Raw genomic sequence first — 134,843 nt, 5'->3', positions numbered from 1 at the left:
TGGGCCTCCTCTTCCGACAGCCCTGACTTCCTGGTCCCAGCTCGCTGATCCCTGACTCAGGCCAGTGGCGGTATCTTCTTGTTACCGTAACCCACACTTACCCTGGGGGCCGCCGTCCCCCCACCTGGCTGATGGTGGCACCTGGCTGCTCCTTAGGGAGACTGGTTTGGAGCTGCGTCTCCCCCACCCAACGCTCCCCCGGGGGCCTCTGCAGCGGCTGTGTCTGAGACCCCCTTTCTCGGGCTTACAGCACCCCCTCGGCGTCCTGCCTTGAACTTTCGCCGATAGCTGGTGGGGGCAGAGAGAGCGGTCTGGAAAGCAGGTCAGATAGAAAGCACTGAATAAGCCAGCGAGAACGAATCTGAACACGTCGCGAACACCACCGACACGGTCAACCCAACCCCACAGGTAAAACCCGGTGGCAGAAGCAGGTGCCCAGCAACCCAGCAAGCTCACTCCTCGGTCGGCGCCGAACCGGGAGTGCGCCGGTGCGGAAGCCCGTGTGCTCGCGCTCAGCTGAAGCCAGCAACTCCCGACATGGCCTTTGCCTTGTGGGGGGCGGGGTGGGGTCTGAACAGACTCTGGGTGCCTGCCCGGGGCCAGTTTACTGCGCCCGAGATGGCTGTGAGGAGCTCCGGCCACTGACGGGGAGGTGAGTGGGAGAGACCCAGGGCCTCCCAGTGTCCCCAGTGAGCAGGCGGCTCACTTCCTGTTCAGGATCCTCTCTTCTTCCTGCCCTCGCTGCCGTCGGCCCCTCCATCTCAGCCCACAGAAGTGGGAGAACGGGCTTTTCCGTCAAAGAGAAGCCAGCGCAAATCCCTGCTCTGCCATTCGCCTCCTGGGTGACCTTGAGTAAGTCGCTTGACCTGCCCGAAGCTCAGTTTCCTCATCTGTGAAGTGGAGGCAACAATGGCGCCCACGTAGCCCCTTCTGGTTGCGCTCCCTGGACACATCCCTTGAGCTCTTGCGACTTTCGTCTCCTCCCCTGTAATATGGGCTAATGATGACCGACCTCTCCAGGCTGCTTATACACGACCCTGACCCTGCGCTCAGAACCAGGGCAGGCCCGAGATTCGGCGTTGCGATGGGAATGAAGGCCGTCGCGGCCACTGGCGTATGCGCTGGGGAGAGTGCGCTCTCTGGGCTCCGTCCTCTTCCTTCACTCCTGTCATGGCTGTCGCAGTGTCGGCATCAAACCCTATATTCCCAAAAAGGAGGAAAGGGTTTGTGCAATTGGAGCTGGAGGGACAGTGGGCAGGCAGAGGTGGCTGGCGAGGAGAGAGACCAGGCCTATCAGGTGGAATCAGCAGGCAGGAAGCAGAGAGCATCTCAGCGCCTCAGCCTTGAGCGCCCAGGACGCCCCCCATAGGGAGCTCTGGGCCCACTGGCCTTGTGCCTGGCTCAGCCTCTGTCCTGCTCCCGAAGGGCTGGGCCAGGGACACAAGAGCGCTGCACTCCCACTCCGGATCTACTAGAACCAAACGGGGTGTGGGGGGGGGACACTGGCAGCCCTGGAGGGCGGCACGGGGGTCCCTTGGCTCTTCCGGCTCTCCAGTCCGCCCCATTCACTCAAGAGCCTCTTCTCCTCACGGAGTCTCCTTCCAAAGAGCCCAGAAACACCGCATCCAGACCCTCACTGAGGGCAGGACCCCAAGCCTCCCCGTCCAGGGGTGCTGGAAGCTGGCACTTCAGTCAGTGGCTTGGGAACCCCAGGCAGGGATGCTGGGGGCCCTCCCACGTGGGCCTCCTGCATGGCTTGGAGGGTCCCGGGAGGCTGAGCTGAAGGCCCCAGAATGCTTCACTGGGCAACAGGCACGCTCATAAAAATACCGAAGGCCGCCGGGGCTGCAATCTGCCATCTGGGCCCTAGGCCTTCCTTGCCCTGCGGCCGGCTCGGCTTACTCCGGAATCGCTGCGCCCTCCGCTTCCCAGCGGAGGTCACTGGCGGGGGCCCTAGGGGGGGCGCTGGGGAGGAGCTCCCTCCCAGGCTTCCAGGGCTAGAGCTGCCGGAGAAGAGTGGGGCCTCTGGGAAAGGTCGAGAAGGGGCCGATCCTCATCACAAAGAAATAAAACGCGGGCCTGGGAACGCTGGCAGGGAGTTGGAGGAAGATCTCGGAATTGAGAGCGGCGGCTCCAGGGGCCTCTCCTGACCTCCTCGCACCCCTGGAGCGTCTTTGGTGGGCTGAAATCGAGGCCCGCGCCCTACCGGACCGGTTGCCTAAGATGGGAGGGATTAGGGGAAGACCCCAGGGACTGGGGAATTCTGCCTCTGGCTGGGGAGCGTCCAGACACCCCACAACCAGGGCGCGGCCGACCGCGTTGCGTGTGGGTGCTCTTCGCTCGCCAGCGCCCTCGAGGACCGGGTGAGGGCTGGGGGCTGTTTCCCCACCCCACTCCTCTCTCCACATCCCAGCCTCCGCGCCCCGGGGGCACCCTCGCCCCGCGATTCCTGCCCGGAGCCAACGCTGCGGCGAGGGCGCCGCGGTGCGGGGCGCTCAGGGGCCAGGGACTACGGGGCTGCGGGCGCAGGTCTGGCGAGATCTGGCGGCAGGGGTCGTACTGAGCTCCCGCGGGAGGGCCACAGAGGGCTTCTGGCCGGCGCGGGACTCCGCAGCACGGGTCCGCGGAGGAGAGGGGAGAGGGCGCGGCGGGGCGGGGCGGGCGGCGGGGGAGGTGATCTCACTCCCTCCTCCCCCGCCTCCCCTGCGCTCCCCTCCCCCTCCCCTGCGCGCACGCCCGCCCCGCCCCGCCGCCGCTGCCGCCGCAGCATCGGCATCGCAGACGCGCCCGGGCAGCGGGTCCGAGGCCGGCGTGCGCGGAGGCTGGGCGGGCAGCCCGAGCGGCAGCCGCAGCGCAGGTAAGCCGGGCAGGCCTGCCCTCGCGCCCCGGCTGCGGCTGCGACGCCCCCGGCCCCCTGGCTCAGCCCTGCCCGGGGTGGGGGAACGAGAGCTAGGGGCGCCACACGGCCAAGCCCGCAGTTGCGGGCGGGGTGGCTGGAGCCCCACCCAGGCCAAGCCCCGGGCTCCGGAGCCGGGCGGGGAAGGAGACCGGGAGCCGGAGCCCGACAGGTGAGGGGTACCTGGGCAACGCCCAAGATGCCGATCGGGAGAGGGACACTACGCGGGGAGTCAGGCAGGGCCTGTGCGGGCAGGTAGGGGCTGAAGTTGGCACATCCCTACGGGAGTGCGCGTGTGAGAAAAAGGGGGCGCGTTGGGGACCGAGTGACCCCCTCCTTGGCCGCCGTGGGGTGTGGCCTGGGCGTGGCTGCCCCTCTTCCCCACTCGAGGGCTCCGTTTGACTGAAAAGCCCGCCGCTGCGTGGTAGGGGTTGGAGTAGGCTGCCCCTGGCGTGGGGGGAGGGGTGGGGGCAGGGCCGGGCGCTGCCAGGCTCTCCGCCCCAAGGCTGGGGGGGAGCGAAGGGGGGCTTTGTTCTCCTCCCTCTCCTTTCCGAACCCCAGTCTGGACTCCCCGGGGCTCCCCTGCAAGCCTGCATCAGGACCAGGGGCTCCTGCGGAGGCGCGGGGTGTGCCTGGAGCCTCAGTTTCTGAAGGCTCTTGCGGCCGAGAAAGGGGCACTGTGTGCAGTCGGCCTGGGCGCCTACGGTGTGCGACAGTGCACAGGGCCTACAATGTGGCTCTGTGGGGTAGAGGTGAGGGAGGGAGGGTCGCAGCGGCTCAGGGCCGGGGATTCTGGAGAGCAAGATGCTCAGGGCGCTGGCCCTGCCCACCGCAGGTCTTTTGCCCGATGCAGATGCCGGGTCTCTGTGACGGGAGGGGCCTGCAATTCTTCTTCCCCCCTCTCTAGGGCAGACTTTGGATTTGGAATCTCTTGGTTGGGGGGGGTGGGGGGGTGGGGGGGCGCAAAGAGCAAGTACAACGTGCTGCCCCCTGGGGGGGGTCTGGAGCCCCGTGCATCATTGCCCGTCTTAGGGAGTCAGTCCCGGGGCCATCTGCCAGCCCCAAGGCGCTGCAGGCCTGATGCCCCCCCCCAAGGAGGTGCCCTGCTTCCAGTTAACTCCTCCCAGAGGGTAGGGGTTTCTGGGCAGCCCCGTGTCATCTCTGCTGACTCACGTGGGCCCTGGCAGTGAATAAGCCAGTCAGCCTTTCTTCCCACCAAGGGCCGCTAAGCCTTATCTTTCTCGTCCCTTGCGGGGCGGGGGGGGGGGGGGGGGCTGGGGCAGGGCCCTGTCTGGGCCTCTGACTCCCGAGCTGCTCTTTTCCGCAGGTGGTGGGACTCAGTCCGGCCCAGCCTCTCGCCTGGCACCGCACCCAGGCAGCACCCACTCGTTTGCCCCCAGGCTCCAGGGGCTGCAGGGGCTCCTGGGTGTCAGCGGCCACAAGGCAAGCTAGTGTCAGGGCTGAGACCGGGAATGTCCTCTGGCTCCTAGTCGTTTCTCTTTGCTGCATTCTGATCGTAGTCTTTCCCTTCACACTTATTTCATGCCTGTGTGTGTGCGATCCCGGAAGTAACGAGGCTTACCATGGTACACTTGAAATATCCAGAAAAGAACAAAAGAAATTAAGGGTTGCCGGTGATCTGATCACTGCTCAGCACACCCCAGCCTCAGTCTCCCCAGAGGCTCCTCCCCCAGTGCCCGGGCCCCAGCCCCCCTGCAGAGCACCCAGTGGGTGCACAGTGCCCCGAGGCGGCAGGGGCCCCTTTCTGCACCGTGATGAGCTCTTCCCTGCCCAGGAGTCCAGCGGCCCATGGCTTGGGCCGTCATTTGCTGGGCGGCTGCCCACTGCCAAGTGCCCACTTGGGCCAGGCTCTGTGCTGCTGATGGGAGAGCCAGGAACGAACCAGACCAACGCCGCCTTTGTCCTCAGAGGGAATGAATTGGTTTTCTTTTCTCCTTTGTGACTCTCTGAAGGGAAAAGGGAAGCAAGGAGTGAGAAAGGGCCTCGTCCGAGGTCTCCTCCTGTGGGTTGTTCTCCAATTAGCCTCTTTCTGCTGCTGGGGCAGGTGCCTTCCGTGCCACACACTTGGGCAAAGGAGGGAGGCGGCGGCCCCACGTGCCACACCTGCCCTTCCCCAGCCCAGTGACTTGGGCGTCCCAGTTCCTTCCCTGTTCCGAGCCTCTGCCCTCTTGGCTATCACATGAGGGTGCAGACTCGTTCATCTCCAAGGTCCCTTTCGAGACCGTCTCTGGTGCCACTCTAGACGGCTGCCACTGGAAAGAAGGGCTTGGGGCGCCGTTGTGGGCGGCGAGGGCCATGTGGCCCTGCAGAGGGGCCCAGCCAGGACTCGCAGCGCCAGGCCAGCTCCCCGAGAACCGGGGCAAAGGCGAAGGGAGCTTTTGCTGGATCCACCTCTTGGGCAAAAAATTGAACAGTTCCGGGGTGAGGGGGATGGGTTTCTGGCATTGTCCTGGCTTGGGGAGGGCATGCGCTAGGGAAGGATGGAGTAGAGGTGGGGGTCCAGTGCAGAGGTCGACCAAGACGGACATCTCAGCCAACTGCCCTGCGCTGCCAGGCCCCCCTAGGCAGGTGGGAGGTGGGGAGACTGCGCTCGCTCGGAGTGCAGGCCTAGGGGCCCCGCCCCAGCCTGTGATTCACACAATGGGGGACGCAGGGGGTCTGATCAGGCCCTGTCTTTGCCCTGCCTGCTCCTCCCACAAGATGGTTCTGGATCTGGAAGGCCGTGTTTGGGTCCCTGGGTGGGGACCTGCAGGGATGGGCCTTCAGCACGCCCTGCCTTCCAGTCTTTTGCCCTCCTGCCTGCTCTGACCTGGCCCATCCTGAACACCTCCCTTCTTCTGCCTGCCCGGCCTGCCCCCTTGCTCTCCCCCTGCCAGCCGCCCAACTCCCTGTGCCCCCCCCTTCCAGAAAGCGTCGCCTGTCTCCTCCCACTCTGGAGTTTGGCTGCACTCCTCCCCTCTCCCTGCCTCTGCCTGTCCCACCCTTCCCCCTTGGTGCCCTGGGCTCGCTCTCTTTGCTTCCCCTTTTGTCTAGCTGCTCTCCCTGCTGCTCCCCTGCCCCATTCCTGATCTCCCTGAGCTTGGCCCCAGCTCTGAGCCTCGGCACCTGGGTGACTGCTCAGCGGCTCCCAGTGCTCCTCTAGTGGGCTCCTTGCCTTGGGGTTGGGCCCAGACTGCCTGTAGGATCTTCATCCGACCTGGACAGTGGACAGGAGGTGCCTGCTGGCCACCAGCCAGAGGACTGGGGGACAGGCAGTTAGCAAGGCCAGTCTGCCTTCTTCCCCGATATCAACAGGATCTCAGTGGCGTCCTAAAGCCCATGGTCAGAGAGGAGGCTGCGGTCCCTCTGCAGGGGAAGGGTCTGGACTGCTGGCCTTTCCGGAAGCTTTTCTTTGTCCAGCGCCCCCCACCCAGGGCCTCAGGAGCTTGCCTGGGCCCTCCATGTTCTCCTCAGGTCCTGAAGCTGCGGAGGGAGCACCCAGCCACTGTCCTCTGGCCCTGAACCCATCAGGGATGGCTTTTTCAGCCTTGGGTTGGGCGGAGGAGGAGGGGACAGCATCCTGGGCTTTGTGCATGTAGCCAAGGGGGGCCTTCTGAGCCTGTCCATCTTGATGTCAGCCTGACTGAGGAGCTCGAAGGCAGGAGATGAGTTCCCAGGAGCCCCTCCCTCGGCCTTCAGGTCTAGAGCATTTGGAGAGGGAATCCAGGCCTCCCGACGTTTGCACGGCCTTCCTCTTTGCATGAGTGGGGCTCATACATCTGGTTGCCTGTGTGTGCATTTGTCTGTGTTCGTGAGAGAGCGTGGGCACACAGATCCTTCTGTGCCCGGATGGATCCCCTCAGATGCCCCGTGGGCCTGTGCTGGGAAGGGGCGGGGCTGATGGTGGTGGTTGCGGGGGCTGGGGTGCCTTGCTGCATGACCCGCGCAGCATGGGGCTTCCCGTTGTGTGTGGGGGGGGTGCCCTCTGACCCCTCCCCGGCCTCCTGTGTTCATGCCTTAGGAATGCTGAGGCCCTGGGGACAACAGAGGCCCCATTGTCCACCCCAGGCTTCCTGTGCCCCTCTGCTCTGTAGCCCTTTGGGGGTGGGGGGGCCCTGAGGGGGCTGGAGGGGCCTGGCCATCTCTGAGCCCTTTTTAGGCAACCCCTGCCCATCCCCCATGCCCCTCCTTGGGCCAGGTGTCCCAGGACTGGCAGATCTGGCAGCAAGCTGAGGCTTCTTGCCTCTCCTCTTTGCCAGGCACCTGCCCTGCCCTGCCTGCCCACTCAGCTGCCTTCTCTTCCCTGGGGTTCTAGAGGCGGGCCCTGCCAGCCCATCGCAATGGGATGTACATTGTGCGCTCCAGCCTGGCTCCCAAGCCCCTTCTAGCGCCAGGTTTATTTCTTAGGGATGTTTGTGGTCTTGTCCCCAGCTTTCCAGAACCGAAGGAAAGACTTAGAGGGGGGAAGGGGGGCATATTTTAGGCTGTGGGCATCAGTTTCCCCAACTGTGCATGGGAAATTCGGCTATGGTACTGGCACTCTAGGGGTCTGGGAGGCTAGAGTCTTGGCCCCTGCGCCACTGGGCCTCAGTTTCCCCTCCCACACAGCTGTCCCCAAGCCTGGTAGGGAAAGGAATTTGCCTTCTCTTGGACAGCGTCCTTGGATGGCAGGGGTCGCGTAAAGCCGAAGGCCCAGGAAGGGGATGGTTTCTGCTCTGTGCTGAGGCGTGATATGGGTCACATCCTCCTTCCATGTGGAAAATCTCCTCCCAAGATTTCCCTCCCTGCCCCCCACATTTGCCTGCCATCTGCCTAGCAAATAAGCCCTTCCCTAGGGGGCAGGACGGCTTGGAGGCCATCCCTGTCCAGGGCCCGGCCCTCTGGGACCGCAAGCAGGTACACATGCTGCGACGCCGTGTGCCTGAGAGGTGAGCTGACCCCCCCCACCTCCCCCCAGTAGTGTTTAGTGACTTTGGAAATCTCGCCCTGGTGAGCGTCGGTCCATGCTGGCTCTGTGAGCTTCAGTTTCCTCATCTGTGAAGTTGGGATCATGAGAGCACCTCTTCCGGTGGGGGCGAGTTTAAGGCTTAACTGAGTAATTCACGTAGAAGTGCTTAGAAGTCCCTGGGGTGTGAAGAGTGGTATCCGTGAATGTGTTTAATAAAATGGGGCATCTGACAGAGACACACACACACACACACACACACACACACACACACGGTGGGGGGAACTGGTCGACCGCAAATGGTGAGCTCCTCCCCTCCCCTCCCCCGTGGAGACTGTCTCTTCTCCCTGCTCTCCCACGAAGGGTTAACGTCTGTCCCACCCCTTCCTCACCCTTTAAGGAGAATGCTCCTTTACAGGTGAGGTCTTGTTGCCTTGGCGACAGCAGCCTCCCGGGGCTGACGGCTCACTCTGGGGAGGGTTAGAGGGGCGAGGTGGGGGGGGCCACAGAGGACAAGGTGGCAATCCTTTCAGGCCCCCAGCCCCCAGATACCTGTGGCAGCTCCCACCCAGCAGCCTCCTTTATGTATTATCGAAATAACCCATTTGGCTGCGGCAGGCTTTCCTCTCCGCTGCCGGTGGAGGGAGTTGGGCTCGATCTCCATGGAAACCCGCCAGCCACAGCCTGCGGGGGGAGGGTGAGGAAGAGCCTTAAAGGAACACAGTGCACGGGGACCAGGTGCCACCCACGCCCTCATGTACATGCGGACAGGCTTGAAGACCCCCACCAGCCCTGCTGGGGAGAGAGCCCAGGCGTGGGCGCCCGCATGTAGCTGTACCCCAGGCCTAGGAGTACATGGACCCACTACCCACGTTCAGACCATCTCACACACCTGGGGCATTGAGCTCCCAGCCCTGCCCCGAGGTCATGGGACGCTGCCACTCTCAGCAGACCTTGAGCTGGAAGGCCCTCTCGCTGCTTGTCCCTTGAGCAGGTGCACTTTTATCAGATGGGAGGAGCAGGGAGGACTCTACACAGGACCTGCGCACCCTCGGAGGTTCATGACGTGTGTGTATGTGTGTGTGTGTGTGTGTGTGTGTGTGTGTGTGTGTGTGTATGTAGGACAGCAGAAAGCCCAAGTCTCAGCATCATTCCGTGACCTTCCAAGTCCTCCTGCCAGTCAGAGGACAGGAGGCCGAGGGAGAGGACTCCTCAGGGGACCCAGGGACTAAGGGGGCACAATCTAGCTAGGGAGCCGCGAGGGGCGGAGCTCCTCTGGAGTCCTGAGCCTGTCTGTCTGCCGGCTCCAGTGGACCAGACCAGCTACCTCTGTGCCTGCCACGCCCTTTCTTCTTGCCTGTGGGGGGGGGGGAAGAGGGGGACCTGGGGAGGGGGTGGGGGGCCCAGGGCGGGGGATGGATTCCCAGCCGACCCACTCGGGAGCAGCCTGCCTTTGTTGTGCATTCGCCCAGCACGAAGTGCAGGCACGGACACGGACACCCACTGGGGCCCCTTCCCTTAGCCATGTGGCTGCTCACTCTCCACTAGCAGAAATCTTGGAAGGACCCCACTGGGATCCTCTGAGTGCTTCTTCCTCCCCGTTTTGGGGGTCCCCACCTCGTCGTGTCTTCCAACTGTCTCCTAGACCCAATGCCACAAGTGGCCAGGGACCTGCTGCTCTGCCTGTTGCCGTGGGCTTTGTCCCTGTGGTCCTGGCTCAACAGCTTCTCTGCTCTGCCTGTCAGTCCAGCCTGGCCTCCCAGCCCAGGAAGCCCCCCTCCTCAGGCCCATCTCCGTCCTCCATCCCAGTCCCTTGCCTGGCACACCCCCCAAGGGACAGGAGCGCCCGAGGAGGCACCACTAGGCCAAGTGCACACACACACCGCTCACTCTTCTTGCTCTTTGGACCACTTCCCATGAGAGCTTTCCGCAGCCATCTCTCACCCTTTGTACTCCTTTTCTCCGTCTTGGTTGCTGTTGTGGTGGTCCAGCATCCTTTGTCTCCCATTCCCTGTCCTCCCTCCCCCAGCCCCACTTCTCAGCCTCTCCTGCTCCCTCCTGCCTCTTTCTCACCCTGTCTGTCACCCTTCAGTCTTCCCCAGCCTGTCCCCACCCCTCGCAGACATGGCCTTGGCTCCATCTGTACACCAGCTTGTGGAACACTCTCTGCCTCCCTGCCCCCGGAGGTGCTGGTGGGGGTTGGGGGCCTGCTGAGCTGACAACCTGAGCCGCCTGCTCTGTAATTGCCTGAGGAATGATGAGAGATCAGAGACCCGGCAGCAGTGGGAGTGGAGGAGGCAGAGCCCCCTCCCTGCTGTCAGGGGCCTCAACCTTCTGACTCCTGCCTGTCTGAGGGCCCAGGAAAGTGGCAAGCCGGGTGGCAAATACCAGGAGACCGTGGGGCACCGGGACGGGGCAGAGAGTGGGGAGCAGGGGCTTGTATTGGCCGTACATGTGCGCCTGGGGTGTATCTGCTGAGCCCCGTTCTGGGAGCCTGGCTTTTGAGGACACACAGGAGCTGCCGTGACAGTGGTCATCATTCCAGCAAAGGGAGCGCTCAGGTCTCCTCCGTGCAAGAAGGCCCTTCTTTGAGCTTGCCCTCACTGGTTTCCCTCCCCCCGCCTCCGAAGACTAGAGCGTTCAGAGCTCCCAAGGTGGTTGTTTGATCGCCTGCCCTCTGATCTGAGTCTCCTACTGTTTCCTACAGGCCTTGAAGTGGAGGCCGAGCCTGCCTGGGGGCCACCCTGCTAGTACTGGCTTCGTGGGGGAAGGTCTGCTGTTGCTCTTCCCTTCTGGGCCCCAGCTTAGTTCTTGCAAGTTGGGAACTGGCCATGAGGTCACCACTTTCAGCCCTCCAAGTCATTCTCTTGGCCTTCAGCCCATCCATGTTGACCTGTCCTGGTGCTCGTCCACCTGCCCTGTCCCCAGTAGGCTGACCGCTCTCCACCACCATCCATTTGCCCTTCCTAGTCCCCAGGCGGTCTGTTGCATTCACCTCTCTTCTTGGGTCACCTTACCAAAACCCAGCGTACGGCTGCTGGTTGCTTCCTGGCAGAGTCTAGATGCCTCAGCAGGGCATTCTAGGCCTCCCTACCCAACCCTTCAGCTTCTGGATGAGGCTTTGTCTCCCTTCGTTGAGGTCTTCGCTGGGCACAGTGACGACGTCCAGTACGGTCTTGGGCAGGGCACCGAGGCCACAGCTCCAGACTCAAGCTCTTGCTCAGCGGCAGCCTACTTTTACCTGCACCTTTTCCACTTGCCTCTTTCTCACATCCCTTCCTGTTGGGAGTCAAAGTTCACTGTCTTCTTGGGAGTGTGTTTCCTCTTTTAGTCGTTGGCAGAGAAACCCCCATTGCCTGAACCTCCCGTCTTCAGTGCTTTTTGCACGCAGGGGGAATGTGGGTGTGGCTGCTGTCACTCCGTGCTTGAGTGGACACAGCTAGCAGTCGAGCCCAGAGACTCAGAAAAAGATCTGGGCTGACCAGACACTTGAGAGGTGACAGAAACACTGTCCCCCTTATCCCTGCCCTGACCGCGGCCTGCAGCGCCTGGAAGGGGAGAGGCCACACTCACTTCTATTGCCCCTCGGGGGACAGATTAACAGAGGAGCGGTGCTTTCCTACTTCCTTTTCTCCTGCCACTTCTTGAGGTCAGGCTTCCTTCCCCCTTCTTCCATTTCCTCAAACTGTTCTGTGAAATGTCATCTTCCTGGGCCCCTTTCTTCCCTTCCCTGTCCCCACTTCCCAAGATCCTACTGCCCCCCTCACCAGTTTTTTAGACCTGAACAGCACCCAGAGATCAGTTGGCTCTGAAACCCATGGCAGTGAGACAGTTCTCTGCATACATGCGCACCCCTGCTTGTGTGCAACACAGAGAGAACACATGTGAGAATTCATCCCCCGCAGGTACACATGAGAAGATGCATGGGTTCCTGCGTGCACACGGCTATCTATACCCATGCACTGACACATACCCACTCGTGAGTGCACTCCCCTCCCAGAGAGGATGTATACAAATGTGCTCCTGCCTGCACACACACAGCCACAGAAATACTAATGTGCATATTTGGCTACGTGCCCATCCTCATCCACACTCATGCATTGAGTGGCCTGTGGCATGCCCAGGGGAGCTGATTGGGGCAACAAGTTGACGCTGGAGAGGCAGCTGGTGCGGAAGGCACAGACAGAGGAGAAAGGGAATGAAAGGCAACCTGGAGGCCTAGCCAGTGCTAAGACTCTTCTAGGTTTCTCCCTCCAAGGTGTGGGGGAGGGAGGGATGGGGGAGCCGGCCAGCCGGGGGCGGGGCGGGGGGCGGGGCCAGGAGCCGGGGCTCGCCCAGATGTTAGTCACTAAAGTCGTCCGTTCTCTCCTCTCTCCTCCCCCACCCTTTCTTTCCCTCCTTCTCTCTCCCAGTGCCCCCACCCCTGGATCCCGCCCCAAGACGCCCAGCAGCCCCCTTCCCTCCGGCCGGAGCCTGAGCCAAGCCCGGCCGGCAGTGCCGTGCCGAGCTGCCGGCGCCGCCGGGAAGATGGCCGTGTCGCTGCGGTACTTGTGGCCTCTGCTTCTGTTCAGCCCCTGCCTGCTCATCCAGATTCCCGACGAATGTGAGTAGCCGGAGGGAGCCTTGACGCCTCCATTCGCCGCCGCGCCGGGCTCCTCTTTATCTTCTGCTTCTTCACTTTCTGCTGGCTCTGGACCCTCACTCCTACTTTCCTGGGCACAGATGGGCAGGAGGCCCCCAGGACCTCTGGAGAGGACGGGGTGGAAGACGCGGGGTGTGTCAGCACCATGGATAGGGGACAGGCGCGGGCGGGGCGGGCGGTTTCAGGACCACGGACAGCGGTCTTGGCGCTGGCCCAACCCCCTCTGTGCTCGCCCTTGGCCCGCCCTCCCCCACCCGCTGCACGGGTTGTGGCAGGCAAGAGAAGGGGGGCCGGCCCCGGTTACGGGCTAGCTTGTGCAAAAGCCTGGATTCAAGTTTTGCCTTCCTTCTGACTTGAATAATCCCTTCTCAGGCATTTGGTGGCCCTGTCTGTGAACTGAGACAGGACAAGACACCTTACAAAGGCCCAGCAGCTTTCTGGATCCTTATGAATGGGTGGGGCCGAGGGGTGGAACTGATGGAACCTTCTGTTTGCGGGTGTCCTGGATAGGTGTGTGGGTGTTGGGAAGTATGGCTGGAGGTTTGTGACAAACTATGAGTATTTGCGTGTTCTTGGGAGTTGCACAGACTGTGTACTTGCGTGTACGGAAGTGTGTGGTTGTGATTGACAACATGTGGATATTCTTGAGTGTGATTTTGATTTCCTATATGTGTAGGTTGGTGCGTCGCTATAACTGTTACTGGTCAGGTTTGTGAAGGTCTGCAGGTGTTTGTTAGCCTCTGATTGTGGTGGGTTGCGTGTGTGTGTGAGCTGGGGCCGCGTGTGGGTGTGCATTACTGTGCTGTTTATCTGGAGCCCGCTCCTTGCTCGGTAGTTCCAGTCCTTTTGCCCTCACCTTGCTACCTTTGTCTCTGAGCCTGGAGGTGGAGGAAGCCAGTGTCACTGAAAGATGAGCTGGGGGCTGGCAGTGGGGAAGACTGTCTCTGCCAGGCATGGGACAGGGGCTGAGGGAGGTGGGCTTGGAAGGTACCGGGCATTGGCAGAAGGCAGCCGAGGGTTTGGAGGAGGTGGAGAGGGGACAAAGGGTGGGGATGTCCCCTTAGACGCACACGTGGGTAGACACAGACAAGCCACCTGTATCCAACCCGGCCCAGATATACAGAAGGGGCAGAGACCCTGAGAGGACACATGGGAGGCACGCACGCATACACACACACACACACACACATACACACATGAGGGGTTTAGACACAAAGAGAGTCACCCACACAGACGGAGGCAGGTGTACGATATGGAACGCAAGAACGCACACCCACAGCCTTCAGATGTGCTCCCGCGGGACACACCCATGACAAACACACTGCCAGGCAAACGTATTGCAGGCAGAACATCCAGGAGCATTCACAGGTCTGCCTGGATTCACACTTTTGCACACTCACGTACATGTACCTGTCCTCCTTCCCCTCCATCTCCTTTTGGTTGCTTTTCACATCTTACCCTGGGCACCAGCCCGGCCCGCCTGCCACCACACTGCCTGGGCCATCTGGCCAGGCGTGTCTCTGTGCAGAGGGGCAGGGAGAATTTGGAGAAAGGGAGGAGTGAGGAGACAGATGTGCGCTGCCCTGAGCACTGGCCAGTGCTGGTTATTGACCCCGGTACAATATGGTGGGTGGCGGGGTGCCTCCCCTTTGGGACCTGTCCTTCCGCTACAGCCTGCTCCCCCCTTGCAGCTCCGGGCCCTTTGTCTCTTCTCCTGCTTCCTCCATCCAGTCCATTTTCCCCATCTTGTTCTCCATCCCAGTCACCATCTCTTGCTCTTGGACTGCCTGCGCTGGCCCCTCCCCAGCTCAGGGCTCCCTGGGCAGTGTCCCCAGGAAGCCTCCTCTTCTCTCTCTGGGGACCCTTAACGGAGGTCTTCTGCGGAGACAAAGCTTCCGGAAGCCTCCCTGCCTCCTCTCCCCTCCTCACAGACACCCAGGCCCATGTGGAGCTGAGTCCTGCAGCTGGGAGGCCGTAGCTCCGGCCCTTCCCCGCCCCAGGGAACTTGGGGGCTGGTGGGGAGGAAGGCAGGGGAGAGAGAGAGGGCTGACATCAGCCCTGCAGGCGACTGAAACTCGGAAACTCAGCGGCAGCCTCGCCTTTGGGAGAGTTTCATGAGGGGGAGGGGCAGCAGGGCTCTGGAGGCCGGCCTGGGTAATTGAAAACGCCTGAGCCGCGCTAATTGGATTAGGAGGGAAGTGGGCTGGAGCCGGGGAGGGCACCCGGGACGCTGGGCTTCCTGCCTCCCCAGCTTCTGAGGCACCCTGGGTGGAACGGGGCTCAGTCCTGCAGGCCCTGCCAGGGGAAGGATGCAAAGGTCTGTCCAAAGGGCACTACTTGTAAAAGGCACAGATTTTTCCTGAGAGCTGTGGCCTGGCCCCCTGTGGCCATGACCCCGCCCCTGGGACCAGTGATCGGGGACCCTGTCCTCTGGGTCTTGACCTGCTACAATTCCAGCCTGGCATGTAACCCTCATGTTACACCATCCGTGGCCCTGGTTCACTCCCTCCCCTTCCTCGGGGCGAGGGGGTGGGTCCGCGGGGTGGGCTTACTTCTGCCTCCGCCATCGGCCCCCTGCTGGGGCTTAGCGTCAGCCTTTCTCTCTGCTCTCTCCCTTGCTGCCTGGATTCCTTAGATGAAGGATACCGGGGTAAGTTCGGGGAGGGAGGGTGGGAGTGTCTCCCAGGAGGCCAAGAGTGGTGCCCGCAGGTCCGCCTCCCGCACGTGCTGCGTCTGCCCAGCTCTTCCCTTGAGCGGCGAGCGGCAGCTTCCGGCGCCGCCTTCTCTGGCTGTCTCACCTGGGGCCCGTCTTTGTTCTGTCTCTACCCTGGCCTGAGCTTTCTTGCTCACCCTCCTACCTCTTGCTGGTGCTCTGTCCTCTCTGCTCCCCTCTCCCCATGGGACTTCCCAGTTTCTGTCTCTGACGTCATGTCTCTCTTCGATGTCTGTCTTCGTTCTTTGCGCTGCTATGCTCTCCGTTCTGTCTCTTTCTACCTTTGCACCGTGTCCCCTTCTCTCCCTCTTTTCATGGCCCGCAAGCCCATGGCTCCCTAGCTTGTTCTTCCCCACCCCTCTCCCGTGGCCTTGGGACTCTAAGGGTTTCGAACCCTGCCGCCCTCCCAGTGGGACAGGGGTTGAGGCTGTGAAGCCAGACACTATCCTTGCCACATCTCTGTCTCTCCTGTCCCCAGTGATGGAACCACCTGTCATCACGGAACAGTCTCCACGGCGCCTGGTTGTCTTCCCTACAGATGACATCAGCCTCAAGTGTGAGGCCAGTGGCAAACCTGAAGTGCAGTGAGTGACTTTTACCTTCTAAGCCCTCAGCTTGCAGTCCTCGTGCCTCCCAGGGCCACCCAACTTCTGTGCCCAGATGCCCCAGATCTCTCTCGTCACCCTTGGTCCTTGCCCTGCCCGGCCCATCCCCAGGGTCCCTGGCTGCTCACAGCCTGGCCTCTGGCCTGTTCCAGCCCCTTTCCTGGGTTTCTGGGCCTCAGGCCTCTGAGCCCTTTTCTGCCCGCAGGTTCCGCTGGACTCGGGACGGCGTCCACTTCAAACCCAAGGAGGAAGTGGGTGTGACCGTGCACCAGGCACCACACTCTGGCTCCTTCACCATCACGGGCAACAACAGCAACTTTGCCCAGAGGTTCCAGGGCACCTACCGCTGCTTTGCCAGCAATAAACTGGGCACGGCCATGTCCCATGAGATCCAGCTCATGGCCGAGGGTGCGAGATGCTGCAGGGGCCTGGGAGGGCCTGGGGCACACAAGAGGGTCCCCGAACAGGTCTCAGGGAGCTGGCATGGGAGTCCGGCCTGGGAGCCGTGCCCCTCCCGCTGGCAGTTCAGTGTGCGGAAGAGACTGGGGGCCCCGCCAGCCGCAGCCACCTTCCTCCTCCGCTCTCTGGCAGAGTCCCCCTCCTTCCGTGCTTTGTCCCTCTCTCCGCTATCTTTCTGGTCACCTCTAGCTGCCCTTCCCTTGCTTCTGCCTCTGGGCTTTGTCCCGCCTCGGCCTCCAGGGCCCTCCTCACAACTCCCGCACACAGGCTCAGGCTTGTTGAGCAGCCCTGTTCCTCCCTCTGGTCTGCTCTGTCTGATCGCTGCCTGGGCTTGGCCTTCTGTCCGCTCGGCATCTCTGCAGGCCCTTCTCATTCTCCGGGGCTCTTGGGTCATGGCTTGCCACCACCACCCCCCCCCCCCAGCATTCCGTGGCCCCTTTCCTCTGCTTTCCCTCCTCTCTGCTGCCTCCCTCTCCACCTCCGACCTGGCCCTCTGTCTCCCTCCTCGCGGCGCTCGCTCTCCGGCTCTGTCTTTATCTGTGCCTTCCTCTCCCAGGGTTTCCCTCTGCATCCCATCCTCCCTGAGCTTTCTGCCTCTCCACCCCTCTGGTTACCTTGGCGACTGTTGCCATGGTTTCTGTGTCAGGATGATGGAAGGGTCCGTGATTCCCACATCCTCCCACAGCTCCCCTCCCCCATTGCTGCACCACAGCCTCCCCCCCCCATCTTAGGCCTCTGGGTGGGAGCTGAGAATTGTGAAGGGTTAACCCTTCACAGTCTTCTGCTCTTCCGCCCGGCCTCTCCTCTGCACGCCGAGGGTCTCAGCCTTGAGCCCAGAACGGCCCTCCCACGGGGCGTCTGTCCTCCTTTCCTCTGCCCTGCCCTGCCTTGACCAGGACGAGAGTTGGGACCCATAGAGCCAGCCCGTCTGTCCCCTCTAGGTGCCCCCAAGTGGCCGAAAGAGACGGTGAAGCCCGTAGAGGTGGAGGAGGGGGAGTCGGTGGTCCTGCCTTGCCACCCTCCGCCCAGCGCCGAGCCGCTCCGGATCTACTGGATGAACAGCAGTGGGTGCCCGCGAGGGGCCGCTGGCCGGGGTGAAGGTGGCAGCAGGTACCTCGCCCTGGGTGGGGGTCTGACCTGTGCCTCCCTGCCCCCCGCCCGCCCCTGCAGAGATCTTGCACATCAAGCAGGATGAGCGGGTGACAATGGGCCAGAACGGCAATCTCTACTTCGCCAACGTCCTCACCTCGGACAACCACTCAGACTACATCTGCCACGCCCACTTCCCTGGCACCCGGACTATCATCCAGAAGGAACCCATTGACCTCCGGGTCAAGGCCAGTGAGTCCCAAAGACTCGGACACCTGCCCCCCCCCCCCCCACCGGGCACGACCCAGCCCAAAGATGAGACGGCGCCAGTCTTCCTCCAGCGCGGCTCGACCCCCACTTGCACCCTGGCCAGACCCCGTCCTGGGAGGCCAGAACAGAGAGCGGGTCCTCCCTTTGGAACAGAGGAGGAAACTGGTCCCCCCCAGGACCTCGCAGGGCAGTCACCTACCCTGGTAACTCCGCGGCCGCTTCCTTTCTCCTCCCAGCCAACAGCATGATCGACAGGAAGCCGCGCCTGCTCTTCCCCACCAACTCCAGCAGCCACCTGGTGGCCCTGCAGGGGCAGCCGCTGGTCCTGGAGTGCATCGCCGAGGGCTTGTGAGTCTGGGGGCCCTGGGCGGGGGGCGGGCAGATGGGGGGGCTCTGTCTCTGGCCCAGGCTGAGCAGCCTTGTGCTCTCTCCGATGTGCTCTGCCCCCGCCCCCCGCCCTGCTTGGCCCCGGGCAGCCCTACGCCCACCATCAAGTGGCTGCGCCCCAGTGGCCCCATGCCGGCAGACCGAGTCGCCTACCAGAACCACAACAAGACGCTGCAGCTGCTGAACGTGGCGGAGGAGGACGACGGCGAGTACCGGTGCCTGGCTGAGAACTCGCTGGGCAGCGACCGGCACACCTACTACGTCACTGTGGAGGGTAAGGAGCCTCCCTGGGCCGCACCGGCTCCTGGGGTGACCTCCAGGGACAGGAGCCCGCAGTGCCCAAGGTTGTGTGGGGGGGGTGGTGGCGGCCAGGGGCAGAGCGGTGGCTGCGGGCTCAAGGCAGCTCTCCCCCTACCCCCCCCCCACAGCTGCCCCCTACTGGCTGCACAAGCCCCAGAGTCATCTGTACGGGCCTGGAGAGACTGCCCGCCTGGACTGCCAAGTGCAGGGGAGGCCCCAGCCCGAGGTCACCTGGAGAATCAACGGCATTCCTGTGGAGGGTGAGTGGGGTCTTGGGCAGGGCCGCGGAGCCTGGGGGAGCCCTGGGGTGGCGGGGGAGGGGGGCCTCAGCGTGCCTCACGGCTCGGCCCCGCTCCCCGGGCACACCTGCTGCTCACGCAGAGCTGGCTAAGGACCAGAAGTACCGGATCCAGCGTGGGGCCTTGATCCTGAGCCACGTGCAGCCCAGCGACACGATGGTGACGCAGTGCGAGGCCCGCAACCGGCACGGGCTCCTGCTGGCCAACGCCCACATCCATGTCGTTCGTGAGTGACCGCGCCTGTCTGACCCCGCAGCCCACCCGGCGAGGCCGCCGGACTGACTCGGCCAACAGCTGCTTTGTCTGCCGGGGCTGCCTCTCTCCTCCCCGGGCTCCTTCACCCCATCTCTCTCCCGCCTTCGTCAGCAGCGTGGGGCGGGGTGGGGGCGGCCATGTGGAGGAAGGGCAGGGGCGGCCGCTGTTTACAGCTGACACGGTGGCTTTGGACAGTGCGCCGGCCCACCCCGTGTCACCGAGCGGAGGAGGCCCCGTGCCTCCGAGGCCAGCCTGGTATCTCCTCTCTTGGAGCCTCTGGAAAGGCAGGGACGGGCCAGGAGGGCTTTCAGGAAGAGGTGGGCTGTCAGCAGGGCCTCCTGTAATTGGTCAAACTGGACCGCTTGGGATGGGAGGCGTAGCCGAGGCCTACTGGAAGGCAGAGGCTCAGCCTGGGTACAGGGAAGCAAGACGGGCAGGGCTCTTGGGGACCAGAGAATGGCCCCTGAGCCCATCCGGGAGAGGCTGGCCTGCTGAGCCCTCACCTACGCCGATGACTTATGGACTCTCGCCCTACCCTGAGCCCTGCCTGTCCCCTGTAACTACTTCTACCCCAGAGCTTCCTGCCAAGATCCTGACCCCAGACAACGAGACCTACATGGCAGTTGAGGGCGGCACCGCCCATCTTCTGTGCAAGGCCTTTGGAGCCCCTGTGCCCAGCGTCCAGTGGTGAGTGACCCCTCCCCAGTGCGGTGCCTCCAAGCCACCTTCTGGCCCAGGGAGGGCAGGGCCCCCAGCTGGCTGGGCTCTGAGCCGGGCCTGCCCTGCTCCCTCCAGGCTGGACACGGAAGGGAAGACCGTGCTGCGGGACGAACGTTTCTTCCCCTACACCAATGGGACCCTGGGCATCCGGGACCTCCAGGCCAACGACACTGGCCACTACTTCTGCCAGGCTGCCAATGACCAGAACAATGTGACCATTGTGGCTAACCTACAGGTCAAAGGTCCGACGTGATCAGCAACACCTCCAGGAGGGAGGGTTAGGGTCTCTGGAGGACACCGGCGTGACCCCCCCCTTTCCTTCCTTGCCCTCAGATGCCACTCAGATCACGCAGGGGCCGCAGAGTGCGATCGAAAAGAAAGGCTCGAAAGTGACTTTCACGTGCCAGGCCTCCTTTGACCCCTCCTTGCAGCACAGCATCACTTGGCGAGGGGACGGTCGAAACCTTCAGGAGTCTGGGGACAGTGACAAGTGCGGGCCCGGCCCCAACCTCGGCCTGGTGGAAGGGGGCAGAGTGGGGAAAGCAGGACGTCCAGACCTCCTGGCCTCATCCGCGGGAGAGCGCTCCTGCCTTGAGCAGGGAGGTTCTGGCAAACAAGGGAGGGGAGGGGAGCAGAACAAAGGGACAAGCATGCGCCCCCTGCCCCCGGCAGGTACTTCATAGAGGAGGGGCGTCTGGTCATCCACAGCCTGGACTACAGTGACCAGGGCAACTACAGCTGCGTGGCCGGCACCGAACTGGACATGGTGGAGAGCCGGGCCCAGCTCCTGGTGGTGGGTGAGTCCCAGGATGGTATTGGGCTGTCGGCCTGGGAGCCCCCCTCCAGCTGGGAAGGGGGTGGCCGGCTGGCATTCGGGCCAGAGCTTCCACTCTCCGTGACCCGCAGGGAGCCCCGGGCCGGTACCCCAGCTGGAGCTATCCGACCGCCACCTGCTGGAGCAGAGCCAGGTGCGCCTATCTTGGAGACCCGCCGAGGACCATAACGCCCCCATCGAGAGTAAGAGGCCTGAGCGTGCCCCCCCTCCCCTGCCCGGCCGCCCCTAGTCGCCTTCCCTCCTGGTGGGACTCCTCCTCCTGGGACCATAGCTCCATGACAGGGCCCCCTCCTTGGGCTCGCCGTTCCTCCCCGGCCTCTGAGGGTGCCTCTTGCCTTGGGCACTCCCTTTCCCGTTCAGGGAGAGTCGGGCTCGTACCCCTGTCTGCCCCTCCCCCATATGCCCCCCCGCCCTCCCCCCCGCCAAGTCACCGGTTCACTTCTTGGCAGAGTATGACATTGAATTTGAGGACAAGGAGATGGCGCCTCAGGAATGGTACAGTCTGGGCAAGGTGCCCGGGAACCAGACCTCCACTACTCTCAAGCTCTCGCCCTACGTGCGCTACTCCTTCCGAGTTACCGCCATCAACAAGTACGGGCCTGGAGAGCCCAGCCCGGCCTCCGAGACCGTGGTCACACCTGAGGCAGGTGAGCCACCTGGGGTCCAAGGGGAAGAGATGGCCCACCTGAGCCCCTCTGCTGGAGCCAGGGCTCGCTCAGAGCTTCTGGCTCCCGGCTTCCAAGCACCAGAAAGGGCCCCCTCCTTCCTTGGGCCTTGGCCTTCGCAGCCTTGGTGGGAGCACACAACTCTGATGTGTTAACATGTTATTTTCCAGCCCCGGAGAAGAACCCTGTGGACGTGAAGGGGGAAGGGAACGAGACCAGCAACATGGTCATCACTTGGAAGGTGAGGGGCCCCTGGGCTGAGCATGCCCCAGGACATTAGGCGGGATGCGGGATGTGGGTGTCGGCTGCTCCCTCGACTGTGCGAAGGATCAGAAGACAACAGGACATGAGGCTGGGCTCCAGAGCGGGTCAGCGGGGGGGGGGGGGTGCTGTTGGCTGACCAGCTCCGCTTCTGTTCACCCTCTCCAGCCCCTTAGATGGATGGACTGGAATGCCCCCCAGGTTCAGTACCGTGTCCAGTGGCGCCCTCAGGGGACACGGGGTGCCTGGCAGGAACAGATCGTGAGCGACCCCTTGCTGGTTGTGTCCAACACGTCCACCTTTGTGCCTTATGAGATCAAAGTCCAGGCTGTCAACAGCCAGGGCAAGGGCCCTGAGCCACAGATTACCATCGGCTACTCGGGGGAAGACTGTGAGTATTGGGCAAACGCTGGCCGGGTCCCCAGCCCTCCCTCCATGCTGGGGCTCTCGATAGAGCATTTCCTAGGAGCAGGGACATTTTCTTCTGTAACCAGAGTGCCCCCACGAAGTACAGAAGTTTATCATTGATCATTGAGACACTTTTTCTAGTCGGCAGCCCACATCCAGGGTGTACCCGTCCGCGCTGTCTTCCGCCCAGTCCAGGATCCAGTCCAGACCCCCCGTCAGGTCTAGTTGTCCTGTGCCTCTCCTCTCCTTGCATCTGGAGCATTACTAGACACTGGCTAAGCTGGTCAAGACCCTGTCTCCCTTGCCACTAATGGACGGTCTGCCAGGAGAGCCCGACACAAGGCGCGCGCCCCATAGAGCAGCCAGACCCATCTGCCTTCTGTGGGAGGGTTCTGGGCTGGCCTCCGGATGCCGCAGGCCCTCATCCCTGTCGCCGGCTGCTTGCAGACCCCCAGGCAAGCCCTGAGCTGGAAGGCGTCAAGATCCTCAACTCTAGCGCCGTGCTGGTCAGGTGGTGGCCGGTGGACCCCGCCCAGGTCAAGGGCCACCTCCGAGGATACAATGTAAGGAAGGGTTCAAGGTGTGGGGGTGGCGGGATCCCCAGGGTGACGTGTGAGGCCACCAGAAGTAGCAGCACTGGGGCGGGCCTCTGCCACCTGCCGGCCACTCTCCCAGGGGTCCTTGGGGTGGGAGGGGAAGGTCCCCATGGAGGGCCGTGGGAGGCAGGCCCTGAGGAGGGGCACTGCCCGCCGCCTTCCACCCTCTGGGCTCTCCTGGCCCCTCCGCAGGTGACGTACTGGTGGGAAGGCAGTCAGAGGAAGCACAGCAGGAGGCATGGGCACAGCAGCCACGTGGTGGTGCCCGCCAACACCACCAGCGCCGTTCTGGGAGGCCTGCGGCCCTACAGCTCCTACCGCCTGGAGCTGCAGGCCTTCAACGGCCGGGGACTGGGGCCCGCCAGCGAGCTGGCCTTCAAGACGCCTGAGGGAGGTGAGCTGGACCCCGCCCCCGGCCCCGGCCCCACCTGGCGGCCCCAGGCGAGGACCTGCCGCTCTTCTCTGTGCCCCACAGTGCCGGGCCACCCCGAGGCGCTGCATCTGGAGTGCCAGTCGGACACCAGCCTGCTGCTGCACTGGCAGCCGCCGCTCAGCCACAACGGCGTGCTCACCGGCTACGTGCTCTCCTACCGCCCTCGTGCGTGGGGCGCCGCCGAGGACGGGCGGGAGGGGGTGCGGGGCGGGGGCAGAGCCGGCAGCTGCGGGCAACTCCCCGCCTCTCCCCACAGTGGACGACGGGGACAAGGAGCAGCTGTCCTTTGACCTTCCGGACCCCGAGCTGCGGATGCACAACCTGACCAACCTCAGCCCGCACCTGCGGTACCGCTTCCGGCTGCAAGCCACCACCAAGGAGGGCCCCGGGGAGGCCATCGTGCGGGAGGGAGGCACCATGGCCTTATCCGGTGAGCGGCAGGGGGCTGAGGAGGCCCCCGACCCGCAGCCAGGCCCCAGGAGGGCCAGCCTCGGGCTGCCTCGAGGACCCACAACCTCCTCTTGCTCCCCAGGGACCCCGGATTTCGGCAACATCTCGGCCATGGCCGGCGAGAATTACAGCGTGGTCTCCTGGGTCCCCAAGGAGGGCCAGTGCAACTTTGGGTTCCAGATCTGGTTCAAAGCCCTGGGGGGTGAGCACAAAGAGGGGCTCCCCGGGGCTGGCACGACCCGGGCTGCGGCCTGGCACTCCCTGCTCATCGCTGCCGCCCTCACCCCTGCAGACGAGAAGACGAGCCCCCATCTGCCCCCGCAGTATGTCAGCTACAACCAGAGCTCCTACACACAGTGGGATCTGCAGCCCGACACCGACTACGAGATCCACCTGCTCAAGGAGAGGGTGCTCCTTAAGATGGCCGTGAAGACCAATGGCACCGGTGAGGCTTCTGCTGGCCCCCACGCACCCGCCGCTGCCCCAGGCCCCATGCCCTGGCTCTGCTCTCCTCCTGGAATCTGGGGCCCGCTTGGCCTGGATTGATAAGTCTGGGCCCCTGAAATGGCCTCTCTCAGTATCCTTCTGTGTTAACCGTTTCCGGGGCAGTCATCTTTGCAGAAGGTCCTCCTCCCCCCTCCCCCCCCCCCCCCGCCCCCAGCGGGTCCCTCCCCCACACCCTCCCCCACCCCCCACCAAGTGTCAGTCTCAAGCAGGATTCAACGACAGGTCATCACTGCCCCCAGCCCCTGGGGGTGTCTGCCGACCTGGCCCTCCCCCAGCCCTTCCGGGTCCCCAATGGCACAGGGCTGGGAACCTCGCATCTCGCTGGGGCCCAGGCTCAGTGTCTTCGGGACCCCCCCCCCAGGCCGTGTGAGGCTCCCTCCCGCCGGCTTCGCCACTGAGGGCTGGTTCATCGGCTTCATCAGCGCCATCATCCTCCTGCTTCTTGTCTTGCTCATCCTCTGCTTTATCAAGCGCAGCAAAGGTGGCAAGTACTCTGGTAAGCGAGGCCGGTGGCCACCGGGTGGGGGGCGGGGCCCAGGCTCACCTCCCTCGGGGGTCTTGAAGGCCATCTCGCTGGCGGGCCCCAGTCCCCGGCCATGGAAGGCCTACAGCTCCAGACAGTAGGAGGTGTAGGGCCGCAGGCCTCCCAGGACAGCGCTGGTGGTGGTGATGGGCACCCGAGCCTCTGGCAGGATGGCATGGCCGCATGGGGACAGGCAAGGGGCCCCACAGGAGCTTCCGTGCACACTGGCAGCACGTGGCGCTCAGGCCCACGTGGGGTGAGGGGTCTGCCTCGAAGGCTTCCCAGCTTCTGAGCACTGCCGAGAGAGAGCACGGGGGCACTCGGGGCACAGAGGGTCTCCAGCCTGGGAATGGGGCCCAATGCCCAGAGGCAGACAGGGGTGGGAGAGGAAGCTGGGCCTTCTCTGTGTCTGTGTCTCCAGTGAAGGACAAGGAGGACACCCAGGTGGACTCCGAGGCCCGGCCAATGAAGGACGAGACCTTCGGCGAGTATAGGTGAGCCCAGGGATGAGCGCGGGGCCTGCCTGGCCGGCCGGCGCCACCCTTGCTTTCACATCTGACCCTGTCTCTCTCTCTCTTCTGTGCTGCGGGGTGATGTCAGGTCCCTGGAGAGGTAAGACGGGGGTGGTGGGAAGATGCCGGCACAGCCTGATGGCGGGGGCTGTTCCGCGGACGGTACCCCGGGGTTCTGCCATTCCCCAGCCTTCCGGCCCAGCAGCTCCCTGTTTCGGGGAGAAGCCGACATGCCCCAGCCAATCCCCACACTGATGCCCTGTTTATGGGCCTGCTGTCACCTGTAGGCTGAGCACCTACTTCCCTCCTCTCAGCTCCTGGATCCTGGGCACGCCCAGATCCCGCCCCTCTAGTGGTGTGCGCCCCACCTGCCCTCTGGGCGTGGGGCAAGGATGAGGACTTCTTCCTCAAATGAAAGGCAGGTGGAACCTGGGCCCCACCCTCCAGCGGGGCCTCCTCCGTCAGGCTAGCACCTGCCCCCTCCTGCTGGGCTCCCCCGGGCAGCCTCCCACTCCCTCCCACCCTCTGTCCTCACAGTGACAACGAGGAGAAGGCCTTTGGCAGCAGCCAGCCATCCCTCAATGGAGACATCAAGCCCCTGGGCAGCGATGACAGCCTGGCCGACTACGGGGGCAGCGTGGATGTCCAGTTTAATGAGGACGGCTCCTTCATCGGCCAGTACAGCGGCAAGAAGGAGAAGGAGGCCACAGGAGGCAATGACAGCTCAGGGGCCGCCTCCCCCATCAACCCTGCCGGGGCGCTAGAGTAGCGCGTTCCAGCCAGGCAAGGCCAGGCAGGGCCAAGTCTGGGGCCGGGCTACAGGGGAGTCAGAGGCCAAGACCCCCGAGCCCAGCACCCGTGCTGACCTTGGGACTGAGGCTCCATCCACTCCCTTCCAGGCCTCGGCCCCACCCTCCCGGCCCTGGGCCTGCGGGAGGCTTGAAGTTGGGGGCAGAGGAGAGGAGCTCACTGCCTCTGAACCCCTTCTGACTACCCGGTCCCCACTTTGTTGCCAAAACCCAGCTGCACCCCTTCTTGGGCACGCACTGCTTTGTTCCAGCTCGGGGACCAGTCGCCCGCCCACCAAGCGCCGGCAGGTGCTGCCTCGTCAGCCTCTGGGCCGTGGTTGGGCAGAGAGGGAGTAGGGGTGGCCACCCTTCGGACAGCCTGGCTGGGGTTGGGGACGGGACTTGGTGTCCCCACCATCTGCTCCAATCAGGACGGGAGCTGGGCTGCTGCCCGCCCCACCCCGCGGCCGGCTTCCCGGAGCTCTGCACACACGCTGCCTTCGGTGCCCACCAGACAACATCCAAGTGGCCTCTGCCACTGCCAGGGCGTGGGGCAGGCACGTTCCCCGCTGCCCCTGCCACTGCCTGCAGCCCAGGACCCTCTAGCCACCCCGCCCGGTCCGAGTAGAGCCCCTCCTCAGCCTCCCCTGCCCCTCAGCCTTGGGAATGTAAATACACGTGACCTTGAAAGTTTGTGCCCTCGCCTTTCCCTATATGCCACTAGCGTAGGCCGATGTCTGAGTCTCTAGGTGGTTTCTAGGTTTTATAGCGATTAGCTTTGATGATCCCATCCTAGGAAAAATAAAAGCGGACACACACACACACACACAAAGGAAAAAGGAAAGATTGGTTGTCCCAGCTCTGCCGCGCTCCTGCCTGGCAGCTACGGTCTCCCTGTATGCCTTTGCTTGGTCTGTTGATGAGCCCTTTACAAAAAACCAGAAGAAATATATATATATGTACATAAATATCAGAATTATGGCAGGCAAATAAAAACCTGTGACTGAAGACGAGCTGTGTCATTTTTCTGAGCACACTGGCCTTAAGTGGACCCACAGGGCCGGGCCCTGACTCTCCAAGGGGAGATCCGGTTCCTTCCCCACAGCTCGGGGGCAACCCGTGTTTCATCTGCAACTGAGCATGGAAAGCATCTGAAGAGAATTTCTTTCCCCCAGTTGCCCCCTTCCTGCTGCCAGATCAGCCCCCACCCCGGCGCTGAACCCGAGCCCTTGGCCCTCCCGGCCCCCAAGGCTGAGCTGCAGGCCGTCGAGGTCACCCGCCTTCCCCGGGCCCTGGCTCCCAGGCCGAGGCCGCTCAGGGCTTGCCCTCTTTTCTGCATCTCTCATTTCCCTGTCGCTGTTAATCAGCCCCGTGGGCCGACGAGCATGCTGTCCCAGCGGCCGTTGCTAAAAACACGGGCCCTCCCCGCACACGCCCCTTCGGCCCTTGTCCCGGTTCCGCTCCAGTAGACAGCAAATCCCTTCCGGGCTCCTCCACACTCGTCATCCCGGCCTAACCTCCGGCCTGACCTCCAGCCGTAGCAGTCTTGTCCGCAGGATCAAATCGGGGCTTTTGGTGACACAACAAGAAGATGTTTTGCTGAAGGTCCATCTGCCGCCCTCTTTTGCACCAAGGCGGGGGCCAGGGGAAAGTGAGCGGATGGGGAGCCTTGAGGCTGGGCCTTCCCCTGCCCCAGTCCGTCTCGTTGCTGGAAACCCAGGGTGGCCTGGGAAGGGCTAACTACTGGGCGTTTCCAACCCTGGGCCCTGGTGACGGGGAGTTGTTCCATCAGCCCTGGGCTGCCTTCCTAGAAGTGTGTTCACGCGTGGCACAGAGCCTGACTCGGGGCTTGAACTCGAGACCCTGGGGTGGAGACCTGAGCTGAGATCAAGAGTCGTACCCTTAGCCGACTGAGCCACCCAGGCGCCCCAGACTTGGGTTTTTAAAGCAAGTTTAGGGGGGCGCCCGGCTGCCTCAGTCGGTAGTGTGTGACTCTTGATCTTTGGGTCGTGAGTTCAAGCCCCACGTTCTGAATGGAGCCTACTTAAAACATTAAAAAAATAAGGGGGGTGACTGGGTGGCTCAGTTGATTAAGCCTCTGCCTTCGGCTCAGATCATGATCCTAGGGTCCGGCTCTCTGCTCAGCAGGGAGCCTGCTTCCCCCTCTCTCTCTGCCTGCCTCTCTGCCTACTTGTGAGCTCTCTCTCTCTGTCAAATAAATAAATAAAATCTTTAAAAAAAGATTAAAAAATTTAAAAAAATAATAAAGCAAGTTTAGGTTTACAGAAAAATTGAACCGGCAGTAGAATTCCTCCACAGAGTCCCTCACTCGCCAACCTCAGCGGTTTTCACTCCCGTTAACATCTGGCACTTGGAGCGGGACACCTGTGCCCACCCGTGAGCCAGGGCCGGTCTGTTGTCCACGAGTCCGCGGCGTTCACGAGGGCTCACTCTGCGCATCCTATGGATTCGGACAAACGTATAATGACAGCGATCCGGCTTTCCCGTCTCCTACAGAATTATTTTGCTGCCCCGGCAATCCCCTAAGAATGTCTTCACCGAGATGTGCATGAAGGAAAGTGTATAGCCGCGTTTGGACCTGCGAGCCCCTCAGATCACGCTGCAGAACACTGGGGCAGCTGAACCCAATTTCCAAATTTCCCAACACCGACAGATCAGCTCCGGGGCAGCCCACCTCCCCAAGCCAGCGGTGCCCCCTTCCTCAGAGCTCTGAGTCCCGGGGACTAGCCCCTGTCTCGAAGCTGCAGCCCCTACCCCTTGCTCCGGGAGTCTGCGGGGGCAGCTGGAACAAAGGACCACAGAGCAGGGGCTCCAACAACAGAAACGTCTCCTGGTTCTGGAAGCTAGAAGTCTGGGATCGAGGCGTCGACAGAGCTGCGCTCCCTCTCCACACACTAGGGAAGGACCTGCCATTGTTTCAGCTTCCTCATAAGATCCGGACTGATGACGGAGAAACTGGTAACAGGAGTGTGTTGGGAATCCTATCTCAAAAGAGGGGCCGCACGGATGGGTTTGTCTGCGTCTCCAGGCCTGAAAGCACCGTTGGGTTTGCGGGGCCCTCTCCCCCCCACCCAGTGCTCTACCTTCCACGTGAGGAGCACGAGCCCCCACTCTCAGCACTTTTGTGTGACACAGTCCTGGAGGTCCGAGCCGCAGCAGTTAGACAAGAAAAGAAATGAAAGGCGTCCTAAGTGGTAAGGAAGAAGGAAAACATTCGTTATTCACAGATGACATGATACTACATCTAGAAAACCCAAAAGATTCCGCCGAAAAAACTACTAGAACAGATAAAGGAATTGGGTAAAGTCGCAGGATACACAACTAACATGCAGAAATCTGTAGCATTTCTGTACACCAATCATGAAGCAGCAGAAAGAGAAATGAAGAGAACAATCCCAGTTACAATTTCACCATAAATAATAAGATACCTATGAGTAAGTGAACTTGGCCATGGCGGTGAAAGACCTGTGCCTTGAAAACTATAAACCGTCGATGACATTGCGGACGACACAAAGAAATGGAAAGACATCCTATGCTCGTGGGTTGGAAGAACAGATATTGTGAAAATGTCTAAGCTGCCCAGAGCAATCTACACATTAATGCAATCCCTACCAAAATACCAGTAGAATTTTTCACAGAACCAGAACAAATGATCCTAAGATATGGGACCACAAAAGACCCAAAATAGCCAAAGCAATTTTGAAAAAGAAAAGCAAATGGGGCGCCTGCGTGGCTCAGTGGGTGAAGCCTCTGCCTTCGGCTCAGGTCATGAACCCAGGGTCCTGGGACTGAGTCCCGCATCGGGCTCCCCGCTCAGCGGGGAGCCTGCTTCTCCCTTTCCCACTCCCCCTGCTTGTGTTCCCTCTCTCACCGTGTCTCTCTCTGTCAAATAATTGAATAAAATCTTTTTTTTAATATTTTATTTATTTGACAGAGAGAAATAACAACTAGGCAGAGAGGCAGGCAGAGAGAGAGAGAGAGAGAGAGGGAAGCAGGCTCCCCGCTGAGCAGAGAGCCCGATGCGGGACTCGATCCCAGGACCCTGAGATCATGACCTGAGCCGAAGGCAGAGGCTTTAACCCACTGAGCCACCCAGGCGCCCCTAATTGAATAAAGTCTTAAAACAAACAAACAGAGGAAAAGCAAAGCTGGAGGCATCACAATGCTAGACTTCAAGTTGGAGTAATCAAAGTCATACGATACAGGCACAAAGACAGACACATAGATCAGCAGAACAGAACAGAAAACCCAGAAATAAACCCACAACTCTATGGTCAACTCATCTTCGACAAAGCAGGAAAGAATGTCCAATGGAAAACAAGACAGTCCCTTCAACAAAGGGTGCTGGGAAACTGATCAGCTACATGCAGAGAAATTAGACCACTTTCCTACACCACATATGCACAAAAGAAACTCAAAATGGATTAAGGACCTAAATGTGAGACCTGAAACCATAAAAATCCTAAAGGGGACACAGGTAGTTATTTCTCTGACTTCAGCTATAACAGCATCTTTCTAGATGTCTCCTGAGGCAAGGGAAATAAAAGCAAAAACATAAACTATTGGGACTGCATCAAAATTAAAAAGCTTCGGGGCGCCTGGGTGGCTCAGTAGCTTAAGCGACTGCCTTCAGCTCAGGTCATGATCCGGGAGTCCCGGGATTGAGTCCCGCTTTGGGCTCCCTGCTCAGCAGGGAGTCTGCTTCTCCCTCGGACCCTCCACTTCTCGTGCTCTCTCTCTCTCATTTTTTCTCTCTCAAATACATAAAATCTTCAAAAAAGGAAATGAAATCTTAAAAACAAACAAACAAACAAACAACAACAACAACAACAAAAACCAAACTTCTGCACAGTGAAGAAAACAACCAATAAAACTAAGAGACCTACTGGACAGGAGAAGGTATCTGCAAGTGACGCATCCGATGAAAGACTGGTGTGCAAAATACATGAAGAACTTATCAAACTCAACACCCAAAATGTGAATCATCCAATTAAAAACAGGCAGAAGGGGGCGCCTGGGTGGTTCAGTGGGTTAAAGTCTCTGCCTTCGGCTCGGGGCGTGATCCCAGGGTCCTGGGTGTTAGGGTCCCTGATCAAAGGAACGAGACTGACACAAAGCGAAAATCAAGCAAAGCTTTATTTCGCGCCATGCATCAGAAACGAAACTGACCCGTAGATGCCCGAGCACCATGCATTAGAAATCAAACTAACCGGTAGGTGCCTGAACCTTGCTGGGGGCCACCACCTCCTGGCCCTGGGGTCCCTCCTGGAGGCTCCGTGCCTCACCCTCACTGTACCACAGGTTGCTCCTGACGAGGCCACTCCGGACGGGGCCGCTCCCCGGGACAACGCCGCTGGCGATGAGGCCGCTCCCCAAGCGTCTGGTGACAGCGCCGTTGCTCGAGGCGGCGAGGCTCCCAGCAATGCCGCTGTCACTCTCCACAACCCTGACACTACCACTACCCTAACGGCTCCCAATGGCTCCTGCTACCGGCTACCCTAACTCCTCCTGCTACTCCCCCGCCCTTGCAGCCGCACAGACCAGCCTTTATAGAGGTGGTTGATCCCCGCCCACACACAGGTGGCCAATGGGATTGCAACTCACCTCAGTAAATTTATGCGCACCCCGCTGATTGGCCATCTCCTCTAGCTGGCCTGGCCCGCCCCTACACTGGGATCGGCCCCATCCGGCTCTCCGGCTCTCTGCCCAGCGGGGAGCCTGCTTCCTCCTCTCTCTCTGCCTGCCTCTCTGCCTGCTTGTGATCTCTCTCTGTCAAATTAATATAAAAAAATCTTTTAAAAAATAAAAAATAAATTTTAAAAACATGGGCAGAAGACATCCAGATGGCCAACCGACCCATGAAAACATCCTCAGCATCACTGGTCATCAGAGAGATGCAGACCGAAACCACAAGGAGGGATCACCTCGCAGCTGTGGCTAAAACAGAAAACAGAAGAAACAACAAGTGCTGCAGGGTGCCAGGGTGGCTCAGTCCTTAAGCGTCTGCCTTTCGCACAGGTCAGGATCCCAGGGTCCTGGGATCGAGTCCTGCATCAGGCTCCCCTGCTGGGCGGGAAGCCTGCTTCTCCCTCTGCCCGCCGCTCTCCCTGCTTGTGCCCCCTTTCCCGCTCTCTCTCTGACGAATAAATAATCTTAATTTTTAAAATTAAAAAAAAAAATTTCCCAACGGATGGAAGGGGCAAAAATAAAATCAATAGCTAGCTGGGTCGGTAGGTAAATACATAATTCTTTTCCAGCCTTATTGAGCTATAACTGACATATATCACTGTGTAAACTTAAGGTGTGTGATGCGATAATTTGGTACGTGTACATGTTGCAAAATGTTTACCACAGGAAGGTGAGTTAACATACCCTTTACTTCCTGAAATTACCATTTTGTTGTTGTTATGATGGAAACATTTAAAGCCTACTCTCATAGCAACCCGTAAGTATACAACACAGTATTTTTAACTCTAGTCACCCTGCTGCGCATTTCGCCCCGAACTTACTTATCTTGTAACTGAAAGCTTGTCCCCTTGACCAACATGTCATTACCCAGCCCCCAACCCCTAAAAACCACCATTCCATTCTCTGCCTCTATCCGTTCAGCTTTTTTAGATACTAATGTAAATGGGGTCACAGTATTTGTCTCTCTCTGACTTATTTCACTGAACAGAACGCTTTCAGGGTCCATCCACGTTGTCCCAAATGACAGGATTTCCTTACTTTTTAATGGCTCAATAATATATTCAAATACATACAAAACCACGTCGTCCTTATACATCCATTCAGTAATAATCTCTTGTCATTTTGACAAGATATCATCTTGATGATAGTTATCCTTTTAAAAAAAAGGTTTTATTTATTTATTTGGGAGAGAGAGAGAGCATGAGCAAGGGAGAGGGGCAAAGGGAGAGGGGGAAGCAGACTCCCCACTGAGCAGAGAGCTCGATCAGAGCCCGATCAGCAGAGAGCGGGGCTCGATCCCAGGACCCTGAGATTATGACCTGAGCCGAAGGCAGAGGCTTAACTCACTGAGCCACCCAGGCGTCCCTAATTCTTTTTTTTTTTTTAAGTTTATTTTTTTCAGTAATCTCTATACGCAGTGTGTCACTCGAGCTCATAACCCTGAGATCAAGAGTCACATGCTTTTCTGACTGAGCCAGCCAGGTGCCCCCAATGATACCTATTCTACCGTGTGTGAGGCGTATCTCATTGTCAGTTTGATTTGCATTTCCCTGACCTTGAGTGACATTGAGCATCTTTTTATGTTTCTGTTGGCCACCTGGATGTCTTCTTTAGGCAAATGTATATTCAGGGGACGCCTGGGTGGCTCAGTGGGTGAAGCATCTGCCTTCCGCTCCGGTCTTGATCCCGGGGTCCTGGGATCGAGCCCCACAGTGGGCTCTCTGCTCAGCGGGGAGCCTGCTTCCCCCTCTGCCTGCTGCTCCCCCTGCTTGTTCTCTCTCTCTCTCTCTCTCTCTCAAATAAATAAATAAAATCTTAAAAAAAAAAAAAGAAAATGTGTATTCAGGTCTTCTGCCCATCTTTAAATTGGATTAATTGGGGGTTTTTAGCCATTTAGTTGTAGAAGATTTTTCAAAAACAATACATTTTAGATATTAACCATTTATCTTATATATGGTTTGCAAATATTCTCTTCCATTTTGCAGGTGTTGCTTTTTGGTCATATTGGTTGTTTCCTTTGCTATTTATTTGTTTGTTTGTTTATTTATTTATTTAAAATCGGGCTTCCTGCCCAACGTGGGGCTTGAACTCACAGTGCGGAGGCCAGCGGCAGCGAGCTCTACCAGCCGCGTTGTGCCGCCGCCGTTGAAGCTGCTGTGGTTGGTCGCTCGTTCTGACCGCCTGAGAGAGGCTAGAAGTTCGGCTCCATGGCGACTCGTAGGATGCTGCTCAGGATGTGGCCGAAAGGTCATGACTTGGAAAGAACAGGGTTGGTTTGGTGACAGAGGTTTGGGGAAGAACGTGGATGGACCTCTTGGAAGGGGCAGAGGAGACTCTCCGCGCCGGACGGATGAAGGGCTTCGTGAGCGCCCGCCCAGCCGCTTCCAGGCCAGCCTGAAACCTTCTCGGAGCTCCCGCAACGGCCTCAACCCCGACGGCGGAGACCCCCACCGCACCTACAGAGCAGCCAGCCTCTGGGGGACACAGCGCTCTGGAAGGTGTTCAGACTCTCCGGGAATAAAAGTTTGAGAAACTCCCCCACGTATAGAATCCCAACCAGCCAAAGTGGCCGCTGATGGGAAGAGAAAGATGGAAAAGATAGGAGAAGAAGGAAGTTATAAAAACCAAGTTTGGGCAGACCATTGATGAAATACGTGTTACAGCTGTGTATGATTTCTTCCTATATTATATTGTATTATATTATATGATAATTTCTTTTCTGCTTCCTCTCCTTTCCCTTTAGTACGTTATATAGCAATTGTTTTGATGAGTAATTTTACAATGTAATCTCTGGGTCACAGAATATTCAAGTGGGACTATGATTTACTTAGAGGGCGCCTGGGTGGCTCAGTGGATTAAGCCTCTGCCTTTGGCTCAAGTCGTGGTCTCGGGATCCTGGGATGAAGCCCCACATCGGGCTCTCTGCTCAGCGGGGAGCCTGCTTCCTCCTTTCTCTCTGCCTGCCTCTCTGCCTGCTTGTGACCTCTCTCTGTGTGTCAAATAAATAAATAAATAAATCGATTCTGTGGCTGCGAGTTGAGGATGATTACAAAGGCTGTTGGGACTTCGAGTCTCTCGGCTTGGGGAGAGGGTGTGAGCATATCTTTTATTAATGATGCCAGCATTTTGTCAGACAGAAACGAAAAGTTGTCACCATTGGTGATTGAAGTTCAAATACACGTAAAAGGGTTTGTACTGATGCTGAGAAGCCAAAGGGGCCGGTCGGGGGGTCAAATACACTGCATTTAGCTTTATGATGCTCACATCGGGACTCTGTAACCACATTTCTTCCTTGTCTTCTGGCTGTCTGGTGGTTTGGTTCCACCAGCTGGGACACTAGAGGAACACTGAGAGCCTGGAGAAGGGGGACAAGGATCCTGTTCCTTCCCATTTGTTTTCTGTCCCTGTTGCTGTTCCCCAGCCTTGGTCCTTCGCCGGGGAGCATGAGTCGATGGGCGGCTCATGCAGCATCCTCAGAACTGGTCGGGGTCACCCCTCCTCAGGGGCTGATGTCCCAGCCCTATGTGGCCCTTCCCCTAAGCCTTGGCAGTCAGGTAGCACCCATCCAGCACTCTCTCCTTGGAGTCTGTCTTCCAACTCCGCAGAACCCCTCCTCTGAGCTTCAAGGTTCATAGTCCAGCACCTTCCTTTTCTTCTCCGAGTCCCAAAGGTGGAAGCTGCTTCCCCCAGTTGCTGCCTCCGCGCTCAGCTCCTCCTGCGCCCAGCCTTCTGCTGCTTGGACCATCGACTCTCTACATTAAAGCCGCTCTGTTGAAACACGTGGTGTAGCTTTTTTCTGGTTGGACCCTGACTTACAGTGTACTTTAATGGTTATATGCCAAGTATATCTCAATAAAATTAGAAAAAAAATAAGAAAAATAAGAAATTGGGCAAAGCATGCGAATAAGGGGTTTACAGAAAAAAAAAGATGCTCAAAGCCCCGGATTATCACAGAAATGCAAATTAAAACAACGAGAAATCACTTTATACTCATTAGTTGGCAAATACACATACGCACCCAGAAACGTACGTGATAGCAAACACTGACAGAGATATAAGGATTCAGGAGCGTGTGTGTGCTGCTGCTGGGCAGACAGACGGGCACAGCCATTCTGGAGAAGCACATATGAGGATTTGGTTAAGTATATGCCCAGCCTCCACAGCAGCAATTCTGCTTTTAGGTGTACGTCACACGGTGGCATGTGTAAGAAAGCTCATGGCAGCTTTACGGGTGGTTACTGGGAAGGGCAAGTGATCTGGGCATCCATCACTGAGGAAGCAAATAGGACATTAGGGAACACTGCGCAGAATTTTCAAGCAAGATTATATGTAGATCCACCAATGCAGAGAAAGTCTAAAAGCATGGTGCCGAACTACTTTTGTGGCCAGTAAGGACAGAGTAAGTAATTTGAATTATGGTTCTCACTGAGTACAACCAAACAAGCTCAATGAAATATAAAAAACGTTCACTTGAAAATATCCAAGTGGTAGGGGTACCTGACTGACTCAGTTGGGAGAGCATGTGACTCTTGATCTCGGGGTTGTGAGTTTGAGCCCCACGCTGGGTATAGAGATTACTTAAAAAAAAAAATAAAGGCACCTGGGTGGCTCAATCGGTGAAGCCGTCTGCCCTCAGCCCAGGTCATGACCCTGGAGTCCTGGGTGGTAGTTCCCCATCGGGTTCCCTGCTGAGCAGGCAGCCTGTTTCCCCTCTGTCCTTCACCCTGCTTGTGCTCTCTCTTTCACTTTCTCTCTCTCAAATAAATAAATAAAATCTTAAGAAAAAAAAATCCAAGTGATAACAGGCAGTGAAGCATTATGGGACCAAGATCTGGGAGAAAGGGGAAACAGAGAAAGCTGAGCTCAGCCGCTGATTCCAGAAAAGGCAGCTGAGAGTATGAAAAGCTGAGCTCAGTAGTTGACAGACTTACGTGCCAAGGGATCAAGACTTGGCGTTCAGGGCCCACCAAAAAGGTGGCATCTCACGCTTTGGGTTGCAAAGGTCTAGGGGTAAACATAAAGTATAAATAGAATAGTCCTGTACAAGGACTGTCCTCCTGTCCTTAAGGGACTGTAGTAAAGATCTGAGCCATTTCAATACCTGGAAACTGCATGAAGGAAATCCAAGATTTCTATTGTCCTAGCTGCCTGCCAGAAGCACATGTAAATCTTTTCTGGAGGAAGATAACATCATCCTTGGCCTCAATTTAGTTGTGCAGTTTTCCACATCTAATGTCCAACGCTCACTTAAAAACAACCAGGCTATAGCGAAGGAAGAAAATGTAATAAAAATAAAGTTACAAAAAACAGCAGCAAACAGTAACAGAGGGGTACCTGGCTGGCTCAGTCAGCAGAGCGCGCAACTCTTGATCCTGGCTTTGGGAGTTTAAGCCCACATCGGGTGTAGAGTGCATGAAACAGACAGACAAGCAAAACCACAGTAGCAGAACTCCATGAAATTCAGTAACGGAATTATCCAATGGTGACTTCAAAATAATCATATTTAATATATTTAAAGAAATAAGAGACAAAACTGAGAAATCAGCAGACTTTTTGTAGTTTGCAACTACGAAAAGGATATAATAAAACTTCTGGAAACGCAGAGTACGACAACCAAAATTAATTCAGAGGGTGGATTCAACAGACGCTGAAGGGAAAATCAGGGAACTGGAAGTTAGGGCAAAAGAAAATAGCCAGAACAAAGCCTGGCAAGGTAAAAGGATAGTAGAAGACAAGGTAAAAGGAGGTAAGAGACATGGGGCATACGGAAAGAAAGCCTAGTGGGTGTTTAATTGGAGTGCCAGGATGAAAGGAGAGGAAAAATTGTGGCATCAATAACATTTTCCAAAATTGATGACAGACATCCATTCACGGTTTCTAGAAGTCATGCGAACCTCAAGCAAGATAAAACAAAAGAAAACCACACCCAGGTACATCAGAGTAAAGTTTCAGAACAGCAGAGACAAAGAAAATATTCAAAGCAAAGCCGGGTGGGGGGCGGTGTGCAGGTTGTTTTTACTTACGCGCTTAGACTGACAGCCAGACAACTCCTTCGCACAAACTACAGCAACCGGAAAGCAAGGTGATAGTATGTTTGACTTGCTGGCAAAAATAGCTACCAGTGTAGAATTCTGTATGCGATGAAAACACCTATGGTAGATCCCACAAATGACCGTACGTTCTTCCTATCCTTTATTCCCATCTTTTTGTAGCATGACCTCCCAGCTCTTCCCTTCAAGGCATGGTCAAATGTGGCGTCGCCGTGTGTGTGATTTGCTTCAGTCAGTGCGACATTAATAAGTGTGAAACTTAAAAAGTGTGCATCAGGACTTTCTCCCTTGCCGCGGTGTGGAATACGAAGCACGATTGCTGGCATGTGAACATACTTGGGCTTCTCCACTGAAGACACAGGCGCAGTCGCCCCAACCCTCCAGCCAACTTGTCAACGGACCGTGACCACATGGGTGAGCCTAGGTGAAGCCCAAAGAAGTCCCACGCAGCTGAGCCTGGCCTAAGTTGACAGCGAAGAAATGATTGTTTGGTGGTGATTCACCACTTAGCAAAGCTAACAGATAAAATAAACTTGGAGGGGGGCGCCTGGGTGGCTCAGTGGGTTGAGCCTCTGCCTTCAGCTTGGGTCATGATCTCAGGGTCCTGGGATCGAGGCGGGGAGCCTGCTTCCCACCCGCCCCCTCTGGTTGCCTCTATGCCTGCTTGTAATCTCTGTCAAGTAAAGAAAATCTTTTTTCAAAATTTTTTAAAAACTTAAAACAGTAGCGTATACGATATTCATTCCATCATGGAGGGGACAGCGTTGTGTCCTTGCTGGAATGCAGGCTGGCTGGGGAGAGGGGTTCGCCCTGGCCGCGCACAACGCTTCCCCGCAAAGCCCGCGCGCGGACTGCCGGAGCGCCCGAGCCAGGCTCGCGGGGCCGCACGCACGGAGCCGGGCTGGCGGGCGAGGAAGTCTCTCGACGGCCGGAGCGCGTCCCCGGGCCCCCGCGCGCCGAGTTCCCCGGTCTCCGCGGCTTCGTCCCCCGCGGTCGTGAAGCGGCCGCCCGCGCAGAGCCGCGGAGGGGCCTTCCGAAGCCCGGGTCGCGGGGCTGGCTGCGGCCGCCGCTGGCCGGGCCCGGGGCGAGGCTCCCCAGGAAGCCCCCCCAGCCCCGGATGCGCCCCGCGCCGCGGCCTCCTGCTCCCGCGGGAGTCGCGGCGGGGACGCGGCACCAACGCCCGCCCGATCCCCCCTGGTGACCCACCGGCGACACTCGTGCTTCGGGTTGCTGTGGCCTTGGGCTCTGGGGTCCTACACGCCTTGGTTCCCAAGGGGGGAACGGTCCTTCCCGACCCCGGTCCCGCAGAACTGGAGGTTAAGACGCCACCTGGCCCCGTGGGGCTCCTCGTGCCTGTGACTCAGCGGGCAAGGAAGGGGCTTGTTGTTTTATATTTTGGCCATTGCAGCGGGTGTGAAGTGACATCTCGCTGTGGTTTTAAATTGTGTTTCATTCTTTTTTATTTTTAAGATTTTATTTATTTATTTGACAGAGAGAGAGAGATCACAAGTAGGCAGAGAGGCAGGCAGAGAGAGAGGGGGAAGCAGGCTGCCTGCTGAGCAGAGAGCCCGATGTGGGGCTCGATCCCAGGACCCTGAGATCATGACCTGAGCCGAAGGCAGAGGCTTTAACCCACTGAGCCACCCAGGCGCCCCCAAATTGTGTTTCTTTAAAGATAAATAAGATAAACACTTTTTCATACACTTACTTTTCATTCAGATATTTTCTTCAGTGAAATGTCTATTTCAATCTTTTGTTCATTTTTTAAAATATTTGACAGAGAGAGACACACAGTGAGAGGGAACATGAGCAGGGGGAGTGGGAGAGGGAGAAGCAGCTCCCCGCAGAGCAGGGAGGCTGATGTATAGGACTCGTACCCAGGACCTTGAGATCATGACCTGAGCCAAAGGCAGACCCTTAACGAATGAGCCACCCAGGCTCCCTTCTTCTGGTTTTTTCCTAAAAGCTTTACAGTTATTTCCATAATCCATTTTGAGTTAATTTTTAAGATTTTATTTACGGGGCCCCTGGGTTGCTCAGTGGGTTAAGCCTCTGCCTTTGGCTCAGGTCATGATCTCAGGGTCCTGGGATGGAGCCCAGCATCTGCCTCCTTGCTCTGCGGGAAGCTGCTTCTCCCTCTCCCACTCCCCCTGCTCATGTTCCCTCTCACTGTGTGTCTCTCTCTGTCAAATAAATAAATAAAATCTTTAAAAATTTTTTCTGTTTATGTTCAAGAGGGGTATTGGATTGCAGTTGCTTTTTTTTTTTTTTTTAACTTTGTCTGGTTTTTGTATCAGGGTAATACTAGCTTCAGAAAATGAATTGGGATGTGTTCCCTCCTCTTCTATTTTCTGGAAGAGAGTGTTTAGAATGGTTATTTATTCTTGTGTTAATGTTTGGTAGAATTCTCCAGAGAAACCTTCTGGGACTGGAAATTTCTTTTTCTGCTGGGGGATTTTAAATCAACTCTATTTCCTTAATAGTTATAGGGTTATTCAAACTATTTTATATTGAATGAGTTATGGTAGTTGTGTTTTTGACAAATAGGTCCATTTCCATTTCTTTTTTTTTTTTGTCAAATCTCTGTGTATAAGTTATTGGTAGAATTCCTTATTATCGTTTTGATGCCTGGAGGGTCTGTGTTAATATCCCTTACTTCATTCTTTTTTAAAAAATGTTATTTATTTATTTGACACAGAGAGAGGGATCACAAGTAGGCAGAGAGGCAGGCGGGGTGCAGGGGGAAGCAGGCTCCCCGCTGAGCAGAGAGCCTGAATCAGGGCTCGATCCCAGGACCCAGAGATTATGACCTGAGCAGAAGAAGGCAGAGTCTTAACCCACTGAGCCACCCAGGCGCCTGGGGCACTCAGTTTATTGATTTGAGACTTACCTTTTTTTCCCTAACGTTTCCATTTAGTGTGTAAATCTCCGTCTCAGCACCGCTTTAGCTGTCTCCCACACATTGTATTTTCATTTTCATTCAGTTCGGTGTATTTTTTAAAAATTTCCTTTGACACTTCTTCTTTGACACATGGATTATTTCCAAGCGTTTGGCGATTTTCCTGTTGTCTTTCTGTTATTGATACGGTGTTAAACTGATCGGTGTCAACACTGGAAAGGAGACCTGAATGCCACACAATCCTCCCCCTTTCTTGCGTCAAGGCGGGGAAAACCAGGCTTTCTTATTTGGATGGCCAGAAAGCCGATGCCATTGAGAAACTACTTGGGACTCTGAGGTCATCCACTTGCCTTTTCTGTCATCTGATGTTTCCCACCTAAAGCCTTCTGGGGGCAGCTGGATGGCTCTGTTGGTTGAGTATCTGACTCTTGTTTCCAGCTCAGATCATGATCTCGGGGTTGTGAGAATGAACCCTGCTTTTGGCTCCATGCTGGGCATGAAGCCTGCTTAAGATTGTCTCTTTCCCCTTCCCTCTGCCTTTCCCCTAACTCTCTTTCTCTCTCTCTCAAAAAAAAGAAAGAAAGAAAAAGAAACAGATGAAAAAAATAAAGCCCTCTTTTCTCTGTGCCCCAGAAGTTTGCAGAAGCACTTGACAGAGTGTTTTTTTTTTTAAAGATGTTATTTATTGGGGCGCCTGGGTGGCTCAGCGGGTTAAGCCTCTGCCTTCGGCTCAGGTCACGATCCGGGGGTCCTGGGATCGAGCCCCGCATCAGGCTCTCTGCTCAGTGGGGACCCTGCTTCTCCCTCTCTCTCTGCCTGCTGCTCTGCCTACTTGTGATCTCTCTCTCTTTCTGTGTGTCAAATAAATAAATAACATCTTTTTTCAAAAGATTTTTATTTATTTATTTGACAGACAGAGATCACAAGTAGGCAGAGAGGCAGGCAAAGGGGGAGGGGGAAGCAGGCTCCCCACAGAGCGGAGAGCCCAATGCGGGGCTCGATCCCAGGACCCTGGGACCACGACCGGAGCCGAAGGCAGAGGCCCAACCCACTGCGCCATCCAGGCGCCCCCGTTTGACTCTTGAAACTCAAATTAAGAGAAGGTGGGAGGTTGGCCAGGTTTGACTATGGCCCAAGATCATCAACAGATACCTTGTTTGGGGGACTCTAAAGGAAGACAAGGAAGAAAAGGAGAAACTAAAAACTGCTGTGTTGGGGCGCCTGGTTAAAGCCTCTGCCTTTCGCTCGGGTCATGGTCCCAGGGTCCTGGGATTGAGCCCCACATCGGGCTCTCTGCTTGGCAGGGAGCCTGCTTCCTCCTCTCTCTCTCTCTGCCTGCCTCTCTGCCTACTTGTGATCTCTATCTGTCAAATAAATAAATAAAATCTTTAAAAAAAAACTGCTGTGTTAATTTCCCAGTTGGGGGGCACCTGGGTGGCTCAGTGGATTAAGCCGCTGCCTTCGGCTCAGGTCATGATCTCAGGGTCCTGGGATCGAGCCCCGCATCGGGCTCTCTGCTCCGCGGGGAGCCTGCTTCCTCCTCTCTCTCTGGCTGCCTCTCTGCCTACTTGGGATTTCTGTCTGTCAAATAGATAAATAAAATGTTAAAAAAAATTTTTCTTACTTATTTATTTGACAGACAGGGAGAGATCCCAAGTAGACAAAGAGGCCGGCAGAGAGAGAGAGAGGGAAACAGGCTCCCCATGTAGCCGGGAGCCCGATGTGGGACTCAGTCCCAGGACCCTGAGATCATGACCTGAACCGACGGCAGAGGCTTTAACCCACTGAGCCACCCAGGCGCCCCAGACTGGGAGGTTTAGCAGCGGACACTTACTTCTTAGGCTTGGGTGGTTGCGAGTCGGAGGTCAAGATGCCGGCAGAGCCCGCTCCCAGGGAGAGCCGCACTCCGGTAGCGAGCCGCCGTCGTGCTGTGCTCCCACGGGCCCTCCTGCCGGTGCGAGAAACTGGACCGCTCACCTCCTCTTCCTGTAAGAGTATTAATGCCTTCCAAGGGCCTACCCTCATGACCTCATCCAAACTTAATCACCTCCTCATGTCCCCGCCTGCAAATATTATCCCACTGGGGATTAGAGCTTTGACATATTGCTAAAGAAGAAAACTTTGGGGTGCCTGGGTTTCTCAGCCAGTTGGGCATCTTCCTTTGGCTCAGTTCATGGTCCCGGATCACATCCCGCATCGGGCTCCCAGCTGGGCAGGGAGCTGCTTCTCCCCAGCCCTCTGCTGCTCCCCCTGCTTGTGCTCTCTCTCAAATAAAGAGATAAAATCTTAAAAAAAAAAAAAAAGAAAGAAAAACTCAACTAAGTAAATTCAAGGATACAATCGGGTTTATTAAGTGATTCAGTTGAGTTTTTCCTGTTTAGCAGGTAGGGGGGCGCTCTGAGGAACTGCACCACGAGGTGGGCCCCAAGAGTTATGAGCAACAGAAGAGAAAGTGAGGTCCCCTTCCCTCGGGCGGAAGGACGAGGGGTCTTGCCGCCTGGATGGCCTCATCTCCCTTTGGAGGACGGAGACAGCCCATGGGACAGCTTCCCTTACTGGCCCTGATCAGAAAATTCCTGACTGACCTTTCAGCCTGACATTTCTGGGGGAGGCAGTGTCATATCAAGCCGGGGTTGGCGACTTGGCCCAAGCACCGCCATGTTGGTCCTGTGCTTTTCTTTTCACCATTCCGCGCTTTCGCCTAGACTCCCGCCGGCTGGGAGAGCTGGTTGCTCTGTAGTTCTTCCGGCTTTGACTGGCCCTCTGGGTGATCCTCACAGGTTCACGTTGTTGCTAAATCCCTGTGATCTTCTCAGGCCGCAACCCTTAATCAGCCACTTCCCTCTCGAGCTCCAGCCTCAGGGAGATCACGTGCTTGGTAGTCGTAGCTGTGGTCAGACATTCACAGCTTCCGAGAGGATGCAAGAGGGAGATTACGGTAACTGTAAGAAGGATAATTCCTAATGAGCCATGGTCCACAAGACCCAGACCGATCACAGAAAGACCCCACTGAAGGAGACACCTTGTAAGCCAAGGAGCTGGCTCAGGGATGGGGTGAGACCGAAATAATCCAGGCAGAAGGGGCGAGCTTAGCCACAGACGCTTCCTTGCTCAGCCAGAAAAGAACGAAAGCTATCCTATTACCGACACCCTCCGCTGCAGACTCTGCAGTCATTTCAAGAATTACGGAAAAATCTTGATCACAGCCTCATTTACGTGTATCCCTCACTGGGAAGTCGGGACAGGCCAACGCAATGCATCCTGGTGGGTCCTTCCTAACCCAGCTGTGCCAATTCAGGGCAGCCGGCCAATGAGATCTCTTCTTTGCTTCGGAGAAGCTGGGCCGGTGACGTTTTCTCCTAGCCTGAAGTAAAAGGCTGGTCTCTTTTCCAGAAGTGACTTTCCCACTTAGAAGGGGCCTGGGAGGTACAGATCAGGACATTATCTTTCTCCCACTGATGCCAGAGTAAAAGAAAGGAAAAGGAGAAAGGGTTTCTCTGTTGTTGTTTTTTTATTTTTATTTTTTTTTTAAAGATTTTATTTATTTATTTGACAGAGAGAGATACAAGTAGGCAGAGAGGCAGGCAGAGAGAGTGAGAGGGAAGCAGGCTCCCTGAGGAGCAGAGAGCCCGATGCGGGGCTCGATCCCAGGACCCTGAGATCATGACCTGAGCCGAAGGCAGCGGCTTAAACCACTGAGCCACCCAGGCGCCCCTGTTGTTGTTTTTTTAAAGACTTATTTATTTATTTGAGAGAGAGAGAGAGACTGAGCATGTGGGAGCAGGGGTGCGGAGGGGCAGAGGGAGAGGGAGAGAGAGAATTTCAAGCAGACTCCCTGCTGAGTGTGGGCCCCCCCCCAGGGCGGGGCTTGATCCCGTGACCCTGAGATTATTATCTGGGGTGAAATCAAGAGGTAGGAGCTAAACCAACAGAGCCCCAAAAGGCACCCCAAAAGGGTTTCATGTTTAAAGTATGAAGTCTTGGGATACTTGGGTGGCTCAGGTGGTTAAGCGACTGCATTTGGCTCAGGTCATGACTCCGAGTCCCGGGACTGAATCCTGCGTTGGGCTCACAGCTCCATGGGGAGTCTGCTTCTCCCTCTGACCTCCTCTCTCATGCTCTCTCAAATAAATACATAAAATCTTAAAAAGAAAACAAAGTAAAGTATGAAGCCTTGTTCTCTTGCCTTGCAGTGTTCGTGGTCAGGAACACTTGGCAAGGTCCCTTCGCGGGCTGGGGGGCTGTCTTCTCTTTTTCTGGGGGTGGGGGGCTGCCTTCCTTTCATGACACTTCCGGGGCACGCAGTCACTGTACTGTAAACCGACGGGCAGGGTGCTCTGTCACGGGATCTGGGAAGGTTTCCGTAGCCTGTCGGTGCCAGGCTTGAACGTAGGGCATTAGACATGACCACTGGCCAGTCATGCAACAAAGGATCAGCGGAAAGTTGTATCACAAGCTTGTGCGCAATGACTTTGTGTCCCAAAAGGAATACCACTCCCAGCTACGCTAAAAGTGGTGCCTGAAGCCAGGGAAGTCCAGTAGTTCTGGCAAGTTTAGAAGTTTTATTTATTCTTTATTTAATTAATTAATTTAGTTATTTTAATTTTTTTTTTAATTTTATTTATTTATTTGACAGAGAGAGAGATCACAAGTAGGCAGAGAGGCAGGCAGAGAGAGAGGAAGCAGGCTCCCTGCGGAGCAGAGAGCCCGATGCGGGGCTCGTTCCCAGGACCCTGAGATCATGATCTGAGCCGAAGGCAGCGGCTTAATCCACTGAGCCACCCAGGCGCCCCTATTTTAATTTTTTTAAGAGGGAGAGAGGGAGAGGGGCAGAGGGAGAGGGAATCTCAAGCAGGCTCCACGCCCAGCTCAGAGCCCAACGTGGGGCTCGATCTCACAACCCTGAGGCCGTGACCTGAGCTGAAATCAAGAGTTGGATGCTTCACGACCGAGCCCCCCACGTCTCCCAAGTTTAGAAGTTTGAAATTTAAGGATCCCATGAGGATGCAAAAATCTGCTCGTGGGGCGCATGGATGGCTCCGCCGGTTACCGGTCGGACTCTTGATTTTGGCTCAGTTCATGATCTTGGGGTCGTAGATGCAGCCTGGCATGGGGGTCTGCACTGGCTGTGGCGCCTGCTGGAGATCCTCCCCCTCCCTCTGCCTCTCCCCCTGCCTCTACGGGAAAAACAAAGCTTCTCCTGGGCCTTCGGGAAACATGCTTATACGGCACTGTGTGTCACATACGTCGCTGTGTGTCACGTGAGGGGGGCGTGGGCTCCTCCCTGGGCGGGGGTTTCAGTATTAATGAGGTAAGGGTGGCTGTTGGTCTCTCGACGGGTCACTGCACGATCTGTCTGCACCGGGGCGAGTCGGGCTTCAGCTCAAACTGGTCTGTGTGGTCGGGCCACTGGAGACCTTCCACAAGGCAGTTTATCTCCTCTTGGCTTTTGATTGCAAGAAACTAAAACAGATTTGGATGCGCTGGTGCCTCGACTGCTCTTGAATTTATACCCATTCAAAAAGGCATATGTGTCTGGGAGCCTCGGTGGCTCAGTCAGTTGAGAGTCTGACTTTTTTTTTAAATAAAATTTTATTTATGAAAGAGAGAGGGAGCATAAGCCGGGGGAGCTGTTGGCAGAGGGAGAAGCAGGCTCCCTGCTGAGCAGGAAGCAGGGTATGGGACTCAATCCCAGGACCCTGAGATCATGACCTGAGCACCGACCCAGGTACCTCCTCACCCCCGCACACTCTTCTGTTTCTTGAGGATTTCTTTATCTTTTTTAGAGAGAGAAAGCACTCGAGTGGAAAGAGGGGCAGATGGAGAGAGAAAAAATGCTCAGTCAGTGGCTCAGTCAGTTAAGCGTCTGTCGTCGGCTCAGGTCATGGTGCGAGGGTCCTGGGATCGAGCCTGGCATCAGGCTCTCTGCTCAGCAGGGAGCCTGTTTCCCCCTCTGCCTGCAGCCCCCCCTGCTTGTGCTCTATCTCTGTGTCAAATAAATGAAATCTGTAAAAAAATAAATAAATATGGGAAACAGTTTTTTTTTTAAGCAGAGGCTTCACCCACTGAGCCACCCAGGCGCCCCAGGGAAACAGCTTTGCCAGAGAGTAAGATGTGTTTTTGGTAAGCGAAGGTATGGGGAATGGAGATGCATTTTTTATTGAGGGAAAAGACCGTCATTTTGTCTTAAAGTGAGGTTCCCAGCTAGCTCAGGTGGTAGACCATGCGACTCTTGATCTTGAGGCTGTAAAAACCTAAAAAATAAAATAAAATAAGAAAGAATACACTGTATAATCAGAATATGGAGCGCAATCTTAGAAAGGGAATTTTAATGTGTGATCAAGCTGGCTAAGAGTAAAGTGAATTTATTTAAAAGTGAGTGTTAATATCAAAAGTATGTGGGGAATTAGGGGCCCAGAAATCCATACAAACAAACCTTGTTAAACTCGTCTTTACCCCCTGTCTTGTCAGTTTTTAAGATTCATGGTTTCTTTGTATAAAAAAAATAGAAAAGCTGCTGCCTGCTCTGGTCCCTTCCTCGGATCTCCATACCTGCAAAAATTCAATGACGTCTGCGCTTCTCTTCTGTTCATCTGTCTGATGTCAGTTTCATTCTTAAACCCAGCTCGAGACCCAAAGAGAGTAGAAGACAGTGCCTACCCGCCCCCAATCTGGGGCACCACCCCTGCCAAAGAAAAGGGCTGCATCTGCGCAAAAAAAAAAAAAAAAGTGGATGAACGGGGTGGAAACTAGATGCAGAAAGTTCTTTGGAGGCTGCAGCCAGGTCTGTGCAAAGAAGGTGGGGCCCCGGGCAGAAAGGGGGGAAAGGCCCATCTGAGAATTGTCAGTGCGATCCATTCACAATATCCCCTCCACAGGAACTCACAGAAGACCTGGGTTTCAGGAAACAGCTCTGATCCGGCGCTGAGAATTTCCAGTGGCCCCTTACAATGTAAAAGTAGCCCAGACCTGGTATGGATAAGCAAATGCCTCTACCCTCAAAGGGACTTGCATTTCAATGACCTTCAGGGTTTAGCGGAGCGGAGGGAGAGAATGCACAACATCCCTCCCCAGGAACTCCTCCTTTGCATTCACTCTTGGAAGCAGTGGTGATCTGACCCTAAGAATTTCCAAGGGCTTCCCTTAAAATTTAAAAGTACCTGAGACCAAGGGGACTTGCATCTCATGGCAATGTCCTTTATTTTATTTTATTTTAAACATTTTATTTTATTTTTTCATTGTTCCAAGATTCATCGTTTATGCACCACACCCACTGCTCCATGCGATACTTACCCTCGTCAATACCCACCACCAGGCTCTCCCAACCCCCCACCTTCCTCCCCGCCAAAACCCTCAGATTGTTTCTCAGAGTCCACCGTCTCTCTTAGTTCATCTCCTCCTCCGAGTTCCCACAACACCCTCTCCTCTCCATCTCCCCATGTCCTCCATGGTTCTTTGTTATGCTCCACAAATAAGTGAGACCATATGATACTTGACTCTCTCTGCTTGACTTATTTCACTCAGCATAATTTCTTCCAGTCCCGTCCATGTTGCTACAAAAGTTGGGTATTCATCCTTTCTGATGGAGGCATGATACTCCATCGTGTATATGTACCACATCTTCCTTATCCATTTGTCCATTGAAGAGCATCTTGGTTCTTTCCACAGTTTGGCGACCGTAGCCATTGCTGCTATGAACACTGGGGTGCATGTGGCCCTTCTTTTCACTACATCTGTATCTTTGGGGTAAATACCCAGCAGTGCAATTGCAGGGTCATAGGGAAGCTCTATTCTTAATTTCTTCAGGAATCTCCACACTGTTCTCCAAAGCGGCTGCACCAACTTGCATTCCCACCAACAGTGTGAGAGGGTTTCCCTTTCTCCACATCCTCGCCAGCACACGTTGTTTCCTGTCTTGTCAATGTCCTTTTAAAGGAAAGGAGTACTTTGTTGGCTCCCTGGCCAAGCAAAACAGTGATCAACACTGCCCTGGGCCTGGTGACAAGACACTCTAGAGCCCTCCCGAGCCTCTTCAGCCTGGAAAAGTCTTTTTCTCTCCTTCCCTTTCTTCCTTTGAAAAACCAGGCTTGACTACTGCCCGACATTCTGCACAGAAGCAACTCCAATTGTACTGAAAATGTAAAAATAAAAGACAAAACAACAAAGCTTGTAGAAGACAAGGAGAGAACATCTTCATGGTCTTGGGGTTGGACAAGATTGCTTAAGACACAGAAAGCACCGACCATAGGGAAAATGGCGGGAAGTGAGCGTTTTCTGAGCAAGGCACGGAGGGTTTCCATTTCACCGTGAGTCCCTTACCTGCAGATGAGAACTTTGCTTCAGGTGTTTTCTGAGGTGTGTTGCCCCTGGGCGCTTTTGCTGTGTTCTTTTTTTTTTTTTAGAAGAGGGGAGGGGCAGAAGGAGAGAGAGAATCCCCAGCAAGCAAGCTCCCTGCCCCACATGGAGCCTGACTTGTGGCTCAGGCTCACGACCCTGAGATCATGACCTGCGCTGAAGTCAAGACTTGGCTGCTCAGCTGACTGAGCCCCCCCTCCCGGCGCCCCTGCTTTGCTATGCTCTTTGCCTTTTAACCGCATGTTTCCCCTAAGCAGCTTCTGTTCCGTGTCCTGCCGAAGTTCCTGGAGTCCCATAGTCCTTGCTGTGTGCAATGGATATAGGTTCCCACCTCACAGAGCGCTGTACTTAGCCGAAGCGCACTGGTCGTACCTGGGAAATGCACTGGTCCTACCTGGGAAATGCTATCCTGAGGCCGGCCCCCTCTGGTTTCTGCGTACCTGTCTCCTGTGGCTTCTGTGCAAATTCTAACTGCTTTGTCAGACCCTTAACCTTGGCGTCGGGCCATTTTGCTGAAAATGGAGCCGGTAGAGGGTTTCTGTGCGCCTCATTGGTTTTGTGAGATCACTACAGGAGTCGAAGCACTGTCTCTCACCCCCGTATTCACACGTTTGTGCTCAGTTTTAACAGAGCAAGTGTGGAATTTTATCAAATCCTTCTCAGCACCTACTGACGGGACTCCTGGGAAAGGATTTCCTGATGCTGAACTCCCCTTGTATTTACGGACTGGACCCTCCTGGGTCATACGTCGTACCTGTCGTACCTTATTCTCCTGCTGTATTGCTGTAGTCTTGTTTATCTTTACTTTGGAATGTTTGCACTTGTATTCAAAAGTGAGAGTTGTCTGTCCATAGCTTTTCTTCTGTATTCTCTCTCCTTTTAAAGATTTATTTATTTATTTTTAAAGATTTTATTTGACAGACAGATCACAACTAGGCAGAGAGGCAGGCAGAGAGGGAGGGGGAAGCAGGCTCCCTGCTGAGCAGACAGCCCCATGCGATGCCGGGCTTCCATCCCAGGACCCTGGGATCATGACCTGAGCAGAAGGCAGAGGCTTCAACCCGCTGAGCCACCCAGGAGCCCCAACAATTAAAATCTTCTTAAAAAATACTTTAAAACCATATAAAGAAGGGGAATCGACTCAAATGCCCATTGACAGATAAATGGATAAATGAATGTGGTCCATCCACACAGTGAAATGCCATTTGGCCAATGAGGTTTATCTGTGGCACAATCATTGCTAATTGAAAACTTCTCCCAGGGGCGCCTGGGTGACTCACTGGGTTAAAGCCTCTGCCTTCGGCTCAGGTCATGATCTCAGGGTCCTGGGATCAAGCCCCGCATCGGGCTCTCTGCTCGTCAGGGAACCTGCTTCCTCTTCTCTCTGCCTGCCTCTCTGCTTACTTGTGATCTCTCTCTGCCAAATAAATAAATAAAATCTTAAAAAAAACAACAAAAAACTTCTCCCAGTACCCCGCACTGACAACTTGAGATAGAGTTGGCATTGGCAATTTTTGACAGTCTCTATGGAGACTGAATGATTGATGGTGGTATGCCTGGGAGGCTCAGCTGGTTAAGCATCTCACTCAGGTCATGATCCTGGGGTCCTGGGATTGAGCCCTTCATCTGGCTCCCTGCCCTGCGGGGAGACCTGCTTCTCTCTCTCTGCCTGCTGCTCCCCCTGCTTGCGCTCTCTCTCTCAGATAAATAAATAAATAAAATCTGAAAAAAAAAATTGATTGATAGGGCATTTCCTCCTCGAGGAATAGTCATCCTTATTCACTTGGGAGTGCAGCGTGGAGGCCTCCCACAATAGAGGAAGTTGTTCACCTCCTTCCCCAGGGAGTGGACACCCCCAGCCTGAGGGTTACAGATTCACAGCCATGGGAAGGAATTTTTTTTTAATTGGAGGGAATTTTCAAAAATATGTAAAAAGGGGCGCGTGGGTGGCTCAGTGGGTTAAGCCGCTGCCTTCGGCTCAGGTCATGATCTCAGGGTCCTGGGATCGAGTCCCGCATCAGGCTCTCTGCTCAGCAGGGAGCCTGCTTCCCTCTCTCTCTCTCTCTCTGCCTGCCTCTCTGCCTACTTGTGATCTCTCTTTGTCAAATAAATAAATAAAATCTTTAAAAAAATGTAAAAAAATAAAAAACTAATAAAAATTTTAAAATATTGGGGCACCTGGATAGCTCAGTCAGTTGAGCATCTGTCTTTGGCTCAGGTCATGGTCCCAGGGTCCTGGGATCAAGCCCTGTGTCTGGTTCCCTGCTCAGCCGGGAGTCTGCGTCTCCCTCTGCCTGCTGCTCCCCCCTGCTCATGCTCTCCTTCTCACTCTCTCTGATAAATAAATAGGTACAATCCTTTAAAAAAATTAAAAAAATATATATGAAGTTCTGACCCATACTACAATATGTTGCAAACATTATTGAGAGAAATCAGGTATAAAACAACAAATATTACATAATTCCTCCTAAATGAAACATCTAGAATGGGCAAAGTCACACAGAGAGAAAGTAGGTAAAGGTTACCAGGGGTTGGAGGAGGGGAATGGGGAGCCAGTGCTGAACGGAAACAGACTTAAGAGGTGATGAAAAGGTTTTTGAAATAATGGCGAGAGTCATTAGGAATGTACTTAACGCGTCCGAATTGTGCTTAAAAGTGGTGAAAATGGCAAATTTTGTCTTACACATATTCTATGGCAATTTTAAAAAAGCAAGAGAATGATAAATCTTAATCCGGGCTATTGGCCCCTGTGGTTCCGTGCCGGGGCCAGCTGGTAGTTTCACAGGTGTTCTTTGTTTTGTTTTTTTAACGATTTTATTTATCTGTTTGACACAGAGCGAGAGATCACAAGTAGGCAGAGCAGCAGGCAGAGAGAGAAGGGGAAGCAGTCTCCCCACTGAGCAGAAAGCCTGACACAGGGCTGGATCCCAGGACCCTGAGATCTTGACCTGAGCTGAAGGCAGAGGCTTAACCCACGGAGCCACCCAGGGGCTCCTGTTTCACAGGCGTTAATGAGCTTATTTTAAAAATAAACAAAATGTAAGTGGGCCTTGAATGGACAAATTTTATGGATAGTGGATAATCTGATTCTCTGCATCTGTATTGGAAAAAAAAAAAAAGAAAAACACTAGAAAAGGAAATACCCATGTTCCCAGGAACAAGGTAAGTTCTCCTACAGAACAGGAGAAGCCCCCTGGGTGGTCTCGCATTTGCTTGCTTCATGCCATCAACAGGGCTTTCAGTGTGGCCAAATGGACCAGCAGGAACAGTCCCTTCCACATGCTGTCAACTGAGCTTTGACAGAGGAGCAAAGGCAGTTCAGAGAAAGGGGCGATTTGTTCAACAAACGGTGTGGGAACACCTTGGACATCCACATGCAACTAAATGAATCCGGACACAGACCTCACACACTTCACAGAAATTTACTCAAAATAGATCATAGACCGAAACATAGAACGCAGAACTATAAAATCCCAGAAGGTGATAACCTAGGGGAAAGCCTACATGACCTTGGGTTTGGCGATGACTTCTTTGGATACAAAGTTTCTGGTGCCTTTGGAGTGGGCAAACTCAACGCTTGAAGAGAGGTTGGACAGAATTTCTGGGCCACGGTCCGGCCTCAGCTTCCCTGAGGGATCCCTTCCGGGGAAGCCAGTGGACAAGGTCATGAGTGACTATTGGGAAACAGGGCTCCCCAGAGGGGCATCTGGCATGGTGGGGATGTGGACCAGGAGCCACATCCAGGGGAAAAATAAAAGAGCAAGCTCCTGACCTCTTTGTGCAATCAAGGGCGGGGTGAAGTAGAAGCCTTCCATAGGGCTATGCAGTGTCCTCAGGAGATCCAGGCTTCAGGGCGCGGAGGGAAGGCAGCCAGAGTCATGACAGGACCAGTCCAGATAAGAACCCAGGTAAGGCTCACCTTAGCATTTGTCTTCAGGCTACACAATGCTACCTCGGCCATGACGGTCATGGTGGAGACAGCCCTCCTGCCAGGCTGGAGTGGCCCCAGTCTCTCCCTCCTTGCTGGGCTCAGATCAAAGTAGCTACCCCTGGATCAACTGACCGTCTCTTGATCTCTTCCTCCCCTACACTCCGGGAAGGCTTTGTATTTGTTAGGATTTTCTTTTCTTTTTTTTTTTCCCCAAAGATTTTATTTATTTATTTGATAGACAAAGATCACAAGTAGGCAGAGAAACAGGCAGAAAGAGGGGGAAGCAGGCTCCCTGCTGAGCAGAGAGCCTGATGGGGGACTCGATCCCAGGGTCCTGGGATCATGACCTGAGCTGAAGGCAGAGGTTTTAACCCACTGAGCCACCCAGGTGCCCCCCCCCAAATATTTTATTTATTTATTTGACAGAGCAACAAAGAGGGAGAGAGGGAGAGAAAGAGAACAGAAGCAGGGGGAGTGGGAGAGGGAGAAGCAGGCTTCCCGCTGAGCAGAGAGCCGGACATGGGGCTTTATCCCAGCACCCCTGGATCATGACCTGAGCTGAAGGCAGAGGCCCAACCACTGAGCCACCCAGGTGCCCCTTTTTTCTTTTTTTTTAAATTGAAGTATTTTTATTTTATGTATAATGAGTTAACATTAAGGTGGATACCTTGGATATCTGCAGATAAGGTAGGTCTCTTGGACGACTTATTCAAGGAAGTTCACATACTCCAACTTAGTGAAGCCTGTGTTCTTTGTGTACTGAGGGAGCCAGTGGGGGCAAACATTGAGGCCGTTTTTCTAGATCAGACCGTGCTGGGTTAAGCAGGTTCCCCCAGATGGTTGCAGGAGAGTTGCTGGTGACCCATCTCTCTCTCAGAGGCAAAGAAGAAAAGGGCTGTTAGGATTTTCTTTTCTTTTCTTTTTTTTTTTTGATTTTCTGATTGCAAAAAGAAACCGACATTAACTCAGGCAAGAAAAGGGGTGTATTTGGCGTGATGCGGAGTAGATCACTGAAATGGTGGAATGTTTGATCGAGCAGGTCTTGGAATGCACAGGCATGACCTGTTTTGCGCAGGGCCCAGAGCACGAAGTGTCCCGCAGAAGGACTGGGCGGCAGTGCAAACCGCCCCGCCACCAGAGCCGAACACGGCCAACCTGAAGGCTGGCGGGGATCTGTCCATGGTAGATAACGATGCTGGGAAGAGCCCGTGGGACGCCTCAACCGAAGGATCCAAGCACAGACTGGTGAGGCTCTGGAGCAAGGCCGGAGTCCTGCAGCAGAGCTCCTTACTATTCAAAACGCAGCTGCCGTCACGCTGCTGGGCTTTGGTGCAGACGTGGAAGCCCACCACGGGACATCCAGTACCCATGTGACTGGAGCTGCCCATCATGTGGCCAGGCAGGCACAGAAGCAAGATAGTGAAGATGGCTCCTTCAGGACCAGGCCCATCTGGAATCCGAGAGAGGCTCGAGTCAGGTACGAGGACCGGTGGTCCAGACCCCAGGTGGCCTGCCTCCATCACGCTGGTACTCCCCCTCAACTAGCTCATACCTGTGGACTCCTGAGCGGTGGGAGAGGGAGTCACTGCGACTGACCAAGGATAGGGAAGCACTTAGACCTGGCTCATTGGTGGGTCATCTTATGTTGGTACCAGTACAAACCGACTACTGCCTAGCTCCGGTCGCACTCAGGGCGATGACAGAGAAATCCTCCCGGTGAGCAGTATGCCTGGTTTTCCACTTGGTAGAGAGAGAGAAAAACGGCCTGAGATAAAGATGTCCGTGAAAAATGACTTGGAAGATTGATCAAGGACCTGGGAGGCATCAGATTGGAAGGTCAGTAAAAAACGTTCTGTACCCAGTTCCAGGGTGTGGTGGGAGTTTTCTAGAGCACCAAGCAATTCCTGTCCACCATGCAGTATCTGAAAATTTAGCTCAATTATGACTGTGTAGCATTTTTCCTTTTAAGACCTCACCCCACCTCAGATACCAGTCTCAAATCCAGGTCGCTTTTTGTTTTTAAGATTTTGTACATTGATCTGACACAGAGAAAGAAAGCACACAAGCAGGGGAAGAGGAGGAGGGAGAAGGAGAAACAGTGTCCCTGCCGAACAAGGAGCCCGAGACCATGATGCCCCGACTGCGTCACCCAGGCACCCCTCAAATTCAGGTTGTTGCTTGTACCTCTTACCAACTGGCTATAAATCAGAGGTTCCCAAGACCCCCTCTGTGGGTTGGATTAATGTGCGGGAGCAGCTCAAAGGATGCAGAGACACTTACTAGATCATCGGTTTATCATACCTCGGGAACAGCCTGATTGACAAGGTTTGGGGGAAAGGCACAGAGCTTCCACGTTCTTTCCAGGCACGCCACTCTCCCACACCTCCAAGCCCAGTCTCCAAACCCTGTTCCTTTTGGGTATTAAAGGAGGCTTCATTACAAAAGCATGCTTTTTAAAAAAGACTTTATTTACTTATTTGAGAGAGAGAGACAGTGAGCCGGAGAGCAGGGCACAGGAGCAGAGGCAGAGGGAGAGGGAGAAGCACACTCCCCACTGAGCTGGCAGCCCGCCACGGGGCTCAATCCCAGGACCCCACAATCAGGAGCTGAGCGGAAGGCAGATGCTTAAGTGACAGAGCCCCCCAGGTGCGCCCACGAAGGCATGATCGGTCAGCGCACTGGCCACTGGCCACCGATCCCACCTCTGCCCCTCCTCCCTCTGTGGAAGTCAGGAAAGAACTGAAAGCTCCAAGCTTCTAATTATTCATTTGGTTCTCCTGGCAACCAGCCCCCCATCCTTAGGTGTGGTCCCAAAGTCACCTCATTCACATAACAAAAGACACGTTTATTGCTCTTCTCACAGGAAATTCCAAGCATTTCAGGAGCTCTGGGCCAAAAACAGGGACAAAGACCAAATATATACATTTTTCATTATAAATCACAATGCTACAGTCAGAGACCAGAAGTTTTGGAGAGGTGCATGGAGACAGCTAATGTGGCTAGGGCAGTGCATAAGAAGGGTACGTGGATTCCTGTGTCTCTGCCAGGGGCCCCCAGCAAAATGGGAACTGCACCTCAACCGCCCCGCAAAGAGAGGGAAGCCTGCGGTGGGGCTCAGCCAGCTTCTCCCCACAGCTCCAGTAGCTCCGTGAAGGCGGTGGTCTTGGCGCAAGGGCTGGAGGTTCGGCACAGGCCCGGAAGGAAGGGTTTTCCTCCACCAAGGATGGTCTCGGTACTGCCACTACCGAATGCCTAACCGACCCAGCAGAGATCAGTGCTGAGCAATTGGTAGGATGCCCGTTTCTCAAAAGGACCAGCCAGCCATTTGGTAGCAGGAAGGTTACATCAGGATTCCTCCCACGCTGGGTGTGGGGGGAGCAAATTAGTCACACTTAGGATGTGGATTTGCCTTCCCTATGAGCAGCATCTCTGCGAGCAATCCATCTGAGGGCGCACACAGCCCCTGATGGACTGGCACACTGTGCCACACACTTCTTCAGGGCGAGGAACTCACGGGGAAGGGTTCTGTTGAACTTGAAGCAGAAGTTAGCATCTGGCCCATCTAGGCTCCTCGTGCCTGTGGACCATCCAGCCAAGAAAAAAGATTGTTATGCTGGTGAGGCAGCTGACCCGGAGGCCATCAGGAGCGGCACTGCCGCTCTCTAAGGACAGCAAAAAGAATGCCTGCAGCCGAGAACATTCCATCAGGTGTCTCTGTGTTTCGGAGACAGACACACAACTGTGGCCTGACAAGGAAAGTTGAAACCTATGTGGGATGAAGACCCAGTTGAAGCCTCCAGGAAAAACATCTAGACCAGGGATGCTTTCCAGGGACGAGGGAAATTCAGAACTGGTGATGGAGGTGTAGTCAGCCGTAAAATGGTCACAGAGTCCTAACCATTCACGAGTTGGGAGACATTTACATTCCTGTGTGATATGACTTTGTCACTCCTCCCATCAAGAAGCGGTCTGTGCCGTCCTTGAACCTGCAGTTTGCTTTGCGTGGGGAGTAGAACGATGTCCTCCAAGATGTTCAAGTCCCAATCTCTGGTATCTGTGAACGCGACCTTATTTGGAATTAGAGTCCTTGCAGACGGGAAGCACGTCAAGAGGAGGTCATGGTCGAGGAGGGTGAGCCCTAAGTCCAATGGGCCGTGTCCTTAGAGAAAAAAGGAAAATTGGAAACACAGAGGAGACACAAGGGGAAGAAGGCCATGTGAGGACATGCAGAACTGGAGGGACGCAGGACAAGCCAAGGAACAGCAAAGATTGCTGGGAGCCACCGAGAACGGAGGAAGAGGTAAAGAAGGATTCTCCCCCAGAGCCTTCAGAGGGAGCATGGCCCTACCAACACCTTGATTTTGGACGTGGAACCTTCACAACTGTGGAAAAGCACGTTTCCGTTGTTTTAAACCACCAGGTTCATGGTCCTTCAGCGTGGCAGTACCTTCTTTGGGTTTGGGGTAGACAATTCTGAGATGCCCTCTATCCACCTCCTAGCAAGGTCAAGTCTCAGCAGCTCCGAGTGTCCACCAGCTTAAGAATGTAGCCTTGAACTGGCTTTCATCCGGAGACCACTGTCCAGCACAAGGAACCTATACACCAGCCCTTGTCTCAAGGTCTGCTTTTCCACTCCTATCTCTTCTGCAGACTGGGAGCGGGCCCACCATTCCTGATTGCCAGCCTCTCACCCAGCAGTCAGGGAGGGGAAGGGCTTTGCAGGGGCCTGCCCCAACCGCCGCTGTCTAATTAAACAGCTCCTAGTGGTTAATGATTCGTCCTTTGCCAAAGCCTGGAAATGAAGCGTGCGGCAATTTAATCAAGCGAACTTCAGCCGGGGGGCTTGGGCTCAGCAATTCTCCCGGGCACCCCATGGGAAACCAGCTCTGTCTGATGCTGCTTTCCAGGCACAGGCCTTCTCTCTCCAGGCCTGGCCGAGAGGAGAGGGCAGGTTGTGGGGGAGAAGGAGATGGAGGGAACGTCAAAGCGGGGTGCCTGAGCGTGGGCTGGGGCTGAGACACAGGTAGGCAGAGGACCCAGGTGGGCCAGCCCTGCACATGCGCAAGGGTCCCAGGGCCCCCCAAGCCGAGTGGCGTGGCGGGCTCTCCACCACCTCTTCTTTTTATCTTATTTTAACAAAGGTGTCCGTTTAAACGACAGCGGGGGAACGGCGGGGGAACGGCCGAGTCGAAGGCGAGAAGCAGTTATTAAAGGGAAGTCGGAGGGAGGGGTGGCCGTAGTCGGGCTGCGGCGTGGAGGCCCTGGGAACGGGTCTGAGACCGCGGCCCCCTCCAGAGACCCCGAGCTCTCTGGGGGATCCCGGGTGACGCTTTTCCAAACCGGACCCCTGCCTCCTGGGCCCGCAGCGCCTCGGCGGCACGTCCAGAGCCGAGAGCCGGGAGACTCGACGCCGCCGGGAGCGGGGCGCCAGGCCCCCCAACCACCCCAGCCGAGGCCCCGCCCCCGGCCCTCCGCGCCGGCTCCCGCGGCCCCCGCAGCTCGCGCTTGCACCCCGCCCAGCTCCCCTCCCCCGCGCGCGTGCGCCCCGTCCCTGCGCCCCTCCCCCCCACCCCCGCCGCCGCCGCCGCGGGCGCGCGCGCGTGCCCGTCGTCCCGGGCGGGAGCCGGAGACTGCGGGGCCGACTGCGGGCCAGAGAGCGGGCGCCGGGAGCGCCGGGAGCGCGGCCGGGCGAGGCGGGAGCGTGGGCGCGGGCCTGGCCGCGGGCGGGGACCGCCGCCGCGCCGCCGCCCCCCAGTCGGCGGGCCAGGCCGCGGCGCCGAGCGCGAGGGCCGGGCTCCCGGGGCCGGTGGCCATGGGTGGGAGCCGGAGGCGGCAGCGGCAGCGGCAGCGGCGGGCCCCGCGGGCGGGGAGGCGCGCGGCCCACGGCCCCTGACGGCCCCCGGCGGCCCGGCGCGCCCCCGCGCCTCCTGGGGGGTCGTCGCCCAGCAACGCCCAGCGCGCCCGCCCATCCCCCGCTGCCCTTTTTCTCCTGGCCGGGTGTGAGGGAGCATGCCCGCGCCCGGCCTCGGGCTGCCCAGTTAACCCGAGGGGCGTGGAGCGGCCCCTCCCTCGGGGGCGTCCCCCCTCCCCCGCTGAGCGGCCCGCCCCCTGCGCTAGGGTATGGCCCCCGGCCCCGGCCCGGGACCCGAGGTCCCGCGCTCCGGCCAGTGAAGGCGTTTTCCCGTTCCCGCCCTCCTCCCCTCGCTGGCCAGCACCATGGGATGTAATATGTGCGTGGTTCAGAAACCGGAGGAGCAGTACAAAGTGATGCTTCAGGTAGGGGCCGCTGGGGCGGGGGGGGGGGGGCGTGGGCGCCACCTGGGAAAGCAGCGGGCGGCAAACCTGGGAGGGCTGAAGGACTCGGAAACGAAGAGGTAGGGAGCCATTCCCGCCCTCGGTTTCTGGGGCTGCTGGGTGTTGGCGCTCCGTGGGAACCAGTCACAGATGGGGGGAGCTGCGTGGGGATGGGGTGCAGGGCGCATCCCTTGGGCGCCCGGCGCAGGTGGGGACGTGAACCCTGGGTCCAGATCGGTCTGGCCCGGTAAGTTGGGCTCGGCCTGCTCCGGCGCGCTTGCTCCCCCGGCCGGGGTGTCCGGAGGCGCGGTGCTGCCGGAGCCGGCGCGGGATGGAGGTTGCATAGCAACGGGCTCCGTTCCCTGCACACGCTAGCCCCGCTGGACCCAGGGCGGGGGAGGGAGAGGGGCCCCCGCGGCGCCGGGGGCGGCCAAATCCAGGGCCCCGAGGACCAGGGGCGCAGGAGCGCGCGGGCGGTCTGGGGCCGGGGCGGTTATCCCGGCCCCCACTCTCCGCTCCCGCCCTGCCTAGATGGGGGGCTCGCTGACTGGGGTGCCGCCGGCTCAGCGAGCGGAGGGCGATCTGCAGACAGCGGTGCCCGGCTTGCTCTCTGCCCTGCAGGGCCTCGGGTCCCGGGCCGCGGGGGGCGTGGACCGAGAGGTGCTCGGCCCGGGCAGGAGCGGATACGCCCGGCCGCGCACTTGGAACCCAAGCCCAGCCCGGTGGCCCGGAGCGGGGCTTCCTTGCTTGTGCGTGGCGTGACTTCGTGAGTGCGTGCTTGTGCCCCGTCTGTGTGTGCGCGGAGGCTCCTCCGGCCCCGCGTGTGTGTACTTTCTGTGTGCGCTCAGAGAGGTGTCTAGGGAAATGTCCCGCATGGTGTGGCCTGAGACACCCCCGGGGCTAAGTGGAGGGAGTTCAAGGTCGGAGGGACTCGGGACCCGGGGCAGACCCAGCGCGAACAGGTATGCACTTCGATTCCGGGTTTATGTATGGGTCAGGACTGGGGAGCAGACGCTGGTCGGTGCGGCGTTGGCTGGGGGAATGGGGTCTCCTTAGAAGAATAGGGGGAACTCCCGTAAGCATCCGCGGGGGCGCGGTGTGGGGGGGGTTGGGGGAGGCATCGGAGGCCGCGGGAGCCCAGCTCCGGGGCTGTGAGCCCGGTTCTGGTCCCGGTGAGCGGGAGGCGGCGGGAGGGCGACTAGTGCTCCGCCCTGGCCGCGCCGCTCAGCTCCTCTCCGAGGCCCTGACTCCCGGGGCGCGCACCGCCCTCCGCTTTGCCCGCTTGCTGCCCCGTGCCCTTCTTCCATTCTCGCCGTCCGCCCCCGGGCTGTTCCCCTCGTCCTATTCCCGGCCATTGTCATTGCCCGCTCGTGGAATCGGGTTCGGTAGTAACTCGCGCTGGGACCGAAAGGCAGCCCCTCGGAATCCCAGTGGCGGGCACCGGGGCTGCAGGCGGAAGGTCGGGCTGCACTCCCACCCTCGCTCCTTCCTTTCTTGGAATTATTTCACCAAATGGCAAGCGATTCCAAAGCTCTTGGCTCTTGACTTCCTCACACAGGGATTGAGGTCCTAGTTCGTTTAAGACCGATCTCACGGGGGTGCGTGGAAAAAGAAGGGCGACCTACGCTGCCCTGCAGGCTTGAAACGAGCGGAGATGACCTTTCGGGCTCCCCCTGGCAGTGAGGGGGGAGGCTGCCACAGTTGGGGCAGGGACCGCCGTCAGGGAGGCGCCGTGTTGGGGGAGGGCTTGAGATGAACCTGGGCAGGAAAGTTCGGAGCCAGGCTTTCCTGGAGAGAAAGCCACAAGCCCTGGGGAGAGAAGTGCCCAGAGGAGGGGCTCCCGTGCCAGCTGCCCTTTGCCATTTCCTGGTCGGGGTTGCAGCCATTGCAGACCTATCTCTGGGGGCACTGCCCCCTTTTAAAGCTCCTGAGGAAGTTTGGGCAGAATCAGAACGTGGATGCACTTTTAAAAGAGGAAAGATCCTTTAAAAATGAAGGAGCGGCCTCGGGGTGCGCGGGTAGGGAAGCTGGGTGGCTTGGCCTCTTATTAACACTGACCCTTCATTTTGGCTCAGGTCCTGATCTCAGGCGAGTGAGATGGAGCCCCAGCCTGGGCTCGTGTGCTGGGTGTGGAGTCTGCTTAAGATTCTCTCTCTCTCCCCCTCTAAAATGAATAAGTAAATAAAATATGATTAAAGGGAGACAGAAGAAGATCAAATGAAAAGGAGCTGGAAAGCAGGGAAACCATTGGTGGTTCCAGATGACCCGGTTTCGGGGGGCTGGAGTCCCAGGCACAGCAGGGAGAGCATTTCCTGGCCCAGTCTGTCCTCTTCTCAGAGCAGAAAGAAGCTTCTGTCCCAACAGACCAGTCAGAGCCCTTGCTTTTCTCCCGTACTCCCCTAAACCCTGGTGCCCCCCCCCCTAGCATCAGTGGTGCTTCTCCCTGCCCTGTCCTTGCCGGCCTGTGGCCTCTGCACCCCGCAAGAGTGAGGGACCTGGGCGGGCCCGCCACATCCCTGCACTGCTTGCCTGGGGGCTTCCATGTGCCTTAGATCCCCCAGCCCCCAGCTTGAGAACCCCAAGTTGTCTCTTCTAGCCTTGACTTCCAGGCCCTTTTCTCGTGGTGGCTCGCAGGCACGAGATTGGCTGCAGCTTTACTGAGCCTGCCCTGAGGAAGTGTGGGGTTGCTGGTCGTGATATGTTGAGAGTTGTGCAGCCATCCCCGTTGTCTCCTTCCAGAACAGCCATCACTCCAGAAAGAAAGCCCGTCTTTAGCAGTCCCGTTTCCCCCAACACCTCTCAGCCCCTGGCAACCACTCACCTCTTTATGGATTTGCCGGTTCCAGACATTTCATCTTAATGAACCTTATGCACCATACAATATGTGATTCTTTTTTTTATGTGTGGCTTCTTCCATTTATCATGTTTTCTTTCTTTTTTTCTTTTTTTCTTAAGTAATCTCTACCTCCAACATGGGGCTCAAACCCATGATCTGAAATCAAGAGTTGCGTACTCTTCTGACTAAGCCCTACCCAGGCCCCCGCTGGATTTCTTTCTAGTGCTGAGTTATACCCCATTGCGTCAGTGTGCCACATGGTATGGATGGACACTGGGGTTACTTCTACCTTCTCCCAGTTGTGAATAATGCTGTTGTGAACATGGATATACAAATATCTGAGTCCCTGCTTTTATTTTATTTTCAAAAAGATTTTATTTTTAAGTCCTCTCTGCACACTCCGTGGGGCTCAAACCCACAGCCCTGAGATCAGGAGTCATAGGCTCCACCGACTGGGCCGGCCCGATGCCCTCAGTCCCTGCTTTTAATTCTCTTGAGACTGCTGGATCGTATGGTAATTCTGTCTCATTTTTTGACGAGCTGTTGATCTCTTTTTGGCGGGGGCTGAGCCATTTTACATTCTTACCAGGAAAGTAAGAGGGTTCCACTTCCTCCATATCCCCCCAACGCATGTTTTTTAGACAGCGAGAGAGGGAGCACAAGCAGGGGGAGTGGAAGAGGAAGAAGCAGGCTTCCCGCTGAGCAGGGAGCCCCCAGCTGGGCTCCATCGCAGGACCCTGGCGGCTGCTTAACGACTGAGCCTCCCAGAGCCCCCCAGCGTGTTTCCCGTTGTGGCCGTCCTGCTGTGCGTGAGGGGTACTGCGGTTTTGATGTGAAGTTCCTAAGTGATGTTGAGTATCTTTTCATGTGCCATTGGCCTTTTGTGTGTCTTTTCTGGAGAAATGTCGATTTGGACGCCAGCGCCACTCGGCTTTTACTACATAGCTTTGTAAGTTAATCTTATTTTTTAAAATTTTAAAAGATTTATCTATTTGAGAGAGAGAGAGCCTGCACGAGCAGGGGGAGAGGCAGAAGGAGAGGGAAAAATAGTGTCAAGCAGACTGCTAGGTCAGGAGCCTGACGCAGGGCTCCATCTCATGACCCTGAGATCATGACCATGACCTGAGCCGAAACCAAGAGTCCAACATTATAAGTAACTGAGCCATCCAGGAGCCCCTGTAAGTAAAATGGAAAATCAGGAAGTGTAAGTCCTCCCAATTTTGTACTTTTCACCATTGTTTTGGTTATTCGGGGTATGTTAAGTTTCTTTAAATGATGTTTTGCGTTGTTGTTACATTTACTGCTGATTGTTTTATTCTATCTGATGCTATTGTGAGTTGAATTGTTTTCTTTTTCATTATTTTTTAAGGGTTTTTAAAATAGATTTTATTTGTTTGATATATAGAGAGTCTGCGCACAAGTAGGGGGAGCAGCAGAGGGAGAGGGAGAAGCAGGCTCCCGGCTGAGCAGGGAGCAGGATATGCCAGATACGCGGCTCCACCCCAGGACTCTGGGACCATGACCTGAGCTGAAGACAGTCGCTTAACCACCTGAGCCACCCAGGTGCCCCTAAAGATTTTTAAAAGTTCATTTATTTAACCGATCTCTCCACCCACCATGGGGCTTGAACTCACAACCCTGAGATCAAGAGCAGCGTGCTCTTCTGACTGAGCCAGCCAGGAATTTTTTTTTTTTTTAAGATTTATTTATTTATTTGAGAGAGGAGAGGGAGAGAAGCAGACCCTGTGCTGAGCTTGGAGCCCAACTTAGGGCTCGATCCCAGGACCCTGAGATCATGACCTGAGCCGAAACCGGTCAGACGTCCGGGGGGCTGTTTTCTTAACTTACTTTTCATCTTTCTCATTGCTACTGGGTAGAAATGCAGTTGACTTTTGTATATTGATCCTCTATGCTGCAACCTTCCTCAACTCATTTATTAGCTCTCATCATTTCTTAGCGGATTCTGGAGGATCTTGTATGTGTGGGATTATGTCAAGGGCAAACTCAGATACTTTTCCGTCTGCCATTCCAACCCAGACACCTGTTCTTTCTCGTTCTTGCCCACTTGCTCTGGCTATGACCTCCCGCAGGATGTTGAGTAGAAGCGCTGAGAGCAGGTGCCCTTGCCTTGCTGCCGATCGAAGAGGGAAGCTTCCAGACTTGCACCAGAGACTTACAACTTGCTGTAGGTTTCTCATAAATGCTCTTTATCAGGTCACGGAAGTTCCCTTTTATTCCTAGTTTGGGTGTTTTTATGATGAAGTGTCGTAGGACCTTGTGCAGTGTGTTCCGGGTGACTGCTGAGCCCCTCCCCGGTTTGGGCCCTTGAGCCCCCTGCCGCCGCCAGCCCCACCTCTGTCCCTTTGGTGTGTGGCCGGGCATCGCCAGGCGGGCGCTGGGGTGGGGGAGGGGGTGCCACACACCAGCCAACTCTGGAGAGGTAGAAAGGTCCTTGGGGGTGGGCGGTCTTGCAAGGTGCCTCAGGAAGAGGCGGGAACCAGATTCCCGAGGGTGGAAGGTGGGGAGAAAGCGGCATCAGCACCAAGGACACGATGCCTGCTGAGACCCCTTCCTGGTGCCCTTGCTGGCTGGGGGCCCGCTGTCCTTCCGTGGGGCACCTTGACCCCTTTGTCCTGGATCTAATCACACCCCACTCTGTTTGGGCTTCTCTCTGCCTCTTTGTCTTTCCCCTGCCACCCCAGCCTTCTAGATCTCGGTATCCTCCCCCCATACCATCTCATGCTTGCTGACAGGCCCCGTGCCTGGGAGACCTATGTGACAAAGGAAACTGGCCTCGGGCCCGCTGCACCCATTCCCTGCGGGGCCGCCCAGACTTCCGCCCTTCTTTCAGCTGAGTGAGTCAGGACCACCACCAGCTTCCCCTCTGTCCACCTCTGGCGAGCGACAGCCCTGCAGGTCTCCTTGTGACCACCCCCACCCCGCCTTCCTCCCTCCAGCTCCTGCTGGCCTGAGCCCCGCTGTGCCAGCCCTCTTCTGTGCCCTCAGTCCCTGTGCGGAGGAGCACAGACCCCTCCCTCCCTCCCTCCCTCCCTCCCACCCCAGGGCCTTTCTGCGGTGGGAGAGACTGCCCGGGAACAAAGAGGCAACAGTTGGGGAGAGAAGGGCCCAGTGTGCTGCGAGGGCAGGGCAGGGCCCCCAGCTGTCCCCTCTCTCTCCCTCCTCCTCCCTCCTCCCCCTGACACGCTCCCTGCCCCTTGAGTCGGGGCTTCCTGTGAGCAGGATTGGCGCGTCGCTTCTGAGGGTAGGAGGCCCTCTGGAAGCAACTGTAGAGGGCATGACCGCCGCGCTGGATTCCAGTAGCCGTCATCTGCTCGGGCTCACCACATTTTTCCATTGTCGCAACATTTTAAAATGCCCTTCCTTACCTCAGTTCCAAGGACTGCCTGAGCCATGGGGCTAGGAAATTCTAGAAAATGCACACTAATCTACAGCAGATGGGCATTTCGCAGGGATGGGCGGAAGCATGGGTGGAAGCGAGGGACGACAGAGGGACATGGGGCTGCCTGAGGAAATGGTCACTGTCTCGGCTGTGACGGTCACAGGTGTAATTTACAGAACTGTGAAGCGTAGCGCTCTGAAGACGTGCGTCCGATCACATGGCAACTAACCCCCAGTCAACCCTTGAAAACAAGAAATATGTGTAACACACACTCACCAAAGGAAAAACACATACTTAACCCAACAGGGGGCCCTAGTGAGGTTGGGGGGGGTCTTTCCTTCCTTCTGCTTCAGGGTCCCCACAGGGAAGACAGTACCATGTGGGAGGAAATACTGCCTGCCTCCCGCGGTCATGGTCATGGCCATGGGGAAATCCGGCAGCCTTTGCTCCTAGGCCCTGGGTCGGCTGGGATCTCCTTCGGCTAGAGGGTCGAGTTGCTGCCCTCAGGCCCTGTGGTGGTGGTTTAGGCAGGGCAGACAGATGGAGACAGCCTTACTCGTGGCCAGGCACAGCCGATGTCCGGCGACAGAAGGACGTTCAGTAGTATTCTGAGGGTTTGTGTAATGTGAAAGAAAGGAGAGGAAACCCTCCAAGAGAGGAAACCTTCCCGGAGAGGAGCCCCGAGCTGTGAAGTGGAAGGCCCGAGGTTAGTGAGGACGAGGGACGTCTGCGAAGCCGGGCTCAGGGGCTGCTGTGCAGAGCAGCCTGGCTTCTTGCCCACGCTGGCTTGGAGTAGTGGAAATGAAGATCGCATAGAGAGTATCATTCCGGGGCGCCTGGGGGGGCTCAGCTGGCTGAGCAACTGCTTTCAGCTCGGGTCACGATCCCGGGGTCCCACGATCAAGTCCCGCATTGGGCTCCCTGCTTGGCGGGGAGTCTGCTTCTCCCTCTGAACTGTCTGCTCTCATGCTCTCTCTCTCAAATTACAAAAAGAAAAAGGAAGAAGGGCGCCTGGGGGGCTCAGTAGTTGAGCGTCTGCCTTCGGCTCAGGTCATGATCCCAGGGTCCTGGGATCCAGCCCCTTCGGGCTCCCTGCTCAGTCAGCAGCCTCCTTCTCCCTCTGCTAGCTACTCCCCTGCTTCGGTTCCCTCTCTGGCTGTGTGTCTCTCTGTCAAATAAATAAATAAATAAATAAATAAATATTAAACATTAAAAAAAGACTATCATTCTGGTGACTGCCGGCCTTGGACAGGTCAGGTCAGCCCAGAGGTGGGTGGTGGATCTTTTTAGTTGTTGTGAGCTTACACCTGAAGGTTGATCCTTTTTTTTTTTTTAAAGATTTTATTTATTTATTTGACAGAGAAGAGCTAGTAGGGGGAGCGGCAGATGGAGAAGGAGACGCCGGCCTGGGCTAAGCTGGAAGCCTGATGCGTTCTGGGGCTGAATGCCACGCAGTGCTCCTTCCCAGGACCCTGGGATCATGACCCGAGCCAAGGGCATACGCCGAGTTGGCTGAGCCACTCAGATGCCCCCCGCCCCCCGCAAGGTTGTTCTTGATGATAACCTCAAGAATTGCTTTTCTTTTTTTTTTTTTTTTAAGATTTTATTTATTTGACAGAGAGAGATAACAGGTAGGCAGGAAGGCAGGAAGAGAGAGGGGGAAGCAGGCTCCCTGCTGAGCTGATCCCAGGACCCTGAGATCATGACCTGAGCCCAAGGCAGAGGCTTATTAACCCATTGAGCCACCCAGGCGTCCCTGCTTTGCTTTTTCACACAGGCCATCTGGGTTACCCTCCGTTCCCAGCCACTCTTCCCAGGCAGGACCCAGAGGTGCCCTGAGAGGCCTGCTTCACCTAGATGTGGGGGCAGGGCAAATGGATCAGATTTCAGCAGATCCTGAGTGGGCCCCACCATCCACTCAGCAGCTTTGGGGAGGTAAGGAGTAAGAGGGAAGGAGAGACCCTTTGAGTCACTTGTCTGGTGTCCGAACCCCATTCAGGTTTGTGTGCGTCCTTTCTGGTTCCTTGAGTGCGTGCTGGATCGGCATGACCCCAGTCCTAGGCCCTTGCTAAAATGCAGAATTGGAGGAGGCCCAGGGCCTGAGAGTCTGCATTTCTCGCAAGCTTCCAGGCCGCACCAAGAGCAAGGACCTCAGGAAGGAGCTTGGGGTACATCAGTGACGCCCCAGATCACATCAGCATCATCCAGGAGGAGGCAAGGCATCACCTGGGACCTACCAAATCCATTTCCAGGGGCTACTGCCCCACTGAGGTTCCCAAGGGACATACTGTGTTCCAGATAAGCAAGCCTCCTTTCCCATCACGCACACCCTCACCGACACGCACATGGCTCCCCAGGGCACCTGGACATACACACCCAAACAGCTATAAAGGCTTTTGAGATGAAGACCTCCCATGCTTCCTTTTCTTTCTCCTGCCCCTGGGCAAGAAGTGGTGGGCACAGTTAGGGGGTTGGATGGCCTGGTTTGTCCAGGCAGCCACGACGGGGGGAATGCCATTCACTGGGCTAGTCACGCGATGGAGGAATGTACTGCCCAGCTAGATTTTTCCAGATTAAGGCATTTTGTAGCCACTGACGCGATTCATTTAGGCAAGGGTCCTCCTCAAATGGTAAAACCATTACTTAAAGGGTGTCAGGGTATGGGAAGGTCCCAGAGTCTCAAGGTGTTACCCCAGTACCTTGTAAATTAGGAAGGGAAAAGGAGAGACCTGGCAACCGCGATTTTGACCATGGCCTCCTGATGCTGTTGGTCCGGAGTGGGCAGGACCCGGCAATTTGTCAGAGCAGTTAAGCTGAATCTAATGAGGGCAGACCCAGACTCAGGCATTGTACAAGGCAGCTGCCCCAAACATTCTGAGATCAGTGCCATGAAAGTTAAAAAAAGAAAAAGTGGATAGATTGTTCTAGATTAAAGGATACTAGACACATAACAACCAAATGTAATGTGTGTGGTCCTTGACTGGATCCTGGGTCCAGAAACCAAAACCAACGAGCTGTAAGGGCATTAGGAGTACATTGTGGAGATGTGGGGTTGGCTGATGACGGGTGGTTCTCCTGGAATGGGGGCATGGCGCTGGCATCTTGCTTGCAAAATCGTGTGTGTAGAAAGGAGAGAGCCGCGTGGGAATGCGCACTCTGGGGGAGAGCTGCCTGAAGAGAATGCAGGGTTGCCACGTTCCTGTGGGTTGACCATTTTCAAAAATCCAGAGTTGGGAAAACAGGAGGGAGGACTCGTGCTGGGCCATTGAAACAGAGGAGTGCAGAGAGCCTGCCCTTGGCTAAGGCTTCCCTTCTCTGCTTTCTCTCTCCCCTGTGCTCTGTTGGTTTGGGGGTGGGCGGAACACTTGTCTGAGACCGGGACACACCTGTCAGCAGAGCTGAGAGCCACCGATGAGGACCCAAGGGCGCACTGATTTATCCCAAGTTGTAGAGGGCAACTTCCGGTTTCTGTTGTCTCCTTGTCCGTCCCTCCATCCGCAGAGTGGGGTTAGGAGGGTCCTAATGTAGCAGCCTTGAACCCCACTAGACATTTATGTAGGTAGCCCCCCCACTGCCCGCGTTCAGGCGAGTGAAAGGGGCCTTTCGCAGGCCTCCCTGGGGTCGCAGGCCCCGCCCGGCCGGGCTCTTTCCGGGGGCCCCTTCCCCCCGCCGTGCTCCTGCAGCACAGCCGCCCCGCACTGCGCCCGTGGAGCCCCCGCACAGCTGCGCCAGCCTCCCAGGTCGTGTTCCGGGGGCTTGCTGCAGCCGAGGGCGGGAGAGGACTCGCGCCCACGGCCCGCGGGGGAGACGACCGCCAGCCCCGACCACCAGCCCCGCTCGCGCCGCCGCCGCCCTCTTTGTCTGCGGCTTCGGACGCGGGGGGTGGGGGGAGCGGGGGGCGGGGCTGGCGCGCAGGGGCCCCGCCCTCCGCCTCCCGGGGCGCCGCCGCTTTGCAGTCAAGGCGGGCGGGGCAGAGCACCTTCCCTGCGGGCCGCTGGCCCTGACTGTGTCGCGACTGGTCACCCGGCTTGCCACATAGCTCTCGCCGGCGCCCAGCCTCCCCATCGTGTCCCCTCGTTGCCCCTGTGTCTCCTTCATCGGCCGCTGGTAATTCTCTTCCTCGGTGTTCCCCTCGCCTACTCACATGTCCCCCAAGGCCTGTGCGGCTGCAGTTTCCCCCGCACTCTTTGGCCTGAGGTCTCCCTCTTGTAAACCTCCCATCAGCATTCAGACCGCCCAGGTGTCTCTCCTGCTAAAACCCAAAGGCAGCACTCACCCGCAGCTCCCCTCCACTGGGAACCCCGTTCTCTGCAAAAGTTCCGAAAGGCCGTGTCTGTACAGACCAAGCTTCTCACTCGGCCCAGCGGTGGTCCACCCCTTAACAGATGCCGAGGGCCATTCTGGCTGCTGGGCCAGCCGTTCCCTCCCCCTCCATGCCTCTCCCTCCATGCCGTCTTGTTCAGCTTTCCTCCTTAGCTTCTCTCTGGCTGGCTGTAAACTCTGGGTCGCTCTCTTCAACTGATAAATGTAAGCCTGCCTCATGATCCTCCCACCTGAGCAACGCAGACGCCCCATCTCAGGCCTTTTTCTTTTCTTCTAAAGATTTTATTTAATTATTTGAGAGAGCACACAAGTAGGGGGAGAAGCAGGCTCCCCACAGAGCAGGGACTGGATGGGGGGCTTGATCCCAGGACCCTGGATCATGACTTGAGCTGAAGGCAGAGGCTTATCCAACTGACCCACCCAGGAGCCCCGCCTTTTTCTTTCTTTAAGATTTATGAATTTATTTATCTTCGAGAGAAAAGCGGACGCAGAGGAAGTGGGAGAGCGCCTCCCCATCTCATGATTCAGGACACATGTAGGAGGAGTGGGCCATTGAGGATGTTTGCATGTCTCAGGAACTTCAAATCTGAGAAAAAAATTTTCCATTAATAAAACATGCCCATTTCCCCTGTTTCCCCCAACGCCCGCATCATCCACCGGGACCCTCATCTTCATGGTCTCTGCAAAATGGAACTTCATTAAGCAAGCACTCCCCATTCTCCCTTCCCCTAGCCCCCCCGGCACCTGCTCCTGCGCTTTCTGTCCCTACGGATTTGCCGTTGTGGAATCACACAGGTGGCCTTTGCAGCCTGCCTTCTTTCACTTCTCAGGCCCTCATCCCTTTCTGCGGGGCATAACCCGCCTCGCGGGTGTCTCCACGTTGCACTGATCCATCTGTGGGCAGACATTGAAGTGGCTTCCGAGTGTCGGTTACGGACAGTGCCGCTCTGAACAGGTGTCTGCGCCTTTCCCTTTGGATGCCTGTTTTCTAGACTTCTCCACAGCCACTGTCCCATTTTCCATCCCCCACAGCACATCAACACCTGTCTTCCCCTTCGCCACCCCAGCCATCCTAGTGGACGTGAGTGGGATCTCACTGTGCTTTTGACGTGCGCTTTCCTGATGGCGAGCGAGGCCAGGCATCTACTCTGTGCTTGTCGGGCATCCTTCCTCCCTTCAGGACCCCTTCTCCACCGCCACCTCCATCCCAGGCCAAGCCACCTTGATCTCCGGTCTGTGCCGCTGTGGTTGCCTGCGGCTCCTTCCCCCGCCTCCGCTTGGTCCCCTCCTCTGCAGGGACCATGGGAGGCCTCTCCTGTGTGTGCCCGGCACTCTCCAGGGAGCACCAAGGGCTTAGCTCTGGCTGGAACGTTCTTCAAAGTCCCTACCGTGGCTGGCTCCTTGCCGTCCTTCAGGTCTTAGGTCAGACGTCCCCAGGGACGCTGTCCCTGCACACTGCATCTAAAGCAGGCGGCACCTGAGCTTTTTCTACAGCGGAACTCGGGGCTCTGAGTGCGGTTCCAGACGGCCTCACCTGCTCGCACCTGGGCTCCGCCCTGGCACCAGCCTCTCAGCACAGGGATCACATCACGTCTGTCTGCTTCGTGGCTGTTCCGGTTCTTCCAAAGCTCGGCTAGAGAAGGAGCATGTGCCCTCTTCCTTCCAGGGGTTCCCTGCTGTCCAGGGACACAGAGAGTCCCTCGTGCACCCAGGACCCCTGTGCTGCCCTCATCCCCTGGACTTCCTGCCAGGGACAGCTTTGCCCCTCCCCTTCCCACCTTCCCACCAGGCTCGAAGCTGTCTGCCTCCCTGCTTCCGGGGCTCATTCTCCACTATCCCTCCGCTCCCTGGAGAAACTGCATGTGCAAATTCACCGGTCTTCCTTGTCTTCAGTCTCCTGGAAAGAGAGAGACAAGTAGGCACTGGCCCAGTTGCCCACATCCATCCCCATTGTAGCCTTTGACATCCCCCCTCACCTTTGCTCATCCCCAACACCCCTGATTGCTAGAAAGTTCTTCCCCCATTGGAGCTCCTTCCCCACCTTCCTTCAGAACCTGGGTTGCGGTATGCCCCTGCCTTAGCTTATGTCTTGTCTCAGCCCACTACCTGATCTGCCCTGTGCCTGTCCACCCCCTGGTGGGAAGGGGTCCGCCGGGACCTGGCTTGCATCAAGGGGCTGGGGTGGGCCTTGTGTGTGGGTTGGCCACAGGGTCCTTCGGAAGGCAGACCTGGGGGCCTGCCTGCTCTGCCCCCCTGCCTTGTTGGCTGGTGCTTATGGGGTCAGGGCTCCCCCAGCCCCTGGGGCCTCCTGTCCTCTTCTGCTCAGACATGGGCCCACAGCTCGATCACCCACAGGACGCCTTCTATAAATCCCACCTTAGAGGGAGGCAGCAGGGGGCCGGCCCGCAGGGGTGCTGCGCTGGGAGAATGGGGAGGGTGTCTGCCCGGTCCTGCCCCCGGGGCCTGAGGCCCATTAAGGCTCACAGGTCAGCCCTGCGGTCAGACCAGTCTCCCAGTGGCCCCTGGGGTGGGTGTGGGGCGGGGCCCTCGGGACCATCTCCTCTAGGGGGTGGGTGGCTGAGATTCATCCCCCTCACGAGGAGCCCTCAGCCCGAGCGCCCCCACCCCGAGGCCGCCTTCATTCCCTCTGGGATTCCAGGCTCCTTTTTGGGGACACCCCAGCAGGAAATGGAAGGCAGTAGAGGGAGGAAGCAGTGCTTCTCCTGAGCCGCCTCAGATCAGGTGTGGATGTGGAATGTGATGTGCCGCACGCAGGGCCCTGAGCCCAGAAGCCGCGTTCCCAGCCCGCGCTGTCCTGGGGCTGGGAGCGCACAGCGTCCCCTGCCACAGAGCCTGAGCACGACTCCGAATATATCGGGCCAGATTGCTTTTGTGTGTTTCCTCTCTGATCATAAAGGCGATGTTCATTGGAGAAAATACTAGAAAGAACAAGAGAAAAGGGAAGTAAATACTATCTCCCGTGAATTTCCTCGTATTCTTTAAAGAAAGTGCTGTGCTGAACACGGATGTGAATATACGTAACATACGCCCAGACCCACGCTCCCAGACCTGGGGTCGCCCTGGTTTAAGCAGGTCTTTTGCTTAATATTTTACCGTGAGAATTTTCCAGCAATAAGGTTTTTTTTTTATTTTGCAGTTCATAAACATTTATTTTATTTTCAAAAAACAGTACAGGAAAAAAGGGGGGGGAATCTCAGATTTCCTTCCCACAACGATTTTATATATTCTTTCCCAGCCTTTTTATTTTGTATAGTAATCAACCTAGTTTACATGTCATTTTATATCTTTTTTAAAGAGATTTCTTTGTTGGGGCGCCTGGACCGCCCAGTCAGTGAAGTGTCTGGCTCTCAGTTTCAGCTCAGGTCATGATCTCAGGGTCGTGAGATCGAGCACCGCATCGGGCTCTCCAGTCAGTGCAGTCGGCTTGAGTTTCTCTCTCCTTCTCCCTCTGCCCCTCCTGCTCGTGTTCGCTTGCTTGCTCACTCTCTCAAAAATAAAGAAATAAGTCTTTAAACATTTATTTATTTCGGGCGCCTGGGTGGCTTGGTGGGTTAAAGCCTCTGCCGTCTGCTCAGGTCATGATCCCAGGGTCCTGGGATGGAGCCCCGCATCGGGCTCTCTGCTTGGCGGGGAGCCTGCTTCCCCCTCTCTACCTGCCACTCTGCCTACTTGTGATCTCTGTCTGTCAAATACATTAATAAAATCTTTAAAAAAATTTATTTATTTGTTTGAGGGGTAGGAGGGGCAGAGAGAGAGAGTCTCACGTGGGGAGAGTCTCACGCGAGCCTAGCGGAGTGCGGAGCCCAGCACTGGGCTGCATCTCACGACCCTGAGATCACAACCTGAGCAAAAACCAAGAGTCTGACACTTCACCCACTGAGCCACCCCGGCGCCCCATTATATCTTTTTTGAGAAACAGGCGTGTTACTGGTAGGGCAGCCGCGAGCTTTAATTAGGTAGACGCTCGGTGCTTAAGATAGTGGTGAAGTTGTCGGCATTGAAAATAGTGCTGGTACCTGACTGAGTTAAATGTAGGAGCGTAGGGCTCGGCACTTCTACCCCTACACGTACAGCCCAGAGATTAGAAAACAGGGTCTCAGACACTTGCACACGAAGACTCAGAGCGGCGTTACTCACGGTGCCACAAAGTGGGAACAATTCACTGTCTATTGACAGATGAATGGGTAAACAAAATGTGGTCCTTCCATATAAAGGAATATTCTGGCATCTGATGGAATGTTATTTGGCCATAAAAGGAATGAAGTACTAATGCTTACTGCAACACGAATTAGCCTAGAAAATGTGTTAAGGAACATCTATTACTTAGAGCAAATTTGTTGGATCAAAGGCGGTATGATGAATGTTTTCAAGATTCTTCAGATAATGACAAATTCTTCCCGACAGCTTATCAGGTTACAGTGTGTGAGGTCCAGACGGAGAGTGCGTGACCGGGTGACGGGGCCAGCCAGGATCAGGGTTCGGAGGTGGCCACTGTGCTTGGGGCCCGGTGCCTGCAGATATAGGGCCCTGGGTGCTCTGCCGGTGCGGAGACGGGAACCAGGCCACGCCTGCCAGGGCTGTGTGAGGGCTACCCGGGCCACTTTGAGCAAAGGGGTGCCTTGAGGCTTGGGTCCCCTCTCCCCACAGTGGAAGTGAAGTGACTTCCCGCTCAGCTGGGATTGGATTAGAGCTGTGGGTTTCAGGTCAACCCACTCGGGCCCATCCGGGCAGCAGGAAACGGAGCCGTGCGTGGAGAGCTCCTGAGTAGCGAGCATGACGTCTGCCTCAGGCGAGGCCGTGCTTGAGGGTCTGCTTGCTATGAAGCCAGCAGGATGGGCTGCCGAAAGATGGTTCCAGCGAAGGCAGCGTAATGGCTGGTGCGTGGCAAGGCCGGCCCGGCTAGAGTTGAGAGTCACCAGGAACTGGGGTGGGGCGTGGGGGGACATTTCAGGTGGGCTTCAGGCGTATGTGGAGTGTTGGAAGACACAGTGGATGTCTTCTGGAATGTTTCTGACAACGGGCGTGGCCAGCAGGTATTGTCGTCCCAGAAGTGGAAATGACAGTTCCCACTGTGACCCTGCTTCTGGATTCCTTCTGGCTCTGTGGGTCATCATGACCTCACGGGTCTCACGATCGAGCACCCTGTCTCACCGGGGCTGCACTCTCAGTGGGGAGTCTGCCTGGAGAGCCTAAAAATTTTTTTATATAAAAAAATTAAAAAGAAAAAAGGAAGAAAAAGCAGGGGCCCTGGCCTGGTGGGAGAGACAGACCCAGAAGCCGAGTGGAGGCCCCCTGGGAAGCTTGGGCGGGGCCCCTTGGGGCCTGGCTTTGGCTCTGAGCTGGGGGTGAGCCTTGAGCTCCGCTGGGCCCTCTCGGGCCTGAAGAGCCTGAGCAAAGTGAGCGAGGCCCGGCCAGGCCACATGGACGCGCTGCTGTTGCCACGGGGGCTACTGGCCACGCACACAGGCCACTGCCCCGCAGACGAAGCCCCTCCTGTCCCGTGTCGGATGCGGTTCTCGGTGCGGGCAGGTCACTTTCTCCCACCGCTCCGGCCACCTGGTCCGCCAGCGTACTCCGTCCCCTTCCGAGTAGGGGACTGGCCTCCCCTGCTCCTGGCTGTACCCGTCCCTGTCCCCCCCTCCCCCCCGTGCAACCGTCCTGAAACATTTCTCAAGTACAGAAAAGTATCGCACGTCCTTCTGGCATCGGCGCGTGCTGCCTCCCGCCTGGGTCCCGGTCTCGTGGTCTCAACATTAATCCCTTAAGAAGGCAGATTTTTTTTTTAAAGATTTTATTTGTTTATTTGACAGACAGAGATGACAAGTAGGCACAGAGGCAGGCAGAGACAGAGGAGGAAGCAGGCTCCCTGCGGAGCAGAGAGCCCGATGCGGGACTCGAACCCAGGACCCTGGGATCATGACCTGAGCCGAAGGCAGAGGCTTTAACCCAGTGAGCCACCCAGACGCCCCAAGAAGGCAGATTTGAAGTCGCCTGTGCCCGCAGTCCCTGACCCCAAGCCTGTCCTTCCCTCGCCTGAGGGCTAGTGAGGCGGTGGAGCTCCCTCCTCTCCTTCCTCCGTGAGCCGGGGCTTCCCTGCTGTCGTCTGTATTTTCTTAGGGTTTTGTTGGAATCTTTACAGAGTGTTTTGGATAATCCTTTATCAGTTCTATGCATTGTAAGGATCCTCTCTTAGCCTGTCTTTTTCACTGTGTTTCTGTCCTTTGTTTGGAAGTTTTACCGTTTAGCAGAGTCAGGTGTGTGTCTTCCGTTCTTGCTGGCCCATGTTGATCTTAAGAATTCTCTGTCGCAGCATCGCGGACATTGTCCCTCGCGTCCAAGGTAGGCAGTTTCGCTTTGTCCTTTTAGGACTTTGATCCATTTTGGATCGTGGCAGAGGGGATCTTGGAGTGGCGGCATTAGGGGAGGGAGGTGGGGAGCAGGAAGGGAATTGGTCTTGGATGTCTTCCTCCCTTGGGGCCTCTGGAGTCGCAGGGAGTCGCAGGGCAAGCTGTCCTGGGTTCAGACAGGTGGAGACTGGAGCAGGCCCCCGTGGTCTTTCTGTAACTCATGGTGGCAGGACGAGGGCCGGACGAGCACAGGTGTTTGCAGAGCACTGGGTCGGTACTGTGTGCCTGGTCGCAGGCTGCTTTGCTCATCCCCGACACCCCCGCCCCGCTTCCCCACCTTGTCCCGAGCCCACACCCAGTCTGGGAGGCGCCTGTTTCCAGCTTGTCAGGACCCGTCTCTGCCCCACTCCTCTTCATTAGCTCGGGAGCACCCACTGACTGAGGAAGAGGAGAGAGGAAGCTGAAGGAGCACGTGGGTCAAGGGGAAGCTGCTGGGTACCCCGGGCCTCTCTGTGATGACCCCACCTCTGTGGGCACCCGTCGTCCTCCTCCTCTTGCCGTCGTCCTCCTCCTGCCCTCCCAGCCCACCGTGCGTTCTCCTCCCCACAGTCTGGGCCCAGTTTCCATAGCAACGAGGCGACAGCAGGCGAACCAGCAGATTCCAGGGAGAAATGCATTTCTCATGTCCCTTGTGGCCCTCACTTGTGGCCCTGCTCGGGGAGTTTCACACTTAGCCTTTGACAGCCCAGCCCTTACACATTTCAGGGAAGCCCGTGACTTAAGGGCAGTGGGGAGCTGGCAAATGGCCAGGACCAAAAGCCCTCGTTCGGAGCTGTGGCTGATTTCCGTGGTGTCACTCAGCCCGGGAAGAGACACGCAGGCACATGCCAGACACACTAGGCACGGGTCACGCTAACAGGGCTAACAGGAGAGTGTAGTAAACTAGAAAGTCATGAGCTTGGCACATACTTACTGCCTTCTTTTTTTTTTTTTTAAAGATTTTATTTATTTATTTGACAGAGAGAGAGATCACAAGTAGGCAGAGATGCAGGTAGGGTAGGTAGGAGCAGGCTCCCCGCTGAGCAGCGAGCCCAATGCAGGACTCGATCCCGGGACCCTGGGATCAAGACCTGAGCCGAAGGCAGAGGCTTAACCCACTGAGCCATCCAGCTGCGCCTGTCTTTTCTTTTAATATAATTTGTTCCGTTGTACGATTATTCCATTAGAACGTTGATAATGGCTCGCAGGTTTCCCGACAGCTTCACACCCAGCCCTGCTAGGGTCTTTGAGGACATTCCTGATGTTTCCTCTGTTCACAGCCTTTCCCACGCTGCCCTGCCCGCAGCTTCCCGAATTTCTCCTGTGACCCCTGGCCCCCCACACTATGGTCTCTCCAGCGGTACTGACCACATTCTCACACTTACCTTTAGTTGGCAACTAGTAACTTCTTGGCAGATTTCTGTGTTCTTCCTTATGGTTTTCTGTATTTTTCAAATGTTCTACACTTTCTTGCATAAGTAGACCAGATTAGTTAAAATGACCAGGGAACGTTTGCAAAGACGGGAAACATCAATACTGAGCTTCTTACCTACAAGGACAGAATGAAGTGGCGGGTAGGAAATTGTTTGCTTTTCTGACACGGCCGCGACCCTGGAATGCCATCCAGGCATTGGCGTGTTCCATAGCAGCTGGACTGGGCATGTCTGTGCAGAGCTCCCATCCCCGAGACCCCGGAGACACAGATGGCATGTGGGAATCCGGAGACTGGGACGACCTGGCCACGGTGCCCAAGTGCGGCCCTGTCCCCTCACCCTGCGCACTTCGTGCTGACTGGTGGGGACTCCGCTTCTGCCTGCAAACACGCCTTCCTTCCCCTTCCCCTGAGGCCAGCCAGGTGCCCCCCACCGCTCAGGGAGCCCTCCTCGGAGGCTTCACCAGACCAGCCTTCTCCCCAGCTCCTGCCACTCTGCAGCCCGGCTCGTGACCTTGACTCACTCATTCCCTCCATTTTGCTGGACTTCGGTTTCTTCGTGGGCACAATGGGGCGTTTGGGGTCAGGATCCGGGGGAGACACACATCCAGTGCCCAAGAAATGGCGGTTGTCTTACGAGGGTCACTTGATGGGCACCTCCCTTAGGTTGTCTGGCCCTGTCAGGGGGCTCTGTGGGGGTCACCCTTTGTCTTAGTGATTCTGTCATTGGCTTGAGGACAGATCCTGTCCTCGACGTCTGCGTGCTGCTCTTTTCGACCCTCCTGCCTGAACCCGGTTATGGACTGACTCCCCTGGGAGAGGAGTCCAGGTCTCCCTCCAGCCCTGACGTCAGACGAGCACGACGGAAGTGCCGTCGTTGCCAAGGGGGCCTCGCTGCGGGTCTTTTAGACGCTGAAGGAGAAGCCGGTCCTCAGGAGCACTGAGGACCGAAGCCTGGGGGCCTCCGGCTCGATGACATTCTAGGGTGGGGGCGGAGTCCCGGGGGCTCCCTCAGGCCCAGGCAGCACCAGGTAGGGGTAGGGCTGAGACGTGGGGCTCCCCCGGGCCTGAGGGTGGAGAGCGAGCGGCGGGCCGGCTCTCATGGGGGCGTGTCTCTGCCGCAGGTGAACGGGAAGGAGCTCTCCAAGCTGTCTCAGGAGCAAACCCTGGAGGCCCTGCGCTCCTCCAAGGAGCCTCTGGTGATCCAGGTGCTGAGACGCAGCCCCCGCCTCCGGGGGGACGGCTCGTGCCATGAGCTGCAGCTGGTGGACAGTGGCACTCAGACCGACATCACCTTTGAGCATATCATGGCGCTGGGCAAGCTGCGCCCGCCCACCCCGCCCATGGTCATCCTGGAGCCGTACGTCCTATCTGAGCTGTGAGTCGCCCTCAGGAGGGCCCCGGGCCCTGCCTCCAGAGAGGGCACGCCACCCAGAGGCTACGTGGCCGCAGCTCTGGGTGCGGCAGGGAGACCCTGCCTGGCCGGCCCTCTTGGGTGGGAAGCAGGCTGCTTGGCCTCTAGAGCCGACTGGGACCTCCAAGGGCTCAGCAGTCTGTAGGCGTCTGTGGCCTCGGGCTGGACAGCAGCCGGTGCAGGCACCGGGGGAGGCTTCACACACAGGCTCCCTTTGGTATCTCCCGGGACCTTGCTCCTGGCAGGCTGAGCCTCCGCTCCTCCTCCATCCTGTCTCCTCTGCCGTCCATCGTCTTCTGCCTCTCAAGCATCCTTCCTCGAATCTTCTCACATCCTTATCTGTCCCATCCTTCCCCTGCTCTGAACTTCCTCCATCTCTTGAGCTTCTTTCTGGCCCCTTCGGAAGAAGGGCATCTCGTCCAGGCCGGGGGAGCTCATTCTGCTAATCTAAACCCGTGCTGCAGGCCGGGGTCCCGGGATGCCCTCCTCCGCAGAGAGTGAGGCCCCTGGCCGCTGGCAGCCGCGCTTAGCCTTGGGGCAAGGAGGGCTGCCCCTGGAGGTAGAGTGTGTCCTCCTCTACTCCCCAGCAGTCCTCTGGGGCCTGGATAACTCCTGGGGGCGTTGCATGGGCGGGGCCAGTGCCGGGGTGGGGCGGGTGGCACCCGCAGTTTGGAGAAGTGGGTACCCTGCCGGCTGGGCTGGGCGACAGGGCGGGATGGAGTGGGGGGAGCGAGGCATGCCCGTGTCCTCAGTGCAGAGCCCTGCATACTCCCGTTCAAGAAGCATTCCTGGTCTTTGCATGGATGCATGTAGCTCAGAACGAGGGGCTCCATGCGGAGCTCAGTAGGAGCGGCCAGCCCAGGAGCTGGGGCTAGGGCACTGACCTCACTTCTCCTGGGCAGCCCCCCCATCAGCCATGAGTACTATGACCCGGCGGAGTTCATGGAGGGCGGCCCGCAGGAGGCAGACCGCATGGACGAGCTGGAGTATGAGGTGAGCCAGCTTCAGGAGCCGGCCCCGGGACGGCTGCCCGCAGCCCAGCTCAGGCCTGGCTCCCCTTGTCCCCAGCGGCCGAGGTGCGCGGCTGCCTACTCAGGCTCACGGGCCAAGGCGGTTCAAGTCGGGCTGAGTGGGGGAGGGGCGTGGGCGAGGTCCCTTAGTCAGTCTGTGTCAGCGAGTCTGTGTCCCACGCATGTCTGTGTCCTGTGTGTCCCGTGCGTCTCGCGCGTGTGTCTCGGGCATTTCCTGGCAGGGGAGACCGCGGCACACGTGCGCCACTCGGGATGGTAAGAGAGACCCTCCAAGCTGGAGGCTGGAAACTTGCTTCCGGCGGCGTGCTGCCGGGGTTGGGGCCGGGCCGCGGCTGCCGCCCGAGAGCATGCCTCCGCGCTCACCGGTTTTGGGGACTTTCTTCCTTTGCTTCCCGCCGCCGTGGCAGGAGGTGGAGCTGTATAAGAGCAGCCACCGGGACAAGCTCGGCCTGATGGTGTGCTACCGCACGGACGACGAGGAGGACCTGGGCATCTACGTTGGAGAGGTACGCCGGTGGGGCGTGGGGGCGGGCCCTCCAGGAAGTGGGGGGGCTCCAGGCCTCCTCCTCGGGCGCCGGACCCCCGGGCTGCACGTGGCACCTGCAGTGGGGAGGGCGGGGTGTCGTGGTGGCGGGTGACATGGCAGTCACCCGGAGAGTGTCCGCACCGCCCAATCCCTGTGGCCTCTCCATGCGGCGCGAGGCTCTGAGGCCGCCTGGAAAGCCCCGGCTGCCAGGGGCGGCGCCTGCTCAGTACCACTGGGTGTGTGTTCGGCCCCCACCGTCCTCCCCGGGAGACTCGAGCCCGGGCTGGGACCGGGAGTGAGGCTGAGGTCTGGGTCCGGCTTTGCTCTTCCTTCCATGGCCCGCAGCCAGTGCCCCCTGATACTCACAGGGTCGTTCTTCCCCACCTGTCCGTGGTGGACGTGGTGCGTCGAGCCGCCTGCATTCTTGTCAAGTCAACCTTTGCATGGACACCTTACTGCCCGTTGAGCCCCAGAGCTGGTGTGTGTGGGGGGGCAGAGTGTGGGGAAGTGTTTCCGTGCACGACGACACTATATGAGTGACAGCTGGGGGCCTGGCCCGTGCTGGAGAGACATGACTAGCCCAAGACCCACTGTTTTGTCCCTGCCTCCTGGAGCTCGGAAGCTTCCAGTCTGAGCTGAAGAGGGGGCAAGCAAGGAGATTGTAGTTGGGTTTCAGACCCCCCTCCCCAAGGTGAGGCTGCCCCTTGCCCCCGAGAGGGAACCCGAGTGAAGGATGCCAGGTCCCCACGATGCATCTGCCTTGCAGGTGAACCCCAACAGCATTGCAGCCAAAGACGGCCGGATCCGCGAGGGAGACCGAATCATCCAGGTGAGTGGGTGCGTGCGGGCCTGACCGTGGCCCCGCTGCCCTGGCCGCCCACGGACCTCTCCCTAGCCAGTCCCAGCTCTCTCCTGCCAAGAGCCTCGCCCGATGGCTACTCATCCTGCTGTGCCCGAAACCGGGGCTGGGTCTTCTCTCTCTCCGGTGCAGCTGCCCCACAGGATCTGCCGGCATCTAGGTTCTGTGCTGCTCTGGCACGCGGACCCCTTCCTCTCCCTGGGCACCTTCTACTTCATTTCCATCCCGTCAGAGCTCAAGAGCCTTTCCTAGCCCAGGACGCTCCACCAGGGCAGGGCCCGCCCCAGAGCCAGCCCTGGCATTCTGTGTGATGGTCCCTTGGCTTGTCGCAGATCAACGGTGTGGACGTCCAGAACCGGGAGGAGGCGGTGGCCATTCTGAGCCAGGAGGAGAACACCAACATCTCCCTGCTGGTGGCCCGGCCCGAGAGCCAGGTGCGTGTGAGCCCGGCAGGGCTCTCCGGGACCCCTGGCATCGGGCTTTCTGTGGGGGCTGCTGATGGAGGGTGGGTCGCGTCTTCGGGGCGCATTTCCCTTCCGACCTCTGATGACTGAGTGTGCTGCGGCCGCCCTCTCTCCTGGGCTCATTCAACTTCACTGACACCAGGAGACCGGGTAGGGTACTTAAAGGCAACCAGTGGGGTTGTGTCCGGGGCGGTCCTTAAAGCAGTGGGGACAGCACAGTTCTGTCTCTGCAGCTGGCAAAGCGGTGGAAGGACAGTGACCGGGATGACTTTCTGGATGAATTTGGCTCTGAGCACGAGGGGGACCTGCGTGCACGGAAGCTGAGATCCCCCCCTGCCCAGCAGGTGAGGAAGGAGGCAGGGCGGGTGGGAGGCCACGGGGCTGGGGCATGTGGCAGACGGGCTGGACCCGAAGGCCCTTCTGACCCCAAGTCTGGCCTGCGGGACCCACACTGAGTGGGACTCATCTTTCTGCCCCAGCTCGGCCACGAAGAGGAGAAAGGGGTCCCTGATGCGGGCACGGGTCTGAGCAACAGCCAGGAGCTGGACAGCGGTGTGGGCCGCACTGACGAGAGCACCCGCACCGAGGAGAGCTCCGAGCACGACCTTCTGGGGGACGAGCCCGCCAGTGCCGCCAACACCCCTGGGGCCCTGCGCAAGAGCCGGGACCTGCACTTTAGCATGGACTCGCTGCTGGCAGAGGGGGCGGGGCTGGGCGGAGGCGACGTCCCCGGCCTCACCGACGAGGAGTATGAGCGCTACCGGGAGCTGCTGGAGATCAAGGGCCACCTGGAGAACGGCAACCAGCCGGGCCTGCTCTTCCCCCGGGCCGCGGGCGGCAACAGCGCCCTGGACGTGAACCGCAATGAGAGCCTGGGCCACGAGATGGCCATGCTGGAGGAGGAGCTGCGGCACCTGGAGTTCAAGTGCCGCAACATCCTGCGGGCGCAGAAGATGCAGCAGCTGCGGGAGCGCTGCATGAAGGCCTGGCTGCTGGAGGAGGAGAGTCTCTATGAGCTGGGTGCCGGGGAGCCCAAGAAGCACGAGCTGTCAGACATCTCCGAGCTGCCCGAGAAGTCGGACAAGGACAGCACCAGCGCCTACAACACCGGGGAGAGCTGCCGCAGCACCCCGCTGCTCGCCGAGCCCTCGCCGGAGAGCCCCCTGAGGCGGGCTGCCGCCGGCAACTCCAACTTGAACCGGACCCCTTCCGGCCCTGCGGTCAGCGCCCACGCCAAGGCAGCTCCCCTGCAGGGGAGCCCTGCCAAGTTCCGCTCTCTCTCCCGGGATCCCGAGGTGGGCAGGAGACAGCACGCGGAGGAGCGTGTCCGCCGAAGCCCCAAGACGGGCGCGACCCTGGAGCGCGTGGGTCCCGAAGGCAGCCCGTACCTGTCTCGGCGCCACCGCGGCCAGGGCCAGGAGGGCGAGCACTACCACAGCTGCGTGCAGCTGGCCCCGCCGCGCGGCCTAGAGGAGCTGGGCCACGGGCCCCTGAGTCTGGTCGCGGGCCCTCGCGTGGGCGGGGCCGCGGTGGCCCCTGAAGCACCCCGCATGGAGTGGAAGGTCAAGGTGCGCAGCGACGGGACCCGCTACGTGGCCAAGCGGCCCGTGCGCGATCGCCTCCTCAAAGCCCGGGCCCTGAAGATCCGCGAGGAGCGCAGCGGCATGACCACGGACGACGACGCGGTGAGCGAGATGAAGATGGGCCGCTACTGGAGCAAGGAGGAGCGGAAGCAGCACCTGATCCGGGCCCGGGAGCAACGGAAGCGGCGCGAGTTCATGATGCAGAGCCGGCTGGAGTGCCTGAGGGAGCAGCAGAACGGCGACAGCAAGGCCGAGCTCAACATCATCGCCTTGAGCCACCGCAAAACCATGAAGAAGCGGAACAAGAAGATCCTGGATAACTGGATCACCATCCAGGAGATGCTGGCCCACGGCGCGCGCTCCGCCGACGGCAAGCGGGTCTACAACCCTCTGCTCTCCGTCACCACCGTCTGAGCCCCGCCGCGCTCCCTAGCCCAGGTCCAGTGAGCCTCCCAAGACGCCCGTTCCCTACTCTCCCTTAGAATCTAGTGTGTGTCCGTGCGCGCGCACAGGACTTCGTGACCAGACAGAAACCCCCAGGAGAAGGGGCGCTTCTCTCCGTCGGCTACTTCCCGCTCTCCGAGTTTGGCGACCGCGTCGACAGCAGGCATGGTGCAGGGGGCAGGCCTGTCGCAGGCCCCCCTTCAGCTTCGTGTGGGCCATGTGTGTGCAACACAGGCCCAGGTACATGTACGCACGCACACGCGCACCCCCGAGCTCTCAGCGTGGGCGCTTGGGGACAGGAAAAGTCCAGCTGGAAAGCAGAGGTCGAGAGGACTGTCCTAAGCACAAGAGAACGCCTGGCTTTGAAGCTGAGCAGAGCTTCGCCCCTGCCGGAGGCCTTGGTTATTTGTAGACAAAGGCACCCCTGAGTTTTGTGGGTTTGTTTTTTCCCCCTTTTCTGTGCTTGCCAATTGTTGTCTTTCTGTTTTGTGGACCTGCGGGGTGGGGGGCTGGCGGCTCCTTCAGGCAGCCTGGCGAAAGTGGAACCCCCAGTGATGGCTGGGAAGGAGGTGGGTGGGGGGGGAAGGAGGAGAGGGAGGGCTGGGGTGGGGGAGGGCGAGGGTGGGGGAGGACAGGGAGAATGGGAAGCAGCTTTCTTGGGGGTCTCCACTCTTGAGGTGTGGGGATGGGGAGCCTCCGATGTGGCTTGTGTGGCCCGCCCTGGGGGCCACTTACTTCCCCGGTGACCGAGGGAGAGCTAAGGCATAAGCAGCAGGGGAAGGTTTTGGTGACAAGACCCATGGTGAGCTGAGGGAGAGGCCTGGACCCGAGAGCCGGGCCCTGCCAGCTGGGCTGACTGGGGAGATGCTCTGTATCCCGCAGCAAGTGTGGACCAGGCCCGGCCCCCAGGGCCCCTATAACTCAGAGAGCCTCAGCTGGAAGCAGACAGGCCACCCTCCCCGCCCCGCATCGGCATTGAGAGAATAAAGCAAGCTGCCTTTCTAAGGTGACTCTTGGCCTCTCTGTGTTCATTCTCATGGGGCTGGAGAAGGGATGTCAGTTGTGGTGGGGTGGGAGGACCGGGGTGGGCAGGCTTAGGTCAGTTGAAAGCTCTGCGTCTGTGCTTTCTCTATCACTGGGGAGCAGCCGGGTCTTCTCAAGTCCATCTTACGCTCTGAGAGGAGGCGTTGACCGTCACCGGGATGGTTTCACAAGTGTGAGGTCACAGGGTGATGCCCAGAGGTAGGCCCTGCCCTCAGTGCTCAACCAGGCCTCGGCCATGTGGAGGAGGACAATGCTGGTCTAGTGGAACCCTCGAGAAGCGGGTTCTGCCCTCCTCCGCCACTTAGCAGATGGCCCGTGGTTTGCTGCACTGAGTGGAACCTCGAGGATTTGGCTGCAAACCGCAGGGCATCTGCTAAGTGCCAGGAAGCACGCTAAGTGCTGGGTGGGGCCCCGGGGTGTGCCCGTGCATCGCCCCCTGGGGTGGGCAGTATAGCAGCAAAGGAGCGGCCTCCTGACTCGAAGGACACCGCCAGCAGCTGGAGGGGGCGAGGACGCGTGAAGATTCTACCGAGAAACATCAGCAGAGTCCTGTCGCTGATCTCCCTAATTTGCAGTGATGGGCATGAGTGAGAATCAGAGCGAGTGTTCCAGAAGCCAGCTGCTCTGCAGGGAAGGCTGGGCCCCGAGGGCTGGCCCCATCTGTGAACTGTTGTCTGAGCAGCCGGGAGGGAAGGCCCAGCACATGGCAAGGCAGCCCTGGAACACCAGCAAGTGGGAAGGCAGGAAAGCGTTTGGTGGTGAGGAGTGCATGGGAGCTCAAGGGGTTGGGGCTCGTTCTGGAGCCATCGGCTGCCTCTGCCTTCCGGGGACCCTGGAGTCCAGCACTGGGCACATCTCTTCCTGTGGAGGGGACACCAGGGCCCCAAGTGGGCCCTGTGGGGAAGGATGGGGATCCAAGGACCCAGTCCCCGGCGAAGGAAACTGGCCGGAGATCAGTTGGAGACCGAGGCCAACTGTCGCTGGGCGACCCTCTCTAGTCGCTGGGGGCCGGAGCTCACTTTGCGGGCACTAGAGGCACTCCAACCTTGCCCTGGGAGAGAGGGGAGTGCTGGAGGCCCAGTGCTCTTTGGATGTGGGCCAAGACCGGCCCATCAACTGGTGTCCCTTGCCCCCAGAAGCCAACACTGGGAGAGGTGGTACCAGGAAGGCCAACAACCCTTAGGTGTCGCTGCCCTGGAACAGTGACTTCATGTTTGGGTCCTACTGCTGTTGAGCAGAACCAGGAGCCACTTGGCCAACACCTGCCACCGTCCACGCTGCCTGCCCTGCACACTGTTGGCAGGACGTGGGGAACCATCTCCCGTCACTCCTTGGCAGTGAGGGGGAGCGGCAGGCAGCCCTTGAACTCCCACCATGGTTCTTCCTTTGAAACCCTGAAAGCCCACGCACTAGTAGTCCCAGCCTGGTCTGATCCTCAGGGGACTGGGCTGCAAGTCTCTGGCTGGAGCCCCACCCTTGCTGGCCAGGAGCCAGCTCTTTCCCAGGGCCTCCCCGGGCTCCCTGGTCTTTAAATCCCCACCCACATCCAGAGGAGTGAGGGACAAGGCGCAAGGAGAGGCTGGTGTTTCCCAGTCTGGAGGAGGTCCCCAGGCAGGGCCAGGTCACTAGCCACCCAGCACATGCCCGGCCCCTCTTGGTGCTCAGAGAAGGTGCGAGGCCAGAACTGGAAGAGGATGGCAGCTGGCTCCTCAAGGGTGGTGGGGGGGGCGTGTCATCTTGCCCACGTCTGTGCCCGGGGCAGTCATCTCTGTCTGCTGACAGGGCGGCCACCCGGAGATCATACAGCTGGGAGGGACAGAAGGCAGGGAAGGCTGAACTGGGGGCCAAGGAAGGAGAACCTGCGACGGCAGAGCCTGGAGCAGACACACTAACCCGCACTGTTCGGTGGGGCCGGGCGCCGGCTGCCCGGCTCTGCCCGCGCGCAGAAGGCATGACAGCGCGTCAGGAGCCATGTGAGCCCACGTCCTGAATGCCGGTCCGAACCAGCAGCTGTTTATTGCAAGTAGCCACAGCCCCGGGTGCCGCCTTCAGGCCTGGATGTGACTCTTGGCACTGAAGGCCAGGTAGTAGATCACCAGGCCGATGGCAGCAGCCAACACCTCGGTAGAGACCCATGGCCCGTTCCAGGTGCCCTGCGAGAGAGGAGACCAGAGGAGACCAAAGTCAGGTCAGGGGAGAGCCGGCGGGGAGCCAGCCGGCCCTAGTCACTCTCCCTCCAGGGAGCGAAGGCACTGGCCAACTATGGCTTAATCCCATCCCTCAGAAAGAGTGAGGCTTGCCGTGTGCTCCCTGTCCCCTGAGCCCGGGCCGCGTCTTCAGCGCACTCACCCGGTGGTCCACGCTGACTGTGAACAGGGGCGGGATGACGGAAATATCCTCGTTATTTCTCTGAGCCTGCAGAGGAGAGGCTGGGGTGACGGGTGCTGCCAGGCGGGGGAGGGGGGCGGGCAGGCAGGAACACCGGCCGGGCTCGTGGAAGAGGAAAAGCAGGCGAGTCAGGAACACGTGGAGGTGCCCGCCCGGCCGTTTTGCTCCCCGAACCCGAGGCCCCTATTGGCCTGGAGCCGCGGTGAGGGGCGTTGCAGGGCGGAGGCGGCTGTGAAGTGGGGCGCGCCCTCCCTCCCGGAGGCCAGGACAGGGCTGCAGGAGACCGACCCTCACCTTCCTCAGGAGGCTGTAGGACTCCTCATCGAAGAATCTGACCTCGTAGGTGCCTGCGCGGGCGCTCTTGTGGTCTACACTCCAGGACACCTGGGTTGGGGACATCGGCCCTGGCTGGAGCTGACCGTGCCGCCACCAGCCGGCCACGCCACAGCACCCCAGTGCTCCCCCACTGGGCCACCCCCAGGGCCCCAGAGTCCTCGTGAGCAGGTGACCTCCGCTCGAACGGCCACCACAGCGTCGCTTACCTGGTAGCGCCCCACGTCCTGGCCCCGGGTGACAGGAAACTGCTTTCCACTGACATCAGCATAAAGAGCCATGTTCTGGGAGAGGGGACAAAGACAGTCACCTTCCCCGCTCTCTGGCGGTCAGCAGAAGCCCCACTGTGCTGCCCACAGGGACGGTGGCGTGTCTGCAGGGGGCACGACGGGAGAACCAGGGCCATGCCATGAAGCCAACACCCATCGATGCGGTCACTGCTTCTCTGCACGTCTCCCCGTGTCGGGGGAGGCACATGCCCCCTGTGGCCTAGCCTCCCTAACACACAGCAAGCCTGTTAACTGTGGACAGAGGCAGGCTGACTCAAGTGTAGTCATTATGCCTCTGAGCCCAGAAGCGGGCACTGGGGAGCGTTGCGCTCAGACCAGAAGGGCCGCACCGTGGCAGACAACCACCAGAGAAAGGACACAGGAGCCCAGAGGCTACAGCCCTGCTGCTTTCTCACTTCAGCATACGCTCTCACCAGGCACAGCAAGACGTCTGCTCATGGTTTCGCACCTAGGCAGAGCAGACTAAGAAAACGTTTGTGTAACACTTGCTTTCAACAGTCTGGCCTGGCTGTACCCTGGCCCCTCTCTCCTACACCTTTAAGTCCGAATCCTCACTCTCCGTCCGCCTGCATGGGTACGTGATCTGACCCCATCAACTGCCAGTGAGGAACAGGAACGGCTGCCCCGGGCCCCAGGCTCACTGCCTACTTCCTGCCCCAGCACTTCCTGGCTGAACCCCCGCTGCCTCACCTGGACCCTGTTCTTGCACGTCAGGGAGATCTCCACGATGAAAACAGTCTCCGTGGAAATGACAGCGTCCGAGGTGGTGTAGTAGGAAGGGGTGATCTGGGGCTCCACGCAGGCTTCTGCTGTGGGGAGGAGGTAGATAGGTCTACGTAAAGCCTAACTTGTGTGTGCTGGGCTCGGGGGCAGAAGGGGCCACCCAGACCCACTTCCCAGACTTTGTCAGTTGACACACAGGGCCCTTTGCAACCTGTCAGGTGGGGAGGCGGGAGACGGATCCAAATGCTTAGTCAGAAATGCAGCAGTAAGGCAGGGGCAGCGTGGAATGGCCTTGAAAGAAGGCTGGGGAGGTGGGGTGAATAGAAAGGCTTTGTATAGGTGGAACCTAAATGTGAGGGCAAAAGAGAGAAGGGGAGAGGGAGGGAGAGACACAAAAACAGCGGGTGTGTGTGTGTGTGTTTATTTATTGGGGGGAGGGGCAGCAGCAACGGGAGTTCACTGCACAAACCGCTACCTTGCCCGGACCTGCCGCAGGGAAGCCATGCAATGATTTGGGGCTGCAGGCTGCCCTGGACAGTTGACAGAAGGGACCCTCTGCAGACACCAAGCATAGCGCTGCTTGCAACGCACGAGGCCTTGAGATGAAGGGGTCTCTGCCTCCAGCCACAGCTGACAGAAGGCCAAGACTGGACCCAGTGTTGCCCAAGGGAAGGAAATCGGCACCTCTTGTCCCCTTTAACAGGGCTGCCTGGACAGAAAGGGTGCTGCCTCAGCCACCTCCACCCTGCTGAAGGCCTAACTCCTACAGGTTATAGGAAGTGCACTGCCTAAATCATAGGGTGCCAAGCAGATGCTACCAGTGGGAAAGTTCTCTGCCAACTGCTCTCCGAATGTGTCCTGGCACAGCCATGCGTTAGCCTGAGACAAAAGCTTTGGGTCTGGGCAGCAGGAGGAAAGAGCCTGGGAACATCAGTGGGGGCTGGTTCTCAGGAGCCACATCTGTGTCCCACTAAGCTTGGTCATTGTCTTATGGACCCTGTGGAACACCAAAGGATTTTACTGCCAGGTTTGTCCGTTCCAGACATCACTGGCTACACTGTGGCTAATTCCCAAAGGGCAGGTGAAAACAGTGCAGGCAAGAAACCCAGTTAGGCTGATGCAACACTCCAGGCACCAGGGGCTCTGACCTGAGCAAGGCAGGTAAAGTGAATGTATAGACCGGATCCCGGACCCACTCCAGGCCCCCCAAGCCTAGCGCTGGTTCCGTCAAGGACCTCCTCCTAAACACACTTCTGGACTCGTTTGAGCTCAACTCTGCCACCAGGTGTTAAGAATCTCGCAAGAATGTTCACTATCTGACTGTGGTTCAGCTCTCCTGAAAAGCCCCTTAAGAATAGCCAGGGCCTCAGGGAAAAGGTGAACAGTCCGGCTTGGCACCCAAGCCCTCCCCTGCTCCCAACCCCTTTTTACCTTCCCCCCCTCTTCTTCTGCTCCTGTCTAACTTGCTGGAGCTCATGGTCCCTCTGCGGGGCACAATCCTGCTTCCCCTGTTCATTTACAGCTCCCTGCCTGGGGAAGCCCGGTCCCACCTCAGCGGGTCAGGGGCCTGCTCTCCCAGCAGCCTAGTTTCTCACTTCTGTCGCCCCAAGCTGCAGTTTTGCTCCTGGCCGACCTCCCTCCCCGCCCTCTGGGACTGGGAGCTCCGGAGGGAGAGCAGGGACGGGTGTCACTCTCCCTGCTGGAGCTGGGAAGCAGGCGCACAGGGCAGACTCTGGGGCTCTTCCTCGAGGGAGTAGACAGAGAAAAGCTTCGGCTGTTTCTTCCAGCAGCCTGGCCGCTGGGTCAACGTGTGCGGTGCAGGAGCGCGTGGTGGCCTCGGCCGCCGCGCCCCGAGGCAACCCGCCTCTCGGGGGAAGAAGGCCCAGAACCCTGCTTCGCCCGCACCCCTCCTCCCCCCACGCAGCACCAGTCGTGGGAGAGAGGCTCGCCAGAAAGGAGCTCTGGCCAGGCCGCTACCTGAGCAGCAGGAGAGGCTGGACAGCAGGAGCAGCGCCAGGGCGCCGAAAGATGCCAGCGCCGCCATCGCCTCTTCTCTGCCGAGAGAAAAAGAGAGCGACTCCCCTGAACACGAGGGGCAGAGGAGGAAGCGCGACGCGTAAGCAGCAGTGGCAGCCAATCAGGCGCCGGCGGGCCGGGTGGGCCTGTGACGTCGCGGGCGGCACTGACGTGTCCCCTCCCCAGACCAGTGGCCCAGGTGGCCGCCCCACCAAGATGGCGGCGGCGGCGGCGGCGGCGGCGCTCTCCGCGCCGGAAAAGGGCGTGGGAACCGGCGCGGCCGTGCGCGTGCGCACTGCCGGGTCCGTGCCCGCTTCCGGCACTTCGCACCCTGCCTAAATCTCGCGAGAGCGGTGTCTGCGTTTCTGGACGTGCGGCTGCTCTCACATTCCGTCATGGCGCTGAAGGTGGCAGCGGTCGTCGGTGGCACTGCAAAGGCGGTGTTCAGACCGGCCCTCCTCTGCCGTCCTTGGGAGGTGAGAAGGGGCAGTGGGCAGCGGGACAGCCGCAGCGCTCTCCGGGCCGGTCCGGAGACAGGGGGCTTGCCGAGCGTCTTGGAGCCCGATTGGCTGTGGGCCCCGCGAGGGGCGGGAAGTGGGCTACGCGCCGGAGTTGATTGGCTCCCTCCGCTGTCAATGAAGGGCTTGGCTAAAGTTGACCCTCGTCCGACTTCCCTAGGGGTCTGCATCTTGGGCGGGCGGGGGGAGCTCCGGACAGGCGGGGTGAGTGGGCAGCGGGCCGAGTGTCACCTCCCTGGTGTCATTGTGGGAGCCCTCCTGAGGCGGTCACGTGTCCCGGCCCTCCTCGTTCTTGCAGCCTTAGGACGCTGGTTCCCAGCCCCCATTCGTCCTCCGGTTTTTCTATGGCGGACCGCTTTGTCACTTATCCCAGTGGAGTTGGAGAACCAGTTCGCCTGTACCCCCCGATACCACACCCCAGCCCCAAAGGTTTTTATAGCTCCAGATGCCTTTTCCTTGCAGCCTTCTGGAATGGGACAGTGCTTGATTTCCTGAGACTGGTGAGGTGGGAGGCCGTGGGGGCCTTGCTTCCTCAGTTATCCGTTCAGGATCTTGGTTATTCAGGTCTCATTCCTCTTTCTTTACACACTTAAGCGAGGATAATTTAGTCCCTGGGGGGATGGGAAGCCATCCGAAGCATTAGAGAGCCGGGACTTGCTCTAGGAGTCAAGACGTATGACCTCCAGGCCTGGCTTCCCCCACTGACCCACAGTATGGCCACCCTCCTGTTCTGGGCTCCAGTTTCCACTCTGTCTCAAAGGATCTAGCCAACCCTGACCTTCCAGAAACCTGTGACTTTGCTGACACTACTTGTAGACACATCTGATATGCTTCGGCCCTCTTGACTCCTCAGGAAGTCTACCCTGTGACAGCTTACGCTTTATGAAATTCTCATTTCTCCGAGCTTGCTGATGAGGGGCTTTCCAGAGGCCCGGCGGCTCTGGCAGCTAGGCTCCCGTGGGGTGTTGGTGAAGACATTTGTCTCCTCCCTAACCTCTTCCATGTGTGCTTGTGTCCGTGTCTGGGTGGGGATGGGCGCAGGGGACATTTGGTAGTTGGGCAGTGCTTTGCCCTGAGACTGGTTGTCCTGGGTATGGGAAGCTTTAGAGATGAACCCCAGATCTTTGGTCCCCGTGGGAGAGCGTGCGGCCACCACTGGCGCTTGACCTAACAGAGCGCGCGGACAAAAGAAGCGTCACTACGGTTTGGATCGTGGGGATCCTTTGGTAGGAACACGTACCACTGTGGACTCCTTTCTTTCAGTGGTACTATTAAAGGATGACTGACAGTCTGCCCTCCTGCTTGAGGAATGAGCAGTAGGCCTGTGTGTGTATCCCACCCTGCTTTAAACGGGGCTTTCATGGGTGGCTTCACAGGGCAGCCTAGGTGTGAGGCAGAACCCTTGTAACCCCCTGAAGGAAGAACGTGCCTGTGTCTGTCCTGAGCAAGGTAGGGAAGTAAGTCTATCTGGAGAGCTCTCTGGGTCTTTGACTAAAGCCTGAAGAAAGCTCTAGCACAGGGACCCGGTGGTGGAGAGGTTTAGCTCAGGTGATGATGTGGTTCAAGGGAGGGGTTCGGGGTGGCGCCCAGACTCAGACCTTGTGCAGGCGGTGGCTCACCACCATGGCCGAGGTGCTTGCCTAGGGCCAGAGGAATGACCCCTCGGAGCTGCAGGGGTCCACCCAATATCAAAGACTGGCGTAAGGAACTGATGGGACCAGGGGAGGTGTGTGGGTGGGTGTGCCTTGCTGGGGACCAAATGGTTTGCTTCCTCCTCCCAGCAGCCACAGAAAGTGCGTATCTAGATTCCGTGGGTTTTTTACGTGAGGACAAGAAATTTAGGAAGCTTAAGCTGTTTGCTACCAAAAATAGTGGATGGTGGATTTGGACCGAGGCCTCCCTGGCCCCCAAACCCACCATCCCTTCCTCCATTTTCTGATGTGCTCACTAACGCGGGAAAGGTTTCTTTTTTTTTTTTTTAAAGATTTTATTTATTCATTTGACAGACAGATCACAAGTAGGCAGAGAGGCAGGCAGAGAGAGACGAGAGAGGAGGAAGCAGGCTCCTCACGGAGCAGAGAGCCCGATGCAGGACTTGATCCCAGGACCCTGGGATCATGACCTGAGCCGAAGGCAGAGTCTTCAGCCCACTGAGCCACCCAGGCACCCCTCTATATATTTTTTAAAGATTTTATTATTATTTATTTATTTGACAGAGAGAGAGATCACAAGTAGGCAGAGAGGCAGGCAGAGAGAGAGGGGACGCAGACTCCCCGCTGAGCAGAGAGCCTGATGTGGGGCTCGATCCCAGGACCCTGGGATCATGACCTGAGCCAAAGGCAGAGGCTTTAACCCACTGAGCCACCCAGGCGCCCCAGCGGGAAAGGTTTCTTATGTCCAAGCTCTGGACCAGAGGTCCTGCTGGGTCTCGGGATGACAGTAAGGAGCTGGACAGACAAGGCTTCCCCTCTCAGGAGTCTGGGGAGGGAGAGGAAGCGAGACAGTTGCTAGCGACAGCCTAAGGAGCTGGTGCTTGGTGGGGGAGGGAGTAGGTAGGGCTTTGGGAGCCCAGGGGGACCCACAGTTCAGCCTTTAAGGCATCACAGAGGGCTTCCTGAAAGAAGGCCAGTGGAAGCCTCCTTCCGCAAGTTGTACCAAGAACCTACAAATAAGATGAATCCAGATACCGACAACTGCTGGAAAGAAAAATAGGAAAGCCACAAGTGGGTGGGCCTGCCGCCGTGGATCCAGGGGCCACATGGAGGAGCTGAAACCTGGAGCCTTTTGTCCTAGTGGTCACCCCTCCGCACCCCCCGCCCCCTGGCTTGGGCAGGTGACTGGCACACCAGTGCTGCCTGAGCTTGTGAGTACCAGCCACGGAGGCCCCCGAGGGGTGGTCAGTCTCTGTCTAGCCTTCTAGCAGGAAGGTGTGGCTCTTCGCAAAACAGCCGTGGGGACGGTGCTCTTGGCCGGAGCACTCTGCTACCATCCCGGTAGGCAAGTGGCAGGGCATCTCCAAGGGACAAAAAGGACCTTGGCTCTGTCCCTTCCTCTTTGGGTTGAGGGACACTGGGTGTGTTCCCAGGTGGGACGTAGCAGGGAGGAAAGCGTGGGGACCTGCAGCCCCACTGCAGTGGCGCCTCAGACACGGGCTTCTACCTCCGGGGTAGTGCGGGGGCTCTGGATGGCTCACTTCTCAACGCCGCTCCCCTTTGGCTCGAACAGCTTTTACTCTGAAGCTGTCAGATGTGGCTTTGGTGTGGCCAAATGTGGCTGTTTCTGAGTCGGGGTTGGGGACACTCATCTCCCATGCAGGCCACAAGGCACTTTGGCAGTACCTCGTGAAAGCCTTCCGAGGGATTGGTGCCCGTTACTCTTTTTAAAATGGTTGGGTTTTCCATGCCCGTTTGCTTCGGGCTTGTGCTTCCAGAGGGCTGTTCCCCGCCATGCCAGCAGTGACTGTGTGGGCAGGGACCCGGGGGCTATCGTTTTCTTCTGATCTCCGTGTTAAGACTGTATGCTGCTTTTGCAATAAGGAAAAAAGATTTAAAAAACGATAAAATGATTGTTGTGATGGCCCTGTGGTTTGTTATGATGACTTCTCTGTTGTGCCACGTTCACTGTGTTAAAAACTTTTACATAATTGCAAGTCAGTTATAAAAGTTACACCTTAGAGCAGGAATAATTGGCTGAAAAAGAATCAGACAACAGGGGCACCTGGGGGGCTCAGTGGGTTAAGCCCCTGCCTTCGGCTCAGGTCACGATCTTGGGGTCCTGGGATCGAGCCCCGCATCAGGCTCTCTGCTCAGTGGGGAGCCTGCTTCCCCGCCTGCCTCTCTGCCTACTTGTGATTTCTGTCTATCAAATAAATAAATAAAATCTTTAAAAAAAAGAAAGAATCAAACAACAAAGAAGGGGGAGGGAGATGAACGTTTCTTGAGCTGTGGACTGTGGCGCTTGCGGCCGCCCTGCATGATGCTCGGACTGGCACTGTGTGTTCCTCCCCACGTGGTGGCGTACGGTGACCGTGAGGGGATGACACATGGGACCCGTCTGAGTATGGTGGGGATAGTCCCTCTCCCCTGCCAGGACTTCAGCTGGCCTTTGCCGGATTGGCTGGACAGCAACCGTTGGCATCTGGGTTCTCTTTGCCAGGTTCTCGGTGCCCATGAGGCCCCCCGGAGGAGCATCTCAGTACGTACCTGCCCGAGCGTCGTGTGCGCGTGTCTGCGGGTGTGTCAGCTCTGTCGGCGTGTGTGTGCCCGTCTGCACGTGTAGCCTGTAGGCGCGTGGGTCTGTGTGTATGTGGATGTGGACTGGATGCGTGTGTGCTGTGCCTCTGCTCCCTGGCCCCCCGAGTCCTGCCCTCTGAGGCATGGTCTCCGGGACGGCCCTCCCCTGCTCCTTACCCGAGCTGTGCCGCACGCTATCCCCAGGGACAAGGCCCCATTCCCTGGGCACAACCTTGTTCCTCCAACCTTGGCTGATGGGTGTCTTCTTCCTTCCTGTTCCCCCTCTAGCAACAAACAATTGTGAGTATTCTTCTCATCTGCCTATTGGGTTTTGGGGCTTTTAGTTGCTTTGGGATTGATCCAAGTCCAGGCAGGGGTGGGGACGGCTGCTGTGCTCCTGAAGCAGGAGCCCCCAGGAGCATCCGTGTCTGGGGTGGGGCGGGGCGATGCGGTAAGACACCCCACGCTGGCCCGCCACGATTGGCCGGCCTACCGAGCCCACTTGCACTCTCCCCTCCTTCTAGCCTCCGTCGGCTAAGTATGGTGGGCGGCACACAGTCACCATGATCCCAGGGGATGGCATCGGGCCCGAGCTCATGTTGCATGTCAAGTCTGTGTTCAGGTACACAGCCCCTCGGCCCACCTCCTGTACCCTGAGGCCCACCCTGGGGGGGGTGCGGCTTGAGAACTGTGCCAAGAGGATAGCCAGCGGCAGGAGGGTTGTAAGCCCAGGCTTTGCATCCGGGTGCCTGGGATCCTGCCAGACTGACCTGGGCGTGGGGAAGGTGCCGCCAGTCCTGCTAACTGTCGTAGGATTCAAGTACCGCCCCGTTAGGTGGCTCAGGTGGTCCCAGTCTCCTGTCAGCCAGACCCAAGTCAGGGTGGGCAGCAGCAGTGGGGGGGGCCTCTGCACCCAGTGGTCCAGGCGGGCTTCCTAGAGGAGGCATGGGGGATGCCTGGAGCCAGCCACCTTGACCCAGTTCTGCTGCAGGCATGCGTGTGTGCCCGTGGACTTTGAAGAGGTGCACGTGAGCTCCAATGCTGATGAGGAGGACGTCCGCAACGCCATCATGGCCATCCGGCGGAACCGTGTGGCCCTGAAGGGTACGTTCGGGGGCCCAGAATGGGATACCGTACACGACTCCTTTTCCTTCCATCCAGCACTTGTCCCTGAGGCCGCCTAACTCTGACTTCAGGCCTTTTCTGGGTAGGGAGGACCCTTGTGCTTAGAGAGTGAACAGAAGCTGCTGGGGTCCTGTGTGTGCTGCGATTCTGAGATCTTGGTGGCAGTAGGCTGTGTGGGAGCCTGTTCAGTAAAGGGCTTCCTCCCACCCCCTTCTCTCCTGGGGCAGCCCTCTCTGCTGGGGTCAGCTTTGACCCTTAGAACCCTTTTCACGAACCAGACGTCACAGAGATGTCGCAGTCCAGTCCTCTGCCTGCCGCCTTGGCTCCAGCCAGCACAGCTGTGGGTGTCACGAGTTGGCCTTGGTTTTGTACATGTTCTTAAACTCTTCGTTTTACCCACTCTCTGTGAGCAGCGCTGACCCCGGCTAGAGCCCCAGGCCCTGGCAGGCAAGAGGAGGAGCAGACGTGGCAGCTGCAAGGTGCCCGAAGCACTGGGCGAAAGCGGTGTGGGCAGGGTGTGCCTCGGAGGGGCGATGGCCCCGGTGGGCCCGGAGATAGGCCTGCTCTGCTTGGCACCCTTGGACGGACCGCCTTTTCCTGGTGACTGCTGGCCCCTGCTGTTCTCTTCTTTTTGGCCTGGGTCCAGCCCAGGCCAAGCTATAGTCTTTTCCAGGCGGCCCACGGCTGCCCCTGAGCCAGGCCTCATGTGGCACCTCGACGCGAGGCCTAACAGTGACGCTGGCCAAGGTCACATTGCTGGCGCCAGCCTGGCTGGCCTGCCCGTTAGCAAGCAGGAGTCGTCACTTTCTATCCAGCCAGACCCTGATCTTGCCATTTCCTGCCCAGGGGCTGGCAAGCTCTCCTGGCCAGCTGCCAGCCCTTGTTCATTCATTTGTTCGTTCATTCAGTCAGTCCATCGGTCAGTATCTGTCCAGTGCCCGCTACGTGCCAGGTGCTGTTCCAGGTCCTCGGAAGCCATCAGGGAACCAAACGCACGTGCACACCCCCTGCCCCCCCCCCCCCCCCCCCCCCCGCCAACCTTATGGGGCTTACAGTGGAAGCTACGCTCAGCCACTCTGTGAGGCCTTTCTGCTGCCGGAAGCCGTCTTCTCCCCGGGTCGGAGCCGCCTTCGGCACGCGTTTTCTTGCTCAAGAAGGGGAACATGGTAGCACGGCTGAGCCTGGGGTCCCCCCTCCAGTCTGTCTTCTTTCTGTCTTGCAGGCAACATCGAAACCAATCACAACCTGCCTCCATCTCACAAATCCCGAAACAACATCCTTCGGTGAGCAGCCAGGCACGGCGCTGGGGCTCCGTGCAGGTGGGGCGCGCCGGCAGCGGTGGCGGCATTGGCCGTCTCCTCTTCTCTCTGTGTCCCCAGCACCAGCCTGGACCTCTATGCCAATGTCATCCACTGTAAGAGCCTGCCAGGAGTGGTGACCCGTCACAGGGACATAGATATCCTCATTGTCCGGGAAAACACAGAGGGCGAGTACAGCAGCCTCGAGCATGAGGTGGGTGAGATCCAGACTGTCCCCTTCTCCCCTTGGGTCATGGGGCCATGACGAGCCTGGCCAGGGTCTGCAGTGAAGAAGGCCAGACCCAAAGAAAAACCTGTGCCCGAGGGTCTCTTCTCCCTGTCCCTCTCCCAGAGTGTGGCTGGAGTGGTGGAGAGCCTGAAGATCATCACCAAGGCTAAGTCCCTGCGCATCGCTGAATACGCCTTCAAACTGGCCCAGGAAAGCGGGCGCAGGAAAGTGACGGCCGTGCACAAGGCCAACATCATGTATGCCGTGCTGCAAGCAGTCGTGACACAGCCGAACCGAACACCCTCCTTGGGCCTGCTCTCAGGGACTTGGGGGCCACAGCCCCGGCCGCCCACCGAGGGGCCATGCTCAGGGCTGTGCCCCCTTGCCTGTTCCCAGATGCGGGTTTATCCCAGTGCACACTTCGGGGCCAGGGGAGGGGGATTGTGCCTGTCTTATGGCGGGGGGCCAGTTAGAGGCTACGGCCCGGCTCCCGTGGCCGTCTGCATGTCCCGTTCCTCCAGCTGACTGTGAACATGACCGGTGTCCCCCCCCCCCAGGAAACTGGGCGACGGGCTCTTCCTCCAATGCTGCAAGGAGGTGGCAGGCCGCTACCCGCAGATCACCTTCGAAAGCATGATCGTGGACAACACCACCATGCAGGTAGCGTCCTGCTGACCTCCACGGCCGCCTGCCTCGGGCACCGTGCGCTGCCGGTGCTCAGGCTCCCACCTGTGTCCTTGTCCCGCAGCTGGTGTCCCGACCCCAGCAGTTTGACGTCATGGTGATGCCCAATCTCTATGGGAACATTGTCAACAATGTCTGCGCGGGACTGGTTGGGGGCCCTGGCCTTGTGGCCGGGGCCAACTATGGCCACGTGTATGCTGTGTTTGAGACGGTGAGTGGCTCCGGTGGGCCAGGGCTCCTGCCCCTCCGTGCTGCGGAGCGCGCGCGTCATCGCGGTCCCCGAAGGTGGCAGAGTTCCGTGGGTTAGGTCATCCGGAGGTGTGCAGACGCCACGGCTCTCTCACTCCCGAGTGTTGTCGCCCCCCCAGGAAGAAAACCCTACACTTGTTCGTTGTCCCTCCCTGGCCACCACTCACCTGCTTTCTGTCGCTGTGGACTGGCGTCTTATGGCCATCTTTTATAAATGGAGGTTGTTGGGTGTTTTGGATAGATCTTATAGACTGATTGATTTTAGCCAGCGAGTGCTCCACGCTCAGCACGGACTCTGCTTCCCCCTCCTGTCCCCCACTTAGCATGATGGGGAGCTCCATCCCAGGACCCTGAGATCGTGAGTGGAGCTGGAGGGGGAGGCTTCATCGACGGAGCCCCCCAGGCACCCCTCCCCATGTGGACTTTTATGATGAGCTGCTTTAGCTTGGCGGAGTTGGGTTTTGTTTTTGTCTCTGTTTCTTCTTCCTTTGTTTTTTCACCCCAGCTCACCCACACTGTAGCACAGCTCAGAGCGTCGTTCTTTTTATGTCTGAATAGTATTTCGTTGTATGGAGAGACCACATTTTGTTACCTATCGGTTAGTTTCTGTTTTTAGGTCTTTTGTTTAAAAAGTGAGGCAAAATTTACACAACAATGAGACCACTTAAAACGACCTGTGGAGCCATCCTTCTGTCTAGTTCCAGAGCATTTCTGGCACCCCGAGAGGGGACCCCGGCCACATCAGCAAGCCCCAGCTGCTGGCCCCCACTGCTCTGCTGTCTGTCTCTCTGGGTTATACCAATGGCCTCACATACCCTCCATTCGTACCTCCCCCCCGCCTTTGTCTTGCCCCTTCTAGGCCACGAGGAACACGGGCAAGAGCATCGCCAACAAGAACATCGCCAACCCCACAGCCACGCTGCTGGCGAGTTGCATGATGCTCGACCACCTCAAGTAAGCAGCTTCTGGACGCCCGGCTGCCGGTGCGGGGCCAGGCCCTCGAAAGCAGGGCCTGAGAGCTGCTCTCCCTCTCTAGGCTCCACTCCTATGCCGCGTCCATCCGGAAGGCCGTGTTGGCGTCCATGGACAACGAAAATGTGAGGCTCCTCTTCTCCCCTCCCCTGCCTTCCCTCGGAGCCCTGGCCTGGGTGGGGGTTGGGCCGCTGGGCCCCCAGAAGGGCTGGAGGCGGGGGCTGGTGCTTCCCGCTGCCCCCAAGAGGAGGATGGGACCAGGGTGGGTCGGGCTTTCTGGTCCGGAGCTGGTACCGCTGCCGCCCTCCCGCTGCCATGGGAGACCATGGGCGGCCGCGGGCCGCCTGCAGAGTAGGGCTCAGGTGTCGGCCGGCCCCTGGCATGTGTGCCAGTTTGCGTATGCCCCGCAGATGCACACCCCAGACATCGGGGGGCAGGGCACCACATCGGAGGCCATCCAGGACATCATCCGCCACATCCGCATCATCAATGGCCGCGCCGTGGACGCCTAGGCCGTCCTGCGGGACCGCCTCCGCACATCCCCCTTCCCGCTCCCAGCCCTTTCTGGGGTTTGGTGGGCAGCCCCGGAATAAATCCGCTTCGTCCCCGTTCTCGGCCTTGGCTGGTGTGCTCCTGTCACTCCGGGATGCCAACGTTTCTGTTCACACTTTATTAAGAAAAGAAATGCGCATGCTTCCCACTGGGGGCCCTTGGCGAGGGTTAGGGGCAGAACGAGTTCTGAACCATGGGCCTGGCTCCAGCATCTCTCTGCCCTGCCGTAGGGCTGGAGGAAGCTGATGCCCAGTGGGGGGGGGGGGCAGCTGGGGGGTGCAGGAGGTGTCCCACTTTCCCTGAAGGCACTGGGAGGGGCTTGAGGGTGAGCCCGGCCTGCCTCAAGCCGCACATGGTGCCCGTGGGGCCTAGGGGTTGAGCCAAGGGTGCTGGAGGCAGTCGGCGGCGCTGGCCCGCTTCTCGGGGATGTACTCCATCATGGGCAGCAGGAAGGCGCTGAACTGCGTGGCCTGCTCCAGGGGCCACTCGTACTTCTCCATGAGCACCTCGTATAGGCCCCAGTGCTTGAGGTTGTGGATGTGCCGCAGCTGTCCTGGGGGCAGGTCCACGGGCCACAGGTCAGGCAATGCCAGGAAGGCCTCCGGCCCTGAGATGCAGTCCTCCCTCCACTTGGGGGCCTGTGTTCCCTGACCTGTCCCCTATATCCAGGTGGACTGAGCCTGCTCGGCCCTACCTCTCCGGTTGAAGAACTCCCGGGAGTAGCGGCCTGAGAGGGCGAAGGCCGGGGGGATGTCTCCCAGAAGCTCCACGATGTGGGCGATGTGGTCTGTGGACAGAGAGGCGGCTGGGAGGCGGCCGGGCAGCCGGGAGGCCCCGAGGATTAGCCCAGGGCTGGCCTCCGCCTACCCTCGTCACGACTGTAGTCCTCTCCAGAGTGAGGCTCGAATAGGTAGTCGCCGGTGGCAAGCTCGAAGGCCTGGAAAGGGGAGAAGGTGAGGCTGCCAGCCGGCGGGCCGGCCCGAGGCTGGAGCGGCTGGGGCGTACCATGCACGCGGTGCTCCAGATGTCGGCCGGGGGCCCGTACTCCGCTCCGATCAGCACCTCCAGCGCCCGGTACTGGCGAGTCTGGATGTCCTCGGTGAAGTGCTTGTGCTGGAGGCAAGCGCAGCCCTGGGGAGGAGCTGGGGCCACGGCTGGCCCCCGCCGGCCCCCACCGTCTCCCACTGCCTCTGGGCCGTGTGCCCAGGGAGCTCAGTGAGGTTCGCTCTGAGCCTCAGGGTCCCCAGAGGTCCCGAGAGGGACCGGCCTCTTCCCAGTGGTCCCGCCCCTTGCCACGGGTCCAGTTCTGCCGACTGGATGGGACCGATGCCGGTCTGGGCTCAGTCCTCGGTCTGCGTCACAAGGCAAACCCCGGGGTTGGTCGAGTGGCGCTGCAGGCCACAGCGGGCTCCTGGGGAACTGGCGTGCGCCCCTGCCCTCACAGCAGGGTGCCTAGCTCTGCTCTCCAGGCCAGCTCATACCACCCAGCAGGCGTTGCCCAGGTCTGCGATCTTGATCTTGATCTTGTCTGCATTTTGGGGCTCTAGGGGGTTCACCAGGAGGCTCGAGGCACCAAACGGTGCTGAAGAAGGAAGAGAAGTGGGGAGAGACTGAGCTGGCCGGGCACCACCACCCTGCCTGCCAGCTGCCTGCCCCCCCCCAGCCGGCCGCAGGCCCTACCCAACTTACTGCTGGGGGACAGGAGGCCCCCGGTCTCCCGCTGGTTGGAGGAGCCTGAGAGGATGGAGCATGAGGCAGGCGAGAAGAGCGAGCCCGAGAAGCCTGAGGTCTGGGAGCCTGGGCTGAGGCTGCGCTCTCCGCCCACGGTAGGGGAGGAAGAGGCAGGGGACAGGCTGGCCCTGGCCCCTCCTGGGTGGCAGCCAGAAGAGGAGGTGGAGCCGCTGCCCCCCTCTAGCCTCGAGCCTGCATCTGCAGAGAGGGCCAGAGACACCGTGTGAGCTGCCGGGCTGTGGCCTGCCTGCCCCGGGCAGGAGGACTGCGTTGGCCCGATGCGCGATTCCCGCTTCCCCCCACCCCGCCGGCTCACCCTCGGACTGGGCTGCGGCTTCCAGGGCCTCCAGCCTCTGCAGGTCCCGCAGCCGCTCCTCCAGCAACCGCTTCTGCTGCCTCCGTTTGCGCCGCATCTTCTTCCTCTTGTTTTTCGACAGCTTACCCGTCTGCCGGCAGAGCCAGGGTCACCCCGGCCCCCCGCGGGTCCCCTGAGCAGCCCAAGCCTCCGCCTGTGGCCTGCCTGCCTCACGGGGGCCCAGGCTTCTGGGCCCCAGAGCTACTTTGTTTTTAAAGATTCGGTTTATTTCGTTATTGGACAGAGACAGAGCAGGAGCACAAGCAGGCAGGGGGAGAGGGAGAAGCACGCTTCCCGTCGAGCAGGCAGCCCGATGTGGGGCTCCATCCCAGGACCCGGACGCCCAACGACGTAGCCCCCCAGGTCTCCCCCCCAGGACTACTCCCCCCCCAGACCACACGTGGTGCCACCCAACTCCAGCCCACCCCTTGGCACTAGCCCTTCGTCTGCCTCCTGTCTCCCTGCCCCCGCTCTGCTCCCCAGAGCTCAAGTTTGGGGAGGAGCTGAGGGACCTCCCTCTGGCTGGGCTCTGGCCTCTCCTGGGGGCAGCCTGGGCCCTTCCTGGCTGAGACACCGTGTCTTTGTACCGAGGCAGTGACAAGCCCAGCGGCCCCCAGCGGCAGTTCAGGGCCTGTGACCCACCCCGCGCATCACCTGCATCCCCGAGGGGGCAGGGAGGTAGGGAGGCGGCAGGCCTCTGGCAGGACCAGAGAGGCCGAGGAGGGAGCTCTGAGGAGATGGGGAGATGAGGCCCAGGGAAGGAGGGGCACCCCAACTTACCAAGACCTCCTGGGGGGCAGTGCTGACTGGGAGGGCAGGTGGGGTGTTGGGGAGAGAAAGGAACGGAGACTCAGGCAGGGGCGGAGGCCCACAGCGCCTCCCTCACCCACGCGGGCTGCTGCTACCTGTGGAGCGGGATGGGGGCGGGGCCCCCGCCTGCTGCCACTCTGTGGCCTCCGTGGCCAGGCGCCTGATGTAGGCGTCACCCACGCACAGCAGGATGTTCTCGGGCTTGATGTCCGTGTGGATGATCTTGCACTTGGTGTGCAGGTAGTCCAGGCCGTGCAGCACCTGGAGAGAACCCCTCCTGCACCTCAGCGGCTGGGCGGGTGGCGTCACGCCCTGCCTCTGCGGAGCCCGCGGCGCTCACCTGCCTCACGATGCTCTTCACGCACGGCACGGGCAGGCCCTGGTAGTTGGACTTGATGATCCACTTGAGGAGCTGGTGGCCCAGGACCTCCAGCACCATGCACACATCTGGGGCCAGGAGTGAAGGGTGGCCGGGGGGTGCACAGCTGTGGCGTGGGTCCCACCCGCCCGGGGCTCCCGTGTGAGCACAGTGTCCCTGTCCCTCTCAGGTGTGCCCGTTGGGCTGGTGCCTCCTGTGCTCGTCTCTGAGAGAGGACGCCACCGCGGCGGCGGCCCCACGGGTAACCAGGGTCAGCCTGGCCAACCAGCCCCCGCCCCCCCAGCCACAGAAACACAGGCCCCCAAAGTGGTGGGCTTTTGTAGACTAGTGTCCCTGGGAGGCGCAAGCCCCCCTCGTGCAGGTCGGGGGACGGAGTCCCTAGCGGCAGGGACAGCAGGAGCCGGCGCTCTTGCTGCCGCACGACCTGTCCATCGTACGAAGGATACGGACTCCGTTCACCCCTGAGATCCGGAAGTCATCGATGAGCTGGACAATGGTCTCTCTCTTGGGGTCACTGGGGTCACTGTCTCGGACCTGGAGCAAAGGGTCCCTGAATGGCTCCAAGCTGCCCGTCAGCGGCTGCTCCCTTCAGCACCCCCGGGGCGCTCCCGCCCGCCTCTCCCCCTCCCTGGCCTGCTGCAGGTCCTCCCGGGCAGCGCCAGCTGGAGCCCGCCCGGGGGGAGCTCCGCCCTGCCCGGGAGCCGGGGCCGGAGGGCGGCGCCTCACACATTTCAGGAGCTTGATCTCATCCACGGCCGTCTCCGTGTAGTGCCCCGCGCTCTTCACCACTTTCAGGGCCACGAAGCGCTTGCGCCTGCGACACCAAGCCCTGTGTCGGCTGCCGCCCCGGAGGGATCCGTGGGGCATCGTGGTGGCCCCCACCAAGCCCAGGGGCAGGCTCCCGGCGGGCCCCGGGCCCTGAGAGGGGGGGTGGAGGGGCCACTTACTGGATGTCCCAGCAGAGCCAGACTGTGGAGAAGTGGCCCCAGCCCAGCTTGCGCACCACGTGGTACCGCCCATTGAACAGGTCCCCGATCTTCACAGGGTAGTAGCCGCCTGGGGAAGGGAGTCCGGAGGGCAGGGTGGGCGGTGGCGCCTGCCTGGTTGAGGGCGGTGGCCTGGAAGAGCCCAGCCCCGCGGGCTCCCTGGCCCACGTGGGCCGGCCTTAGCACCCTCCTCCTCCCGGGCTGCCCAGTGTCCGGCAGCGTGCCGCCCGAGGCCAGGCCTCACCCTTGCAGTAGTCCTTGGGGTCCTCCTGCTCCTCGTCATCGGAGCCCAGCAGCCCCTGCAACATCCGCGGCGCCGGCGCGGGGGGCGCGAGTTCGGAGCCCGAGGACTCAGGCCCGCAGGAGGCCTGTGAGCTGCGGGTGGGGTGAGCGGGCGGCGAGCCGCCAAGGCGCCGAGCCCTCCTACCCCCCTCCGCACAGGGCGCCCGGGCCGAGCCCTACCTGCTGCTGCTGCCGCTGTCCCCGCCGCCGCCGCCGCCGCCGCCGCCACCCGCGCTGGCGCTCATCCCGGCTGCGCGGCCCGCAGCTCCCGCGCCCCAGGCGGCTGCTCCTGTGGGGCCCGGCTGCGGCCCGCGCATTTATAGCCTCGGCCGCTGATCTCACCCGCCTTTATAAATAGCCTCCCAGCTGCTCGGCTGTGGGCAAGGTATGCAGCGGGGAGGAGGCGGTGCGGCCACTGTGGCCCGGGAGAACCTGGCCCCCAGGACCAGCTGCCCCCCAGCCGCCCCCGCCCTGGGGCTGGCCTAGGGGGCCATGCTGGGGACGAGTACAACCCAGCCTCCACGCTCAGACCCCGCACCAAGGGGGACCCTCTACGGTCCCTAGGGGGACACCCACTCGAGGATGTAGCCACCCAGTCCCTAGGCTAAGCCCCTGTAGCCCAGGAGTGGCAGAGGGGGCCCACTGAGTGGGGACGTGTCAGCAACATGCTTCCCAGGCCGAGTCCCCACACTCCAGCGCTGCGGTTGGCTGAGGGGGGCAGTGGAAAGCCTGGTCAGGTGGAGCCCTCCCCACCCCGCCCTGCACATGCCCTACAGCACCAGTGACATTTTTGGAACCGTGTCTGGCTTCTTGCTTGGCCCTTGTGGTAGCCTTTCCAGAGGCGACTCTTCCCATTCCCATGGGTACCCCATTCCCTGCCCCCGCTCAGTGGGGTTCCCACTTCGCCCACGGCTCATCGACCCCTTAGACAGGCCAGAGCCGTCTTCTCCTTGAGCATGCAGTCACTGGGGATTCTGGACGGATGAGTCATGGACAGGAGCTGAAGGCAGCTGGTCGGTCCCAGCAGAGGTGCCTGGGCAGTGTCAAAGCCTGGGGACCTGCCCACTCAGGACCCCAGCGCTGACACCGTGCGGCCTCCCTTCCACCTCCTTGTGGGAGGCTCAGGGAACCATGCACCCTGGCCCTGTCCTTGGGGACCCAACGAACCCACAGCTCTAACATGGGGCCAGGAAGACTCGGCTCCCCAGAAAGGGGTGGGTGAACTTCTGGGGTGGCGCAGGGCCTGATGGACCGGAGACCTCTTGGGCCATAGAGGTGGGGAGGCCTTGGGCAGCTGAGGGTCCCAACCCGTGCCCATTGGCACTGGTGTGAGAGTCCCGTGAAGGCTGAGGGGCACTTTTCAGAAAGAGCACTCTGGCTGCAACCAGGAGGGAACGGAGGGCACAGTGTGGAGACAGGAGGCCAGCTGGGGACTGTCAGGGAGTCAGAGGCAGAGGGGGATCGGCAGTGACTGTGGTTAGTCCAACGTAGGAGATGCTTGGTTCTGTCAGCCCTGGGCCAGGAGAGAGTTGGTAGTGTCGGGCGGGCATACATGGAGGGGGGTGGGCCGGGGGGGGGAAGGCAGAGGAAGGCCTGGGAGTGCCTGATGACTCCGCTGCCTCAGGTACAAGTCATAGCCAAGCAAGGGAGCGCTGCGCAGGGAAAGGCAGGGGCTGGGGACTGGGCTTTTTCTAAAAAGATGTATTTCTATTTTATTTCCAAATGTGACTCTCCAGCAAGCAAATAAATACAGTGGGGGAGGTGGGGGGAAGGGGTGAGGATTACTATAAATTAGAAAACAGCCTGGGTGGGGGAATGCGGGGCGAGGCGCAGGTTGGGGGCCAGGCGGCAGCGAGACCCCTGGCTGGCAGCATCCAGTCTGCTCTCCGCTGGCCCCTCCTCAGCTGCCGGCTCCATCTGGGGGTCCTCAGGCACTGCGGTGGGGGTTCCTGCAGGGGCTGCTGGGCCTCAGGTGTCTGTGTGGTTTGGGGCTCACAGGTCGGTCACCTTGTTCTCCACCAGGGCAGCGACCTGCTGCAGGCGGCAGGCCAGCTGCATCTTCTGAGCCACAGGGTCCTCCTCCAGGGCACTGATGATCTGCCCAGGGCACAGAAGGGCGCCCTGCCTGAGATCTCTGCCCCTCAGCCTGTAGACCAGGGCTGGGCAGTCCCGGACTGTCTCAGCAGTGGCTTGGGGATCGGCGGGGGCGTCCCAGGCCTCCCCGGGCATCTGGACCGAGGCCACGCCTCTTCTCCCACCTGCGCCCTTCCTCTCCTCTGCAGACAGGGGCCTAGACACCTCCTTCCAGTCCCAGGGAGATTCTGAGGCCTCCCTCCGGGCTCAGGGGGCCTGCCCCTCCCCCTCCCGGCTGGGGGGCCTCACCTGGTCATGATACCTGTGGACGTGCTCGTACAGCTCCTGCAGAGCCTCCAGGCAATGGGGAGCAGAGGCGTAGTTCTGGGGACCGCACATGGAGGGGTGAGGCTCAGCCCGGACCTTAAAGCCCACCCCCACCCCCGCGGGCACTGCGAGGCGGAGGGCTGTGCCCCCTGGGCCTTGCCTTACCCCGGAGAGCTCAGCCAGCGCCGAGTTCATCTCCTGATAGCTCGCGGCGGAGCTCTGGCGGACGTCGGAGTAGTATCTGGCGGCGGAGACCCGGTTAGGGGCGGGCAAGGCGGGAAGCCCCGCCCCCCAACCCCGCCGCTCCAGCACGTACCTCTCCACCATCTGCTTGTAGCGAGGGATCTCCCGGGCATAGAGCAGTTTGTTCACCGGGGAATCCTGCTCCGGGTAGGAGTGGGCCTGAGCGGGGAGGCGGGGGGGAGCTCCGGCCCTGTCCCCCTGACCGCTCCGCCAGTGCCCTGCGTCCCGCCCGCCTCCCCAGCCCGGCTCCGGGCTGCGCACCGGGAGTTCTGTGGCTTCCTCCCTGAGCCCTTCCTCCTCGGGCCTCGGGCTGCCGATGCCAGCTCTGCGCTTACCCTGCCCACTTTATGCTCGGAGACGGTGCACGAGTCGATGAAGGTCTGGGCGATGACGGCGAGGACGGCGTCCACGTTGTCCGATACCCGCACGTCAAAGATGAGCTGCGGCTTCTTCAGGGCGTTCACCCAGAACCGCAGCAGCAGGCTGGGGACACAGGCCCGCCGCGCGCGTCATCGGCCGGGCCGGACCCGAGTCCCGCGGGGGGGGGGGGGGGGGGGGCGGGGCGGGGCGGGCTGTCTGGCAAGTCCATGTCAGAAACCCAGGGCGGATGCCACCAAGCTTGGGCTCCGGTCCCGGCCCTGTGGCCCCGCCCCCAGTCCCGCGGAGGCTCATCCTCCTGGGCTCCGCCTGCTCCACCCCCGCCGGCACCTGTTGGTCTTCCAGATATGCAGGGTCTCCGGGTCCTCGATGCCGTGCTTGCCCGCCAGCTCGTCCAGGAGGTCGAACAGGTACTTGACGGCGATGGGCACGGGCCTGTTCACGCTGAGGATGGCCTGGAAGGTGTCATCTACAAACTTCTGCAGCGTGCCCTGAAAGGCAGGGGGCGCGGTGTGGGAGGCCGGTGTGGGCCAGGGCCACGCTTCACCAGGGACTCAGGCCACCGCGCTAGCTCTCAGGACCACGCCCTCCCCCCAGCTCAGTCCCAGCCCCTGCCCCCACGGGCCCTCTCAGCCAGGGGACTCCCCTGGGGCGCAGATCCCTAGCCACACCAACCTTCATGGACAGCAGGCGGGTGAGATAGATCTCTGGGATCGCTTTGGCCCGGGCCCGCTCCCGGTCCCGCTCCCGCAGGCTGCTGCGCCGTGCCTTAGCTCCTTCTGGCTCCTCGGTGGCTTTCACCAGGTGCCAGAGGCGGACCCCACCCTCCTCACCATCCTCCAGCATGGGAACGTCTGAGGGCCCAGAAGTCTGGCCTCAGTCCTTGGCCCCTGTCCCCTGTCCCACACCACTGGCTGGGGACGCCCAACCCACTCACCTAGCCGGGTGAGGCAGGGCAGCGCGAGCCGGGGAAAGCAGGGGCGAAAGAGCTCAGCTCAACACCCCGGGGTCCCAGAGCTCCCCAACCAGGGCGAGCTGCTGCCCTCGTCCGCCTCAGGTCCCTGGCCCAGCCTAGGGTTTGTGCTCACCCCCCGGCAAGGTGTGGGGGACACCCCGGCAAGGCAGACGGCAGGACTGGGACTCCCGCCGGCCTGCTTCACGCTCTGGGGCCATAAGACTCACTCTCCCCCAAGGGGCAGCTCTGGGCCAGGCTCTGGGAGACGGCACGTCCGTTGTGCAGCTGGGGGATGAGCCCCACGGTGGCTCCGTCTGGGACCTGGCGGGAAGGCGAGCGGAGGCTGGGCTCCTGCCCTGGCTGATGCGGAGGCGGGGGCAGCCCCCCAGCCCCCGGCCGCCCGGCACCTTGTAGTGCTGCAGGGTGTTAAGTCTCTTCCAGCGGTTCTGGGTCACTGAGGTCAGGTCCTCGTCGGACAGGGTTAGGTGGCCAGCAAGGCCCGAGCGCCACTCTGGGGGCGCCCGGGGAAGCCAGTGAGCCTGCAGCCTGTGCCCCAAGCCTGCACTGGTGGTGCATTCAGGGCGACAGGGCCCAGCTCCTGCCTCACCCCCACCACCCCGCCAGCCTCCCTCCCCCTCCCGGCCGGGGCAGTGTGGGGCTGAGCTCCTGCGGGTGGGGACAGCCCCAAGCAGGGATGGGCGGGAGGTTCTCTCACCGAGATCTAGGGCGTGCACTGAGGGCCTCTGGGAGAAGGGGGTTCCCTTGTAGACTTGGTCCAGCACCTTCTCTTTGACCTGGGTGATGGTGTCTGTGTCGAGCACCCGCGCGGGCACGCGCTGCGTGGCGCTGCTCCCTGCTGCCCCGCCGGCCCCGGGGCCCACCAACACCATCAGCGTCAGGGGCCGGAAGTCCACGTCCTCCCGAAGCAGGCGGCTGTCGTTCAGGGTCCGTTTGGCCTTGCCCGTCACGGCGTCCACGGGGCCCTTGTCCACCTGGTATTGTATGGCCCGCAGGAGCAGGTACAGCGGCTCCCCGGCCACCTCCTGCAGCGGGCACGACGGGGCAGGGAGGTGCCGTCGGCGGCTCGCAGGGAGGACGAGGACGGCCGGCCCCGGCCTCACATCCAGCCCTCCCCGACGGCTCACACCCCAGGGCCCCTGGGGGAGCGGGGGGCCCAGGTCAGCGGGGCCACAGGTGGCAGCCGTGAAAGGAGACGAGGGGAGAAGTTGTCAGCCGGGCTGACTCTCACCTTCAGGAAGGCGTAGAGACAGATGGACAGCCAGTTGGTCAGCAGCTTTTCCACCATGGTCTCCGTCCTGGAGGGAGTGGGCCCCAGGTCAGAGATGGGGTGCTGCAGGGCCCCTGCCCCTGCTCCTGGGCTGAGCTTTTCCATCTGTCAGCCCTTCGTGCCCCCGTCCCTGGTAAGGAGGCCCGTCTACCTCCCTCCCACTTGCCACACCCACCCCTGCTGGGTGGCGAGCCCCTCCCCCCCCCCCCCCCCCGCTTCCGCTTCCGGAGCGCATGGCCGGGTACGCTGACCTGCGCAGCATGAGCTTGGGGTTCCTGTGCACGTAGTGGGCGGCCAGGTCGCTGAGCAGTGTCCGCAGGATGTCGGTCAGGTACTCCAGCTTCCCGTGCAGCACCAGGGACAGCAGGGAGGCCACGTGGCAGCGGTCCCGCTGGGAGAAGCCAGGCTGCCCCTCCAGGGTGCGGATGAGCTGGGGGGGCAGGGCGCTGGCACTCAGGGGCGCCCCACGCAGCGCCCTGCCTTTGTGCCCACCCAGCCCCGCCGCCCTGCCCGGCCTGCTCCCCTCCAGCCACCCCCCCCCCCGCCCGCCCGCCCGCACAGCCCTCACTGTGAGGAGGAAGAGCTTGCTGTTGAGCAGGTTGGAGAGTTGCGTGAGGCCCTGGCGCACGGGGACACGGCGGGCCTCTTCCCCGGGCCCCTCGAGGGTGGGCTGCAGCGGGCAGCTGCCATGCCCTGGGAAGAAGACGCGCTCGGCATAGGTGTGGTAGTCCAGGAAGGGGATCCCACTGGCCTCCAGGTCGCTGCTGAGGTCTGTCATCTCGGTCATCAGGTCTGCGGGCCAGGAGCCACTGATGTGTGGGCTCAGGCCCAGGTGGGTCCTCTGTCCCCCTCTCCGCCGCCCTCTCCCCACCTGTGAACTCCTTGCGGCACTGGTCGCCCACGCCGATCTCTAGGTTCTCCAGCTGCACCAGAACCTTCTGATAGTCCCGCAGGGCCTGCTTGCTCTTGTGCCTGTGGCCCGGGGATCAGGTGTTAGCCACAGGCCCGAGCCGGCCGGGAGCCTGAGGCCACTAAGCCAGGGTGGCTGGCGGCCTGGAGGCCTGCCATGGTGCACCTTTCCGAAAGTGAGGAGGGCGGTGGGCACAGGCATGACGGGGGCGGGGGGAGCCTCTCACCTGTACATGAGGCTGAGCAGCAGGACCGCGGCGATGAGCACGGCGGCGCCCATGCCCAGGCCCACCTGGGCCGCTACGGGGAAGGCAGACAGGGCAGGCTCGGTCTCGTACTGGACGGGGCCCAGGGCCAGGCGCACGTTGCCCATCTGAACCTGGCGCGGGGGGGCGGGCAGGGCTCCTGAGCGGGGGGAGGGCCTCTGGGGCCCTAGTGCCCCGCCCCCTCTGCACCCGGAGGCCCCCCTCACCACGAACTGCAGCAGGGTCCCTGAGCCGTTAGTGGGCTGCGGGGCCCGGGGCGGCGGCTCGCAGTACAGGTGGGTGAGTGTGAGCGTCTTCACCAGGCACTCGCCGTCACCGATGTGCACGCGCACTTCCTCCTTGCTGATGCCCAGGTTGAGGCCCTGGCCCTGGGACAGAGAGCAGGGGCCTGAGCCCGGGCGCCCGGCCCCTGCCCGTGGTCCCCACGCAGAGGCGGCCCGCAGAAGCGCTCACCTCCACATCCAGGACGTTGCCTGGCTTGACACGGTAGGGGCGGGTGGGGTCCTCGCGGCTGAGGGGGGCCAGACGGGGGTTGGGCTGGTACAGGAAGTCCTGGCCCCCACTGGCGCTGGCGAAGTCTATGTGCACATTGTCCAGGGCAAAGAAGACCCGCCGGGGGCGCGCCCCGTCTGGCACGGCGGGGCTGTGGCACACCAGGAGGCTGGACGAATTGACGGAACAGACCGTGGAGCACTGCGAGGCAGCGGGGCCCGGGACGAGGAGGGGTGAGCCGGGGCTTCCTCGCTCGCTCCCAGGGGGCAAAATGGCCCCCCACCCGCCCTCCAGGTGCGACCGGGCCTGCTGCCTGCCGGTGGGGTGCTCACCTGCAGCAAGCCCCCCTCGAGCGGGATACAAGCCTGGGGGGCCGCGGCAGGGGTCCCGCAGCTCCTCCTCGGGCTCGGATCCGGGAGCTGGGCTCCCCGCGCCGGCACCGCTGCCGCCGCCTCCAGCCACACGGACAGCAGGGGCTGCTGCACCACGTCCAGGCCGGTGCCCCTGACGCGGACCAGCCGCCCGCCCCTGCGTCGGGGCGCAGTCAGCAGCCACGCGGGTGGCAGGCAGCCCGGCCCAACCCCACCTCCCCGGGGAAGGAGCAGAGGCCGCCTGGAGCGCCAACCCGGTCCTCACCCCCGGAAGCTGACGCTCGGCTCGGCAGCCACGAGCTGGGGGTTGGCCGTGTACTGGAAGGGGCTGGTGCGCAGCGTGCGCTCGGCGTGGCCGAAGAGCACGCGAACCACAGCTTCTCCTGGGCTGGCCTGGGGCATGGTGTGGCACACGATGGCCTCAGGACACACCGGCTCCTGGCTGCGGGGGCGGGGGAGGGGGACCGGCTCTGGCATCTTGAGCTCTAGCCCGGGCCTGGCTACCCCACCAGAGACCCACGCTGCCTCCCTCAGTGAGGGCAGAGACCATTAGGGCACAGTGGCCGTTTCTCTTGGACTTTGACGGGGGCCTTAGGGAGCCCTGAAGCCACTGCCCCCATGTACACAAGGGGCGGTAACGAGGCCCCCAGGGATACCCCCAGCTGACAGCCCCCAGCCTGAGACCGGGAGGAGAGAGACTCACATGGGACAGGGCTGTTCACCCACGAAGGCACTGATGTTGCCCCCCGTCTGGAGGCGCCGCCCGAGGATGGTGAGCTCAGTACCCCCCGCCTGGGGGCCCCACTGGGGACTCAGGCTCAGCAGGATGGGGTCCTGAGGGACAGAGCAGGCTGGGGTGCTCCCTTAGGCTCTGGTCCCCAAGGCGCGGGGGCTTTATCCCGTGGGCCACAGCTGACCACGCCCTCCTCCCAGAAGCCTCGAAGCTCTCCTCTGTCCTGAGCGGGGCTTGTCTCTCCTCACTGCGTCTCTGGTCTCTGCCCCTCAGGACGGCCTCCTCCTGCCACAGCTTACTCCTCCCAGCGCCCCCCGCCCCAGCTCTAAATCCTGAGATCCAGTCACCAGCTTGGGTGCTGCCGGACTCCTGCTTGATACTGCTCTGCCCTGCCTCCCGCTGCTCCCCCCTGCACTTCCTGGCTTCGGCTAGTGCCTCAAGGTGTCCCCGTTCTCCCTTGGTCCCACCCGCCTGCCACACTGCCTGCTTCCACTGTCCCACTGGTGTCCCTGGCCCGTCCTCCACTCGGTGGTTGGGATGATCACTCAGATCACCTGGTTTTCCTTCTGGACACATGCCAGCTCTTCCTGCTACCCAGGGCCGACTTTGAAATCCTCACTTAGGTTTCCCTCCAGCCCCTCCCTCCTACTATGTCCTGCGTGGGAACCACCCTGGGGTAGGTGCTGACCTGGTAGGTGAAATGCTGGGTTGAGATGCCCGGTGGCCGGTTCTTAATGGCCACTTGGATGGGCCCTGTGGTGCCATTGGGGGCGGGAGCTGTCACACACACAATCCTGGGGAATGGAGACCTGGGAGCTGCTCAGGGCTCCCACGGACCAGGCCCGTCTCCAGCAGGAGCCGTGGGCCACGTGCCGGCCACTGCCCAGACCTCCCACCTCCACCCGGCCGCCGCCCCTCTCACTGCCAGCCCCCGCTTCCTTCCCCCTGCTCGTCTTCCTTTGGCGCTTCCGGCCCAGGCCCACATTTGTTGGCTGCAAGCTCCCCTTCTGTGTGGGCAGCCACTCTCTGAGGGCTTCCCCGGGAGGGCCTCCCTCAGCCCCCGGCAGCTCGGACGGCTCACCGGGCAGAGGTGCGGTAGAGAGAGGGCTCCGGGCTGCAGGGGCGGCCGGCCACCTTCACGGCATCTCGCACCTCAGCGAAGTCCCGGCCCAGGTTGGAGCCCTGGATGGTGAGGGCCAAGCCACCCTCGGGGGGCCCGGTGAGGGGCTCGACCTGCAGCAGGGAAGGGTGGCCCGAACCCACATCTGCTCTGCAGTGGGGGGTCCCCCACCAGCCAGCATGGGGCGGGACTGAGCTGCCGGGGCTTGGGGGCCTGAGCAGGGCGGGTCTGACCCAGGTGAGGTTAGTACAGTTGGGGGGGAGGGGCGGGGCCAAGGGGGAGGAGTTGGGGGCTGGGGGCTCACTGTGTCAATGCTGGGAGTGGGACACAGCAACTCCACGGCCCCAGGGGGGCACAGAGGACCATAGCGACAGGCAGGCTGGCCGTGGCTGCACCACACGCAGCCCAGACTCCCATTGGCCGCCTGGCAGCGGCTGCAGTCAGGGTGGTCCACGGCGCAGTCGTACAGGGTCACTGAGGAAGGTCAGGCAGGGCGCTGAGGCACTGCCCCTCTGCCCCCCACCAAGTCCTACCTGCCCCTGCCGCCCCCAAGCTCACCATGGAGAGTGTGGGCGTTGTCCAGCCGTTGGCCCTTGCCCCGGGTGACATAGATAGGCACCGGGAGCTCCGGCTGCGCCATGGAGGGGCGGAACTATGGGCAGAGGGTGGGGTCAGGCCGGGCCCAACTCCGCACGACCCTGACCCCCGCCCCTCCAGGACACTCCTCCCAGAAGGGGTGCCCTTGTTCAGTGCCCACGTCTCCGGTGGGAGACTAGGGCAGAGGCTGGGGTGCCAGGTTTCTGCCGCTGCACGGGGCCTGCACAGAGCCTGCCTTGTGAGGGACGACAAGATGCGGAGGGCACAGAACAATCTGGGAGGCAACAGGTGTTGGGGCATGAGGGCCGCAGAGACAGGCGGGGGCAGGGGAGGCTGCCGGGTGGCCACACACCTGCTGGGCCTGGCAGTGGATGAGGCCCACGTCCCCCGCCGTCTCCTCCAGAGAGGCCGGCAGCCTTCGAAGTTCCCCGGGCAGCTCCAGCCAGCAGTGGTAGGAGGCAGGCAGGCTCTGGGAGTGGACACGGTCAGGACCCTGGACGCAGTTAGCGCCCCCCACCAGCCCTCCCCATCCGCATCCCCCACTCACTCCGAAATGCTGAAGGTTCCGCACACGCAGGGCCAAACGGCTCTCCCAACCCACAGGCACTAGGAGGGGACCGGCCAGGCCCTCCACCCGGGGACAAGCCGCTGGGCCACGCACCTGGACATCCACCTGGGGAAAGGAGACACTGTAGCCCTTCGGCGGGAGAGGGGGCTGGGCAGGGCACACGTGGGGTGGGTGGGCGGCGGCAGCGGGGCGGGGCCCGGGCGGGGCCCACCCACCTGCTGGGCACTGTAGACGGTGTCCTCGCCCTCGGGGCAGTGCCCCGCGGACACGCAGCGGCTGCTCCGGGGGCACCAGTGGCAGCGCCAGAGGCTGCCCACACAAGCGCGGCACCTGGAGGGGCAGGGGGGCTGCTCAGGCCGGGTGCCCTCGGGCCTTGCTCCCCCTCCACAGCCACCAGGCCCGGCACTCACGGGGCTGCTGCCTCCAAGGCCTGGACGGCGCTGCAGTCGTAGAAGGAGAAGTTGGTGGTGGCCACGGCCACATCCTCAAACATCAGAGCCAGGGGCAAGATGATGTGGTCTGGGAGGGGATGGTGGTGGCAGGGCGGGTCACGGGGCTCCTGCCCCTCCGGCTCCTGCCCCGGCCCCTGGCCCCCGGCCCCAGGGGCTCCTCACCTGTGCCTGGAGGGTTCCGCGGCAGCTCGTCTTCGGGAGGGGTGACGCAGGCTACGTGGGGCCCTTCCACGTGAGCCAAGCTGTCATAGTCCCCAAAGGCACAATGGAAGTATTCATCCATGGCCAGGGTGGGCAGCCCGGGGACAGACAAGGTGACCTGGGACACACGTCAAGGAAAACAGAGCAGGCAGGGGCTCCTCGGTAGGGGGATGTGGTGGGTGTCAGCAAAGGAGAGGGAGCTCGGGCACAGCGGGGTAGGAGCAGAGGCAGCGGGAGAGGAGGAAGACGACGGGGGCAGTTTGGGGGCAGCCCCCATCGGTGGGCAGCGGCGGCCAGCTCACCTGGCCCTGCTCCTGGCGAGGGCGGTGGGCTGGCAGCAAGCTCTGGACACGCGGGCAGTGGCTGTCCTCGTGGCTCCACAGCCACTGGCTGGCCTGGGCTGCCCGCCCACATTGGCCCTTTGGGGTACACCTGTAGGGCCGGGGGCCGTTGGGTCGGCATGTGGGTCTCAGGCTCCCCAGGCAATGGGCGGCGAGAGGGCCGGGAGGATGGCCCAGCTGGAGCACGTTACCCGGGTATGGGGGACAGAAAGGGACAGTGCTCGTGAGGGGTGGGCCAAGCAGACAGGGCCTCATGGCCAAAGTGCGGGCTTTGGCCTTGACCGTGAGGAAGAGGAGGGCCGCTGCTGTGGAGGGGAGGGTTGCCATAAGGGGTTCCTGGAGCAGAAGTGGGACGGGAACACCCGGGAGCACTGGCAGCGGCCTGAGCAGGGAGCGGGGCTGGGTACTGAGAAGACAGCAGCTTGGGCGGTGTGCGGCAGGACGGAGGGATTCCGCGGTGGCCCCTTAACTCCATCTCTGGAAGCCGAGCTGGCCTCCTGGCAGGCCTGAGGCTGCTTCTAGGGGCGCCCTCCCCGCACACACCATCTGTTGGCCCAAGTTCGGACCCGGGCCCTGCGCTCACCTGCCTTGGAGGACACACCAGCCGCACAGCGGGTCTCGAGCCTGCAGGCAGCTGGTGCAGTCGGGGAACTGGGGGCAGGCAGCCACAGGCACCCGGTCCACCTGGACGGGCAGCGAGGGGCAGAGGTAGTAGGCGTTGGGTCTCGGGCCTCCTGTGCCCACCACCCCCACCCCCAGGGACAAGCCTCACCTGCTGGGCAGTCAGGACATAGAGGTGGTGGCCACTGCTGTCCACCAGCAGGTCCGGGCTGATGGCTGAGCCCGGAGGCCCCACTTGCTGGGAGTGGTACACTTGGCCTTGGGAGCCGTTGAGAAAGACCTGGAAGGATGACAGGGCCCGCTCTCAAGATCTGGGGTATGTGCCCTGCTCTTGGTTGGGGCTCCCGGGAAGCGTCCTTTGCCACGGGGCCAGCTCTCCTTCCTGCTACACCAGGGAGGCCAGGCTGGGCCACGGAGGGTGGGGCAGGCCCCTAGGCCTCCTGCTTGGCTCCCCTCCCTTCCCCCATTCGCCGTCACCCAGCCACTCTGGGCAAGGACCTCAGTGCCAGGGCAGGAGGGCAGTTGCAGGGAGCTCAGCAGGGCAAGAGGGGGCAAGGCTTGCCTCAGAGAGACTTCTGGGGCCAGACTGGCTCTGGGACCAGGCACTGTCCACCCCCACTCTGTGGCATCCCCGCCCACCTTGCTGTCAGCGCCCACCATCGGCTGGAGCCCGGGCAGCCGTCCTAAGTTCTGCAACTAGGAGCCTCCGGAGGTGGCACCCAGCCAACCACTCACGTGCGGCATGGCCTTGCAGCCGGGGCGGGACACAGCCCGAGAGGTCACGGTACCTGGGGCTTTGCCAAGCCACCGCAGGGCCGGGCCACACCCGGTCAAGGCAGCAAGGGTGGGCCCTGCCCAGCAGCCCAGAGGACTTGGTGTTGGGGTCTGGGTCCCTCACCTTACCTTATGCAGCTGACCCTGGGTGTCCCCCAGGAAAGCAATCGTGTGCCCGTCTGTCTGGAGGCCTGCCACGGCGCTGATGGGCTGCTCGAGCTGCAGCACGGGCTTGGCCTCCAGGGGCTGGCGGCCAGCGATGGGGCTGGGGGTGTGCTCATCGCCGCAGGGGTATGACTCCGGGGAGTCCTGGATGGGAGGGAGGGGAGGATCAGTCCTGGTAAGAGGCCGGAGGCAGGAGGTACCTTCCCTGGGGCACAGAGCAAGCCCAGGCCAGAGGGTAGGGCCGGTGAGCCTTGCGGGGGACAGGGCAGATTGGTCAGGGTCCCAGCCTCACGGCGGGACAAGCGGACACTGCAGAGGCAGAAAGACTAAAAGAGGCGGGCCAAGAGCCGCTAAGAGGTGACCAGGATTGTCACCCGACAGTGCCCAGCCCCCCACAGCCCGGACTAAGAGGTGGCAGTCCCTGCCTCGGGCCGAGACACGGTGCAGAGGGATGGGGACAGGGAGGCGGGCCAGGCCGGAGGAGGCCGGGAGAGAGACAGCAGGAGCCGAGCCGAGGATGAGCGGGGCCGCTCACCGCGGGCAGGGTGACGCAGCGGGACGTGACCCCGTACTCCACGGTGGCCTCCTCCAGGCCGCTGGGGCCCCGGCCGCCGGCCGTGTAGCACAGGCGCCGCGCGCGCTCCATGCTGCCGTCCAGCTCAGCCAGTGGGAAGGCGCACAGCGCGGGCCGGGTCCCGCCGGGGCCCGCGGCGAAGGCCGCCAGCAGCGCGCCGGGCGTGAGGGAGGCGGCCTGGATGAGGCCCTGACCCCGGCAGGCGACGGGCACCTCCACGTAGGAGTAGAGGTTGGCGTCCCCCAGGCAGACGCGGGCCACGTACGAGCGGTACTCGGCCTGCGCCCGGGCCCCGCGGCGGCGGAAGACGAAGTAGGCCGAGCGGGCATCGGCAAAGGCCGCCACGTAGCTGTTGTTGTAGTCGGCGAAGTCGCCCACCACCAGGCGGCCCAGGCCCTCGCTGGAGAAGGGCTGCGGCCCGGCCAGCTGGCGCACGGTCAGGGGCGGCACCCCGCCCGACAGCTTGCCCGCCAGGCCCCTGGCCACCAGCAGGAGGTCCCGGCCCGGCGCGGCCACCACCAGGCCCACCGTGGCGACGCCCGGGGCGTTGGCGGCCACGAACTGCCCGTCGCCGGGGTCCTCGGCCTGGTACAGCACCCGCGCCACGTCCTCCAGGCCGCGCTTCTCGCACACGCCCTGGCGCACCTGGCCGCAGGCCAGCAGCTCCTGGGCGCGGCCGCTCACCAGCAGCAGCTGGTTCGAGTTGTCCGTGAGCCGCGCCTGCGGGCAGTCGGCCGGGTCGCGGAACGGCACGCAGTCCGGGCTGTCGAAGACCGGCCCCGTGACCGCCACTGCCTGCAGCCGCAGCTCGGGGCTGAGCTGGAAGAGGCGGTTGACGGCGCCCACGTAGAGCGTGCCGCGGCCCGGCGCCAGCGCCAGGTGGTTGAACGTGGTGTTGGGGGCCGAGAAGCGGTGCGCCCGCGGCGGGGGCGGCAGCGGCAGGCACAGCAGAAGCACCCGCAGGAGGCGCGGCCCCAAGGGACACCGGGGAGTCATCTCGCGCCGGCACCTGTGGGGGAGAGCGGAGCCAAGGGAAGAGGGGGTGGAGAGAGCACGCCGGAGGGACGGGCCGATCCAGAAGGGCGACAGATCCAAAGGGAAGGGAGAGGACGGAGAAAGAGACTGAGGGAGACAGAAAAGGAGCAGAGAGAGAGGGTCCAAGGGATGGGTGGAGGGGGAGGGGGGCACACGGGTGCCCAGGGAAAGAATTGCTTCCATCTCCTGTTTATGCGTCTGGATTGTTGGAGGGGACGGATCCCCAAGAGCCGAGGGAACACACGCACCGAAGGGCTCCAAGGGACAGAAGGGCAGGGCCAGGAATGGGAAAGGGCAGGAGAGGAAAACAGCACAGGGGAGAGGCAGGAGACTCTGATGGGGGGAGACGGGGGAGACAGAGGGGTGGGCAGCCCCCAGGCGAGGGGGGCGGGGGTGCAGAGACAAGGACGGGGACAACCATGAAGGCAAGGGCGCAAGGCCACCGTGCAAGGGGAGGACACCCATAGCACAAGGGACGTGAAGGGCAGGGAGAGAAAACTCGCCCTGGGCAGGCAGGGCCAGCTGTAAGGAGGGACCGCTGCCACAGGGGAGAATGAGTGCCGGGGAGGGAGAGCCAGGGAGAAACTGGGGCAGCCAGAGAGCGGTAGGCTAGAGGGCCGGGAGGCGGTCAGAGCAGGGGCTGGGGGAGACCCGGGGGCCAGGCAGAGTGGGGGCTGGGGGAGGCAATGGTGGGGGCCACGGAAAAGCAACACAAGGTGCAGGGCGAGGGGCAAGCCTGGGCCCCAGCCCCTGAGGGTGTCGATGCGTGGCAGGAGAGAAAAGAGAGGGGGAGCCTGACTGAGGAGAGGAGAGGACAGTCAGGGGGAGGGAGCGAGGCACGGGCACCCCTGCCTCCCCACGTGGAGCCATTCAGAGCTCAGACTAAAGGTATCTGCTGAGGGCCTGGTGGGGGGCCTCAAACCTTCTGAGAAGGCTTGAGCGGGGCCCCTATGTGCCACCTCCCAGCTAGGAGCCATTAGCCGCGGCCCCTGCTCAGCACCCTTGGGCCCCAGCTGGCTGCCGAGGCGACCAGCACAGAAAGACACCCCGCACCAGGCAGGGCCCCTGGGTACAGGACCACAGAGAAGGGGACAGAAGCCAGGCCCTCAGTAGAGCTCGGGTCCTGCCCAGCTGGGCACGTGGGCACGTGCCAGCCGGGAGCAGGCCCGCCGTCACTCAGTGCCCCGCAGCTTGGCAGGCGTGCCAGCTGGAGACAGAGCCCTGACGGAGGCCCAGACGGAGGCCCCAAGGCCCCTTATCTTGGGAACACAGACAGGAAGGTCAGGCCCAGCTTGGGGACGGGGGCATTTCCTCTCGACCCGGGATATCGGCGGCAGTGTCTGGGGGTTGTGGCCGAGGGGGTAGAGGTACACAGCACCAGGGGCCCCCGGCTCCCTGGGACTGCCTGGCCGGCCTGGCCTGGCCCCTCCCGGAGGCGTCTCTGCAGATAGGGGCCCCGGGCACTTACCGCCTCGGAGGGGAGCAACGGAGGGGTCTCCTGGGCGGTGTGGCACCAAGAGAGGCACTTCTCCGCTCAGCGGGCCCAGGGCACTGGTGACGGGCACAGGACGGCTGTGGGGGGCATTGTCCAGAGTGGGAGGGAGACTGCTGAGGCTTGGCCCCGGAGGGAGGAGGGAGGCCAGGGGGGCCAAGGGCCGGGTGGCTGGGCTCCCCCACAGCTGGCAGCTTTGTCCGTGGTGGCTGAGCCAAGGCAGCCCTGCCTCCACCCCGACAATGTCCTCTCTGTCCGCAGGCCCGGGCCAGGACTCACTCTCTGGTGCTCTTACCCCCACCCGGGCTCTTCTGGCCAGGGGGCTATTTGCGTCTCCCCACCCCCAGAGAGACACCCCCTGGGACCTGGGGACAAAGGACACGGTTTCTTCCAGCCAGAAAAATGAGACCCACATAGCCAGCCCCACCCCACTCCCAACCCGTGCCAGCCAGCGGGCTCCTCTCTGTGTCCCTCCCTCCCCCCCCCCCCGGTCCCCGTGAAGGGCACAGGGTAGGCCACTGAGCCCCCACCCCGGGAAGGTCAGGATGCTGAGCCCCTGCAACGCCAGCCTCAGCCTCGGTAGCCTTGGTGCCTGGTGGAAGTGCCAGTCCCGGCCCTCAATGCCTGCCTTTGTCCAGGCTGGGGGCGGGGAGGTGCTGACAAAGGCAGCCGGTCCAGGAGACCTTCTTCCCCCCCATCCCACATCCTTGGCCCGGAATATGACTGGCCAGAGAGCAAGCGACCTATCTCCATCCAGTCCCGCCTCGGGGGACTTGGAAAGTCGTGCCAGGTACTGCCCTGCTCCGGAGGATGCTACTGGACGGGGCACTGGACAGGGTGGTGGGCGTGGCCCCCAGGAACCCTGCGCTTGGCTCAGGCATGGCAACTGGCTGCCAGCTGTTCCCTTCCTTCCCCCCCCCCCCCCCCCCCCCGGGGAAACACCATCCCAGGATGGGCCTCAGGCTCCCCTCCCTGCCTGGGGTGCTGAAGGGGGTGGGGAACGGAGTGGTGAGTGGCAGCTGGCTGTCCTGCCCACATGATGCAGGCAGAGCTGGGGCCCCTGGCCTGGGGTGCTGGCGCAGGTGCACCCGGCTTGGGGTCCCCGCTTTCTCCATGGTGCATGGCGGTAGCAGGCTCCAGCAGCAGGCTCTGGGCTCCAGGGCGAGGTGGTGGCAGCCATGGGGCTCCCTGCCACCTGGCTGGGCCGGTTGGGTGGCTGTGGGGGTGGGGAGCCAGGCAGGCCTCCTCCCTACCCTGGGCCCAGCCCCTGGCCCCCGGCCCCGCCAGCTTTCCCATTTGGGGTTAAAAGCCTGAGGGTCCTCCCTCCCACCTCCAGGGCCACGGCCTCAGGGGGGAGCATGTCCCTAAGGCATCAGGAGCTGGGGTCTCAGGGCTTGCACTGGTGCCTGACGGCCTTTGCCCTCTCGGGCAAGTGGGCTCTGCACACCCTGGGCTGCTCCCAAGTCCCAGCACGCCCCAAGGCGGCGCCCCACGATCCAGCGGCCCTCGCACCCCGCACCCTCGCCGGCCGCAGCTCCTGCCTACCTGGGTGGGCCGCTGGCAGTGCCAGAAGTGCGTCCCCGCAGAGCCCCGGCCTCTGTCCCCACAATGCAATCGCGCCCAACCCGACTTATCCTGGCCGGGCGGCGGGGCTGCCCAGCCCCTCCCTGCCCGCCCATTTGCCTGACGGTACAGGGCAGGGCGCTGCTGCCCTCTGCCGGCCATGGTGGGCACTTTGCAGGGCCGGCAGGGCGCACCTGGCTGGGCAGGTGAGAGCCGGGCCGCGCCCCCCAGCTGGGCGGGTAGGGTAGCAGGGCGCTCCATAGCCTTCCACTAAGTGCCTTGCGGTGGCAAAGAGATGCAGCCCACCGCCACCTCATCCAAGAGTCTCCGGGGCCTCAGGGGCAGAACTGCCAACAGATGAGGCTCCCTGGCCAGAAGAGCCCACCTGTGGATGGAGGACGCAGTGCGGCCCCAAGGAGGGGAGCCAAGTCTCAGGGAGAGCTTCACAGAGGAAGTGGGATTTAAGCTGACCTTGAACCACACAGTTCTGCTCCTATTGTCTTCCTGACAACCAGGGCTGGTCTAAGTGTTCTGTGTACGTGAACTCATTCACTCCTTCTGATGACCCCGGAGGGGTTCAGTTACTTCCTCTGGTTTACAGGTGGGGAAACTGAGGCACGGGAGGTTGGGGGAAACCTGCGCAAAGTTGCACGGCCTATTAGTGGCCAGGCTAAGAGTCGACTGCAGGCCCCTGCACTTAACCAGCAAGTGGTGTGGCTCTGAACCATGAGCCGAGGCAGGCCCTGGGCAGGAGAGGAGAGGTCTTGCAGGTGACGGGCCCACAGGTGTGTCCCCCTGCCTGGAGCACGGCCTGGGTCAAGGTGGGTGTGGAGGTGAGCAAATGAGAGAGAACCTGGACTTATGTCACCATGACCTTTCAAATAGCTTTGAATTTGGACAAGTGTAAGCTGGTGGGCCCTGGGTGGAGGCGGCCGAATCCTGGAGACTGAGTGTTGGGTGGGGTGGAGGCGGTGGGGGCAGGGGTGCCGGTGGGGGCGGCGGCGGGTGGCGTAGGGAAGGACAGGAGGACTGAGGTGTCCATAAGGCGAGAGGAGATGGCCAACGGAGTTGTTGGGTTCTTAGTGTAAAAAGCACAGCCCAGGCTGACTGGAGCACTGGGACGAGTGTGGGTCGCTAGAGGGGACCTGGAAGGGAGACCAAGGGTGTCCAGGGAGGTGAATGACCCAGATCCTGAAGACCCAGGAAATGTGGACATAGATGTGACTGCCTCCATCCACGCACCCTCCAAGGGACCAAGAAGGGGTGTGAGAGCGATCTAGAAGCTCCTGGAGGGACAGACTGTTGAGGAGGGCCGCCGTGGGGGAGGTGGGGGGAGGGACTCCGGACAATAGGACCAGAAGGACTGTCCCTCAGCAACCCCCTAGGCAGCTGGCCCTCTCTCCCCAACCCCATCTGTCCGTCCACCTCTACACCTAACTCACATGGGTCCCTGGTGAACTTAGGAAAGACAGCCGTCTTCAAGCTCAGCGGTGAGAACATTTTTCCTACCTTGAAGAAAAGAAATCCTTCTCCTCCCCTCAGCGCTGTGGAGATGTATTTGCGCCGATGCCCACAGGTCTCGCATTTGTCAGGGTCCCTGGGAGAGGTGCGGAGGTGGCCTCTGCTGCTCCGAGCCCCCGGGGTGCTGTGCTGACGCTGACCGCTGGCCAAGCGCAAGGGTCCTAGACGCTGGAAGGAGGCTCAGGGGGTCCCCGGCCGTGTGCACTTGGAGTCTGCTGGGCCTGGAGGGGGCTCGTTTTCCAAGCTGGTGTCCCACAGCAGCCAGCGCACAGACGCTTCCGTTCGCCCCATCTTGGCCGCTGCGCGTGCTTCGGGCTTTTTCTTAGTCCTTCGCGTCAGTTCTGTGGCTGTGCGAGGGTGACGTCCCGCTGGGCGTTTCACGGGCGTCGCGGGCTGCCAGCGGGTGGGGCTTCTTGACGTTCCCTTTTCGGCAAAATGGCCTGAGCACGTCTTGGCCCATGTTTTGCTGTAGGTTGTCTCGTCGGCACCGTTGCAGGGACGGTCCTGTGTTCCGCTCAGTCTGCGGCGGCTTCTCGCTTTGCTTCTGGAGCCGTTTAGTAAACGAGTCTCAGTCGAGACGTAACGGCGTTGGTCAATCTTCTCTTTTATGCTTTGTCCTTTCTGACTTGCCTAAGAAATCCTCCCCTAGGGGCGCCTGGGTGGCTCAGCGGGTTAAAGCCTCTGCCTTCAGCTCAGGTCATGATCCCAGGGTCCTGGGATTGAGCCCCGCATCGGGCTCTCTGCTTGGCTGGGAGCCTGCTTCCTCCTCTCTCTCTCTCTGCCTGCCTCTCTGCCTACTTGTAATCTCTATCTGTCAAATAAATAAATCTTTAAAAAAAAAAAAAAAGAAATCCTCCCCTACCCAAGATCACAGAAATTGTCTCCTTTTCTAAATATTTTTTCAAAAATTTTCCATATTCACGTATTCTTCAATCCATCTGGAGTGTGTTTGGTGCAGGTGGTGTGAGGTAGGGCTCACGTTTTCTCCTTTTCCGCGTGGGGGGCTGTCGTCCTAGCCCCAGTGTTCAACCCATCCAGCCACTGAGGTGCTCTGAGCCTTTGGTCCTGTGCCCGTCCCCGGCCTAGGAGGCCAGGTAGCTCTCTCCTCTGTCCCTTTGGTGTCTTTGTCTGCCCCTGGCACACTTACAAAAGCTTTAAAGCTTCCTTTTCTTCTCTTTCCCCTCTTCCTTCTCCTTGCTTTCCCCTCGGTTTGTTGCTCCTTCTCATCACCTTTCTAAATTATCTTGCCTACTCTAGGGCCTTTAGTTTTCCTTAAAAGTTTAAGAAACAGGGGCGCCTGGGTGGCTCAGTGGTTTAAGCCACTGCCTTCAGCTCAGGTCATGATCTCAGGGTCCTGGGATCGAGTACCACATCGGGCTCTCTGCTCGGCAGGGAGCCTGCTTCCCTCTCACTCTCTCTGCCTGCCTCTCCGCCTACTTGTGATCTCTCTCTGTCAAATAAATAAATAAAATCTTTACAAAAAAAGTTTAGGAAACAGCTTGTCGGCTTCTGGGGAAAAGTCTGTTGGGATTTCTTTGAAGGGGTAAATGGAAATTTCATTGAATTCTGAATCACTTTGGAGACTAGCTATCTCTAAAATATTGTTTCCCGGGGTGCCTGGGTGACTCCAGTGGGTTAGCCTCTGCCTTCGGCTCAGGTCATGATTCCAGGGTCCTGGGATCGAGCCCTGCATCGGGCTCTCTGCTCAGCAGGGAGCCTGCCTTCCCCCTCTCTCTCTGCCTGCCTCTCTGCCTACTTGTGATCTTTCTCTCTCTGTCAAATAAATAAATAAAATCTTAAAATATTGTTTCCCGATCTATGAACATAGTACCTCTCTTTCTTTTTTTTTTTTTTTTTTAGTATATGTGCTGCCGAAGTGAGCACTCTCTTTCTTTTTTTAAGATCCTTTAAATATATTGTTTCCCTAGAGGACGGGCACCTCATTTGTTAGACTTATGATGCCATGCTAAATGCTGACTGTCTTCCTCTCAGTGACCTTCTGACTGTGTCGCTGGTATGAAGTCTAATGATTCTTTTTGGATTCCTTTTGTGGATTCTGTTCCTCTTTCTTTCTTTTTAAAGATTTATTTATTTATTTATTTGACGGAGAGAGAAAGCACAAATAGGCAAAACAGCAGGCAGAGGGAGAGGGAGAGGCAGGCTCCCCGCTGAGCAGAGAGCCCAATGTGCGGCTCAATCCCAAGACCCCCGGATCATGACCTGAGCCGAAGGCAGACGCTTAACCGACTGAGCCACCTGGGCACCCCTCTGTTCCTTTTTCTGCTTACACAATCATCTCATCTACCACTAGTGGCTATTTTGCTTCTTCATTTCCAGTCCTTTCAGCTAGTTTCTTTTGTTATTATGTTCAGTTGGCCACTATGTAGTACATCATTGGTTTTTGATGTAGTTTTCAACGATTCATTAGTTGCAGATAACACCCAGTGCTCCTCACCACATGTGCCCTCCTTAATACCCATCACCCAGCTATCCCATCCCTCCACCCCACCCCCACCCTTCTGTAACCCTCAGTTTGTTTCCTGGAGTCCAGAGTCTTTCATACTTCATCTCCGTCTCTGATTTCTTCCCATTCAGTTTTCCCTGCCTTTCCCTGTGGTCCTCTGCTCTATTTCTTATGTTCCATATATGAGTGAAACCGTATGATAATTGTCTTTCTCTGCTTGACTTATTTCACTCAGCATAATCTCTTCCAGTCCCGTCCATGTTGCTACAAAAGTTGGGTATTCATCCTTTCTGATGGAGGCATAATACTCCATTGTATATATGGACCACATCTTCCTTATCCATTCATCTGTTGAAAGGCATCGTGGCTCTTTCCACAGTTTGGCTATTGTGGGCCTTGTTGCTATGAACATTGGGGTACAGATGGCCCTTCTTTTCACTACATCTGTATCTTTGGGGTAAATACCCATTAGTGCAATTGCCAGGTCATAAGGAAGCTCTATTTGTAATTTCTTAAGGAATCTCCACACTGTTTTCCATAGTGGTTGCACCAGCTTGCATTCCCACCAACAGTGCAGGAGGGTTCCTCTTTCTCCACATCCTTGCCAACAACACTTGTTACTTTCTGTCTTGTTCATTTTGGCCATTCTAACTGGGGTAAGGTGATATCTCACTGTGGCTTTCACTTGTATTTCCCTGATGCTCAGTGATGTTGAACATTTTTTCATGTTCACGTCTGTTGGCCATTTGGATGTCTTCTTTGGAGAAGTGTCTGTTCATGCCTTCTGCCCATTTCTTGACTGGATTATTTGTTTTTTGGGTGTTGAGTTTGAGAAGTTCTTTATAGATCTTGGATACTAGCTCTTTGTCCATAGTGTCATTTGTAAACATCTTCTCCCATTCCATGGGTTGCCTCAGTGTTTTGTTGACTGTTTCCTTTGCTGTGCAGAAGCTTTTTATCTTGCTTTTTTGTTTTTTGCTTTTGTTTCCCTTGCCTTTAGAGACATATCTTGAAAGAAGTTGCTGTGGCCAATGTTGAAGAGGTGACTGCCTACGTTCTCCTCTAGGATTCTGATGGATTCCTGCCTCACATTGAGATCTTTCATCCATTTTGAGTTTGTCTTTGTGTATAGTTACTCTCAATGTGAATAGGCCAAATGCTCCCATCAAAAGGCAGAGGGTCGCAGACTGGATAAAAGAGCAGGACCCATCCATATGCTGTCTACAAGAGATTCATTTTGAACCTAAAGTCACCTCGAGATTGAAAGTGAGGGGATGGAGAACCATTTATCATACCAATGGACCTCAAAAGAAAGCTGGGGTGGCACCTCTCATATCAGACAAATTAGATTTTTTTTTAAGATTTTTATTTTATTACTTATTTGACAGAGATCACAAGCAAGCAGAGAGGCAGGCAGAGAGAGAGGAAGGGAAGCAGGCTCCCCGCTGAGCAGGGAGCCCGATGCGGGGCTTGATCCCAGGACCCTAGGATCATGACCTGAGCCAAAGGCATAGGCTTTAACCCACTGAGTCTCTGAGGTGCCCTGACAAATTAGATTTTAAACCAAAGATTGTAGTAAGAGATGCAGAGGGACACTATATCATACTTAAAGAGTCTATCCAACAAGAAAAATCTAACAATTGTAAATGTCTATGCTCCCAACGAAGGAGCAGCCAACTACATAAACCAACGATTAACCAAAATAAAGAATTATATTGATAAAGAACATTAATAGTAGGAGACCTCAACACTCCACTAACAGCAATAGACAGATCATCTAAGCAGAAGATCAACAAAGAAACAAGAGCTTTGAAGGACACATTGAACCAGATAGACTTTGTAGATAAAAACAAAACATTCCATCCTGAAACAACAGAATACTCATTCTTCTTGAGTATACACAGAACATTCTCCAGAATAGATGACATACTGGGTCACAAATCAGGGCTCAACTGATACCAAAAAACTGAGATTATTCCCTGCATATTTTCAGACCACAATGCATTGAAACTGGAACTCAACAACAAGGAAAAATTTGAGGGAATGCGAACACTTGGAGGTTAAAAAACATCCTGCTAAAGAATGAATGGGTCAACCAGGAAATTAAAGAGGAACTTAAAGAGTTCATACAAACCTATGGAAATGAAAACACAGCCATTCAGAACTTATGGGATACTGCAAAGTTGGTCCTTAGAAGGAAGTACATAGCCATTCGAGCCTCTCTCAAAAAATGAGAAAAATCCCAAATGCACAAGCTAACCTTACACCTAAAGGATCTGGAGAGTGAACAGCAAATAAAGCCTAAACCAAGAAGGAGAAGAGAAATAATAAAGATTAGAGCAGAAATCAATGAAATAGAAACTAGAAGAACAGTAGAACAGATCAATGAAACTAGAAGCTCGTTCTTTGAAACAATTAATAAGATCAATAAACCTCTGGCCAGACTTATCCAAAAGAAAAGAGAAATGACCCAAATTAATAAAATCATGAATGAAAGGGGAGAAATCATGACCAATATCAAGGAAATAGCAGCAATTATTAGAACTTATTACCAACAGCTATATGCCAACAAACCAGGCAATCTGGAAGAAATGGATGCATTCCTGGAAACTTATAAACTACCAAGACTGAAATAGGAAGAAAGAGACAATCTGAACAGACCAATAGCTAGCAAGGAAATTGAAGCACTGTTCAAAAACCTCCCCCCAAAACAGGAATCCAGGACCAGACAGCTTCCCAGGGGAATGCTACCAAACATTTAAAGAAGAAATCATATTTATTCTACTGAAGCTATTCCAAAAAATAGAAATGGAAGGAAAGCTTCCAAACGCATTCTATGAGGCCAGCATTACCCTGATCCCAAAACCAGACAAAGACCCCATAAAAAAGGAGAATTACAGACCAATATCCCTGATGAACTTAGCTAGAGTTTCTTTTTTTCATTTTGCTTTCCTGGATCGTGCAACACTGAATTAAAACAAAGGGAGGGGAGCCTGGGTGGCTCAGTGGGTTAAGTGTCTGCTTTCAGCTCAGGTCATGATCCTAGGGTCCTGAGCTTGAGTCCTGCGTCAGATGGAGGCCTGCTCAGTGGCGAGTCTGCTTCTTCCTCTCCCCCTGCCCCTTCCCCCTTCTCATGTGCGCTCTCTCTCCTCTCTATCAAATAAATACAGAAATAATCTTCAAAAAGAAGCAAAGATAAATAAATCTTAAAAAAAAAAAGAAGCAAAGGTGGGGCATCTGGGTGGCTCAGTGGTTAAGCCCATGTCTTCGGCTCAGGTCATGATCCCAGAGTCCTGGGATCGAGCCATGCATCAGGCTCTCTGCTCAGCGGGGAGCCTCTTTCCCCCTCTCTCTGCCTGCCTCTCTGCCTACTTGTGATTTTTCTCTCTCTCTGTTAAATAAATAAATAAAATCTTTAAAAAAAAGGAAAGGGAATCTTCTCAATGTTTAACCATTAAGTACAGAGTTTGGGGGGGGGGCGGTGATTGGTAGATACCTTTATGAGAGTAAGGACTTTCCCTGTCAGTCCCAGTTTTCTTTGTGTGGAATTTTATCAAATGCATTTTCCCAGTGCATTGAGATGGTGACAGGAATTTCTTCCTTTCATTCATTAACATGGCAAATTACATTAATTGATTTTCTAATGTTAAAGCACCTTTGCATTTTCTGGGCTAAACTTAACCTTGTCATGGTGTATTTTTTTCATATATAGTTCTGGATTGGCTTTCTTTCTTTCTTTCTTTCTTTCTCCCTCCTCCCTCCTTTCCGTCCTTCCTTCCTTCCCTCCTTTCTTTCTCCCCCCACCCCCTTTCTTTCTGCCTTGTATTACACTTGCTGAGTTTTGGTATAGAGACATCATAAAATGTGTTGGGAGAGTGTTTTTTTCCCTTTCTGTTCCTGGAACAATTTATCTGACAGAGGGGTTATTTCTTGAAGATCTGATAGAGTTCTTCTACGGACTTTGGTTTTGCAGTCTCTTGCCCCTCTATCCATACATTTTAAGCTACTGATCCAATTTCTTTAATAATTATAGGACTGTGCAGGTTTTTTAATTTTTTCTTGAGTCAATTTTTTTTGTGGTAAGAAATTCATCACATAAAATTTCCCATCCTGACCATTTTCAGTATACAGTTCAGTAGTGTTCAGTATGCCTCTACTGTTTATGAGACAGATCTCCAGAAATTTCATTTTGCAAACCTGAAACTCTATACCCATCAAACAACTCTCCTTTGTGCCTTCTCTCCAGCCGTTGGCACCTATCATTTTTTTCCCATTTTTATGAATTTGACTACTTTAGATACCTCAGAGAATCAGAGTCATACAGTATTTGTCATTTGTGACTGGCTTTTTTCACTTGGCATAATATCCTCAGGGTTCTTCCATGTCATAGGGGCATATGGCAGGATTTCCTTCCTTTTTCAGAAAGAGTAATATCCTGTTGTGTGGATAGACCACATTTTGTTCCACCACTCATCAACTGATGGATGCTCAGGTTGGCTCTTGTGAATATTGCTGTTGTGAACTTGGATATATAAGTGTTTCTGCTTTCAAACTGCACATTCAATGCCATCCCAATCGAAATACCATCAACATGTTTCACAGAGCTGAAACAATCCTAAAATTTGTATGGTACTAGAAAAGACCCCGAATAGCCAAAGGAATGTTGAAAAACAAAACAAAACAAAACAAAAAACAGAAGCTGGAGGCATCGCATGCCGGACTTCAAGCTCTATGACAAAGTTGTCATCATCAAGACGGTATGGTATTGACACAAAATCAGACACACAGATCAATGGACCAGAATAGAGAGCCCAGAAATGGACCCTCAACTCTATGATCAACTAATCTTCGACAAAGCAGGAAAGAGTACCTAATGGAAAAATGACAGTCTCTTCAACAAATGGTGTTGGGAAAATTGGACAGCCACATGCAGAAGAATGAAACTGGATCATTTTCTTACACCACACACAGAAACAAACCTAACTAGGTGAAAGACCTAAACGTGAGACAGGAATCCATCAAAATCCCAGAAGAGAAGTCTTTGTCCTTGGTCTCAGCAGCTTCTGGTGAGCCTCATCTTCAAAGGCAAGGGAAACAAAGGCAAAAAGGAACTACTGGGACTTCAAGATAAAAACTTTTGCACAACAAAGAAAGCAGTTGATAAAACCAAAAGGACAACTGACAGAATAAGAGAAGATATTTGCAAACGAAATATCAGATAAAGGGCTAGTATCCAAAATCTATAAAGAACTTAACAAACTCAACACCCAAGGAACAAATAATCCAATCAAGAAATAGGCAGAAGACCGGAACAGACACTTCTCTAAAGAAGACATCCAGATGGCCAACAGACACATGAAAAAGTGCTCCACATCACTCGGCATCAGGGAAATACAAATCAAAACCACAATGAGATATCACCTCACACCAGTCAGAATGGCTAAAATTAACAAGTCAGGAAATGACAGATGCTGGCGAGGATGCAGAGAAAGGGGAACCCTCCTCCACTGTTGGTGGGAATGCAAGCTGGTGCAACCACTCTGGAAAACAGCATGGAGGTTCCTCAAAATGTTGAAAATAGAACTACCCTATGACCCAGCAATTGCACTACTGGGTATTTACCCTAAAGATACAAATGTAGTGATCAGAAGGGACACGCGCACCCCAGTGCTCATAGCAGCAATGTCCACAATAGCCAAACTGTGGAAAGAGCCCAGATGCCCTTCAACAGATGAATGGATAAAGAGGATATGATACTCAGCCATCGAAAAATGAAATCTTTCCATTTGCAACAACGTGGTTGGAACTAGAAGGTGTTACGCTAAGGGAAATAAGTTAATCAGAGAAAGGCAATTATCATATGATCCCACTCATATGTGGAATTCAAGAAACATGACAGAGGATCCTAAGGGAAGGGAGAGGAAAATAAAACAAGATGAAATCAGAGAGGGAGACAAACCATAAGATAACTTTTTTGGGTAAGATTTTGTTTGTCAGAGAGAGAGAGAACACAAGCAGGGAGAATGGCAGGCAGAGGGAGAGTGGGGAAGCAGGCTCCCCGCTGCGCAAGGACTTCAATGCCGTGCTGCCTCCCAGGACCCTGGGATCATGACTTGAGCTGAAGGCAGACGCTTAACTGAGGGAACCACCTAGGCATCCCCCATAAGAGACTCTGAACTCTAGGAAGCAAACTGAGGGTTGCTGGAGGGGAGGTGGGTGAGAGTGACAACTGGGTGATGGGCATGAAGGGGGGTAGTTGACGACATTAGAACTGGTGCTATACGCAATGAATGAATGAATGAATGAATGAATCACTAAATTCCACCCCCGAAACTAATAATACACTATATGTTAATTAATTGAATTTAAATAAAAATCTAAAAAACGAAAAACCCCACAAATCTCTCTGCTTTCAATTCTTTAGGATAAATATATCTCCATAAGTAGGATTGCTGGATCAGATGGTAGTTCTATTTTAAATCTTTTCAGGAACCTCCACACTGTTTCTGTGGCACTCATACCATTTTTTATCATTTCCAATGCTGCCCAAGTTTCCAGCTTCTTTACATCCTTGCAAACACCTGATATTTTCTGTGTGCTTTTTAAAAGATTTATTTATTTGAGGGGCACCTGGGTGGCTCAGTGGGTTAAGCCACTGCCTTCGGCTCAGGTCATGAACTCAGGGTCCTGGGATCGAGCCCCGCATCGGGCTCTCTGCTCGGCAGGGAGCCTGCTTCCCTTCCTCTCTCTCTGCCTGCCTCTCTGCCTACTTGTGATCTCTGCCTGTCAAATAAATAAATAAAAATCTTTAAAAAAAGATTTATTTATTTGAGAGCGAGTGAGCATGCATGGGGCAGAGAGAGAGAATCCTCAAGCAGACTCCCTCACAACCCTGAGACCATGACCTGAGCTGAAACCAAGAGTTGGATGCCTAACCGACTGTGCCCCCTAGGCGCCTCCCCTCCCCGTTCTGTTTTGTTTTGTTTTTTAAGATTTTTATTTATTTATTTGACAGAGAGAGTTCACAAGTAGGCAGAGAGACAGGCAGTGGGGTGGGGGAAGAAGGCTCCCTGCCGAGCAGAGAGCCTGATGTGGGGCTCGATCCCAGGACCCTGAGATCATGACCTGAGCCGAAGGCAGAAGCTCAACCCACTGAGCCAACCAGGCGCCCCTGTTCTTCTTTTTTTTTTTTTTAATAGAAATCATCCTAATGGGTGTGAAGTGGTATTTTATTGTGGTTTTGATGTACGTTTCTTGATGATTAGTGATATTGAGCATCTTTTCATATACTTGTTGGCCATTTGTAAGTCATCTCTGAGTAATAATGTCCATTCAAGTCCTTGGCCCATTTTTTAATTGGGCAATTTCATTTTTTTAGTTGTTGAGTTGTAGGAGTCCTTTATGTATTCTGGATATTAAGCCCTTCTCAGGTGTATGACTCGCAGATGTCTTCTCCCATTCCACAGGGGCCTTGCACTCTGTTTGTTACACGGTTCTTGGTTGCAACTAAAGTTTCTCAGTTTGGTGTGGTCCCATTTGTCTACTTTTTGCTGTTGTTGCCTGTGCTTTTGGTGTCTTTTCCTGGAAGTCATTGCCAAGTACAATGTCATGATGCTTTCCCCCATGTTTTCTTCTAGGAGTATTATAGTTTTAAGTCTTTTTAAAAAAAATTTATTTATTTATTTATTTGACAGAGAAAGAGAGAGAGAGACAGTGAGAGAGGGAACACAACAGGGGGAATGGGAGAGGGAGAAGCAGGCTTCCCGCTGAGCAGGGAGCCCAATTCCGGGCTTGATCCCAGGACCCTGGGATCATGACCGGAGCCGAAGGCAGATTCGCAAGACTGAGCCACCCAGGCGCCCCTATAGTTGTTAAGTCTTCTGTTTAGGCCTTTAAATGGTGTTGAGTTGACTTTTGTATGTGACCATTGAATGGTCTCTGCATCCTGGTCAAATGTCATTTGACCGTGTGCATGGGGATTGATTCCTGGGTCTCTACTCTGTCCTGTAGGCCTGTTTGTCTGTCTTCATGCCAGTACTGCACTGTCTTGGTTCCTGCAGCTTTGGAACATGTTTTGAAATCGGAAGTGTGACTCCTCCAACTTTGTGCTTCCTTTTCAGAATTGTTTTGGCTATTTGGGGTCCCTTGAGATTCCGTATGAATTTCTGGATGAGTTTTTCTACTTTGAGTAGTTTTTTTTTTTACGATTTCATTTATTTGTTAGAGAGAGAGCGAGCAAGGGAGCACAGCCGGGTGAGAGGCAGGCAGAGATCGAGGAGGAAGCAGACTCCCCGCTGAGCAGAGAGCCCGATGCGGGGCTCGATCCCAGGACCCAGGGATCATGACCTGAGCCAAAGGCAGACGCTTAACCCACTGAGCCCCGCAGACGTCCGCTGAGTTCTTTTTTTTTTTTTTTAAAGATTTTATTTATTTACTTGACAGAGAGAGATCATGAGTAGACAGAGAGGCAGACAGAGAGAGAGGAAGGGAAGCAGGCTCCCTGCCAAGCAGTGAGCCCGATGCGGGGCTCGATCCCAGGACCCTGAGATCATGACCCGAGCTGAAGGCAGCGGCTTAACCCACTGAGCCACCCAGGCGCCCCCGCTGAG

At 58.4% G+C, this 134,843-nt stretch overlaps 6 protein-coding genes across 19 annotated transcripts; 3 read left to right on the top strand and 3 right to left on the bottom strand.

Moving 5' to 3' along the window:
• Positions 1-2,068: 2,068 nt before the first annotated feature.
• L1CAM (L1 cell adhesion molecule) lies at positions 2,069-26,010 on the top strand. Of its 5 annotated transcripts, none has more exons than XM_045995973.1 (29): positions 2,069-2,177; positions 12,254-12,444; positions 15,119-15,133; positions 15,675-15,780; positions 16,007-16,209; positions 17,202-17,324; positions 17,431-17,601; positions 17,856-17,967; positions 18,096-18,280; positions 18,435-18,566; positions 18,688-18,831; positions 19,436-19,547; positions 19,656-19,822; positions 19,914-20,070; positions 20,253-20,377; positions 20,487-20,597; positions 20,865-21,062; positions 21,251-21,321; positions 21,510-21,732; positions 22,197-22,312; positions 22,538-22,739; positions 22,821-22,943; positions 23,035-23,208; positions 23,311-23,430; positions 23,521-23,673; positions 24,097-24,231; positions 24,680-24,752; positions 24,859-24,870; positions 25,308-26,010. In XM_045995973.1, the coding sequence occupies exons 2-29, from the start codon at positions 12,369-12,371 to the stop codon at positions 25,537-25,539; spliced, it is 3,771 nt and encodes a 1,256-aa protein (XP_045851929.1). In that variant the 5' UTR covers positions 2,069-2,177; positions 12,254-12,368; the 3' UTR covers positions 25,540-26,010. The 5 variants fall into 5 exon arrangements, with proteins under 5 accessions (XP_045851929.1, XP_045851928.1, XP_045851932.1 ...); XM_045995972.1 differs by lacking the exon at positions 2,069-2,177 and adding an exon at positions 2,755-2,857; XM_045995976.1 differs by lacking the exons at positions 2,069-2,177; positions 15,119-15,133 and adding an exon at positions 2,755-2,857.
• A 32,441-nt stretch (positions 26,011-58,451) lies between these two features.
• Positions 58,452-84,081, top strand: PDZD4 (PDZ domain containing 4). 4 transcript variants are annotated; one of them, XM_045994420.1, is made up of 8 exons: positions 58,452-58,778; positions 78,319-78,554; positions 79,511-79,601; positions 80,047-80,145; positions 80,932-80,994; positions 81,357-81,458; positions 81,722-81,832; positions 81,968-84,081. In XM_045994420.1, the coding sequence occupies exons 1-8, from the start codon at positions 58,719-58,721 to the stop codon at positions 83,483-83,485; spliced, it is 2,280 nt and encodes a 759-aa protein (XP_045850376.1). In that variant the 5' UTR covers positions 58,452-58,718; the 3' UTR covers positions 83,486-84,081. The 4 variants fall into 4 exon arrangements, with proteins under 4 accessions (XP_045850376.1, XP_045850375.1, XP_045850379.1 ...); XM_045994419.1 differs by having other exon boundaries at positions 78,319-78,572; XM_045994422.1 differs by lacking the exon at positions 58,452-58,778 and having other exon boundaries at positions 78,348-78,558.
• Positions 84,082-86,543: 2,462 nt separating this feature from the next.
• SSR4 (signal sequence receptor subunit 4) lies at positions 86,544-90,428 on the bottom strand. 2 transcript variants are annotated; one of them, XM_045995788.1, is made up of 6 exons: positions 90,271-90,428; positions 88,261-88,379; positions 87,490-87,564; positions 87,242-87,331; positions 86,909-86,974; positions 86,544-86,712 (listed from the first exon to the last, which is right to left on the bottom strand). In XM_045995788.1, exons 1-6 carry the CDS (start codon positions 90,335-90,337, stop codon positions 86,608-86,610), a joined length of 522 nt encoding a protein of 173 aa, XP_045851744.1. In that variant the 5' UTR covers positions 90,338-90,428; the 3' UTR covers positions 86,544-86,607. The 2 variants fall into 2 exon arrangements, with proteins under 2 accessions (XP_045851744.1, XP_045851745.1); XM_045995789.1 differs by having other exon boundaries at positions 88,261-88,376; positions 90,271-90,425.
• Positions 90,429-90,631: 203 nt separating this feature from the next.
• IDH3G (isocitrate dehydrogenase (NAD(+)) 3 non-catalytic subunit gamma) lies at positions 90,632-100,227 on the top strand. Its single transcript, XM_045995786.1, has 13 exons — positions 90,632-90,785; positions 94,983-95,021; positions 95,348-95,359; positions 95,584-95,681; positions 96,051-96,163; positions 97,407-97,467; positions 97,564-97,696; positions 97,835-97,968; positions 98,269-98,371; positions 98,460-98,606; positions 99,504-99,598; positions 99,681-99,741; positions 100,027-100,227. Exons 1-13 carry the CDS (start codon positions 90,705-90,707, stop codon positions 100,126-100,128), a joined length of 1,179 nt encoding a protein of 392 aa, XP_045851742.1. The 5' UTR covers positions 90,632-90,704; the 3' UTR covers positions 100,129-100,227.
• Positions 100,228-100,277: 50 nt separating this feature from the next.
• SRPK3 (SRSF protein kinase 3) lies at positions 100,278-105,052 on the bottom strand. 2 transcript variants are annotated; one of them, XM_045995309.1, is made up of 15 exons: positions 104,892-105,052; positions 104,674-104,804; positions 104,391-104,499; positions 104,170-104,257; positions 103,890-103,977; positions 103,405-103,511; positions 103,160-103,325; positions 103,035-103,060; positions 102,216-102,345; positions 101,849-102,097; positions 101,650-101,750; positions 101,174-101,281; positions 101,036-101,105; positions 100,863-100,955; positions 100,278-100,721 (listed from the first exon to the last, which is right to left on the bottom strand). In XM_045995309.1, the coding sequence occupies exons 1-15, from the start codon at positions 105,026-105,028 to the stop codon at positions 100,537-100,539; spliced, it is 1,788 nt and encodes a 595-aa protein (XP_045851265.1). In that variant the 5' UTR covers positions 105,029-105,052; the 3' UTR covers positions 100,278-100,536. The 2 variants fall into 2 exon arrangements, with proteins under 2 accessions (XP_045851265.1, XP_045851266.1); XM_045995310.1 differs by having other exon boundaries at positions 101,858-102,097; positions 104,892-105,048.
• A 1,374-nt stretch (positions 105,053-106,426) lies between these two features.
• Positions 106,427-122,325, bottom strand: PLXNB3 (plexin B3). Of its 5 annotated transcripts, none has more exons than XM_045995959.1 (36): positions 122,232-122,325; positions 120,663-120,766; positions 118,121-119,168; positions 117,550-117,729; positions 116,798-116,926; positions 116,609-116,709; positions 115,987-116,116; positions 115,646-115,802; positions 115,442-115,550; positions 115,247-115,361; positions 115,011-115,136; positions 114,816-114,932; positions 114,425-114,518; positions 114,171-114,340; positions 113,828-113,979; positions 113,435-113,540; positions 112,717-112,847; positions 112,279-112,455; positions 111,975-112,170; positions 111,604-111,843; positions 111,357-111,518; positions 111,112-111,263; positions 110,847-110,947; positions 110,544-110,767; positions 110,227-110,405; positions 109,937-110,003; positions 109,403-109,730; positions 109,095-109,198; positions 108,915-109,008; positions 108,408-108,586; positions 108,063-108,223; positions 107,690-107,837; positions 107,428-107,492; positions 107,277-107,352; positions 107,094-107,168; positions 106,427-106,808 (listed from the first exon to the last, which is right to left on the bottom strand). In XM_045995959.1, the coding sequence occupies exons 3-36, from the start codon at positions 119,153-119,155 to the stop codon at positions 106,704-106,706; spliced, it is 5,685 nt and encodes a 1,894-aa protein (XP_045851915.1). In that variant the 5' UTR covers positions 119,156-119,168; positions 120,663-120,766; positions 122,232-122,325; the 3' UTR covers positions 106,427-106,703. The 5 variants fall into 5 exon arrangements, 4 of the variants coding, with proteins under 4 accessions (XP_045851915.1, XP_045851916.1, XP_045851917.1 ...); XM_045995960.1 differs by having other exon boundaries at positions 111,112-111,221; XM_045995961.1 differs by lacking the exon at positions 111,975-112,170 and having other exon boundaries at positions 111,604-111,811.
• Positions 122,326-134,843: the final 12,518 nt, after the last annotated feature.

This window comes from Meles meles, chromosome X (assembly GCF_922984935.1).
Source record: "Meles meles chromosome X, mMelMel3.1 paternal haplotype, whole genome shotgun sequence".
Taxonomy (NCBI): domain Eukaryota; kingdom Metazoa; phylum Chordata; class Mammalia; order Carnivora; family Mustelidae; genus Meles; species Meles meles.
The sequence above is the reverse complement of the archived record's forward strand: the minus strand, read 5'-3'. Positions and strand labels throughout refer to the sequence as shown.

Excerpts from the sequence above, each read along its gene's own strand:
- PLXNB3 (XM_045995959.1), bottom strand. The coding sequence starts at position 119,155 with ATGACTCCCCGGTGTCCCTTGGGGCCGCGCCTCCTGCGGGTGCTTCTG. Across the intron at positions 115,137-115,246 it reads CCGTCTACAGTGCCCAGCAG|GTGGATGTCCAGGTGCGTGG; the intron begins GTGGGTGGGCCC and ends TCCTTTCCCCAG. Across the intron at positions 110,768-110,846 it reads GTGCCGCAAGGAGTTCACAG|ACCTGATGACCGAGATGACA; the intron begins GTGGGGAGAGGG and ends CCTGGCCCGCAG.
- SSR4 (XM_045995788.1), bottom strand. The coding sequence starts at position 90,337 with ATGGCGGCGCTGGCATCTTTCGGCGCCCTGGCGCTGCTCCTGCTGTCC. Across the intron at positions 87,565-88,260 it reads CGTGCAAGAACAGGGTCCAG|AACATGGCTCTTTATGCTGA; the intron begins GTGAGGCAGCGG and ends CCCCTCTCCCAG. Across the intron at positions 86,975-87,241 it reads CCTACAGCCTCCTGAGGAAG|GCTCAGAGAAATAACGAGGA; the intron begins GTGAGGGTCGGT and ends TCTCCTCTGCAG.
- IDH3G (XM_045995786.1), top strand. The coding sequence starts at position 90,705 with ATGGCGCTGAAGGTGGCAGCGGTCGTCGGTGGCACTGCAAAGGCGGTG. Across the intron at positions 95,682-96,050 it reads CATGTCAAGTCTGTGTTCAG|GCATGCGTGTGTGCCCGTGG; the intron begins GTACACAGCCCC and ends GTTCTGCTGCAG. Across the intron at positions 96,164-97,406 it reads GAACCGTGTGGCCCTGAAGG|GCAACATCGAAACCAATCAC; the intron begins GTACGTTCGGGG and ends TCTGTCTTGCAG.
- SRPK3 (XM_045995309.1), bottom strand. The coding sequence starts at position 105,028 with ATGCGCGGGCCGCAGCCGGGCCCCACAGGAGCAGCCGCCTGGGGCGCG. Across the intron at positions 102,346-103,034 it reads CTGCCCCCCAGGAGGTCTTG|ACGGGTAAGCTGTCGAAAAA; the intron begins GTAAGTTGGGGT and ends CTCTGCCGGCAG. Across the intron at positions 101,106-101,173 it reads TCTGGAGCACCGCGTGCATG|GCCTTCGAGCTTGCCACCGG; the intron begins GTACGCCCCAGC and ends TCCCCTTTCCAG.
- PDZD4 (XM_045994419.1), top strand. The coding sequence starts at position 58,719 with ATGGGATGTAATATGTGCGTGGTTCAGAAACCGGAGGAGCAGTACAAA. Across the intron at positions 79,602-80,046 it reads TGGACGAGCTGGAGTATGAG|GAGGTGGAGCTGTATAAGAG; the intron begins GTGAGCCAGCTT and ends CCGCCGTGGCAG. Across the intron at positions 80,146-80,931 it reads TGGGCATCTACGTTGGAGAG|GTGAACCCCAACAGCATTGC; the intron begins GTACGCCGGTGG and ends TCTGCCTTGCAG.
- L1CAM (XM_045995973.1), top strand. The coding sequence starts at position 12,369 with ATGGCCGTGTCGCTGCGGTACTTGTGGCCTCTGCTTCTGTTCAGCCCC. Across the intron at positions 19,823-19,913 it reads GGCTAACCTACAGGTCAAAG|ATGCCACTCAGATCACGCAG; the intron begins GTCCGACGTGAT and ends CCTTGCCCTCAG. Across the intron at positions 20,378-20,486 it reads GGCCCAGCTCCTGGTGGTGG|GGAGCCCCGGGCCGGTACCC; the intron begins GTGAGTCCCAGG and ends CGTGACCCGCAG.